Source organism: Brachyhypopomus gauderio, chromosome 16 (assembly GCF_052324685.1).
Source record: "Brachyhypopomus gauderio isolate BG-103 chromosome 16, BGAUD_0.2, whole genome shotgun sequence".
NCBI lineage: Eukaryota > Metazoa > Chordata > Actinopteri > Gymnotiformes > Hypopomidae > Brachyhypopomus > Brachyhypopomus gauderio.
Window position 1 is genome coordinate 5,831,957 of NC_135226.1, and position 142,946 is coordinate 5,974,902.

At 43.9% G+C, this 142,946-nt stretch overlaps 8 protein-coding genes across 21 annotated transcripts; 4 read left to right on the forward strand and 4 right to left on the reverse strand.

Annotated features, from left to right (window-relative positions):
* Positions 1 to 21,832: 21,832 nt before the first annotated feature.
* On the reverse strand, positions 21,833 to 24,915 carry arl4aa (ADP-ribosylation factor-like 4aa). Of its 6 annotated transcripts, none has more exons than XM_076976183.1 (2): positions 24,797 to 24,915; positions 21,833 to 23,325 (listed from the first exon to the last, which is right to left on the reverse strand). In XM_076976183.1, the coding sequence occupies exon 2, from the start codon at positions 23,246 to 23,248 to the stop codon at positions 22,652 to 22,654; it is 597 nt and encodes a 198-aa protein (XP_076832298.1). In that variant the 5' UTR covers positions 23,249 to 23,325; positions 24,797 to 24,915; the 3' UTR covers positions 21,833 to 22,651. The 6 variants fall into 6 exon arrangements, with proteins under 6 accessions (XP_076832298.1, XP_076832296.1, XP_076832301.1 ...); XM_076976181.1 differs by lacking the exon at positions 24,797 to 24,915 and adding an exon at positions 23,865 to 23,960; XM_076976186.1 differs by lacking the exon at positions 24,797 to 24,915 and adding an exon at positions 23,503 to 23,842.
* c16h7orf78 (chromosome 16 C7orf78 homolog) lies at positions 24,040 to 33,296 on the reverse strand. Its single transcript, XM_076976179.1, has 7 exons — positions 33,195 to 33,296; positions 26,962 to 27,047; positions 26,516 to 26,655; positions 25,368 to 25,823; positions 25,196 to 25,280; positions 24,797 to 24,939; positions 24,040 to 24,581 (listed from the first exon to the last, which is right to left on the reverse strand). The coding sequence occupies exons 3-7, from the start codon at positions 26,540 to 26,542 to the stop codon at positions 24,498 to 24,500; spliced, it is 795 nt and encodes a 264-aa protein (XP_076832294.1). The 5' UTR covers positions 26,543 to 26,655; positions 26,962 to 27,047; positions 33,195 to 33,296; the 3' UTR covers positions 24,040 to 24,497.
* Positions 30,121 to 48,562, forward strand: vwde (von Willebrand factor D and EGF domains). The gene is made up of 32 exons (XM_076976178.1): positions 30,121 to 30,704; positions 33,709 to 33,902; positions 34,395 to 34,626; positions 34,735 to 34,830; positions 35,358 to 35,599; positions 35,872 to 35,961; positions 36,305 to 36,434; positions 36,866 to 37,086; positions 37,208 to 37,281; positions 37,374 to 37,650; positions 37,957 to 38,153; positions 38,253 to 39,061; positions 39,288 to 39,424; positions 39,716 to 39,862; positions 39,940 to 40,044; positions 40,803 to 40,917; positions 41,183 to 41,433; positions 42,074 to 42,293; positions 42,437 to 42,568; positions 42,917 to 43,006; positions 43,589 to 43,732; positions 43,894 to 44,271; positions 44,458 to 44,553; positions 44,672 to 44,767; positions 45,832 to 45,927; positions 46,116 to 46,211; positions 46,321 to 46,416; positions 46,696 to 46,791; positions 46,965 to 47,060; positions 47,307 to 47,402; positions 47,615 to 47,712; positions 47,799 to 48,562. The coding sequence occupies exons 1-32, from the start codon at positions 30,632 to 30,634 to the stop codon at positions 47,808 to 47,810; spliced, it is 5,232 nt and encodes a 1,743-aa protein (XP_076832293.1). The 5' UTR covers positions 30,121 to 30,631; the 3' UTR covers positions 47,811 to 48,562.
* Positions 48,563 to 48,709: 147 nt separating this feature from the next.
* seraf (Schwann cell-specific EGF-like repeat autocrine factor) lies at positions 48,710 to 53,998 on the reverse strand. The gene is made up of 6 exons (XM_076976180.1): positions 53,947 to 53,998; positions 52,804 to 53,133; positions 52,396 to 52,491; positions 50,857 to 50,961; positions 50,607 to 50,702; positions 48,710 to 48,962 (listed from the first exon to the last, which is right to left on the reverse strand). The coding sequence occupies exons 1-6, from the start codon at positions 53,981 to 53,983 to the stop codon at positions 48,850 to 48,852; spliced, it is 777 nt and encodes a 258-aa protein (XP_076832295.1). The 5' UTR covers positions 53,984 to 53,998; the 3' UTR covers positions 48,710 to 48,849.
* Positions 53,999 to 55,626: 1,628 nt separating this feature from the next.
* On the reverse strand, positions 55,627 to 61,967 carry tmem106ba (transmembrane protein 106Ba). 2 transcript variants are annotated; one of them, XM_076976355.1, is made up of 8 exons: positions 61,852 to 61,967; positions 60,723 to 60,914; positions 60,102 to 60,165; positions 59,468 to 59,627; positions 59,180 to 59,320; positions 57,709 to 57,758; positions 57,180 to 57,233; positions 55,627 to 56,965 (listed from the first exon to the last, which is right to left on the reverse strand). In XM_076976355.1, the coding sequence occupies exons 2-8, from the start codon at positions 60,910 to 60,912 to the stop codon at positions 56,845 to 56,847; spliced, it is 780 nt and encodes a 259-aa protein (XP_076832470.1). In that variant the 5' UTR covers positions 60,913 to 60,914; positions 61,852 to 61,967; the 3' UTR covers positions 55,627 to 56,844. The 2 variants fall into 2 exon arrangements, with proteins under 2 accessions (XP_076832470.1, XP_076832471.1); XM_076976356.1 differs by lacking the exon at positions 61,852 to 61,967 and adding an exon at positions 61,125 to 61,833.
* A 3,474-nt stretch (positions 61,968 to 65,441) lies between these two features.
* lsr (lipolysis stimulated lipoprotein receptor) lies at positions 65,442 to 74,607 on the forward strand. Of its 4 annotated transcripts, none has more exons than XM_076975812.1 (11): positions 65,442 to 65,703; positions 68,587 to 68,913; positions 69,394 to 69,513; positions 69,911 to 69,967; positions 70,751 to 70,897; positions 71,534 to 71,737; positions 71,942 to 71,998; positions 72,153 to 72,281; positions 72,619 to 72,898; positions 73,015 to 73,501; positions 73,821 to 74,607. In XM_076975812.1, exons 1-11 carry the CDS (start codon positions 65,664 to 65,666, stop codon positions 73,854 to 73,856), a joined length of 1,884 nt encoding a protein of 627 aa, XP_076831927.1. In that variant the 5' UTR covers positions 65,442 to 65,663; the 3' UTR covers positions 73,857 to 74,607. The 4 variants fall into 4 exon arrangements, with proteins under 4 accessions (XP_076831927.1, XP_076831928.1, XP_076831929.1 ...); XM_076975813.1 differs by having other exon boundaries at positions 72,153 to 72,266; XM_076975814.1 differs by lacking the exon at positions 69,911 to 69,967 and having other exon boundaries at positions 65,443 to 65,703.
* Positions 74,608 to 76,284: 1,677 nt separating this feature from the next.
* mag (myelin associated glycoprotein) lies at positions 76,285 to 90,814 on the forward strand. 5 transcript variants are annotated; one of them, XM_076975808.1, is made up of 13 exons: positions 76,285 to 76,382; positions 82,197 to 82,298; positions 83,313 to 83,441; positions 83,963 to 84,036; positions 84,183 to 84,551; positions 84,652 to 84,948; positions 85,486 to 85,743; positions 85,879 to 86,139; positions 86,433 to 86,741; positions 87,095 to 87,194; positions 87,789 to 87,891; positions 88,487 to 88,540; positions 88,872 to 90,814. In XM_076975808.1, the coding sequence occupies exons 4-13, from the start codon at positions 83,991 to 83,993 to the stop codon at positions 89,028 to 89,030; spliced, it is 1,956 nt and encodes a 651-aa protein (XP_076831923.1). In that variant the 5' UTR covers positions 76,285 to 76,382; positions 82,197 to 82,298; positions 83,313 to 83,441; positions 83,963 to 83,990; the 3' UTR covers positions 89,031 to 90,814. The 5 variants fall into 5 exon arrangements, with proteins under 5 accessions (XP_076831923.1, XP_076831922.1, XP_076831924.1 ...); XM_076975807.1 differs by lacking the exon at positions 76,285 to 76,382 and adding an exon at positions 79,131 to 79,284; XM_076975809.1 differs by lacking the exons at positions 76,285 to 76,382; positions 88,487 to 88,540 and adding an exon at positions 79,131 to 79,284.
* Positions 90,815 to 95,853: 5,039 nt separating this feature from the next.
* On the forward strand, positions 95,854 to 105,087 carry LOC143477568 (uncharacterized). The gene is made up of 9 exons (XM_076976236.1): positions 95,854 to 95,976; positions 96,230 to 96,302; positions 96,485 to 96,535; positions 97,664 to 97,957; positions 98,100 to 98,357; positions 98,429 to 98,503; positions 102,603 to 102,720; positions 104,079 to 104,151; positions 104,406 to 105,087. Exons 2-9 carry the CDS (start codon positions 96,245 to 96,247, stop codon positions 104,811 to 104,813), a joined length of 1,335 nt encoding a protein of 444 aa, XP_076832351.1. The 5' UTR covers positions 95,854 to 95,976; positions 96,230 to 96,244; the 3' UTR covers positions 104,814 to 105,087.
* Positions 105,088 to 142,946: the final 37,859 nt, after the last annotated feature.

The window sequence follows — 142,946 nt, forward strand, 5'->3', positions numbered from 1 at the left end:
CTATGAACTGCCCTGCCTGCTCCTGGCTCCAAGTTCAGCCCGCCTGGCACAGCCTGGGTCTGTCGGAAGACCGACCCAGACCCCCTCCACCACCATCAGCTCCTCAGCAAACACGGTGCTGACCAAGTCCTGCTGGCCTTCAGGAGCTAATAAAGGGGTTTTGATGTCTCTCTCTCTCTCTCTCTCTCTCTCTCTCTTTAATCATTGTTCTGAAATCATCTTGACCCAGAGCTGTAGCTATGCTTTGAATATATGTCACTAACAGAAAGTCACGCAGAGAAACAGAGGTAGGAGGAGAGAAACAGAGACTTTTCTCGCCTCTTGAAAGGTACAGATTCTCTTCTTTTTTTTTTCCAAAACACGTTTAGTCCCAAAGGAACAGTCTTGAAGCCCCAAACTGGGTGAGTTTAAAGTGTTAAAAACGTGTTTGTTTTCAGTGTGTGTTCCAGCAGGACAGGAACAGTCCTGTCAGTGTGTGTAATAACACAAACACTTTAGGCTCTGCCATATACCTTAGGACCAAACCACACTTATTTTGCATGTTTACAACTCAAATCACTGATAGATTTACCCACTGGATAGTTCTTTAAAGTTCAGTCTTTATAAATATGTAAAGTATGATGATGTTTAGAGGGAGGTGAAAATGGCCTTAAGTTAACTGGCCTGTTTATTACCAATCTGCATAAATTAGCATGGAACACAACCCGCTACTCAAACAGGGTTGACTGTTTAGTAGTAAACATTCTTGTTTTCAATTTAATAGTAAAAATGCATGTTTTTGGAGAACAAGTCAGCAAAGCTGAAGAATGTCTGTGAGCCAGGACCCGGATCGGCCCGGCCCGGACTCTGCTGTCATGATGTGTACGCTGTTAACTCGATTATTTTCCCCTTCGAAAAACAGACCCTAACTTGAAAACAATGCCATCTTCAATTCTCATTGAAGCACTAAATTGACAGACCTCCTTTAAGATCTTGACAGTTAATGAAGATTTAATGTTGAAATTATGATCATTATAACAAAATGACTGATTCAGAAGGCAGATGATGAGCTATTAATTCACCCTTGCCTTCCTGTAATAATGCTGGACAGTCTGCCAGTTATTAGATCATAATTAGCTTGCGCTATCTGTATGGAGTCAGGAACACAGGACACGAGGTTGTGCATCTCAGTCTTTCTGCGCTGCGCTGTGGCACACACACACTTCAGAACCTATTAGTCATTTACTGAACAGAAGTCATTTAAATACCCATAAGGAGATTTAGCAACAGAAATTATACACAGGAAAAATGTAAATAAACCACGTTAAAGTAAAATTTTACTGAAGGCACTTTCCCCTGTGTATTTTGGTGTAAATAAATAAGTGTTTTACTGAGAGAGTAGAAGAAATTTATCGAATGATAATAAAGCGCCCACACACACACACACACACACACACACACACACACACACACACACACACACACACACACACACACACACACACACACACACACACTCGCAGCTAGAAACCACACACACATAGCCACACACAGCAAGAAACAACACACACAGTCGCACACAGTACGGAGCCACACACACAGTCACACACAGTACGGAGCCACACACACAGTCGCACACAGTACGGAGCCACACACACAGTCGCACACAGTACGGAGCCACACACGCAGTCACACACAGTACGGAGCCACACACAGAGATGGTGAGGAATAAGCATGTGTGGGAAGGACATGGAGAGAGAGAGATGAGGTGAGAGAGAGGGAGAGAGAGAGAGAGGGAGTGAGGGAAAGGGAGGGAGAGAGAGAGAGAGGGAGGCAAAGAGGGGGAGGGAGAGGGAGAGGGGAGAGAGAGGGGGGTGTGTGTATGTGTGTGTGTGTGTGTGTGTGTGAGAGAGAGAGAGAGGGAGAGAGAGAGAGAGAGAGAGAGAGAGAGAGAGAGCTCCAAGTGGCAGTCAGCCATATGGAAGAGAACTTTCTAGAACTGGCCAGCAGTTTGTTGTTGTGATACTGTGACCATATAAACATGAAACATTTAACAAATGTTTTGATTGAATGTTTCTGTAACATTTTCCATTAATTATGCAATTATGTCAGTGTAAGGGTCACCATTTTCATCCAGCCCAAAGAGCACTGTGTCTATTGGCTACCTGATGTCCGTGTCCTCATGAATGTGTGTGTATATGAACAATATGCAGTGACTCACATTGTCTTTATGTGTGTGTGAGATTGCCTTTGATCATCATCAGTGTGTGTGTGTTTGTGTGTGTCTGTGTGTGTGTGTGTGTCACATTATCATGTCGGGGTAATCTGCCTCCTCAGCAATTTTCCCTCCTCCTTTACACACACACACACACACACACACACACACACACACACACACACACACACACACACACACACACACACACACACACACACACACACACACACGTGCACGTATATGCATGCATACTCACACACACATACTCACACACACACACACACACACACACACAAACACACACACACACACAAACACACACACACACACACACACGTAGATCCATGTACACGCACACACACACACACACACACACACACACACACACACACACACACACACACACACACACACACACACACACACACACACATACACACACATAGTTTCATACACATGCACACACCCATACACACACACACACACACACACACACACACACACACACACACACACACACACACACACACACTCACACACACACACACCGGAGAGAGTTACACTTCTGGCGTTCACCCACAGTCCTCCCGGCTCTGCTCCAGGTACTACTCACCAACCAACCTATTAATAGGCAACATATTTGCTCTGCAGTGTGCACTTACTTCTGCGTGTTCCAACAACTCCTCGCCTTTCTGCTGGAGCCGTGGGGGTGCGGGGGGGGGGGGGGGGGGGGGGCTCTAATACGGAGGAAGTGGCTGTGGGGGCCGAGGTGTGGCTGCTCCAGGGCGCCTCAGCCTGTCTCCTTTGGGTGAGAAACACACAGCTGAGTTCTCATAGCCGCTAGCGAGCAGCACTTCCAACGGCGCCGTTCTCGCACTGAAAGGCTCTTTTCGAAGGCTCTCTCCACAAAACAACCGCATCTCTTTTTTCTACAGTGGTAATTGTAGCCCTACGACCCGAGAGGTGTTGTGGAGATGAACCTTTGCTCCTTTGTGTTTATTCGTGGTTTTCTTGTGTTGATACGAATCAACACCCCCCCCCCCCCCCCATCGCTGTTGGCCATTGCATAGAAGACATATTACCTGCTTTTATACTTAACAAATTTGTGTTACACATTTACATATCTGCAATGTGGCAACAGAGCTGAATCGGAAAGAACAATGAAATGTTTGAAAAGTGCAAATGTTAATTATATTTCGTAACTGACATATGAGCTATAAATATGGTGGCCACGTGACATTTTCAGAGACGTGATGATTACAGATAGACGGCCATGACTGGGGTCAGCATGTGGACATATATGGAAAGATCTTTTAGCAATGAACATCATTCCATGATGTCCAACCATTCCATGATGTTCAGCTGATGACACTGAGGCGTTTCGGTTTCTCACAACCATCGGCATGGTAAGAGAGAAATCAACACAGCATCACGGAGATCTTTGAGGAGGTTTCCCGAGCGCTTGGAACGCTGACGTTCAAGCGGACACCGGGGTTTTGTGGCGTGGAGGATACGTTCACCGCAAGCACCCTGATGACAAAACCTAGGTTGAGATGTTTGGTGAAGCCGAGCAGATCTGTGGCGGAGAGGCCGTCTCACAGCTCTGGTGGGGAGGTGAGCGGTGGCGTCTCCAACGGCGTGGGTGGAGGAACTGAGTGGAGCGGAGCGCAGCCCCGTGTCCTGTTGATTGGAGTAGTGACGGCCCACCGTTTGTCAACGCTCTCTAAAGCCTCATCGGCGAGCAGCAGGGCTCCCTGATTACTTAATTGCTTGTAAGAAGCTCATTAAGGCGTCCTATCCATCATAAGTTGTGTGTTGAGGTAGATGAGCCAGAGAGGAGTGAGACAGAAACTCGTGAGCAGAGCCTCCTCTCTCCTGCACTCTCTCCTCTACTGTCTCCTCCTCTCTGTCCTCTTCTCTCCTCCACTCTCCTCCTTCCTCTCCTCCACTTTCCTCTCTCTCCTCCTCCTCTCTCCTCCACTCTCTTGTCCTTTCTCTCCTCCTCTCTATCTTCCACTCTCCTCCAGTCTCTCCTCCTCTCTCTCCTCTGCTGTCTCCTCTTTACTCCACTGTCTCTTTTCTTCACTCTCTCCTCCTTCTCTCTCCTCTCTCTCATTCCTCTACTCACTACTCTCCCTCCTCCACTGTATGCAGCACTGTCTGCTCTTAGTTCTGGGTTGGAGCTCTTCCTGAATCACTGGAGCTGACACAATGCCCAGGGGCTAAAGCCACTGTCACTCTTCTGGTTTTCAATATTATTAGGGCTGGAAAGTCTTCATAACACCTTTTTGAAAAGCAGTAAAGCTTTAGCAAACTGTTCCCAGGCTTTAGTGGTTTGGGTGACACCGGAGTGCCATTCAGCGAAATGTTTAGTAGAATAACTCTTGAAATCTATTGAAATCGTCTAAAAAGAACGATGACACCGAACATATAATTCTGAACTGGAGTCATATGTAGTCATCATTTGCCTTGGGCAAATCTCTGATCATACTAAAAACTGGAATGTCATTTGAATATTCTCATACGCCTCCCATTTCACGTAGAAGTGTCATTTGCATTTACCACAGTTTTAACTTCCTAAAATGGGTGAAAGGAAAATGTAAATAATATTCATTCTGCTCTGAGGGTTTCTTTCAACTTTCTGGTGCTCAGCACAGCATCTGCCTTTAACCGTCCCATAGAGCATCAGAGGAACGCAATGAGCCACCGAGAGACACCGCGAGACACCTATCACTGTGTGAGGGCTTACAATACTCCAGACATGATATGCTTATAGTAAAGGCCATTCTTTAAAGTCCTCTGATGCACACAGACATACACATTAACACACATGCACAACCACACACACGATGATCAGTATTTCCAACTGCATCTTTTCAGTAGCTGCTGAAATCATGAACCTACAGATATGACGAATCCATAGCATTTGCAGCTACACACAGTACATTACCCAGAGTTCCAACTTACACATAAACAGGTGCAGAATAAGGCTGGGATGCTTGGCATATTAATTGCCGATCATTTGCAAAGCGGGGTGGAAAAAAAACCCTTTGCCAAAAGCAAGTCTTACAAGCCTCCAGCTGGGAGCGCCAGGGGCAGGGTTGTTGGCATCGTGGCAGCATATGTTTGGTGCCAAGAACATCAATGATTTGCATTTTCTTTATATCAATTTTACAAAGCCAAAATGCTCTCTCTTGTGTAGAAATGATCTGGGTTTGAGTCTTGCAATTAATCACAAGTGAAATATATTTGCCGATGAAAAGCCCTAATTCTAGTTGGGTGTTTTTTTTTTTGAGAGAGAGAGAGAGAGTGAGAGAGACAGAGAGAGAGATACAGACAGAGAGAGAGAAAGTGAGAGAGTGTGAGAGACAGAGAAAGTGGGAGCAATCAGTTACTTGCGTAACATCTGCACAGTTTCTCCATGCCGGGTGATGAATGAGCTTTAAGGGTTGTATAGTTTGGCTTCATTTAGACTGGCTTGAAGGATAGAAAGAAAAATAACACTGTGGTGTAAGTGAGGTACTGCAAACACAATCAGTCATTCGAGGGGTGAAACGAACCATTTTCTTTGTCTCAAAGACTAAAATGCACATTTTCTCCAAAGCTCTCACTGAATATGAAAAGGCGTGAGGCCACTTTTCCACTCGGTATGGGCTACATTGTATGAATCTCACAGACCATTTCCAAAATGTATTTATCCATCGCAGGTTTTCTCTTCCAAGTACCGCAGAGGAGTTCAGCATAGCGCTGTACGGGTGACGATGTGAGCACAAAAATTTCCATTGTGTGTGTATGTGTACAGATGAAAGATGATCTCATGCACATGTAAAGATATACATTGATAAAATACAATTACCTTAAAAATCATAGAAATTAATCATCTACAAACATAGAGATAATGTGAATAGGTTCATGGACAAAGTACAAAATGTATGACTATGGTCTCCATTTGTTAAATCTTTTTCGCTGGTGGTGTCTCCGACTTTTGGGTTTTAGTTACTGTCTCTTCATGAAACCCTTTTGTGTCTAACTTTTCAACCAATATCAAGGTTAATATAGTAATGAAGTACTTCACATGCAATGCAAGCCTGCGGAGTCTGTATTGTTATATGTCCCAAGAGTATCGCCAGTGCTTACACTCTAACCTTTCACCCGTGGCCTTGAAGGCCCAAACCCAGAATGCCTTCAGTGCTACATGTCACAGTTTTGGTGGTTTTCCTACATGAGGGCTGGAGCTGAAAGCACTAGATGCGGACAGACGCCTTATTTCGACCTATTCACTTGTTACTTTTGAATTTGTTATTTTGACTTGTTCGGTTCTTGTGTTCTCGATGTCTCACAGAGAGGCCTCAACTTCTTCTCTGCTCCATGATGAAATGTGTCTTCCCTTCAGTGCTTCTAATTTGAGGACCCAAGTTAGTTTAATTAAGCATGTTGCTCTGCGTTGCCTGGCACTGTACGAGCTCACTAACAGATTCCCATGTGACATAAAGTTTACAATAAACACAGAAATTACTGCCTTAAAAAAAGAACTTCAACCACTGAAGCTGTTTGGAGCCCAACTTTGTCACTCTTACACCTTACGTTTTCAACTTTCACCGGCAAAATCAGGGGTGGCTCTTTTTTTTTTCTTTTTTTTTTCTAAGGATAATGATTTACAAAATGCCTCTCATCAAAGAATTCATTAACAAAGAACATTAATTAAAAAATAAATGAGTAAACATCAATATCAGAATCTCAGCAGTGAGGAAGTGAATACATTATGCGCGGTAATGATGTTTGAAAGGGATTTTCGCACCTCTGTGGGGCTCTTTTAAACCCCTTAGCTCTTAGGCTGTTGCTTATTTTGCAACCCTTTGTTGTTAAACAACAAAGAGAATGGGTTCTCATAATGTTATATTAATCAGAGGATTAATATTTCAATTTGATTTTCTTTATAGTTAAGGTGCTGGTGGCATTTTCACTCACCCTCCATATGTGCAGCCATGTTAAGTGATATCATTACCATTTCTACCTGGGGGAGGTGGAGATAAGAGACTCCAGTGACGGCTCTATTCGCCGCTGCAAGAGCCACTCATGCATTTTTAAAAGGCGCCGTTTACTGTGGCTATGCTGCTATTCTTCAGTAATACAGCTTCCAAACAGCTGAGTCACACACTTTGTGTTCTGCTCAACAGTGCAACACACCACCACCCCCCACAACCCCACATCCAACATCCCCACTACCCCACTACCTGTAACCCAACACCCCCACCACCCCACAAACCAACATCCCACACCCAACACCCCCACCACCCCACAACCCAACACCCCCACCACCCCACAACCCCACACCCAACACCCCTCATCTAACAAGCCATCAACAAACAGACTAGAAGTGGAATATCTCCCTCAGTACTAACCTTAATAAACCCACCCAGACTGGTTCTTCAGAAATGGGCCGTAGGCGTATGAGGGGCAAGACAAAGGTGTGTTCGCTGTTACTCAGAAAGTCTTCTTCCCATTACTTACCGACAGACTTCCAGCGTGTGGGAAGACGAGGGATGAGTAGATCTGGCCTGTTGGAAAGTGGCGAGAGGTTGTCCAGAGAAGTTTTGTTTCATTTGTCTGTGTGTGTGTTTCCCCTGCTTCACAGTGTCATACACACCTCACATTTATGTTCCCAGACAGATTACTTAATGTCCTCAATCACACTGGTGGTTAATCAAAGAACGCGTCTCTTAGGTAACGCTCACCGCAATTACATAAGGCTCCATTTCTCATAAACATCAGCCAGTTTGGAATAAAAATAACATAATTGCAAAACACTTTTTTTTGACTGACAGGCTTTGATTGACATGCCATTAGGTAATTGTTAACAACAGCTGATTAGTCAATGACAAGTATTATTCAAATATGACAGCAACACCCTGGAAACCAGAGTAAAGCACACTCTCATCTGCATGCAAAGTGAGACCTCTGTGTGATATATACGATTAGATTCATTATATCAAGAACTGACACAAGAACTAAAATGATTTAACACCTTTCCCACAAATTATAAAATGTGTAAATATTTTCCCAATGGATTATGGGAGTTTGGGAACACATGTACGGGCAGATACTGTCAGCTCTTAAAAGATCCACATTCCTACATTTCTCATATTGCCAACGTTCTGGAGTAACTACTTCCCACAGGTGAATCAGAAACTGGTGTTGTGGGAGCAGAGAGTAAACTATAAGTTCAGTTGTATAGTCAAACACTTACTGGAGAATGATTCCCCTGACTTATTTGAGTTTTCAGATTTCATGACATAATCTGTCTGTCTGTCTGTCTGTCTTTTCTTTTTTTCTTTAGTTACTGCAACACGCAGCTAAAGCTATCAAAGCCCACTCATCTCAGGGAAGCATTTTCCGTAACCCATTCATTTCATTCAACTCGATTGTTAAGTTTCATGGTACAGATCTACGTGCTGAGGATTTTTACATGGTTTTTTTTTCCTTCAGTAAGTCTAAGAATGTCTAAATATCATTTAGAATAAATAATTATGTTCATATTTCTGTTTATGATTCACTACATAAATAATTTTTAATTCTATCATCAGGTTTAGCTTTAATAATAATAACAATAATAATAATATTATTCATAATAATAATAATAATAGTTGTTATTGTTGTTGTTGTTATAGCAATAATCATCTTCCTTGAGACATGTTCAATGTTAAAGAAATGCATTATCTTCCAAAATTATTGTTACTGTTCTATAAATTCTTAAACTCTTGATCGCAATCATCGAAGCTTCATCAGAAGAATTCTTGATGGACCTATTGCATATATGACAAATAAACCTTCAAATGTATATTATCTGATATCTAACAGTCTGACATGGCCTGTTAAGTGTTCTAAAGCATCAATGAATTCACCCTTTACAGCGTTAAACAATAAACGTTTGCTGTGACGTATTTAAAATCAACAGTTAGGTGTGAAAAAATCTCATTTACTAATGTCTAAATGTCTAATCTAAACCTCTAAATATAATCTGATCTCCTAATTCACTGACCCAAGGCCCTGGATGTATTATTAGCATTTAATAGGACAGTTAATTCTCCCTAATTCCCCCAGTGACCTGTGAGCTCAAACACACATGGTCACCCCCTTACGCACACACACACACACACACACACACACACACACACACACACACTGATAATGAGGCTGTGATAAAGGCCCTTCAGACTGAATTGCCCACAGCTGCAGTGCCCCTCATCGAGCTGGCGGCGGTGGCCCCGTCATTGAGTGCGTGTGCCTATCTGACCTGCTAATTTGGAGCGTATGTGAGTGCTCTTAAAGTAGCGGGGCCTTTTGACATGCCACAAACAGCAGCTGCTACAGCTGCCCTCCAGAAGCTTTATTTAATTCAATTACATCTCTGGGAGATATGTAAACGAGGCCAGGCTTGGAGAGGGTAGTGCGGGGCGGCACAGCTCTCCGGAGGGGAGAGGGGAGGGGGCATGACGAGCTCGGGGGGCTCGGAGAATGCTGAGACCCCTCTAAAGCCCGCCCCAAACCAGCCCAGCACAGCTATTCACGCATACATACACGCACACGTGTGGGCAAGCCCCCGGCCCCCCACTCATCTCCCTCTCCAGTGTCAAGGCCCAGGTGGCTCAATATGCAAATGACTGGGGAGATATTCCAAATTCCCCACCCCACACCCTCACCCCCTCCGCCATCCTCCTGGCCCCGCCCCCGGCACTCAGCTCTTAGCCCCGCCCTCTCCGGTACCCAGCTCCTACCCAGCCACCACCACCTCTGCGGCTGATCAGGGGTGGAGGGGAACGTTGCACTGGGGTGAAGTGGAGGGGAGGGGGTTAATCAGGGTCAGGGGCGTCTATCACTCTGATCAGGGAAGCTTAGCCCACGGGCAGCCCTGCAATTAATGCAACTTCTGAGTGGAGAAAGGGGAGATAAATATTCACCATCTGGCAATTAGGGTGCTTGGGCCCGTCTGGCTGAGCTGTGACTGAGATGATTCTCTGTGATTATCACAGGACAGGGCTTCTCCACACTTCTTCTTGTGCCCACTAGACACTGCACACCGAAACCCTGCAAAAGACGCAATTTTGATCCCAATTTTTTTTTTTTTGGCTTGTCTTTTGGGGGGGGGGGGGGGGGGGGGTGCTTGTGGGATGCATTGGGGGTTTAGTGTCCCCAGCTGCTGGTGGAGGTGGCACGTGTCTAAAAGGAGCCCCAGATCACGGTGATCAAATTAACTCCCCCCCCCCACACACTCTCACACACACACACACAGCGCTGCCCCCCACCCCCCCTCCAGAGGGGCGCCAAGGTTGTCAATGTGCTCGGCATCGCGTTTCAGTGGCACATTGATGTTATGATTACTCATTTAACTGAACAATGAGCAGCAAGCATCTCCTCTCAATGCCCTCCTGCGTAAAAGGGGAGCACTGCTTGTTGAAAGATCGTGATTTAATAGCAGCTCTGATTCTTTTCATCCTCTTTTTTTCCATCTGTGTATTGTGAAACACAAATGGATGCAAGACAAATACAGTGATTAGCCGGGTGATTAATCTCAATTATTTGAGCTGCAAATGTGGGACCTTTTACCCCACCAAAGTGTGAAGACGAAGAACCCTGCAGCAGGACAAATGGTGAAGGAAGCAGGCGAAGAAGGAAGCAGGTGAGGAAGGAAGCAGGGTGCTGAAGGAAGCAGGGTGGTGAAGGAAGCAGGGTGGAGAAGGAAGTAGAGTGGTGAAGGAAGCAGGGTGGTGAAGGAAGCAGGTGAGGAAGGAAGCAGGTGAAGAAGGAAGCAGGGCAGTGAAGGAAGCAGGTGAGGAAGGAAGCAGGGTGGTGAAGGAAGCAGGTGAGGAAGGAAGCAGGGTGGTGTAGGAAGCAGGGTGGTGAAGGAAGCAGGTGAGGAAGGAAGCAGGTGAAGAAGGAAGCAGGGTGGTGTAGGAAGCAGGGTGGTGAAGGAAGCAGGGCAGTGAAGGAAGCAGGTGAGGAAGGTAGCAGGGTGGTGAAGGAAGCAGGGTGGTGAAGGAAGCAGGGTGGAGAAGGAAGCAGGGTGGTGAAGGAAGCAGGTGAGGAAGGAAGCAGGTGAGGAAGGAAGCAGGGTGGTGTAGGAAGCAGGGTGGTGAAGGAAGCAGGTGAAGAAGGAAGTAGGGTGGTGAAGGAAGCAGGGCGGAGAAGGAAGCAGGGTGGTGAAGGAAGCAGGTGAGGAAGGAAGCAGGGTGGTGAAGGAAGCAGGTGAGGAAGGAAGCAGGGTGGTGAAGGAAGCAGGGTGGTGTAGGAAGCAGGGTGGTGAAGGAAGCAGGTGAAGAAGGAAGTAGGGTGGTGAAGGAAGCAGGGCGGAGAAGGAAGCAGGGTGGTGAAGGAAGCAGGTGAGGAAGGAAGCAGGGTGGTGAAGGAAGCAGGTGAGGAAGGAAGCAGGGTGGTGAAGGAAGCAGGGTGGTGTAGGAAGCAGGGTGGTGAAGGAAGCAGGTGAGGAAGGAAACAGGTGAAGAAGGAAGCAGGGTGGTGTAGGAAGCAGGGTGGTGAAGGAAGCAGGGCAGTGAAGGAAGCAGGTGAGGAAGGTAGCAGGGTGGTGAAGGAAGCAGGGTGGTGAAGGAAGCAGGTGAGGAAGGAAGCAGGTGAAGAAGGAAGCAGGGTGGTGTAGGAAGCAGGGTGGTAAAGGAAGCAGGGCAGTGAAGGAAGCAGGTGAGGAAGGTAGCAGGGTGGTGAAGGAAGCAGGGTGGTGAAGGAAGCAGGTGAGGAAGGTAGCAGGGTGGTGAAGGAAGCAGGGCGGTGAAGGAAGCAGGTGAGGAAGGAAGCAGGGTGAGGAAGAAAGCAGATGAAGAAGGAAGCAGGGCGGAGAAAGAAGCAGGTGAGGAAGGAAGCAGGGCGATGAAAGAAGCAAGTGAAGAAGGAAGAAGGGCGGTGAAGGAAGGTCACAGGCCATCCTGTCAGCAGCACAATCATGGCAGAAATGCCTCTGCTACCACAGGCATATTTGAGGCTCAAGACTACTGCAGGTCAGAGCAGACGTTGTTCACTTCACTTGTTGGATCCAGTGGCTCCCACCACGGTCAAATTTACACATTTGACTCTGTTGTAAACCCCCAAACAATTCTTCAGACTGCATTTGCAATGTGGAAATAACAAGGTGGCCTGTGTTGAGCTGCTAACACACCGTTACGTCCTCCTTATCACACGGCTGGCTCGGCTTGGATGACCCCGATCTTCCTGTAATTACCAAAACGCCTCCAGCATCCCGCCGCAGTTGTAAAGGGATAATTACACACTTTGAATTATTAAGTGTCATTATCAAAGCTTGTGCTTAACTTGTTTTGCTGTACGGTGCGGTTCCTCTGATCTTTGGCGATCATTACTTATTAAAGGGTCTGACTGCTTTTTCCCACTTGGAGTATGTCGACGTGTGACTTAATAACACAACCAGCCTGCCCTCGAATCTCAGCACCAACTAAACGATGGCAAAATATTAGGGTTAGTCACCACTGCGGTCCCCAATGATAACATGAGGAAACCATCTCATTATTGGCCCAACTAGAGCTATTACCGTACTGGCAAATTAACTAAACTAGTATTTTGAGATGAATGTGTACTTAGCTGAGAAGCCCATCATTTATGAAGTCTGTTTCTTCAGGGCTCCAATAACAAAATTGGCAAATGACTCTGACTACTGACTAAAGAACACACCCTCTCATCTCTGACTGCTGGGATCAATTTACAGTCTTAACCATAAAAAGCATATCATATTATAATAATATATAATCAATACAGTTTTACTGACTGAGTACATCAACAAGAAAATAAACCAGCACAGAGGGTCAAGGTGGAGGGCAGGTTGGTTTTTTGTGTAGTTACAAATACCTAGATCAAAAAATAGTGCACTCCTTTCTATCCTAAGGGTCAAAGGTTAAAGGAAGAATATAAAATGTCTTTCATTTTAAGATATCAATCAATGGTGAAATTTCTAAGCATATGAAGGTATCGAAAAACACACTCATACATACTCAGCTCTAAAATGACAAAACTTGGTTTTTATGTAGCAGAACATTACAAACCTGCTGATTTCTATATTCGTGACACATGTCCACATACAGCACTCCCATAATTGATTTTTTAGTCTAAAATAAAATCGTGTGGTATGTGTTTGTTTTGAAAAACAGCGGCATGTTGACAACACTTTTTTTCTGTTCCTCAAGCCCACAGGTGTTTGCATGTGGAGGGCTTTAGTGGATATTTCTAGAATGTGTACTATATCAGTGAGAACTATATCAGTCTGAGTTTGGACAGTGTTGAGAACACGATTAGCTGTGTAAATAGTACAGAAAACAGCCAGGATTAGAATCCCGTGTGTGTCTGCATGCATGTACGCGTGTGCATCTGCATGTGTGTCTGCATGCGTGTGTGTGTGTGTGTGTGTGTCTCCCAGAGTGTGTGTGCTCTCCCAGAGTGTTACTACATTAGTTGGCCCTGTTCGCCACAAAGGATCCGGTAACTTTGAGTGAATGCATGAGTTTGTTTGTCCTGAGAGTTTGCAAGGGGAACTGCAAACACTTCTTTCACAGAGAGCACAGCATGTGTCGAGAGTTCGACCTGTGATACAATATCACATAGATCTACATCATATATGCACAGATGTAGGCTTGTGTGTGTGAAACAGAGAGAGACTCCTCCTTACACACACATGTTCTGACTCAGCCCAGACTCTCTCTCCCTGCACCAGTGCAGTATCACCCAGACAACATGTGGTTGTCCCCTCTCCTGTAGACCCAGCCTTGCTTCCGGTGTACACACACACACACACACATACACACACAAAAAAAAACGGTCGCTTTGTCCCTCTCTGTCCCTTCACTTTAAGGAGCGATGCGTGAGTCAGATTAAATAATCGTCGGGTGCAGGGTGCGTTTCACCTTGGGGACATATTGTCCCCTGTCAGTGGAACCTTCGGGGACAGAAGGCGGCGCGGCAGGGGGACGCGGCGGGGGGGGCCGCTGTGCTGATGAAACCGAGCTGGCTTAATGAAGGCATGGCCCGTGGCTTCCGCGGCTACACCATATGTTTCGCCAAATGCAAATGGGCCCCCAATTCAAACAACTTTTTCATCTTGATCTATGCAAATGTGTTTATAAATACAGGCTTATAAATATGGCATTGTGCGTTTAAAGGAGGGAGCACACAGTACACCCCCCCCCACCCCCCCCCACCGCCCCTGACACCCCACCCAACCCACGAGACCACACGAACATGAACAAAAATGGCCGTCAGACATGGGAAGGATTAATGGCATCCCATGGGATACTCATGCACCCGTTCACATGAACAGACGCATGTAGGGCCCACACACACACACACACACACACAAATGCAGGAACTTTGAATGCAGTGGTTTGGCATTAAGATGTTTCATGGAGGAGAAGTTTCAGCTGTTAATATTCAGTTGTACAGATCCAGTAGAGCAGGAGGATTTCTGGAGATGCACGGAACTTCGTTTGTGCTTCAGTTCGGCGAATCATTCAGTTTGTGGCCACAGTTTCAAGCCTGAAGCCATTGACATTAATGCTGTATTGATGCATTTAGACATTTATGTCATCATTGCCCATAGAGCCAGATCCTTCGTCTTCCAATCTAATCTGCTTAGGCTGTGTAGCCTGATTGAAAAGTGATTCATGAACACAGGACACACTGCGTGTGTGCACCTATGCATCAATAACACTTGATACCACATAAAAATACCCTGTAGAAAACGACACTCATGGCTGGCTAACATTTGGATTTGTGTTATTTTTGTGCACTGCGAGCACAGAGGGTTTGAATGTAAAACAAGTCCATACACTGTACTCTCTCTCTCTCTCTCTCTCTCTCTCTCTCTCTCTCTCTCTCTCTCTCTCTCTCTCTCTCTCTGTCATCACTTAGCAGAGAGGTGATCAGATTGTCAGGGGCGCTGCGGTAACCCTAGCGACTGCACCTGAGATACTGTCCCCGTGCCAACGTCTTTATCATGGCCCTGTGGCCTGCTGAACGCCAGACCCGTGACAGACCTGCGCCCAGCAAGAGAAGCTGCTCGGCAGTCCGCTCTGTGGTCTGAACCGCTCTGTGGTCTGAACGCTCTGTGATCTGAACCGCTCTGTGGTCTGAACCGCTCTGTGATCTGAACACTCTGTGATCTGAAACGCTCTGGTCTGAACCGCTCTGCACTCTGAACCGCTCTGCACTCTGAACCGCTCTGTGATCTGAACCGCTCTGTGGTCTGAACCGCTCTATGGTCTGAACCGCTCTGCGGTCTGAACTGCTCTGTGATCTGAGCTGCTCTGCGCTCTGAACTGAATTATTGCTAAATTATAGTTTATTCTTCTCGCTTACTGAGGTAAAAACATTATTCTTCACAGGAGATACAATCTCCACAAATGTATTAACTGATTAACTTAAGTGCAGAGTTTGAAGAGTCTTTATTCATTTCAGCTGAATGAAAAATATGTCTAATTGCTCAATAAGAATCAGAAACATTTCTAGAGTAACCATCATCATTATCCTTTTGGACTGCTGTTTTTTGGGCACGAATGTATTTACTACACAAGTATTTCCCACAGGTTTAAACACATGCATAGGATACATACAGGACTCCTCTTAGTTAAAGTTTTAATTAAAAAGGAAAAACTTAATGTGCATTAAATGTGTGTTGAAGTACTTTAGTAGTTCAAGTTCAGGAACAAAGATATGAAAAAAGTCTTTTTTTTTCAAGTGAACTCAAATCCATATATACATAAATAAGCGTTGAGTTAACCGTATTACTCCTGTATGTGTGAATGGGCTTCGTGTGAATGTCATCTCAGTCAACGCCTCGCCTTTTCACTGAACCCTACTGTGCACTTTTGTGCGACTTGCAAATGACTTGTTGTGAACATTTAAAGTTGCCTTCATATGGAATAGGCTGGTTTAAAGGGCACTGGGATATCAAGACTGTGCCATTAAACGGCAACCGATCCTTTTACTAAAAACTTTACAGTGATCAGCAGCCTGCCATTTGGACAGGACAAAACCTGTTCGCTTAGCCTCTGCCTCTCTCCTCAAGTACACACTCCTTCACACTCTCTCTCTCTCTCTCTCTCTCTCACACACACACACACACACACACACACACACACGCACACACACTTTCTCTTCTAGGCCTACACACTCGTTGTCTACGTCCCGACGCACATGGCCACGTCTCCTTCAAACTGAGTTGGGACCCATACATGGTGGAGTCATTGTAACCTCCAGGATCACAGTCAGCTCATTAGCCTGTATGCTATGGCGCTAATTTGGGAGGTTACGAACTGGATATTAATTAATCACGCGGCTGGCAGATAGCGACATCCTAGCGCGCGCCTGTGAGCGTGCATATCAAGCAGGCTGCGCGTGCGTCTCCACGTTTGCTTTCAAGCGCTGTTTGTGCATAACGGAAAGAGCAAGGTGTCACCGTGCACCGCACCATGTTGGAAGAAAGTAAACTACAGAACTACAGGGAGAAAAACTCTGTCGCTGTCAACACGGGGAGGGAGGGGGTACATTGTAAACTGGAAACTTGTCTATACTAGTGTATATACACAAGCATACGTACAAATACACACACACACTCACACACACACACACACACACACACACACACACACACACACACACACACACACACACACACACACACACACGCACACCACGCATAGGCTCCTCTATTCAACTTTGTGTGTGTGCGTGTGCTTGTATATGTGTATGTATATAATTATAATTATATTATTATATGATTATATATTTTATATTATATATAAGTATATTATATTTTTATATTTTTATAAATCATATATTTATAAAGCCTATATAAATATACTCATAAAGCCTATATTGGTGTAAAAATAACCAATAATAATTAGTGTATGACTATTGAACTATGGTCATGGCAGCATTTTGATGGCCATAACTATTACAATTTTTTTAAATACAATACAATGCCTCAAATTCTAATGATATTTTAAATGTCCGATTTATGTGGGAGTAGGCTACATTTGTTTTGTAGTCTATAAGTAAGTGCAATACAGCTCCTAATGTCATGCAGCCCCAAAACTAAATCAAGTAAACGTTGCTCCAGCGAAACACGGATCAATTGGTAAAAAGCTTCGTCTCATGTAAAAGGTTCATAAAGCCTCATAGAGCCGTGCCGGAGAGTCGCTTACTTTTCTTATTTTCTAGAAAACGCAATGGCGCCATCTAGTGGAAATAATTAAAATCGTGTGTGTGTGTCTACGCACGTTTGATGAAGGATTTCTGGCCAAAACGTTACAATAAATACGTTGAATAATATCATAAAATAATTATTGAGAAAAATAATGAATCGTGTTGGGTTTGAGGGTTTCCCCAAGGGGCACTTTTCCTCACATTCCAGAGGTCTATGCATGCTTCATCCTGACTAATGTGGTTTTGCTCTGAATGGCTATACACACACAAATGTGACACATAACAGTACATAATAGTAGGTCTTACAAGGCAGTGGCCAGTTTAACATCATTAGTTCAGTCAGCACACCATGACACTGTTCTTAAAAAAAAAAACAAAAGACACAAAAGTGGCCAATAGAGAGTGATACACTTTAAAACTATGCTCATCTAACAGGCCCTGCACTGCAAAACCCATGCGGCTCATATAACTGCGCTACTGTAGTTCAGTGTCATTTCTGTGTCATTTCATCTCTAATCCGAGTGCGTACAAGGATACACTGTGTCGGATAACCAAACAGGCGCCCTTTACTTTTTAGATGTCCCACAAAAACTGTTGGTCTGTAAAAATTTTAAATGTATTATGATATCACTTGCAAGGGCCCCCCAGATACTGACTGCCTAGGGGCCTCCACAGGGTTTAATCCGGCACTAGAATCACCGCATACAACCGCATAGAACTTCTTACTAAGAGCTCTAATACCAGAAAATGATGGACAACACCTGCTGAGGATTCAAGCACCCACAATTCTACAGTGAAATGATTTTCTATCTTCCTAAATCACAAATTGTAATGATAAAAGTCAATGCAGATAAATGGCTAATACGTCTACGTAACCCAACGTGCCTGAGTCGTTCGCTAAACACAGCTGGAACAAAATAAAGTCTCATCTGAGATACCGTAAAACTACTCTAAAATGTGCTTCTTACATTTATCAGTGTGAATGTAAGCTCAAACACTCCATTAGAGGAGGCAAGCACAGTCTAGCTGCAAGCACAGACTAGCTGCTTATTTTCACACTTACAATATGATACCATGACAATTTTACTGTGATGTATGCAAGTACTAGTGCACGTAGTGACTCAAAAAGGTTTTGCACTAGATCATTCAGTAATCAGCTGGACAGTGTGAGAGTGGAGAGCTTCAGTCAGTACAGGGAAGTAAACACTGACCACATGACCACACTGATCACATGACCGAACTGACCACATGACCACACTGACCACATGACCAGCACAGCTCAAAGCAGACAATGGACAGATGATCAGGCCTGGCCCCAGTGCAGTGGACACAACATCTGTGTACAGGGACAAACACATCAAAAGACTGGGGTGTTTGTAGCTGTGGCCAACAAACATCTTGACTTTTTAACTCAATAATCGAACAGAGACACACAGCTGTGAAAAGCGAGTTATACTTAAACTGAGATATACAACTTACTTAAACTGAGTTATATGACTTAAACTGGGTTATACAACTTGTGTGAATTGAGTTACATGACTTCATGCACTCAACCCTGTTGCACGTATGTGTAATGCAACAGTCCTATACAGGTGCTTTTAGGCTAAAGAAGCACTGACGCATGTGAGTTAAAGTAGGGGAAACTTTTTAATGCGTGATCAGCAAATGCAGAAGCAGCCCCTGTCGCTGCGGTGAGTACAGAGATGCTTCTTAGCTTCCTGCTAGCTGCTGAAACACAGCCCCAGGTAGAATCCACACACGCAATTCAAGACCAACAAGAGTCTTCACGAATCCCCACAGAGAGTGGAGAGTAATTAAGGCTCGGCTTAATCTGTGTCTTGAAATCTGGCTGTTGGTGTCATATTTCCCAAGGGGACTTTTGGTCAGGAAACAGCTGAGGGAGAATGATCAGAGATCTGTACATTGCCAGTACTACAGAGAGGCATCAGGGATCTTCCCTGTTCTTTTGATCTGAAACACACCAAAGTGTTACTATATGATCATTATTAACAGTAATAATCTACCTGTAACAAATTAGAAGATTTTTAAATGAAGTTAAGAAAAACAGCATATCAGAATTACTTGTATCCAGCCAGGCAGGTTTCCTGCTCACCGGTGGCACAAGAATGGCTGATGACACACGGACGAATGAGACACCTCCAACATCCTCAGGGAGGAACAAGGAAACACCTGCCTCACCATTAAAGTGTTTGTGTGTGTGTGGGGGGATAGATAGATAGATAGATAGATAGATAGATAGATAGATAGATAGATAGATAGATAGATAGATAGATAGATAGATAGATAGATAGATAGATAGATAGATAGATAGATAGATAGATAGATAGATAGATAGATAGATAGATTTTTCATGATTTTTCTGGAGCTACTATATATATATTTATACGGTTAACTATTAAAATTAAACCCCAGGCACCAATGAATGGAGACAATGGAGTATTATAGTTTTCCAGCTTTTCAGGTTTCTCTTTGTGTTCCTCGTTGATGGGATGTGAAATGACGAGCAAGAACGAGCCATTACAAACGTGAGCAGAAGTCTACCTGAAGCCAAAGAGACCAGACGAACTGGTCTGGATTATTCACTTAGAGCATGATTGCTGTTCACGTTCCCAAACACTATTACATCCAGACACATTCCCCTGAACAACCACCACTGAACAATGCCACACTATAAATAATTATTTTTATTCATTGAAAAAAAATGTAACTCAGAACAAAAAATTTTATTCAGTGTGGGGGATAAAAGTAAAACCTGTGCACATATTATTGCAACATTTTATGCTCACAATAGAACTTTCCTTCTACCTATATGTCTATTTTGAAGTTTGTCCTGTTTAGCTTGTGTAATATTTTCGGAGGATTTATCTACCCAACCATCACTGAACAGAAAGTTGTTCTATAAATGTTTTTGCTTTTTCTTGCTACAGAGCTTCTCAGGTGGACATATTCAGATCTGATGATAGTACTGTCTTGAAATCCAGGTTACCATCTCGTTCAAGTGTCTTCATTTGCTGAGACTGAAATATGAAAAGGAGGAATTCATACCTAAAATGACACCATGGGTGAAGGTACGTACAGGGTTGAAAACTATGTCACTCCATTTAAAGAAGGAACAAAAGCTGTATTGGTTCCCAGCTCTGTGCATGAGGCCTGCTCTTTGTGACTCTTTTGATGAGTGAACTTAATAAAGAACTGTGAGAAAATTAAAACTTTATAGCACCCATATGGTAATGCTTAAGATGATATCAAGGTCTTTCATTTAAACTAATGCAAATTAACTTTCAACCTACACCGGACACCTGTGGGACAGAATACAGCCTGACTACAGCACAGAAACATGGCTTGGTCCTAGTGCTGCAGGAACACGGCTCTCGCAGCTCAGGTTTCAAAGGCTGTCGGGGCAGGGATTCACATGGAAATGGACTACTACAAAAGAACACAAATGTCCCCCTCAAAATGGAGAGAAGAGCACAGTACGGTCTATTCAGGTCGAAAACCTGCATGACGATGGGGGAAATACCCTCAGCCTCTGCAAGACAGCTAGAACAGTGGGGGGAAATACCCTCAGCTCCAGCAGGACAGCAGTTCTCAGGTTCCCTGTGAGTGCTTCTAAAGAACAGGTCTAAATGTATTCAGTGATATAGCAGATATGATAAAACATATTTAAGACACAAATTGTGTATTATATCATATCCCATACTGTCGTATACATACACATCACCTGTGAATGGAATTAAACACAGGATGAGATGTACACTGTCCTGAACCAAACAACTGGTTTCTCAGAGGACCCCGCCCACGCAGTCCCTTCATAACCAGTACCTCACAACCTCTTCACAGGTGTCATCATGTAGACCCTTTGTGTTTCGCTGAATTAGGCCCACACCACCTCCAGAAGGCCGAACAGTGTGGGCTGCTGTAAACACAGGCCTCTAGTTTAGCCAACTCATAACCAGAAATAAATGTGACTCGGAGCTATCTCACATACAGGAAAATTAATAACAAACCAAAACAGCCGTGGCACGGGCTTGCAGTTATCTGAAAAGCAAGCGCAGGAAAGGACAGAGCAGGCTATTTTCCTGAGTGTGTTGCCATCCTAATACTCGCTAATGTCAGGTCATTGGATCAGAGGGAAGTGACGACGTCCTGAATTTACGAGTTACAGCTGCAACAAAGGAAGCCATGTGATGCAGTGTGTGTACCCACATCTCTACACACCCCCTCCCTCTACACCAAGCGTCCCCCACTCCACATAACAACTCTGGCTCAGCACTGGCTTCAAGCCCCATTCCCACCATGTCATCATGTTGACATTGATATATACACCAACTTATCAAAAGAGGAAGTCAACATGGTGCAATTCAGTAATACACCCTACAGAGCATTAGTCAATAAGAACAATACTGTAAAACACTGGTTTATTGTATTGTTGACATGGAGACAAAAAGCTGAAAACAGGTTTTACTAAAGTAATTAGACATGTGCCTTTACAACAAACAAGTGTGCAAGTATTAGGACATATATTAAGATTTAAATTGATAGAACTTTTACTTCAAAAATATTGCAAACTTAAGATCAAATGAAAAACAAAATTTTAGACTTTAAAATTAAAAATCCCCCCCCCCAACACCATATCTAAAGTGCGTGTGAAAAACTGATCTATAAAAATAGGAAAGAACATGTATAATAAAAAAGGTACAAAGAAAAGCATGAAGGAAAAATGGAAAAAACAATGTGGGGATAGCATTCTGCCACAGTGAAGTCCAAAACCTTTTAAACTATGTGAGGAATTAAATAAACAGCACTGTGTGGTAAACATGTTACAAGATAAAAAATAAACTGGAAAAGGAGATTGGAGCTCCCACCATTGAGCTCAAAGCAAAGATCTGTGCTAAACTGATCCCAGAAAGCACTGTTTACAATCATGAATTGATTATTCTCATGACTATTACACACCCTTCACATTAACTACATTTCATCCAGCAGATTTCAGACAGATCTCTTTTTAAACAAGATAAACCTGCATGTTCCCATGCACATTTCACTGCCATTTTTAGTTTTTACAGTATTCCTTCATAATGTTATGGTCTAGACACCTTAGTGAAAAAGCTGATTGGCAAAAAAATTATCATGCAAAATACTTGTCAGACTGATAAAACTCAGTCAAATGACAAAAAGTGGAGTGGGCTACTTCATAACACCAGTTTATCATGATCATGATTACTTCTTTTTCTGTTTTAACATCTTCCTCCGTTTGAGGATCATATCATAGAGTATCTCAAGCCCTTCTCTTAGACCATCTCCAATGATGGCACAGGTTCCTTGTAGATGCCATTGAGCTGTAGGTCCAAGCTCGCCGAGTGCCAACGAATTCTTTATTTCTGACAGGCTCAGGGAGTTCCTCAAGTCCTGTTTGTTAGCAGCTATGAGCACAGGCACACCCTGGCTCTCCGAAGAGCGCATGATTTTGTGAAGTTCCGTTTTCGCCTCCTCCATCCTCTCGGCATCCACCGAGTCCACAACAAACACTATTCCGTCCGTGCAACGCGTGTACGATTTCCAGAGGGGACGCAATTTCTCCTGACCGCCAACATCCCAAAAGTGAAACGTCACCTTCGTAGAGCTCCCAAGTAAGAGTTTTACTCTCTCTGCATTAAATCCTTTAGTGGGGACAGTGTTAACAAATTCGTCGAGCTGCAGTCTATACAGTACTGTGGTTTTCCCTGCAGAGTCCAGACCCAAAATCGTGATGTGGAGACACTTGCAGAACGGGAGGCTCTGAAATAAATGGGACCGGTCTGATACTCCGTTCCCCATGGTGGTCTAACGTGGTAAACTATCAGAAAAACAAGCGGTGAAAATAAAGACCCATAGTTGAGGACTCCCAACGGCTCCTACGGAGGAGAAAGAAATGTAAAATACACGTTAAAGCAAACAACGTTAGAAGGTCTTAACCTAGATAACTAGATTAACTGGCCAAGGCTAACTGCGGATTTCTAGCCTAACTTTACCTCAGGTTATCTAACTTTACCTCAGGTTACCTCACGTTATCCAACTTTACCTCACTTTACCTTTATGGAACAACAGGTGTAAAACCAAGATGTAGTTAATCTAGCTACACATTGGACCGTTACAATACATCGACTTGTATATTCTATCTAGGAGTAAGTGAATTAAAACGGTTGAAACGTTAAACGGTGAAACGGTAAAGTTGCTAACGTTGCGGTGACGTGCACGCGCGCAGGTTTAATTAACGCTAACCGAGTTAACAGGTAGTTAGCGCTAGGTCAGCTAGCCCAGCTAACTAAAGTCTAATGAACCTGGGACAGCCAACAAACGTAAACATCTAAACTTTCTCTTACAGTCCTTTTAAATCGAATATTTTGTTAAATGAAACGTGACAGCGGAAAAAAATACCCGATATTTTACACACCAAACGTTTGCTAATTAGCTGTCGCTCAAAACCTCCCAGGCAGCGCCACCCGACTGACTCGCAAGAGCGCTGTCACGTAACCAAGCGTGTTTTCCTTTAAAATGATTGGTCGCCGAGAGCCACGCCTTCGGATCCTTGACTCAGCGAGGCGGGGCTAGTCCTAATCTAAAGAGTCGGACTAAAGTTCATTCATTGTTTTTTTTGCGGTTATAAAATCTACATTACCAACATGTTAAACATTTAAAAAAACGTAGGTTGTGCTTACTTAGCTATATTTATTTGTTTTTCTCTAAGTCATGCAAAGGACTTCTTCAGGCAGTGCATTGTTTTTGTACCTTGGTATGGTATCTTGGAGATAATAAGATAAAAATAATCATAGTCAAGATCAAGAATATGACTTAGCGCATTCACCACTTGTAAGCAATTTATGTATTTAAAACATACACTACCATAATGTCCATATGTCTTTTTTTATTTATTTCACACCACTTGGTCTCCACTTTACTTCTGTACAGCAGGGCAATTCCCACAATAGTCAAATCGGATCCACATTGGAAGTGTTTCCTTTTTTTAAACTCAATTCTAAAACTTGATTGGTCTGATTAAAGCAGATGTTCTCCTTATGATCCGAGACTATTGTTTTATGCACGTGCTGGAGAACTTCTCCTCCACACGGTCCATTAAAGCACTGTACACTCCTCTTCTGCGTCGATGCCTCTGGAAAAGGTTTATTCAAATATTTTAGCCTAAACCTAATAGTAATTCTTTTGATTGGCGTAGGCTTACTTAGCGATATTATGCTTAAACAATAATAACTAAAGTAACTTCAGAATTTAAAGTAAGATCAGATATTTAAAAAGACTAATAAATTATGTAAAAGACATGCAATCACTAATAATTTTATTTTGGCTACAGTTCTCAACCATACTCACTGTATAAGAAGCTGACTTGGGTGGCCATGGAGACTTTGGTAGAAGAAGGCTAGCATCCCATTTGGGTTCTGCTCTTTTAAAGGTTCTCAGTCCCCTCAACGTCTCTCTGTGGAAAGGGCTCGGCTCCGGTCGTATTCCTGTGACTGTTTAAATATCTCCATAAAATAGGGTGAAGCATAATAACCTTTGGGCTACTTCTACTTCTATATGTACTACAATGGTACAAACCCCTGTCTTATCCTTTAGTCTAGTCTAGCTTTAAAGTGTCTATTTAAGAATAAATAAAGCACAGTGGTATTATTCTAGTCAAAACACTGGTGGCCTTAAAGACTATATTTGTTTAACTTATCTTCATATTCCTAACAAAGGCTGTAAGGATATATGAACATAAACATTTACTTGTGCCTAAGAACTGAGTCTTGAAGTTCATATTTCCAGGATCTTTTTCAATGGTGGTCACCATATCTGGTAGTTTTTCAGTACCCTGTAGTTCAGTCAAGTAAAGGTTGAGTTCTCATAAATACTGCCATTTAGTGTTTAAAAAAGGAAACCAAGTTCATTGTAAACTTACAGGTCTGAAGTTGTGAGGCTTTGGGTCTTTATAAGGAATGCTGGGAAGTTTTCCTGATTTCACAAACCGTAGCTTTAATTCAAATGACCCAGGGGATCTGTATGATGCCGTAAATGGTGGCTCATTCCTTTTCTCTTCCGGTTTCAATGACATGACCTGAGATATTCTACAGATGCTTTGAGATACATCTGCCCAGCCATCTTTGAGTTTAGTTGGGTTCAGGTTTTTTTTCTTAATCTGTGACAAATTTAGAGACCGGTATAGTTTTGGGCTGAAGTCGGGTGATTTGATTTTCCAGAAGTCAGTGTCACTGCAAGCTTTACTTGGTAGTATGAGTTTATCCCCACGGGTTGAGATCAGATTTTGATGAGCAGAGAAAAGAAGTTTGCTGTTGAAGTAAACCGATGTTGCTGAGTCCAGTATGTCTGCAGCACTCATTGCTGCATGTTTGCTCTTCTGAAATTAAACAAATGTGAGTACACAATATCACACTTCTTTGACCAAATATAAATATTAGTCATTTAATAAACAGCATATTGTACAAAAGTTATAAGGACATTTAGAAAACAAATAGTCCTATATATGAAATCATCATGTCACAGCCTATAATACATACTTTATTACAGCATAAATGAATGAAAATATGAAATCTAGATGATTTACACTTGTTATTATTGCTGTAAATATGGTAAACATGATGTTCTTAGGATTCATTTTCCAATTAATTAATGCTCAGTGAATGCTCACTAATACATTCATAGCATTAAAGCTAACCCAATAATACTCTACAATATAATTCTGAGGTTTATGACTAAGTATGAATGATTTAAAGACTATAATCACTTTACAGTATTAAAAATATCATGTGATATAAATTCCATTTGGCAATAATGAAAGTATTCAATAGGCTATACAACTTCTTAGTCAAGTAAATTAAAAAAATATAAAAACTGACAGGTGCAACAAAATTGGACCTTCTCAGTGTAAGTTGTAGATCAATAGAATCAGTTTTGATTTTTGAACACAGCCTTCATGCCCACATGTGTGCCGTATCCAACACTAGTGAGATATAGTCACATAAAGTATATTTATAATACTAGTGGCATATCTAGTCACACAAGATATGTTTAAAAGCGAAGACAACCTACCCTTCTGAGTTCAGTGTTGTCGGTCATGTTTGAGACAGGCGGTAGGGAGTTTGGGGTGTTTAAAAAAAAGAATTAGGGTGGTACAGCTTGCAGGTGGAGCACAATAAAAAGAAGTTGCTAGGAAACGTGAGTTTGGAGACCTTACAGAGAGAAAAGTGCAGTGGGAAGAGTGTTAGGCACGTGAAGAAAAGCCCTAGCAACCCCAAGAAAAGCCCTAGCAACCCCCCAGCACGCACAAAGACAAGTTTAACTTAACACTACGGACATTTCTAATACATTGCATTCAAAAACACAATTGAATGCACTACACATTTAACCAGCAGAGGGCAGGAGACGACAGAATAAGGACATTTATGAGCTGGCTCTCTTCAGCCTTTTCAGCTTGAAATTATTTTTTACATATTTTGTCGTACATTTACAAACATATATTTGAATATAGTACATACATGTGTTGCAGTAGGTCAGGTGCATGTATTCTAACATATATTCTCTCTTGTTTCTTTTCCTCTTGCATGCAGCTTGCAGTGAGCAACTGGAAAATAAGATCTGAAATAAGTGGGGAACAGTGGGGAACACAGAGTGTGGGACACAGTGTGTAGGACACAGAGTGTGGAACACAAAGTGTGGGACACAAAGTGTGGGACACAGAGTGTGGGACACAGAGTGGGGAACACAGAGTGTGAAACACAGAGTGGGGAACACAGAGTGTGGGACACAGAGTGTGGGACACAGAGTGTGGGACACAGAGTGGGGAACACAGAGTGCGGGACACAGAGTGGGTAACACAGAGTGCGGGACACTTTGTATTATCAGGTTATCAGATTTCCAGATGTAGTGGTTGGGTGGAAGATGTAACTGCATGATGGAAATTTAATGATCTCTTCCGCTGTTTGTGTTGTGATCGATGGATCAGACACTGTCACTCAACTTCACCATGAAACAGGATCAAATTATATGGCTAAGCTTATGACCCTGAGATTCATATAGATCCCTGTTCCCATGCACACAAATTGATTACAGTATATTCTAAATAGCATATTTTGACAATATTATTAACACTGAGTACACTAAACTGGTTGTAATACAGGTCCATGGATAAAACGGAAAAATACATTGGGGAAACCCGGCCAGAAGACAACCCATCCAGGTCAACAGGCCAAGGATCACCCCTGGGTTTTACTGGGGTTGAGCTCTATGTGTGGGAAGACAAACCTACTCTGCTGGACACATTAGACACAAAAGACCATTAGCTGGCTTAGATCTTCCAGGAATTGCCGACTGAAGGTGAACTGAAGCCTTAACCGGAGCACCATGTGTCCACAAAGATCCACTCCACCCCCATCACCCCATCAACTTCCTAACACTGTAGTTAGAGTAGGAGGAGCTGCTTTGAGTAGCTGAGCTAAACACTTTCATGTGTTCGTGTCTGAACTTTAAACAATGGCTCACGTCCTCCCTGCCCTCTTTGTAAAGGGAAAGAGGAAGAAAAGAGAATATTCTGTATATAATCAGGATAGACACTTTTCATTAAGTCAGTATATTGTATCTGCTTGTCTTATACAGCACCATGATTTTAATCGAAATAATAGAATTCAGGGGAATGTAGTTTTGCTTGGGCAAGCCAGATAATCCAACAGACATTTCGTCATTTCTGCACAGGCTACTACTGCCTGTGCTCCCTCCTTAACTGCTGGCTACTCTTCTCAGCTCTTCTCAGTGTAATTGGCATGACTGTGCGGCACTGTGTTCGATGCATGTGTATTCTCTGTGCTTCAAGACCAACAAGCGCTGTGTGGTTTGCAACCAGTTGTGCCTTGAAGCCACGAAGGACGGGATGGGGAATCGCAACCTTTTGGGAACCCCAGTCTATAAAAGGGTTTCTTGGCAAGACGAACAGATCAGAACAGGCAGGGCATTGTCTGACCTTGCTTGTGCACACACACACACACACACACACACACACACACACACACACACACACACACACATGAGAAGCTTGGTAATCACCTAGGTAATAGTGACTATACATTCCATGCTGTAAATAATCCCTACACCCTCTTTATGTGGCTGAGTGGTTATGACAGAGGACTTTGCCTGTGGAGTATCAAAATATCTGTAATTAAGAGATCAGAGATCAGTTAGTGGACACAGATCATTTAGTGGATTACTGTCCAGAGCTCTGTTTATCATCTGTACTCTTCCTTTAGGTAAGGTTGCCCTTCTGAAGCTAAGAATGTGTATATCTACTCCTATTTTTATGTGATCCAGTTTAGTCAAAAAAGTATTAAGTATTAAGGCTACAACATTTTAGAGAAGGTTTACTGGTCCCTATAAAAATCAATGCAGCTTTTAACTAAAATCCTAACAGATCCTATGTATTTGTGTCCCATGTGTATATATATATATGTGTGTGTGTGTGTGTGTGTGTGTTGTGTGTGTGTGTGTGTGTGTGTGTGTGTGTGTGTGTGTGTGTGTGTGTGTGTGTGTGTGTGTGTGTGTGTGTGTGTGTGTGTGGCGCCACCCACTCAGTTGTTACATGTGGATGGACTACTGAGTACCTGTTCAGATACTCACCCATCATGTAGCCTAATCTGTGCGAAGTATTGCGTTTGTGTCTTTGATCCTCGTATGCATTTCTGAGCATTCTTTCATTCTTTTAGTATTCTAGAACACTAAAACACACACTTAGTCTGTGCATCGATGACTATAGATGTCCTTGTGTGTTTCTCTGAGTGCGGGGCCTGTTTTTACACTGGTTCATGGGTTTCCCCCAGTTAAGACAGAGCCTGCTCCCTCCTGCCCATGACACAGGTTTTGTGCAGTTTGTGTTGTGTGTATGAGGTATCAGAGCTGGACCTCTGAACATCTAATTATAACAGACGAGTGGAGTTTGACTTTAAATATACAGTTACTTTAATCTTCAGCACTTAGGCACATTTTTTTTATAATGTATATGTGGCAGCCATTTAATTACTTTCATACAACTTGACAGTGTGCATAACTCTCCTCGGTCCCAGAGTAAAAGCCTTAAAGTGCTCTCACGTTTCATTCCCTGAATGTTATTCACATCTTTGAGAGGGAGTGAAGCAGTATTGATGAAACTGTTTAGCAGATGCATTCTGGAGACTTGACTCCTTCATATGGTCTCAAAGGCATAAAAGACTGTTTAACTTTTGCAGAGAAGAGATTTGCCTGCAAGTTGTTTATACATACAGTCAAACAATGAGTGATCAATTGTGAATGTCTGTTTTGTGCAAGAGGTCATTTTTCATTTAATTTTTTTCTGAGGTTTTTGTGGTCTGCCCAAACGAAACTTTACTATTCATAAGCAGACTAATGTGACAATATGATTTACTGTTTGTTATATCTATCACCTGTGCTTCAGCAAACAAAATTTCGCAGTGCAATCTACGTAATCTCATAAAGACAGAAATAGATGAGATAGAAGGAAGTTGTCTTTGTTATGCCGAAGATCTTATGTTTAGCAGGAACATGTTCTACAAAAATATATGAAACACCTGGTTTTCTTTTCAGAGTGTAACTATAGCCTAAATGTCCCTAGATCACCTCAAGAAAATGTGGATTAGGCTACATGGCAGTAGTGACACTAGATTATTAGTGGTTACTAGAATACTAGACATAGATTATGAATTAACTGTAATAACGTTTGCTAGTTAAATTTATTTCATTTTTGTCATATATATGTAGGTTATGTTTAAACCAGTTTTAATTTTTTCAGTTGCGTGTGTGAAATGCCTATAGAGGATCATTATATTCCACATAGTCAAATTTGCACGCTATTGAATATATTAGGAAGAGTCGTGTTGTATTAGTTGAATGTGATGCGGTTATTAACTATGCAGCATCGGTGATTTGAGGCGCGCGGATGCACGAGGAACCGGGACCGACCACGCGCGGACGTCTCACTTTTTTAGACTGTACAGAACTGTGCTAGTCTTCTTTAAAGATTTTGCATTATACTCTCATATTTACGACACTTTCCCTTTTCGTTTTGCTTTTTCGTTTCCCTCTAGTTGTTTACTAGTCTTTGAGATCTTTGAAAAGACATTTCTGGCCACGCGTTAGGCGTTTTGCTACACTTAGATACCAAGCGCAATGAGTCTGAAATTCCGTCTGGAATATATTTACCTGGCTGCAATTCTTTACAGCGCCGACACGTCTGAAGCAGGTAAGTGGGATGCTTACAAATAAAGAACAGAAAGCAGGGACCTTTCACGTTTTGACAGCTTTCAGTGTAGGTTAGGACCCTATCATATCAAAACAGCACAAGCAAAAGTGAGCAAAAGTGTAACGTGCTCGTTCATTACGAATTTTCTTAGCCTTAAGATCTGGACCTGTCTCACTCACTTGTTTTGAATTCTACTTTATAATTTATCCGCCAGTTCAAAAAATATATTGACGTTGACGTGCACGCTCGCTGACGTGTTCTGCATAGTACCACTAAATAAGATCATTCCAGGTTGTCTTCATCTTTCATGTATGGTTTCATGGTTCTGCAAGCACTAAAATACATGGTTTGCATCCCTCTCTATGAGAACAAAGCTATTAAAGATCTTTGGGACCGTAATCTGCCGATTCCCTCGGGTCTTCTTCACTGTAACGAGTAAATGTGTTAGATATGTTGTTCTGGTGTTTGATGGGTGCCCCCCGGTCCCCTCATATCTAATCGAGCATCAGCGTTTGAACCCAGAACACAACAGAAGGATATAGTGCTTGTTTTTATTTTGGTAAAACACGCTGTATAGTTACCTTTCCTCACACAGCTTTTCTCTCATTCTGCAGTGAGGAAAGGTATCTATCCAGCGTGTAAATTTCTCTCTCTGCAAAGATGTTTCTATCCAGCCCGAGTCTAGTGACTCGGGCTGCCTGCTGCCGCATGCGCTGGGCGTTCCTCCTCATCTCATCTCTCTCTTCCCTCTGCCAAAATGCGATCGGCCGTGAGATCTCGACAGGACTCAGGAAAATTGGAACTGGCTTCCTCCAGCCTAGGGAAGAATGCTGCTTGATTGCTCAAATTCGTACAGCTCTCTTTTGGGCCTCTCTTTATTAGACCGTCAGTTGCTTATATCAGGGACATATCCCAAGAACTAACTGACTGAGGGATTTCTGTTTCATCACTCCATAGTTTGTCAGAAGTGTCTCTAGTTTAATAATTTCTGTAACCATCACAACATTAGGCATCTCCACATATATAGATTGCATACATGCAGCTGGCCAGCCAACAGATTGATGGGCCATTGACAAGGCGTACCCCGGGATTACGAATGGGCAGACTGCTGTTGGTGATGATGGTGACAGTGATGAAGACCAGCCCTGTCGACAGGGGGGGACAACCGGGTCTGTTGTCCCGGGCCCCAGGGCCAGGGGGGCCCATCAAAGAGCCCAGCAATTTATTTTTTTTATTTAAAGTCTATAATTTTAAATATAATCTTGAAATCTTTCATTAATATAAAATTCTGTACTTAAAATAAGCTCAATGGCTAAAATATATGTTTTTTACCCAGTGGTGGACTTAGCAATTTGGGGGCTCAAGGCGAATTTAACTAGGGGGCCCATCAACATTAATATGCGAGAAAGAAGTCAGCTAATCAGGGGGCCCCTACAGTGGGCTACAGTGGGAGGGGCCCAAGGCAGTTGCCTAGCCACGCCTCTATGCAAAGACCGCCTCTGTTTTTACCTATCTGCATATTTTCCATTAAGTGCACACACCCCCGCCTCCCACTGAAAAATGGTTTGATCCAGCACTGACCGTAGCCGGCTGGTACCATTTAAAGTAAACATAAATCTGGAGCGCAGAAAAGAAAGGAAAAACATTTACCTGACGAATTTTAATGTTGCATTGTGTTCCAGGTTTGAAAGAATTGAGCCTAAAGTACTTGAAAATGCTTGAAATTGTGACTACTTCGTTTCACAACAAATAGCCATCTGACTGAACAGTTCTCTTGTATTACATTAACAAATACGAGCCTCTTGTAATTCCAGTATGAAACATGAGAGAACGTGAAGAAGTTAATATTGGGCGTTTTGAAAATTAACAACCATTAAATAATGTGATAAAAAGCGAATTATTTCGAATCATTTCGAGTATGTATAAATATGTAACTTAATTAAGTTTAACGTGCTGGGAAATAATTGAAATGGACATTTAAAGTGACGTACAAGTGCTTGAATTCCACCTTATAAAGGTGTATGAACCCTACAAACATGCGCTGAGGCGCGGTGCGTGCAAAGTTACAAAATTCGAGAGGTGCACGACCTCGCGAATCGACAGCGCACATGAAACTTTCTTGTCCCGGGCCCCAGCAAGACTGTCAACGGGCCTGATGAAGACTAAGGGTAAATTACGTCATGCTGGTGATAGTTTACTGTGAAAGCCATGCCAGAGTTGACATTTTTCAGAAATCTACACAGCACAATAGATGCTTCAGTCCACAGCTAAATAATCTTAAGAAATAATACACAGCATAGTGTACACTAGAAACACATTGAAAGCAGGTGATTTAGCTTCTCTTTCTCACATATACAAGTATGTTATGTCTTACCAGATGTAAGTCCGACTTGACTTTACCTGTGAGTCTGACAGTTTTAAAATCCCACCTAGCTGACTATCGTTACCTATTACAACACTGTGCAGTATTAGTTTTTACACATTACTTGCCTTGTACTGAATGTGAAGGGCCACTGCTGAACTGCGAGGGTGTTCGAGTGCTCATCTTGAAGAGGCTTGGAGAGTTTAAAAGTGTTTAAGGCTCCTTTGTTGTCTTAAATATTTTATTAATGCAGAATGTGTGATGTCACAATGTCAGAGTCTTTCATGTAATAGTTCCGTAGTCCAGTGCCATCCCAGCAGTTCTATATAGTCACTGTTTATTGTCATATACATCAATGTTGACCTCTGTCTAAGTATATATACTGCTCAAAAAAATAAAGGGAACACTAAAATAACACATCCTAGATCTCAATTAATAAAAATCTTTGAAATCAGTTGAAAATATCTCTCATTTCTACCTGTTGTCTGTATATATATATATATATATATATATATATATATATATATATATATATATATATATATATATATATATATATATATATATACACAACACTTTGATTTTGTACTGTGCGTGTGTGTGTGTGTGTGTGTGTGTGTGTGTATACTTGTGTACTCTCAGTGGAACCTCCTGAATGCAGTCCAGGGGGGCACACTCTTCTTCAGAACCCGTACCGGAGCACGAGGTTCTCCTCCCAGCAGCTCCGCCAGTCTTCTCTGCAGGATCAGCTCATCTGTGACCACTCGCTGGTACCTGGCTGGTACCAGTTCCAGATCTTTGATAAACCAGCTCGCATGCCTACAGAATGTGTGGAGGTACAGCAAACATGCCCAGTTTACCCCTGTAGAGATCAGATGCTGGTGTCTAGACCTCTAGAAATACCTCCCCATCTGGTCCAGGCATGCATGGTGAATTGAAGACTTGATATATGCTTTTTAGAGCTTATCTAGACAAATTTGTTAAATGTCAAACAGTTTTATGTCTATTTCAGTGATGTTTCACTTTTTCTGTTGAAAAAATATAAGAATCAAAAACAGTTTGTTCATTGTTCATTCTTCTGACTTGAATTCAGAAGCATGATGTCTGGGAGGTGTGCTCCTCTTAGGTCAAGAGGGCAAATACATCTAACCCTAGGTGTTATCCAGAACAGAGGGTGTTAGCAGTCTGAGTACTGACCATCTGTCCTACTGCACTACCTCTCCTTTTGTTAGTGTGGTTCTTTTATGATCTCTTATGCACCTTTGGTGTAACATTCAAACAACCAATATCAACACATGGTTTGCCTTGAATGTTTTTGGTCTTACTAGATGAATCACTGCGGGACTCAAGCCCCCGTTTGGCTGTCTCTGGCTGACGGCGAGACTCTCCCACGCCCCCTGGAGGTTAAGCAGCTAACTGCATGTGCCACCTGGCAGTTCTTTGAGGGGCCCGGCAAGGACTGCTGCCTCTTTCGGCTGCCCGTGTCCGTGCGCAACTGCGGAGCGTTCTACGTTTACCTGCTGCAGCCAACGCAGGGCTGCATGGCATACTGTGCTCAAGGCAAGTTCATGCACGCTCCCCACGGCCATGAGCAGGAACCCTGTGTTCTTCATATTCTAGACAACACAACCGAGGTTCTGAACGCATTTATTTCTTTTTATTCAACAGAAATGTCAGACACCACTGGCATACGTTCAAATATGTCAGACACCACGCCGCAAAGCTGTGATCCAGCAAGCAGGAACCAAGACGGAACCTGCAACGGTAAACAAACCCAACAGCATGACGGCTGTGGCATGATCCACCAGTGACGAGCCGTCTCCCTGTGTCACTTCCTACAGTACATTATCATTATGCCACTGTATTCACTTCACACGTTCATTGCTCTTTTGAAAAAGTTTTTTGAAGCATGCCTGGATTGCGCTTGACTTTTTATTTGTCCATGGACGGCCTGGTCACACCGGCACCAAAATAATTAGGGGCAGAGATGCCAAGTCTGAGGAATGTTGCTCCCCTTAATGAACTCAGCATGTGTGGTTGTGTTGGGGAGGGCAGGCCCTTCCATCTCCTCAACACACACAACCCCCCCCCCCCCCCCCCCCACAAACACCACTGGTCAAGTATATATAGTATATACATACTGGTCAATATTCATATATCTGTATATATGGAAGGACTGCCCTCACCAGCACCCCCAAACTAGCCTCAATTTCATATAAATCTTTTAATTAATTTATTTATCTAAATAAATGTATACTTATAGAAATATATAACTGCATAATCTGTCTAAGATCCTGCGCATAAGCAGGCCCCTCCCCCCTCCGTGCCTGAGATTGTGGTGGAGCTGCCCGGCGAGAGTGTGTACCTTAAGTGCCTATTTGACGGCCGCGGTGGGAACAGCTCTCTGGGCTTTGTTGTGACCTGGTGCCGATTGGCCCTGGACGGCAGCAGGGAGGAGCTCAGACGTGAGACCACCTTACAGAGCTCCGCCCTCATCGAACTGGATGGGATCAACCTGCGACTTGGAGACCGGGTAGCCACCTCAAACAGTCTTCAAAAGACCATTACAAGTTACTTAGGCACTAATGGCCTACATATGATTGTTTATGATTATGAGTGGGTATGTATGTACCAAATAAAGTGAAAACAGTAATAACACTCATTTATATATGTGAACATGTGCAGGTTTACAGCATTCAGCTGCCACGTTCCACAAACAAAAAGATGTTTAGCACTGAAGTGTCATTGAAGCAGTTGTCTCCAGCGCTTCACTGCTAATCTGCCTCTCACTCTCTTTCTCTTAAGATCTACTGCAGTTGCTCCAGTTTCTTTCTGGATGCTCCAGACATTCACAGCGTCACAGTGGAGAGCAGCGAGTTCTTTGCAGGCATTCGTGTACGGGCATCCTGCTTTCTTTATGATCCCTGTGCGGTTGGACTACGAATCCCAGCATGTAACATGGTTGCTTTGTTGTGTGGTTGGTCTACGAATCCCAGGATGTAACACGGTCGCTTTGGTGTGTGGTTGGACTACGAATCCCAGCATGTAAAACGGTCTCTTTGGTGTGTGGTTAGACTACGAATCCCAGCATGTAACGTGGTCCCTTTGGTGTGTGGTTGATCTACGAATCCCAGCCTGTAACACGGTCACTTTGTTGTGTGGTTGGACTACGAATCACAGCCTGTAACACGGTCCCTTTGTTCCTTTGTTGTCGCTTTGTGGTGTGGTTGTGCCACAGCTGCGGCCTGAGCTTTCCTCTGTGTCAGAGGATGGGAGGGAGTACGAGCTGGTGGTGGAGAGCACTGTGCCTGTGCCCTGCCACACACACACATGCTCACTGCTACTACAGCTCAGCACCAGGAGCCAAGGTACAGATACAGACACAAATACAGATACAGATACAGACACAAATACAGACACAGGTACAGGTACAAATACAGACAGATACAGACACAGATACAGATACACACACGGCCCTGCACTCACTTAATGCAACTCAGATACATACCAGTGTACACTCGCTCACTGTAACCCACAGATACTCACTGGTCTACACTCACTTACTGTGACTGTTGTGATTTTATTCTTTCTGTTGTGTTATTTACTCTTAATGATCTGTCATCTGATATTCACTCATAATGAAGTCAAATATTATGTTATCTACTATGTCATCATCATGTCATTCTGAGAGTATTAAAACAGGTGTGTTTTGATAAGTAAATGATTAATATGGCAGGTCTGCACTAGGATATGGTGCATAGGACAGTCTCCATTCATGTGTAGGTTTCTCTGTGCTCAGATGAGGAGATCTTGGGCCCTGACCTGCTCCTGTCCACTTGTGAGGTGGCACTGTCCCAGACGCCGTCTCCCTGCCGTAACGGAGTGTGTGGCCGAGCGGTGCTTCATTACAGCCCAGTGACTGACATCATCAACGACGGGGACCGAAACACTGAGATTTACGTCAGACCTATAGTCAGCAGCGACTTCCTGTGGAATGGATACACCCCTCAGAGTGTGCAGGTAGACTACAAGTGATGCCTACTGTTTTTTTGGGTGTCCATACGCAAGGATTTATAAATGCGTTCTTTCGTTTTTTCTTTTGTTCGTTAATTTGTTCGTGGTTGTGTTTCTTTGTGACCAGATCAACGTAACGGACACTCCGGCTGCTTTCTGCTACTCTTTCACCGACCCACACGTCATCACCTTTGACGGCAGGTGCGGTAAAACTCCGTGCATCATCACCGTAGCATAAAAGCAGGTGGCGGGAGAACAGACTGGAAGCTCCTTCCTGGTCTCCTTGTTTGCAGGAGGTATGATCATTTCCAGATAGGCACCTTCGTTCTGTACCGGAGCCGCGCCCGGCCGTTGGAGGTGCACGTGCGTCAGTGGGAGTGCGCCAGCGTGACCCCTCACCCCACGTCCTGCGCCTGCGGCTTCGCAGCCAGAGATGCCGGCCACGTCGTCACCTTTGACATGTGCGATGGGCTGGCCGGAGAGACGAGGCCCCGCCTCTCGGTGAGGAGCAGAGGTGTTGAGAAGACCGACATCCGCATCTCCGAGTCCCACCAGGGCCGCAAAGTCACGGTGAGCCACAGCAGACGTGGACTGTGTTCTATGGTAAACACTCAGGGATGTTAGGATGAACTCTGCCGTCTCCCAGTCTTCCAGTTTAAGCAGAGATACAAGGGAGAAACCGGTGCTCTTCTAACTGTGACATTGCTTGAAGTAATATAACACGTGCTTCGTGACTGAGGGGAAAAGCAGACACTTGTTCCCTTGACTGCTTTGTGTAAAGAGGCAGACTTGAACAGACAGTTGTTCGTTATGTTTGTGGAGCTTGACTCCCCTCACTCACATCCCTTCCCTCCCTGTCCGGTCTGCGTGCGCCAGGTGAACTTCCCCTCAGGTGCGTTTGTCCGGGCAGATGTGGCAGAGTGGGGCATGAGTCTGACGGTGAGGGCCCCCGGATCAGAGCGGGGCCACACCGAGGGCCTGTGTGGAACCTTTGACGGACAACCAGTCAATGACTTCCACAGGGAGGGTGGCGCGTCTGTGGAGGACAGTGCTTCTTTCATTAACGCATGGAGGTAGGACACTAGTTTAAAATTATACTGCATTATTGCATCATGATTTTTTTATATCCCATTCAGTGACCATCAGTTTAAATTTGTTTTATCCTTTGCCAGACTAGCACCAAGCAGCAGCCTTTTTGACAAAGTCCCAGCCTATGAAAGAGCTGCAATCGTCCACCCCTTCTGCCACTGTGGTCAAGAGCCACGTCTGTCAAGACCTAAAGCCCGCCCTCCCTCCAGCTCCTCCTCCTGCTCTCACATGCCCCTCCTTCGCTCTCCTTCAATCATCCCCTCTCTGGACGTCACAGCAGATTACATCAGCTCCCCTGTGCTTTCCAGAGACGCTTCCCCCCGTCCGGGCAGGTCCAGCCAGCCTGATCAGGCCCAGGGAGGAGACACCGACACGTGGATTCTCCACCCCCACCCCGTAGGCAGGCGCCAGGGTCACGAACAGTCCCCCACCATCCAGAGCCTAAGCCAGTCAGACCCGGAGAGCATCACCTATTACTTCCCAGAGGACCACGCCGTGCCCACCCAACTGGAGGCATCGGCGCCGACCTGGCCCACCGAGTCGGGCCTGACGGAGACGTCCGCCCGACACCTGTGCGAGGGTACGATCAGGAACTCCACGGTGGTGCTGGCCTGCGGGCATCTTCTGGGCGCGGCGCTGGAGCAGGCGTTGGACATGTGCGTGGCCGACCAGCAGCTGAAGGACGAGGCGGCCTGGCTGGGCGCCACGCTGCCCCTCCTGGAGAACGAGTGCGAGAGGAAGGCGGTGGAGGAGGTCCGGTCCACGCGGGACGTCCGGGACGCGCTGGCGTTCCTCAGGTGTCCGAGCCTCTGCAGCGGCAACGGGCAGTGCACGGAACACGGCTGCATGTGCTTCCCCGGGTTCGGGTCGCACGACTGCAGCCGCACGTCTGGTGAGCGTCTGGGCCCCTAAAACGCGGCCACAACGCGACGCGGTTTAAGGGAACGTCGGGCCAGTGATTTCAAATGATATCAGTTTCTGCGGAAAATCTAATATTGTGCTTTGGTGGGATTCGAAATGCTCGTCCGTCTAGCATGTTATGTACTTTCGGCCTCGTAGCGATTAACTGAGACAGCGTCCCACCTGTAGAACGTGTCTCCTGCGTTTTGACTGCTCAGATCAGACGCCGGAGATCAGCGCCCTGGGTGATGGAGGCCTGTGTGATGTCCGAACCAGCCCCTGCACCAGTGTTCGTGTCCTCGGGAAGGCCTTCACAGACTCCAGGGAGCTGAGATGCGAACTCATGAAGGAGAAGGTGAAGATCTGTACCAAATCTGTATTTGTGTGTCTGTATGTGACATGTGTCTGTTTACTCTGTCAGATATGCTTTTAAAATGTGTCCTAGTAAGCTTTAAAATCCCTGTGGAATTTAACATAAGGTACAGCAGAAACTGCCAGTTCTTTTAAACCAGTGTTATTCCCCCCGCTTTTGAGCAACACCTCATTTTCACATTGAACTGTGTGTGTGTCCATGTGCTTGTGCCATGTGCCATGTGCTTGTGCGTAACCCTAACCCAATACTTTTGTGGGCCGTTTCCTCTAACAGGAAGCAGACGGCGAGTGGTCGCTGGGCGGGGTTGTGATGAGTCCCGCCCTGTTCCACAGCTCCTCTGTGTTAGAATGTCAGCTGCCAACCGACGACAGGCAGTCTGCTCAAGCCTCACCCCCGCCAATCACTCGGTGGCAAATCAAGGTGAGGCAGTGTGTTTCAGCCCTGTGCTTCTGTTCACGTTGACATCAGCCAATCAGCTTCCGGTCTGCTCTGTGTAGGTGTCCAATGATGGCTACAGCTTCAGCAATGCCAAGATCCTCACGCTGTTTGACGGAGCGTGCCAGGAGTGTGTGTCCCACACGGCCGTTCGCTGCACTCTGAAGGTGTGTGTGTGTGTGTGTGTGTGTGTGTGTGTGTGTGTGTGTGTGTGTGTGTGTGTGTGTGTGTGCCAGGCACAGATTCCTGCCTCACATTTGCTGCTCTTTTGCAATCCTGTTCTTCATCTGTATGTAATTACAAGAGCTGAAATGAGTCCCTGAATGAGGGCACTTACAAAGGCATCATTACGTTACTACGTCTTCACACACAGCATTTTTGCACTTACTCATGATGGAGTAGAACATTTATTCTAATCATTTTCAGACAGATCACACGCAGTAATACGGACAGAAATTCCTGTTACGAGTAAGCAGGGACTTTTACAACCGACCGCACATTTTGCAAGCAGACATGGACAGAATTAAGGGGCTGTGTTCACACGCGCAAACACCAATAAACATGGACACCCAGAGCAGAGATCAAGCTTTCAAACACATTCCAATAAACACCAAAACAAACTCCTGCACTCCAGTTTATTCTGAGCTAGGGTCCCAGTGAAGCGTTCGGGAAGTACGGCTCCTCCATCAGTGCCGCACGTAGGCCGCGTGTTCGCATTTTTGAGGAACCTACCGGAAACAGTTTAGCCTGTTGTGTCACTTTTGCCGTGCAGATCCCCCTGACCTGCTGGGACACGTCCAGTACCTCCCCCCCCCCACAACTGCGTGGGCCTGTATAGTGGGTTTCAGGAAGTGAACACGAATGATTCCTGTGCACTGATTTGTTTTTCTTCGGCACGCTCCTGTCCGGGTCCCGGGAACGTCAGCGCGGCACCTGTGAGATCGACGGCCAGTGCTACGTGGAGGACGAGCGAAGCCTGAGCAGTCCCTGTCTCACCTGTCGTCCCGCTCTGTCCACGCACACCTGGTCCGTCGCCCAGAGTAAGCCTTTCACACACTCCGTCTCAACAGACGTGCACGTCCGCTTCTTAAGAAGAGGAGGAACCACCCATGAGTGTAGTCTAGTCCTGCTAGTGCTGATACCCGTGGATACCTGTGCAAATTTTAGTTACTCAATGAAACAATTCATGTACATTATTACACCAATTTAAAAATAGACATTTGTGCAGAAGTCTCTTTGGCTCGGTCTATGTTCGGTAGTGTAAGCAGTAATGTTTTGCTTTGCGATCATCTCCTGATGTCCTAGAAAACAAGCCTCCTGTGTTCCATTCGGCGCAAACCATCCTACGGACGTTTTATGGGGAAAACTTTGTGTACCAGTTTGTCGCTACTGACCCGGAGGGCTCTACGGTTGTGTTCTCACTGGTGTCTGGGCCCAGAGAGGCTCTTCTCTCGCCTGCTGGCCTGCTCACCTGGAGGGCCCTGTCAACCACTCCAGTGACCTTTGAACTGGCTGTGACGGATGAGTGTAATGCAGAGAGCCAGGCAGCGGTGGAGGTGAGGGAGGGCCAGCCGTGTGGGGGGAGCTTGGTCTGGTTTACCAAAGCCATTTGGGTTTTCAGGGTGTGAAAGGTTCACAGTGACCATTTGTTCTCAAAGACAAATCCTGTGTCGTGCATAAGAAACTCCAAGAAACTCTTTGACACCATGAGGCAATATATAAGATTTTATTTAAAGCCACATTGTACAGTGAGAATCTATGCAAAGCATTTAAACCTATTTTTCCCTTAAAATAATTTTTAGACCATATAAACTGAAATATATCGATAAATTAGACTTTTTGTTCTAAATGTATAATAAATATGGTGTATTGTGTGTGTTTTTATTATAGTGTTTATCTCAAGACGTTCTCGTGTTTTATTTGCCTGTCATGACCACAAGAGGGTGCCAATTTGCTTCCTAAAATGTGAACAAACTGCGCTTATTTGAATTGCGCTTATGATTCTACAATATTTCTTTGATGTCTGACTTTAAAGTAATATCGTTATATTTGTGACCAAGTGCTCAGGTTGATTTATCATAGATGAAATAGTTTCAAATAGTCCTTTCTCGTGCAAAATATCTTTTAACAATGAAACCCCACTCCTGTTTAACTACACTTTGCCGGGTGTAAATAATTCCAGCCCATATCCTGCAGGTCTCAGTTCGTCGGTGTGACTGCCACCACGGGGCCGCCTGCGTCACCAACATTAACTTCCCCCCTGGCAGCGGCGAGTACTTGTGTTCCTGCCCGGACGGCCTCGAGGGGGAGAAGTGCGAGGTTGACGTGGACGACTGCAGTTCCAAACCTTGCCAGAAGGGGCAGTGCGTGGATGGGCTAAACTCCTTCACCTGTCAGTGCTTAGCAGGCTGGACTGGTAAATACTCAGGCTTTATGTCAGCCTTGCTTTGTCTACATGAGTATTAACAATTGTCGTAATGGGGGCATTGACTTTAGAAAACTACTTATTTTCTGTTATCATGAGCAAAAGTGTCTGTGGTTTGGTTGTGTCTTTGGCAGGTGTGACGTGTGATGAGGACGCTGATGAGTGCTGGTCGTCTCCATGTTTTCCTGGAGTGGCCTGTGAAAACACACTGGGGTCATTCAAGTGTGCGCCGTGCCCCGCCCACCTTAGTGGAGATGGGAGGAGCTGTGAGTCCACGCCTCCTTTCCTCTCAGTCTCCTAATGCCTGGTCTGTAACTTAAGCACTCTGCAGCCTACTGACACAGATAACATTCATACGGCAAAATGCTGCCTAGTGTCACAAAACTACTGATGTTATTTTTATTGGACTCGATCACATGGACTCAGAGTTTGCAGCTGAACCATAACATAGCCAATAAGTTAAATGATTCTAGCGTTTTGATTTTTACATTACAGTTGTGAGGCTAACATTGCTAACATGTAACAGATGCTTATGACCAGCGACTCACGTTGTGCAAACTCCAGACTTGCACGTTTCTCCCCTGAATCATTCTCACACTTGCCGTGTTTTAAAGGTGAAGTGCGGCTGGATGTGGGTGAGGACGTATCAGTGGAGTGGCGTGGGAGAGCCAACCTCACCCCCTCTCTACCCAGGCGTCCTCCAGGTGGGGTAGTTACTCTAAACCCAGACATCCTCCAGGTGGGGTAGTGGCTCTAAACCCAGGTGTTCTCCAGGTGGGGTAGTTACTCTAAACCCAGACATCCTCTAGGTGGAGTAGTTACTCTAAACCCAGACATCCTCCAGATGGGGTAGTTACTCTAAACCCAGATGTCCTCCAGGTGGGGTAGTTACTCTAAACCCAGATGTCCTCCGGGTGGGGTAGTTACTCTAAACCCAGATGTCTTCCAGGTGGGGTAGTTACTTTAAACCCAGGCATCCTCCAGGTGGGGTAGTTACTCTAAACCCAGGCATCCTCCAGGTGGGGTAGTTACTCTAAACCCAGGTGTCCTCCAGGTGGGGTAGTTACTCTAATCCCAGGTGTCTTCCAGTCGATTGCACCATATTAGACAAGAATATTGTAATTTCTTACAGAAAATATCATCTTATGTGTGTAAAAAATATATTGTTACAATTGTCTCAATTTATGTAAAATGATTGGTCTTGAATACCAGAAATGAATAACTTCACTAGATTAAGGCTGTCCTGAGTGCATCGTTAGCCTCTCCTCCGTCTGGTTCCTCGGTAGCGGAGAGTCCGTGCTCCAGACGACCGTGTCACCCAGGCGTCCAGTGCTTTGAGAGCGCCTACACATCTGCTGGATACATCTGCGGCCCGTGTCCCGCGGGTCTCCATGGCAATGGGCAAACCTGCGCTTCAAGATCAGCAAACAGTGAGTGGAGATAAACATTAGCTGATGACGTGATGAAGGTCTGGCAGAACCGCTGGGAAACGGTGTCGTCACCTCTTAACGTTCAGAAAACAGGACGATGACGTCAGCAGATGTTGTTTCAGCTCCTCAAGCTTGGCCCTCTGACCTTCAGTGTTTTACAGGGCAGACACCAGACACCAGGGAAAGGGACCGGCCTGATGTCACTTCCTCTTCATCTTCTTCCGCTTCCTCTACCTCCCACAAACCTTCCGAGCCCTCTGCCCCAGCTGAGGGACTTCCACCGGGCAAGACGGGATCGTCACTCCTGGACAGAGAGATCTCTGTGGGCAGCGTTGACCAGAGTGTCCACCACACCGCACGTCTGAGTGCCGACCTGCAACCGTATCGGGGTGACCTGGAGCCCGTGGTTGCCAAGGACAACAGCAGCTGTGCAGGCTCGGTCTGCTTCCCTGGTGTGAGTTGCCAGGTCACTCCCGCTGGACACCTCAAGTGTGGCCGCTGTCCCCGTGGTTACCAGGGGGACGGAGTCACGTGTAAAGGTCAGTTCCTCTGCGTGAGGCTAATGCTTCTCAGTCGTATTTTAATGCTGCTTTAACGTCACCAGCTACTGACCAGCTAGTTAATCACAAGTGCTCTGATGCTCTTGGTGCGGTGTTAACGTCAGCGCTGTTAAATGACGTTGGTTGCGGTGCTGGCTGTGTTGTGTGTGTGTGTTGCATGTTCAGCACTCTGCCGCTACCCCTGTGGTCAGAACATGGAGTGTACTCTACCTAACACCTGCACCTGCAAAGAAGGATACACTGGATATAATTGCCACATAGGTGAGGCACATTCCACCCATTAGCCTCCCTACAGGAGCCTTCATGCTAAAAGACTACACTACCCACACACCCCCACCACCAGCCCAGAACCATGATCTTAGTCTTCCTGTTCACTCAGCCGTCTGTCGTCCTGACTGCAAGAACAGAGGGAAGTGTATGAAGCCCAATGTGTGTGAGTGCCCTGTGGGATACAGTGGGCTAACCTGTGAGGAAGGTGAGCTCCACACTTCATATCACTGGGTGTATCTCAATTCAGGGGCTGCAGCCCACGAAGTGCGCATTTGTAGGCCGGTTACGTCACTGCGCCGCGACGAGGCTGTTCCAATTCGTGGACTCCTTCTTATGCGGCCGACGAATGTAGCCTTCAAAACCCCGAAAACGAAGGATGCGTCTGAGTATCCTTCACGTCCCACGATATCCCAGGATTCATTGCTCTATGAACAATAAACAGGCGGAGTCTAGTGTACGGGCCAAAGAATTCATTTTTAAATGTCGGTATTTTTTAAATATGGACATTTATACTGCAATGAGATGCTAAATAACTTGCCAGTTATTAATGATATTGCAGGTAAACCTGTGCTTTGAGTATTTACTAAAGAGTAACGTTTATAAGAATACATTGAATTTTGTTATGAAGTTTTACTTCCCGCCAAACATGTGAATACATGTTCAAAGCATTTTCTTTTAGGCATTTGTGGGTGATGTGATATTTGTCGGACAGCGCGCTAACACGTATGTAACGGGGCAGAGCGTGGTCACGCAAACATACGTCTTGCGAAGACTAGACTGTCTCATTTAACAGCCGTGAGATGCAGCCTACCCGGCCTTCGAAGTGTGTGGCCACCGTGGGCTGCGGTCTACGTAGGCTGCAGCCCCTGAATTGAGATGCAGCCACAGCATCTTCATCTTCCTCATCTTTGTCTTTTAGTCTGTATGGCTCCAGCCAATCGGGAGCTTCAGCCAATCATGTGTTCATACACAGACTGCCAATGCCAAGCCTCTTCTGTTTTTTAATTATTATATGAACACATAATTTCTGTCTGTAACAAAAATGGGTGTAGAATGTACATCCATTGTAGCTTAACACATGTGAGGATGTAACTAATCCTGGGTTAGAATGTGTCTTCTGTCTTGTGTTAACCTGAGTTAGAATGTGTCTTCTGCCTTGTCTTAACCTGGGCTAGAATGTGTCTTCTGCCTTGTCTTAACCTGGGCTAGAATGTGTCTTCTGCCTTGTCTTAACCTGGGTTAGAATGTGTCTTCTGCCTTGTCTTTCAGCAAACTGCGATCCTCCGTGTCAAAATGGTGGCAGCTGTTTGGCCAGAAACCTGTGCACATGCCCCTATGGTTACGTGGGCCCACGGTGTGAAATTAGTGAGCATGCTCTCAAAACACCCAAGCCCCAGCTCAGCGCTTTACACAGACATACTGTGACCCCCTTCTGTTTGACATGGATGGTGTTGTTATGAATGAGTCCTATAAAACTTCTGAGCATGGCACATTACCTTTTAATCTTCTCTTCACATTCCCATGTGCTGACTGCATATTGCCTGTTTCTGCAGTGGTGTGTAACAGGCACTGTGAGAACGGCGGGGTGTGTGTGTCCCCGGACGTGTGCAGATGCAAGCCTGGTTGGTTTGGACCTACGTGTAACTCAGGTATTCCATGTCTGGGCTGACGTATTGTCCAGACTGCTCAGACTCGGTCTGTTGAAGGTCTCCTGGTTCCCTACTCACTGATTTTTGTGATAATGGATTTCTCTTGCAGCGGATTGCAGACCCGTCTGTCTCAACGGCGGGACCTGTGTCAAACCCAGCGTCTGCGCCTGTCCCACTGGCTTCTACGGGTCACAGTGTCAGATAGGTACAGCGCCGACACTTTTTTTTTTTGCAAACCTTGATTTTATCAACAGCAAGTGTGAATGAGATCAGGGCTAAACCTCTTATCTCTTATAAAGCGTTTACATCGTTAAAATTGTTTTTAAACTTTTTTTTATTTTAGTAGGCTTGTAAGACAATCGATTTTAAGAGGCCTCCATTTTTGCTCTGGTTCATGATTGGGTTCTAGAGTATTATTAGACTAAACTGTACCGTGTGCTCTGATTGGTCTTTAGGGCAGTGCCCTGTTTTCTGTGTGTTGTAGCTGTCTGCAACCCTCCTTGCAAAAACCGTGGCCAGTGCAAGAGGAATAACGTGTGTTCCTGCCCAGAAGGCTACACGGGCAAGAGATGCCAAAAGAGTGAGTTTGGTATTTATTTAGTAGAGGTAACATTAAATGTCAAGTTCGGACTTTTTCCTGGAGCGTGGTTATGTGCAAATTAAATCAGTCACATACTTTCCTATAGACCTTTTCATGTTTTTGCATGCATCATATTATTGCTATTTTTAAATGCCATGTATGTGTATGTTTAGGTGTGTGTGATCCCATGTGCATGAACACAGGAAAGTGTGTGGGTCCCAACACTTGTTCCTGTGCCTCTGGTTGGCGTGGGAACATTTGCAACATCCGTAAGTGAACCTCCGCACACAAGACTCTCCTGACTGTGACCAGGATATGACACCGAGGTTACTTAAATGAACGGCCTCCTGGTTTGTCATGCCTATGATTTTATAAAATCATTATATGGTTGACATGTTTGAATACTCACCATTCAGGCTACAATTACTATGCAGCAATATTTTAAAGTCATATTAGACATGCGTTTGATGGTGTTCAGTTTTCATGAAGCGTTGTAATGTGTGTTCCGTATTTAGCGGTGTGTTTGCAAAAGTGTAAGAATGGAGGTGAGTGTGTGGGTCCCAACACGTGCCACTGTCCGACCGGCTGGGAAGGCCTGCAGTGCCAGACTCGTAGGTCCACACAACATCTGCACTGCATGACATTCCCACGTTTGTACAATCTGAACATGGCACTGAGAGATGGTTATTATTTTTAACAAATGGTTGTGATTATTGAATTTTCAGGATGATTCTGTCTTTTTTTGTTGTTGTTGTTAATCCTGGACCAAGAATCAGTGGTATTATTACTTTAGTGATGCTAACATGTGTCATAACCGGCACAGCCGTCTGCAAGAACAGGTGTCTGCATGGCGGAAGGTGTGTGCTGCCAAACTTCTGCCACTGTAGTCCAGGGTACAGTGGACCAACCTGCGCTTCTCGAGTAAGTCCACCTCATTCTGTGGCCATGAGAACCCTGGCATCTTACTCAGTGGTCACTGGATATGACCGTAAAATCTGCATTTACAGACCAGAAGATAAAAGAATCTGCAGGAACCCAGAGAGGCCAAGGAGGCTGGTTCTGTTAGACTCACCAAACAGAGTACAGACGTGTGTGTCGTGTGCACACTTGCATGTGTGCATGAGTGAGTCTCTACAGCAGCTGTAACAGGACGATTAGCATCTGGAGCTTTGGCGTTTGGAGGGGCTGATACCCTGGACCTCAACCAGACCAGCTGTGCGGTGGCCGGCAGAGTGAAGGCTCTTTTACACTCTCCACACACTCCCCAAACACCCTTACACACTTTCCACATTCTCTCGCACACTCCTACACACTTTCCATACTTACACACTCTCCACTCTACTACTCTCTCTACTATACTCTATTCTCCATACACTCCCGCACACTCTAATATACACTCCACACACTATAACACTCCACACACTCCTCAATCTTGTGCTTACTTCTCAGCTGGTTAAGTCCTCACGTTTCCTGTTTGTGAGCTGCACATTTATCAAAGAAAATGTTGAATAGTCCATGTTCTATATTTTGCTTTTATTTTGTAAAATGAGTTTTAGAGAAATATGTTCTTTGTTGCATTTTAGAGTGTGAAATGTATATTTACTTTCTATTTTTAACTATAATTATAATGTCTCACAGCTTATTAAGTAAATGTTTAACTTTTATTTTCAAATATACTGATGGCACTGGGTGTATCTAAACTACTGCATCAGTGTATGTATGAACTCTTATATCGGGAATGAAACTGAAACCTGGTCAATTTAAATAAAGCCTAGAATGATGAGTAACAAACTGAATGGAATTTCATATATATACTGTACTTGTACTGGTGTACATTCACCAGAGTATCTTTATTCTTCCTCACCCAGACACATGAAATTGTTCTTCTTTTTTATTTATGATGTAAATAATCCATTATACAGCATATTTTGTCATTCCATATAATAAATGAGGTAAATGTAAACATGTATAAAGTAAAACATCAAATGAACACTAACAAATAGCACCGTTGTGAAGAGGTCCCAGTCCTGCAGGGGGCGACGATGGCCAGAACTGCACTTAGAACAGCTTTCTCCTCTCCTCACACTGGGGGCCTGAGAAAGGGGAGCGGCAACGACAGGTGTCTGGAGACACACACTTCCCTCCGTTCATACAGGGTTTCTCACACACAGCTGCAGGGGCAAAGAGATAAACCCATCAGCTGTTGAATTATGTTGCTGTACGTGCAGACAGCTTTTCATTTAGTAAGTACTCGAGGAACACCGAGATGAGGAGAGACGAGCCTTTCCAGAGATCCATCCTGGGCCAGCCACCTCCTGCCTAACCAGATATGATGGAGGATCAACCCACTGCTCTGATTAACCAGTGTGGATGAAGAATAAACCCACTACCCTGGAGTCTCTCACCAACCTGAATTCTCTGCTATGACTAACATTACCAACCATCAAGACATTTGGGACTGAACAGGAATTACATAAAGAACTCATGTATATGAGTATATATCATGTATATCATGTATATATATCCACACCAAGATGGACTGTATTTATCCCTCACACATTTTCTTTGTTTCTCTCCTTTAAAATTGTCGTGGTGACCGGAGAATGGGTTCCCCCCCTGAGTCTTGGTTCCTCTCAAGGTTTCTTCCTCATGCCCTTAGGGAGTTTTTCCTTGCCACTGTCACCCTTGGCTTGCTCACTTGGGGCTCGGACTCGGACACTTGTAAAGCTGCTTTGTGACAACAACTGTTGTAAAAAGGGCTATATAAATAAAATTTGATTTGATTTGATTAGTTCAGTTAGTAATGGCAGCACAGATACCCAGGTTAAATTTTTAACATAGCACGAACAATTACTGTAGCCACCATTATATTTAATGCATTTACACCCGTGTTTAACTTTTGATTCTGCTTCAGTCATGTCACTGCATTAACGTAAAATAATACTCTTAACAAAACATATAATTCATAGTATTTATGTAATGTGAAGCACTAGTGTGAGGCTGTGTGCTGGAGTGGTGTGTGGACTAGCTCACCTGTGTTACATGTGCAGCTGTGTGCAGGAGTGGGGTGTGTGGTATACTGTATATCTCACCTGTGACGTGTGCAGGTGTGGTGTACACCTCACCTGTGTGCAGGTGTGGTGTGTCGTGTATGTCTCACCTGTGTCAGGTGTGGTGTGTGTGTGTGTGTGTGTAGTGTATACCTCACCTGTGTCAGGCGTGGTGTATGTGGTGTATACCTCACCTGTGTCAGGTGTGTGTGTGTGGTGTATACCTCACCTGTGTCAGGTGTGGTGTATGTGGTGTATACCTCACCTGTGTCAGGTGTGGTGTGTGTGGTGCATGTCTCACCTGTGTCAGGTGTGGTGTGTGTGTGTGTGTGGTGTATACCTCACCTGTGTCAGGTGTGGTGTATGTGGTGTATACCTCACCTGTGTCAGGTGTGTGTGTGTGGTGTATACCTCACCTGTGTCAGGTGTGGTGTATGTGGTGTATGTCTCACCTGTGTCAGGTGTGGTGTATGTGGTGTATGTCTCACCTGTGTCAGGTGTGGTGTGTGTGGTGTATGTCTCACCTGTGTCAGGTGTGTGTGTGTGGTGTATACCTCACCTGTGTCAGGTGTGGTGTATGTGGTGTATACCTCACCTGTGTCAGGTGTGGTGTGTGTGGTGTATACCTCACCTGTGTCAGGTGTGGTGTGTGTGGTGTATGTCTCACCTGTGTCAGGTGTGGTGTATGTGGTGTATACCTCACCTGTGTCAGGTGTGGTGTGTGTGGTTTATGTCTCACCTGTATGCAGGTGTGGTGTGTCTCACCTGTGTGGCAGGCACCCCCTACCCAGCCCTCCAGACAGCTGCAGATTCCTGGAGCCACGCAGCTGCCCCCGTTCCTGCAGCCCTGCGGACAGGTCGCTGTGGAAACAACAGGGGAACACATGCTCACAAGGTCTCCCGCTGAATGTGTCATTAACAACTGAGGGGCTCTGAGAAAAAAACCAAAACAAATGAACAAATCTGTGTGTGTGTGTGTGTGGGTGTGTGTGTGTGGTAGATGAAGTCAACTAACCCTCCTGGCATTTGGTGCCCGTCCAGCTGGAGGGACAGATGCACTTGGCCTCTCCGTTCACTGCTGTACACTCTCCCCCATTCCAGCAGCCGCCGTCACACACCACTGTGAAAGGCAAACACTGCATTAGTGAACACAAAACATCACATTAGTGAACACAAACACTGCATTAGTGAACCCAAAACATCACATTAGTGAACACAAACACCACATTAGTGAACACAAAACATCACATTAGTGAACACAAACACTGCATTAGTGAGCCCAAAACATCGCATTAGTGAACACAAACACCGTGTTAGTGAACACAAACACCACATTAGTGAGCACAAACATCAAATTTGTGAGCACAAACACCACATCACTAAGCACAAACACCACATTAGTAAGCACAAACACCACATTGGTGAGCACAAGTGCAGTATGACTAAGCACAAACACCGTGTTAGTGAACACAAACACCACATTAGTGAGCACAAACACCACATTAGTGAGCACAAATATCAAATTAGTGAGCACAAACACCACATCACTAAGCACAAACACCACATCAGTGAACACAAACACCACATTAGCGAACACAAAACACCACTTTAGTGAGCACAAACACTGCATTAGTGAGCACAAACACCACATTTGTGAGCAAAAACACCACAGTAGCAAGCACAAACCACATCTGAGCACAAACACCGCATTAGTGAGTACAAATACCACATTAGTGAACACAAACACCACATTAGTGAGCACAAATACCACATTTGTGAGCACAAACACCACATTGGTGAGCAAAAGTGCAGTATTAATAAGCATAAATACCACATCAGTGAACAACAAACACCACAGTAGTGAATGCAAACACTGCACTAGTGAGCACAAACACCACATTACTGAACACAAACACTGCATTAGTGAACACAAACACCACATTAGTGAACACAAACACCACAGTAGTAAGCATTAATAAGCACAAACTGCAATAGAGAACAAAATGCCACACTAGTGAACACAAACACTGCATTAGTGAACACAAACACCGCATTAGCGAGCACAAATACCACATTAGTGAACACAAACACCACATTAATAAGCACAAACACTGCAAGAGAGAACAAAAGTGCCACACTAGTGAGCACAAACACCACATCAGTGAACACAAACACCACATCAGCGAACACAAAACACCACTTTAGTGAGCACAAACACTGCATTAGCGAGCATAAACACCACATTTGTGAGCAAAAACACCACATTAGTGAGCACAAACACCGCATTAATGAGCACAAATACCACATTAGTGAACACAAACACCGCATTAGTGAGCACAAATACCACATTAGTGAACACAAACACCGCATTGGTGAGCTCATCAGCCTCCTCTGACTCTCCCACTGCTGCTGCCTCATCACTCAATGTTTTCTTTGTCTCTGTTTTGTGAACTTCTGTGCCTCAAGCATCTTATTACAAAGGGTTAAAATGGCAAAAGTGAGATGGTAAAGTTGCAGAAGGACTATGGTGTACATGCAGAGTTCGCTCAAGCACCTCGTTGGCAATATCGTCCCCCGAATCCCGAAGGACATCTACATTTTCCAGGTCGAAGACATTCTCCCCCATTTTTACATTTCGGATAGCAGTGTGCTGAAATCGACAATCATTGTGTTAAATGTACAGCATTCTTAGACATTTTCCAGTTTGACTGTATTGTAGAAGATTTTTAAGGCATTTGACATGCAGCATCGTGTTCTCATTAGAAAGCACCACAACCCAAATGTTATACAGACATTCAGTAGTTACAATACAGACATTCACTAGAGTTACACTGTTATATACTCTCTCTCTCTCTCTCTCTCTCTCTCTCTCTTTCTCATTCTCTCTTTCACACACACACACAAACACACACACGTACAGTACCCCAGTCCCTGAATAGGCAGAAATAGAAGCAATCATCACCATACTGGCAGGTCTCTCCCTCATATCCCCGTGTGCAGTAACAGGTGTTGTTGCGGATGCAGATACCAGCGTGTTTACAGGGCGGGTCACATGTAGCTTTGACGTCGAAGACGAAGGGCAGGGAAACCCCGCGAGGCGCGTCCGATCCGGCCAGACACGTGCCGGTCAGCAGGGCCAGCGAGGCCAGCGCAAGCTGCGTCCGGAGCAGCGTGGAGCCACGGTCGAGCACTCCCATTCTCACATCCACACTCTCACGAGGAGCCGAGCAGAGTGAAGCCCTGGTGCTGCTGGCTGCCCTGGGTGTTATTTCACTGCTGCTCCACAGCACCCCTGCTGGACATACGAGGAATGGCAGTGGGCTGCAGATCAACTACCACAGTCTTTGAAAAGGAAATGAGAGTCACTGTAGTGAATATCGTCAATAAAAGACGCTTGGTGTTTAGAGGTCTGTAGAGCACTGCATTTGTACAGTTTTTGTTTAAATACATTTCCATCACAGCCTGGATAATGAAAAGTGCTAATACAGATTGGCGGTTTTAGTGAGCGTTAATGAAAAGCACAGTAGATCTAACCATTACTGCACAGTCAGTAACAACGCATGCTGCGTCTCCGTGAGTTTTAGTCCACAAATTTGAGCACGACTTCCCATGAAAATTTCACGGTCTATTTGAAAAGGATCACATTTCCACATGTGGAGAAATGGCTTCTCCAGATGTGTAGCACAACATCCCCCCATGGAGAGTGTGCACAGCTCAGGGCTTTCCTCTCCTTGGCCTGCAGGCCTGTTGCACTGATGTTTTAATTCCAAGGTAATTACTAAAGTATGACACTCATGCTATAATCATAACTCATGTTATAATGTTATGTCATAATTGTGCTATGGTCATTTTAAGAAAATCTTTCAAAATCATTAGAACATATTATAAAGAGTTGTTGCGATGTTAGAAGTATTTAACAATACATACGTAAACATACATTGGTATGTAAGACGACTTATTGATACTCTGAATAAATGACTTTTAATAGCAGAAAACTAAACCCGTATTGGCTGTCAATTCTGTCATTGTAAACAAATAGTTGTCTGTCTGTACATGAGCAATTATCCATCATGAAAGAGGTTATAGCCTGTAGCCATGGACTTACGGATCAGGGGTTCATTAAAGTGGAACAGACCAGGCATCTCTCCTGAAACTGGGGCAGGAAGCAAGAATCATCTCTAATAGCATCAGCAGCTGTGCTGTCGTTTCCTTGAGAGACACCCACTGCCCCACTTTGGGGTATGGAAATACTTTCAAAACTGCACCAGTCCATCGAAGCTGACACGGTCAGGTCTGTGAGAAGTTTAGGGCAGCAGCTGATTCACACAGAGGCACAGCTCATTCCCACTTCCACCACAACCTTGTCCGAATCAAAGAATCTATTTAATATCTTTAACACCCCTACTGGGACTTTAAATGAGGACTTCAAAATCTGCATTTCAGAATTACTTATTTTGAGTGCCAAAAAGTTTCTGTTTGAAAATTTGGTTCTAATCCAGACAAAATTTGTATTATTAAATTTCAAAATGTCATGCACATATGTGTAGTGTATAAATTCTGGGATCGTAGTGTTAACATCATCTTAAATGAGAGAGAGAGTCCAGAGTGAAAATCGCTCCACAATTTAACAACGATCCTTGAGTTGTTTTTCTCAAAGTAAACTTTTTTTCTCAAAAATTGGTAAAATGGTGCCCTCTTGTGATCACATTATACTTGAATCATATAACTAGCTAGCACAACATTTTTCAAGGATTTAAAAAATGTACTTTATTACAATAAATGAGAACTGAAATGCTTCTGCAGCATAATAGAGCTAGAGATGTGATTCAACTTGCCAGCAAGGACCATGGTGCAGTTCTGTACTGCCATCACCGAGTCCGTCGTCACCTCCTCCATCACTGTGTAGTACGCTGGAGCCACCACTAGGGGCAGAATGTCTACGACTCATCTCAGCCAATTTAAATACTGTATATTTTGTAATATTGGGTTATAGTGTCTAATTGAACTATTATTCCCTTTTATTTAGTTTTTATTTTATTCTGAATTTATTGCATGTTTTAACTATCTTTTTATGTTAGCACCAAGTACCACACCAATTTCCTAATGTTGTGAACATGTTCACTCAAATGGCAATAAAAACCTGATTTTGATTTATATACTGTGGTCAGACTATCATCTAATCACACGGACGTAATTTTGGGGGGGGACATGTCCCCCCCACTTTTTCAAAAGCCGGTTTTGGTCCCCCCCAGTTTTTACGGTTAAAACCAAATATTTTAATAGCGTCGAATCCATGTCCCCCCCACTTTTGAAATCAAAATTACGTCCATGTCTAATCATAATACTGAGGTGTCTACATTAAACAAATTACTCCACAAATTGGTAAAACAAAAATATTTAAAGTGCTTTTAAGTTAAGGTTAGAAATTATCCAAATACGTTATGTAATGCCCCCTGTGACGGGCAGGTGTGAGCAACTGAAAAGGAAGCGATCACGCCAAGTCTCAGGGAAATAGGATGGTTTAATAGAAAGTGTGCAAACCAAAAACCCGTGCATGGTTCCAGATTAAGGAAATAATAACCAGCAGTCAACTGGTACAAAGACAAGACGTATATAGATGAACAAACGACCGTCAGGTGAGACGGATCACGGGTCCCGCCCACCTGAGGGACTAACATCACGTGACCAAAAACAGGACCGCTGCCGCTGTAACTGGGGGCGACCGGTAGGGGGCCCCCCCACAACGTGACACCCCCTCCCAAAAAAGACAGTATTTGTAACTAGGTCAAAGTGATTCATTGGTATTTTTTTATTACAATCAGAAACAAAAAAAACAGAGCATAAAAACCAATACAAGTGATGTATATGACAGCACTATAAATTATTACTATTAGCACTATTTATGGAAAGTGCTGCAAGTGGATATGTGGACTTAAAATAGCCAAAACAACTCATAATCCGTAATCCCTAATCCCACAATACACACCCACAATGAAGGCCTTTAGTGTGTAGCAGTGGAGTTACAGCTTCACACAAAGATGAGAGAGAACAAAACTAACACACAACAACAACACAACAACATTAACCGGAGTCACATCAAAATCAGAGTCACATCAACGTCTCTTTTTGAAATGTTTTCATCTTTTGAAATCGATTTCTTAAAAAAAAATGATTTCTCTCTGGCCAAAAATAAACATGTAAGTTACCGCTAATTGGTTTGAGTAATTCATCATGTCCTCACTGTGTGTTCATCAGTGCAAATGCATCACTGTTGTATTTGAACTGCCAGTCACGGTATCAAGGTGCACAAGTAGAGTTGAAGTCACCCTTACCTGAAACTAAAGATTTATACAATAGAAATCTAAAATAGGCCTATATGGTGTATTAAAATAGATTGCAATAGCAATATTTAAAATGTATTTTAACTTTAATCATTTGGTGATGTGTTTTAATAAAGCCAGTGTTCATTTCATAATAAAATAGAAATGTCCCTGGGCTCTGGCAGTTCCTAACACAGTAATACTCATTCACACTAGCGCATCTCACAACCCCATCACATCCTCAGTCCTCTTCACATGGAAATGCTAACAGAATATTGTGGTACATGTGAAAAGCCTTATTCCTCGTGACTGCAGTGCATATTCAGCAATATTATTAACTTTATTGTGTAATTTTGTGCTTATACACAAAAAGCCCCTTCCATTAAATCTCCAGCGATTCTTATTTTGTGTACGGAACTGAAAGTGCATGTTCAATGATGCATTTGAAAGCCAATGCGATCGCTCTATTGCACCCACTCAATTTCTGAGTGAAATCCTGGATCCAACCCTCAACTAACTCAAACCTGAACTAACTTAATCCTGAGCTGACTACAACAACAACTTTACAGCCTTGCTGACATGACCACACATAGGCACCATGGGACATTCAGGGCACAGATCTGTGACAAGCATATGAATACAAGCTCAGTATCCCTGGGTTCAAGGTCAGGGGTCAAAGAGGGTCACTCCATCACCATCATGTGTCCACCAGGGCTGGTGGAGTTGGTGCCACAGTCTACGTACAGGTATTTCTCCTGGGAGACCTGCTCCGCATGCCCAAAGGTCATGGTTGTCACGGTCATTCTGAGGAGGAACAGTCAGACCACATGAGATGGTCAGCTTAACCTACACATCTGCACGAGATCCACACTCTCAAACATCAAATCCACACAGAATGTACTGCATGCAACAATATAGACAAACGGTACAAAAAAAAAAAAAAAAAAAGCAACTGACCCCCATACAAACAAGTCAAGTTACCAGTTACCACTGGTTTAACAATATGCTCTGTACTTACTGCATCATAACCACAATATTGTGCACTTTTATGGACTGCATGGTACAGAAATCACTGAAAAACAAAGAGAAAATGTTAAATTTGATATCAAGGATTTAACACTAAAGTACTAATACATGTAAACACTAATACATGTAAAGGGGAGGGGGTGGTTTCTCTGTGACTGTTTAATGAGCAAGGAAAACACTGGGTTGTATTAACCAATGAGATAACGTATCAGCTAGGAGAGGATCCGCCCACCCTATCTGTTTTTTGTGGGTAGAAAAAGGACTGAGCATGCCATGTTCTTAGGGCAGTGGTTCTCAAACTTTCTCTATCATTCCCCACCTCGGAAGAAGGGGAAATTCCACACCCCAAATACAAATGCTAGTTTTAAATTCAACTAAACTTGAACTAAATTCAATAGTAGGGGGGACGAACGTAATTTGTTGATGGCCAACTCTGCCTTTCAGCACACAATGAAGGTACATACACTCTCATGAACAGGGAATGTGACTTTCAGATAAGAAAGAACTATAGGAGTACTTACTAAATGTAGCTGATTTCATTGGCTATGACTGTGAGAACAGAAAAGTCCACCTGTTCAGGAGCAGATAGAGTTTCAGAGCTGATAGCACATGTTGGCATTACACACAGTAATCAGCACCAAGGTGCCTGATTAGAAATTCACTGGAAATGGGGAAGATCAAAGCAGACTTGCTTACTGTGGCAACAAACACATTTTCTCAGCATTTCAATGAAATTAAATATTTTTTTTAAAAAGCATCTCAACATTTGACAGCATTTTCAACATCTGAATCTCATTGTAAATGGAAAAGTTTTCTAAAGTATGCTTTTACAAAGAAAAATTAAGTCCGTAATAATCTTAAATCTGGATATCCATAATTCTCGTCTAACGAGGTCTGGATCCATGTCTGGATTATCCATAACCTCCAGTGTTGTACACAATAGCAGAAACATTGCAACATTTCCCAGTGTACACCCTACTGCTGTTATCTCCACACTGATTAGGAGATCATGACTCATTTTGACCGGGAGCTCTGAACAACACAGCGAGGAACTCCCTGAACAAACCTCACGGAGATGCATGGCAGATGCCTTGAGGCTGCGGTCATGACTGAATCCGTCTAACACGCGACTCCACTAAAGCCTCTCAGTTACGGCTCAGCGGTTCACAAGGGTATTCATCAGGTACTCCAGGCCTGTTAATATCCCAAACGTTAAGACTAGCTGCAGCATTCCAATAATGGGAATGAGGTCAGGTCAGTAAGATCTAAGGTGTGGTATACAGTATTACCAGATGCCTTTGCTTTGTTACGGCTTGTTTTCAACAGTTATCTTAATGCAAGAACATACAGCTGCTGAATGAATAATGAAACAGCTGGAGGTGTGGCCACGCCTGAAGCTCCTCCCCCTCTACTCCCTGTTTATACCCACAAAGTCTTTACTCCCTTCAGTGACAAAGCATTGGGCTCCTCCCTCTCCTCCCGCTGCAAACTCTGGTAGGTTCTCTGAGCCTTGCTGCGCTCACACAGTCTGCAGAGAACTGAGGGCCAAGTCCTGCCTCTCCTCCTATGGTTTCACAATCGCACCCCACTTAACCACGGCTGAAGGTGTGGCCTGCTCTTGCAGAAGAGATAAGCAAACAGCTGACGGACACTGCGTCAGGGACTCGTGCCCCTTCCTCCAGTTCTCTGCTGTAACTTTTGCACATTGCTCTTGCAACTTTTTGCACTGTAACTCAGAGGTATGTAAGTGTGTTGGGAAAAAAAAGGTTAAAAGCTGCTTTTCACTTCAGATTCAATTTCGCCGAAATCCTGATAAGCCATGTTCTGTACACACATCCAGTCGGGTGGGTTGACTGTATATACAACCACAGCACTATAAATATCAGTGGCCATGTGTTCAGATCAGATATATACAGATGTGTGAAACAGGATCCGCTGTGAACTCAATAAAAACTGAAACGTGACATCAGCACAGCATCGATCAGAACATACCTGTCGCATATCCAGGGGCATAACTGTTGACACATTGCTCATTAGCGACTTCCCAATCACCGTCTTGTAGAACTGCACCTGGGCTGTGATGTTCGCCACTTGTACAGGGTAGTAGTTGTTGTTGGTGATGTTGAGGGTGTTCTAAAGAACGAGAAGAACACGCTTAATTGATTCTAATTCACCCACCAACACGGAGGATCGGGGAGCTTAAAGTATATCTGCCAATCAGATTTAAAACACAGCATCAACTACACAAGCTGTCAAATGGCAGGAACATTAACATCTTACTGTGATGTTGATGTACACGATTCGTCGTTGTGCATCAAAAGTGACGTAGGACGACTTCACGCCGATGTAGGAGACATCGATGGCTCGCGGAAACAGGAAGAAGCCAGCTAGCCCGCACAGCAGCATACACAGGAGCACCGACACAAACACGTATAGCTTTCTGAAAAAGCACAGGCAGCAACACGGTCACACACACAGCTTTCTCTCTGGCAGAAAAAATCAGACTCACAAGGGAGTTTAAACACATATGGTCTTTTCTGAATGGAGTTCTCTTTTACCAAGCTAGAGAGAGATAGCAATATGGAACAGGGGAACACCTGCTGCTAGGATAAACCAGCAGTACATATGCCTGCATACACCACTCTAAGTTAAAGTTAAAGTCATGTAAGCAAGTCTGCACGCCTACCTCTTCATATTTAACAGAATGATAAATGACAACTTATTTCTTATGTAACATTTCAGCTGCCTGGTATTGCCCTCGGTCATGGGTGAATGAAACTGTTATGCAATCAGCTCATAAATACCACCAGTAACCTTGAGGGATAAAATGACCGAAGCAAAGCATCCAGACCAACTTGAAGGTGTCATGCTTGCGGTGTGATCCATACATGACAGAATGGCACGTGAGACTTACGTCCTCCTGGGCCTCAGCCTTTGGTCGCTGTACGGGATTAAAGCCACAAGCTGATTTTCTTGATCTGGAAGGAGGGAAAGCACACCAAGATGATCACTCCCACAATAGCACACAACACCAAGACGATCACTCCCACAATAGCACACAACACCAAGACGATCACTCCCACAATAGCACACAACACCAAGATGATCACTCCCACAATAGCACACAACACCAAGATGATCACTCCCACAATAGCACTCAACACCAATATGATCACTCCCACAATAGCACTCAACACCAAGATGATTACTCCCACAATAGCACTCAACACCAAGATGATCACACCCACAATAGCACTCAACACCAAGATGATCACTCCCACAATAGCACTCAACACCAAGATGATCACTCCCACAATAGCACTCAACACCAAGATGATCACTCCCATAATAGCACTCAACACCCTGGCACTGAATATCACTAAATATGACTGTACCAAATAACATTAACTTCACAGCACTCCTGCAGTTTTCCATGCGTGTTGAAGGATTTATATGATTACATAAATGGGTGCAGCCAGTGAACCTGTAGTTATCAGTAAATAGTAAATAGTAATACTGACAGACATGACTTTACCTCTTGGTATCCGTCCTGTGCCTTGACAAGTGGGACAAGTGACACTGTCGCGGCCTGTGAACTCAATGTAGGGGAACTGCAACGTGTCACTCTTCTCATCCAGTTCTGAATCAGAGTCAGGTTGCTTATCAGTTAGGGGCTCATGGGCCTCGCTGTTGGGCTTTGGCCCGCAGAACGCAGACTTCCCCATGGCTTGAATTATCAGAGAAAAGAAAAGAGAAACCCAATTAATGTTCCCGTGTCTCAGTTACTCTGAAGGGAAAAGACTAATTTCACATACAAATGTGTTGTATTCTGATTCCACACATAAAATCAAATAACTTACAAACTACAGGTGAAACTAAGCATGTGAAATTTGCACAATGTTTGTTTTTATTTTTGTTTACATGTTTTTGAATTTACCGATATCTTCTCGACGTGTCCTTTTAAAAATAAAAAATCCACTTTAGCAGGCGCTGCCTGTTCACAAAGACACTACTCACTGTTGCGTTTTATAATTAACACTTTTATTTTACTGATTAACATTGCAATGTGCTTGACTTGAACTATTTCTTGTCTCTTTGCGATGATAAATACTTTCCAATTCGTTAAAACAGACAACCTCCGTGCACATAAGCGTTATATCCAATAATTAGCAGAAGGTGATTCTGAAATCTGACCCTCTCGAAATTAGAGGCACTATTTCAGCGTCGTGCAGAGGGGAAACGACATGGCCTTCTACAAACAGGATGCTCCACATTATTAAGAACGGATTACTCTTCTAATAAAACATAACGCTCTCAATAACGTACATTGGAACAATTAACAACAAATCTGCCGAAGGCCGTATGGCAGACTGTCAATAAGGACGACATGTACTTTTTCCCTGGATTGCCAGCCCGTCGTTATCCCCTTAGGACATCCGTGCATTTCAATAGAAAAGACGCGTCTCGCATGGCGCTCGTGCCCAGTTGCGCTGCAGCTCGCGCACACCGCAGGTCTGCTGCTTCCTTAACGGTGCCGTCATGCCCACTAATAATCGTGCTTATAAACGCTACTGAGAAATCACGACGACATAACGGCCACGCAGCAGAACTTCAAACAATGTATTGTAATGATGAAGGCTAAACAACCGAGACGCAAGCCTTACCTCTGTTTTAACAGGGGATCAATGTTTTCTCGGAACTGCAAAAGCACGAATTCCTCACTATATGACCCGCCCCTCGCGTTTTTTTATTGGTTGCTGGTGATCTGGGGCTATGAGCGTCATAGTGGGTGAATTCTAAATGGCGTACTTCCCTCCTATTCAGTACGCCAAAGCAGTACGCGGTAACAGTTAGTATTCCCGAGGTTAAAACTGCGTAGAACGTACTGCAGTGAAATCTAGTGCATACTGCTTAAGTACGGCATTTCGGATTGAGCCACTGTTTCCGTACTGTACTGTCTCATACGATTTCTCACTCGCTTGTTGTTTTTCGTGAGAGATTGATGTCGTAGTTCTGTTAAAAATTCTGTTTAAAATCTTTATCTTTATTTTAGGATTGTGAATTGCTGAAGCGCGGCATATTCTTCGTGGGTTAATATATAAAAATGTAAAGCTTTGGCTTGTAGACAAAAGACTGCTATATTACAAAACTATTTTTTGGTGGAGCAGATAACAGCATTTTAAAGATGATTGAAAGATGACAAATTATTATTCGGTTTTAGCTTTTCAGTTATAAGTCCACAAGTGAAACACGTGGGACTACTTATGCTTAATGTGTCAAAAAAAGGATTATACTTAGAAAAACACACTGGGAACCTTAATATTTTGAGGGATACCACCCAGCATTTTCTACACAACGCAACCACAGCAAATGCTGCACTAGATTTGAAGTTGGAAACATGAATGTAACCCTATGTACATAATAATAATAATAATAATAATAATAATAATAATAATAATCTTTATTTGTATAGCACCTTTCATACATACATGTAACTCAAAGTGCTTTACAGTATAAATAAAAAGAAACATTAAAAGGAGATAAGACAAAAAGAAAATGTTAAAAGAAATTAAAGATAAAAACATTAAAATAACATAAAAAGTAAAAAAGTAAAGTAAATAAGATACATGAATACATGAATATTATCTTATTTGAATGTAACCCTATGTATTGGATGACTAGTCTGGAATGTATAGGATAATGAACAATAAATAGATGAATGTTCCAGTCATGTTTCTCCATCATTTCGTAGCCTGTCCCATGCTAGATTCAAGTTTGATTTGATCTGATTTCTTTTGTAAATGACTGAAAGCATAATGTATGTCACATCACACAAACATTTGAGTCAATGCCTTCTCACACCAGATTTGCCAGGAATGAGGTGTAAGTCTAAATGGTTTAAATTGGTGTAATCTTTAAATTGGTGTAAAATATTGAATAATAGTATATGGTTGGGTTTTCTCTGGGTACTCTGGTTTCCTCCCACAGTCCAAAGACATGCGTGTTAGGTTGAATGGTCACTTGTAGGTGTGTGTGTGTGGTGGACTGGCGAACTGTCCACGGTGTACCCTGTTTTCGCCCAATGATGCTGGGATTGGCTCCGCCCACCCCCAATGACCCCGCCGTGACCCCGACTAGTGGGTTTAAGCGGTAAAGCGGAGTGAATCTTACACTAAACACTCATTGGAAATATTATGCACAACTGAGAGAGACATTGAAAGATATTTCTAAAGATATGGAGGAGAAATGAGTAACTTGAAGGGAAACCTCTGCACTCTGGAGAGACACATTGCAGATGGCCTTCATGGCATACGTCTGGGACACACTGAGGTTCCAGACACATGCCTGCAGCTGCAGAAGCAACTATGTGCCCAGGGGCCCAAACTGTCCTTAATCTATCCTTGCCTAGAATGCATTGTTGACATTTCTCACTTAAAGACCAAAATGTGACATTCAGTCATAAAAATCTAACATTAAAAAATTCATTCTGATAATTTTTTTTTTAAGTCACAAGGGATTTTTACAAAAATTCATGAAGGAAACTCAAATCAGATTAAAGTAACATAACGTACATAACATAATGTTAGTTTAAAATGTTTGTCAAGGTTTACAAAAATCCACCAGCATTGTTATTTTTGTAATTTTCTCTTTGGTTGATGTAGACAATTTGTTAACACAACAACAATTTTTATTTATTTATTTCTTTTTAATGTTTATTTTTAAATGTTATTAATTTTTAATGTCTAGACACTTTGAATATTTAGCTATATTTCTATATCTTACATAGGAATCCTCTGGGTATCCTTAAAAACATAAAGCATAGAAAGGCATGACCGCCATACGCACAGTCCCAGGTGGGGCCCTAAACGATGTGCTCCTCCCTGCCATTACACCTGCACTGCTGGAGCCAAACCATCCACTTTGATTGGTCCTCACCTTATCTCATGGAATTTTGGGTTGGCTTCAGTCAACATCATTGCAATCCTTGCTGAAGGTTGTTGAAGGCCACATAGAGGACACTTGTGAGTGCTCCTCTGGTCCCAAAAATGAGAAGTAAGACTCCCTGTGGGCTTTCAGTCCTCATGCACAAGCAGATTTGGGGACTTCAGGACCCCAGGAGCACCCCTGGGACTGTGCCATAGCCTTCCTCGCTAACATATATGACTTACTAAGGTGATTTCAGTGTGCAAGCATTAGCAGATAGCAACTTATTACTAACAAGCTTATTAAAAATAATCAACTCAGAGGATCCAGAGACATTTGGACAAGTTTGAGATATTATTATTTATCACAGGGTTTAACACAGGCAATTAAAAAAGCCATATGGACTCGTGGACGTTTTGTGTCATTTACAGAAGTTACCTATGACAGCACAAGGCCTCAGCTAACACTGCTACTCGATTGCACATTTGACTGCACAACTGATTAAAACAGCACCAATACAAAAAATTACATTTAAATAGCCTAATAATCTCTGTTTTAAAATAACCCCTTTTGTTTAAATCACCACATCTATGTTCAAGTAATCCCACCAGCAATGTCTACTGAAGCCTCCATCTCAAGCAGACTGTCTGAAGGTTCCTCTTACTACATAGATCACTTTAGCTAGGAGTCAGGAGTGTTCACAAAGTAGGCAAACAGTTAGCAGTTAGGACTCAGGTCCCTGCCTATATTACATAGGACGTCAGGCAGGGTGTTACACATACATGAATCATTTAATGAACCAAATACACATCCGGATTTGAGGTCCATAATTGAACATCACTGGCCTCGGTTAACGGAAAATTGAACATCCCTCCGGCCTTCTGGGCAAGTCAGCCTGCAAGTGAGGAGAGGCCTGGGGATATTGGGTGAAATCTCTCAGAGATCTGAATATAGGCATGAAGCCAAACACACAATGACGCACGACTTCAGTAGTAACGTTAGTATATCTCACGGTGCTTTGCGCCGGTTGTACTTTATAAGTAATAATTAACCTTTTTGTGTGTGTGCGTGCAGGACCAAACCATTTTTTCATCTCGCTTGAGGAACAGTGGGTGTAGCCCGTTTACTGTAGAAGGTAAAACTTATAAAGTAAAATTATACCTAAATTCATTCCTAAATAAGAGGCGGCAGACTAAATCAAACATTTTTATTAGTTTTTAAAAGACTCACTGACTCATATTATATAGTTAAATACAGAGTATTTTCAGACGGACCCCTACTCGACCAGGTAAGTCAGCCTTCGCAAAGTGCTTGTCGGCCTTCCCACTTCACCTGTTGAGTTTCACGTTACAGCCTCATACACCGCGGAACACATCGCCGACAAAATGGAGGGTTTACCTGTGTGAAGAAACGCAAGCAGTGCGAGAAAACTGCGGATACGAGTTTCCAAATGTGTCATCGAAGTTTCCGTTCGCGCATTAGTTTTTAACGCTGGATATATATTTTTTTTATTTTTTCTCCCCCCCATTAATTTAGGGGACCACATCTCAAAATGCGACTAACTTTAATCTTTTTCATCTGCTTGGTAACAGGTACGGACGTTTTCCGTGTTTTCAGATTGTTACATGTCTAGAATCAGGTTCAACATTTTGCTTTTTAATGTCTATTAACGTTATTTGTGTGTGTGTGTATATATATATATATATATATATATATATATATATATGTCGTTCAGTGGATTTGTAACCTAAGGTGTATAGTTGCATTTTACAAAAAAATAATATATATTATAATAAATAATATTATAAGTAATATTTGCCTAACTTTATCAGGTGCGCTTCTTCCTATCAAGCGTGTAAGTGATCAATATAAATATCAATGTAAATACGTGATGACCCTTTTAGAAAGTTATTACACGAGACAGGCACGTTTGCTGTGTTACATTTGTTCTAGTGTTGTTCAGTTCCTTATTCAGTAGGGTATATTTTAATATTTTAATATTCTGCAGTGTAGCAATTTAATGTTCGAGTATTGATGTGTTTAAATATGACGGCGGCGAGAGTGTGGATTGCGCGTTCTCGTGGAGGCGCGCGGGGAGGTGGTCACAGCATGTCTCGACTCGGGCGGTTTCGATCAGACTTGAGTCACCTGCTGTGGACAGTCCCATATCTCAGTTTTAATACAGTGTTATGTCACGTACTTTTTACTTACGTCAAATTCATTTTTAAAGACTTTAAATGACTTTTTAAAACACTTTCTTGTTGACCAAATCTCCCACGCATTATTCATTACTGGTTTCGGTTAAATATCTGTTGTTTTGAATGTTCAGAAGCAGGGTTACATCATTTGCCTTTACTCCCCGAACTCTGTTACATTTACCCCATGTATTTGTTCGGGCTTGCAGAAGTGCGTGTTTACATTGGTGAACATTTTCATTAATGTGTAGCTAATTTTTTTATTTTTTTTTATCTCATGTTGCCGTTTAAATTTCATATTGAGTGCCAAATCTCTAAATCGTTTTACACAGAAAAGAGATTTTACATGTAAAGTGAAGTTACAGGCCACTTTCAGCAAGAAGGTGAAACTCAGGAAAAGTGTTTGTAAATGAAAGATTTTCTTGGCCAGTAACTGTGGATATAGTGAGTACCAGCAGTATCCAGTTCGACCTTGTCTTTTAATAAACATGGCGAGACTAGAAGATGAAGAATTGCTGCACAGAATTATGATGGTATTGGGTGTGGAGGTCCTCACATTACCGCTGCAGTCACTGAAAACTGCCATTAAGGGTGATTATGCCAAACCACATGCTAAAGTGCACCAGTTGTTCAGGAATAATCTCTGGGCCTAAATGGGTTTTCGGTTGAAGCTGAATTGCATTCTTCTGGGATTGGCAGTGATGATCAGTGACTACATGATGAAGCTTACCTGAGCTTCTAACATAAGCTGAACCAGCAGCCAGGTGTTCTAGCTGCTGTATACGTGCTGAAGCTGAGTCAGGTTTACTTTAGCTTGCTTTAATACCGCATCAGTGTTCTGTTGATGGTTTGCATGAAAGTTCCTTATCGAACATTGTCAGGACTTCTGCATTACGAAGTTTGTGTCAAAGTTGCAAAAGGCGTGTATAACCATTCCGGTTCTTTCTTTTCACTACAGTGCGGAGCATTGTTAAATGTTTGACAGTAGATGCTTAAATTCAAATATTCAAATATTTATGCAAGCCAAATAAGAGCATTAGCACAAACATGGTATGGAAATGGTATGGTCATGGAAATAATCAGACACTGTACGTGAAAAGACTAAAACTTGCCATAAACACCAGTAATACATATCAGGAAATATGTCATCATTTCCTATCTAGGAATTACACATATGGCATTACACATGGATGGATACCTTGTTGAATTGTCGTTCATTACCTTTTGGTTAGAAAATATCAAAAATCTTTCTTGTGCTAGGCTATTGTATACATTATATTTAGTTTGCTAGTTTCTATTTTACTAAATGACAAATAGAAGTTGTAAAGTAAGTTTCTTTACTACTACTAACACTTATTATTGAAATGTCAGTGCTCTTGGCCTATTGACCTGTTCTTCACTTTTGCTGTTGATCAGAGCTCTACATTAGTACACTACAGCATGTAGGCCGTCCGTTGCTTTCTTCAGCACAGTGTCAAGCGTCTTGCAGTGTCTTCACCAAAAACACAAATCTGTAAAGCCTGTCTCACAGTGTTCAAGCCTGCTTGACAGTTTTTTGCTACAACAGTGTGGTAAAATCTGTACGCTTGCATGAAAACTGCAGGCACGTTCAGAGGCTGTTAAAGAGGCAAGATGGAACATGCCTGTTTTTGAGGCCAAAGCTGTGAAACATCTAGATTACGTAGAGGGGGAAATAACCCCCACCTCCCTCCTATATTCTTGTTGTCAACCAAGGGCATACGTAGCAACAAGACATTAAGCTACAACCGCCAGCTGTGAAAACTTGGAAAAAATAAATAGTACTTTTTAAAATCAGATCATGCATACAGTGACCATTTATGCTTAAATAATTACTTACATTTTCACATAGATCATCACAGATGGAATTCACAGTGTTTTGAAATAACCAGAATCCCCTTTGGATTGAGTGGCCTCCCATTGTAAAACCCACACGTTGTGTTTCGATTGGTGGTTCTCGTTTTAGTCCCTCCCTCTCATTTTAATCCCTCCCTCTGCTTACAATGCACACTGAACACCACGGGCTGCTTGTACTTTTTTTGAACATGTTGCGAAAGGCAAATGCAGAACTGAAATTTTTGTAGAGTTATATTTTACATTTAATCATATTAATCTTATCATGTTTAACCTTTCTGCATGCTGAAAATATCATTAATGTCCCTTTTTCAGTTGAAATCTTTGGTGGCAAATGTCTGTTTGTCTCTTGGTAGCCGTTGTTTGGGGATTATTCTCCACTAACTAAACTTGACATTTTTCTTACAGGCTTCACGACGGCGGTCAACGTGGTTTGTCCAGTGAAGCGCTATGTGGCCATCCTGTTTCAGCCTGTCACTCTGAGATGTGATTACACGACCACAGCCACAATAGCCCCTCTGATCACATGGAAGTACAAATCATTCTGCAGAGATCCGATCCAGGCTGCCTTGAATCCAAGCAGTATAGAAAACACTTTGGCCCAGGCCAACCCCAGCTATAACCCCAACATCGAGTGTGCCGACAATACACGGACCGTGCGCATTGTGGCCTCCAAGCAGACCTCGGTCACTCTAGGGAATGACTACCAAGGGCGCAAGATCAGCATAGTCAACAGTAAGAAACTCATGCAGCAATGCAGTGGTTGGGCTCCAAATGTTGATATGTGCCCTTTTTTGTAGAACTGCAATGAATGTTAATTTCTCCAACTGAAAAACTGTGGATTTGAGTACATGTATTGATGCACAGGTACAGGAAATGTTAGGTGACCTGTTGAAATCACAAGAGGGTCAGGTCTGTGCATGCAAAAAATGGGAGTGGCAGAGATTGGTAATTAAGATACTAGTAAAACTTGTAGCTATTGTCATACTAGATCAAAATACTGCAGGTGCCTTAATCACAGTGGCTTTTTATTTAGGTATCACAGATACCTTATTATTGTTGTAATAAACACTGAAATGTTTCTTGACCAGTAGTCATATATCCGTATAATGCTGAACCTAAGAAGGAGCAGGGACTGTAATGTAGGTGGGGTGTGTGGTGGAGATGATGGGGTTGATGTGCCACTCTGAAGCCTGCTGACCGCCCCTTTCCCAGATGCAGACCTCAACATTGCCCAGACCGCGTGGGGTGACAGTGGTGTGTACGTGTGCAGTGTTGCTTCATCACAGGACCTCACTGGCAATGGCGAGGACTACACTGAGCTCATTGTACTGGGTATTGTATTGTATCTTGCTTTTCCGTTCACCCCAACACACACACACGCATGCATACACTCTGTGTGAATGCACGCCAACCTTTTCTGAAACCACCTTTTAACGTCACCGCTATACACATTTGTGATTGTGTTTCTTTCCTTTGGTAAGTGAAGCATTGTGTTAGCGCACCGTAATGCAGCCCAAAGGGTTGACATGCTGGATGAAGCGTTTCTTTTGGTTTGTGTGGACTTACCCAGTGCCGTTGGCCCAACACGAGCAGCCACCCCCCCTCCCACACGCCACCCCGCCCCTCGTGACGCGTGAAGAGACTACAGCAGTTTAAGAGCAGAGAACGTGTGTGCTGGTGCAGCAGAGCCTTTTTCAATAATTGTGGCTTTGTCCTCCTTCTTTCACAGAGAGAAAGTCAAATACTACAGACCTGCTGCCCGGCATTGACTTACTGATCATGGAAGGTACACTATGTGCCCCTCTAGTGTTAGCGGGCCGCTCGAACTATGGACCTTTTATCTCCTCCCAAACTTCCAGAAGCTAGTGTGGAAAAGATCAAACTACACAGAAGGGTTTATTTTTAGGGGTGGGGGTGGGGATTAGTTACTCAAGCACATTTTGCTATAGATTATTGGACCCGCAAGCACAAATGCTAGCGAGTGGCACTTCTAAATCGGGTGCATAATTTCACCCAATTAGTCGAAGCTAGTGGATTATGAGGATAATTGGTCCGTATGAACGAGGTGTCTTGTCCTCCGAGGGGTAGCTCGGCCTGCGGGTTGCTGTGGATAGTTTGTGGGACAGGCACAAGTCCCCTCTTCATTTTTAGCTGTGTGGATAGTTATGATGGTTTTGGGCTGATTGGCTGAGTTTGGAAAGTATCCTTCTTAGCTGATTTATTTGTCTGTTTCTCTAGAACACTGTAGTCCATTGGGCTGTGTAGTGGTGTTTTAAATTGCTGTGCTGTGATTATCCTTTCGCAGTTTCCATAGTATGCACGCACACTTTCATGCATTCTATGGACAGTTTTTCAGAATTTCCTCAACCCAAATGCAAACATGCAAATTTGTACCAAGTTCTGAGAAATTGTTTTTGTTTGAAGCCCTTTGAGTGTGGTGTGTTGCCTGTGTTTGAGTGTGGTGTGTTGCCTGTGTTTGAGTGTGGTGTGTTGCCTGTGTGGAGCTGTGGTGTGTTGCCTGTGTGGAGCTGTGGCCCAGGCAGCTGTGACTCTTCTCTCTTCCCCTCAGACTGGCTGCTTGTGGTGCTGGTAGCCCTGGGCTTCCTGTTGCTGTTGCTCTTCATCGGGATCTGCTGGTGTCAGTGTTGTCCTCACACGTGCTGCTGCTACATCAGCTGCCCCTGCTGCCCAGAGCGCTGCTGCTGCCCACGAGCACGTGAGTTCACCCAGTCACCCTTTCATCCGTTCACACGTTCACCGGTTCACTGGTTCACCCAGTCACCCATTCACACGTTCATCGATTCACCCATTCACACGTTCATCGATTCACCCAGTCACACGTTCATCGGTTCACCCAGTCACACGTTCATCGGTTCACCCAGTCACACGTTCATCGGTTCACCCAGTCACACGTTCATCGGTTCACCCAGTCACACGTTCATCGGTTCACCCAGTCACACGTTCATCGGTTCACACGTTCACACGTTCACACGTTCACCGGTTCACCCGTTCACCGGTTCACCCGTTCATACGTTCACCGGTTCACCCAGTCACACATTCACATGTTCATCGGTTCACCCATTCACACGTTCACCCAGTCACCCGTTCACCCATCACCTAACCACACATTCACTCACCCACTCCCTCACTCACTCAGACATTGTTTCTGTCCCAAGTTACAGTGATGGTCCAGTTTCCTAAAATCACTGTACACAGCTACTGTTTTGTAGATTTTCTAACTCTGTGTTAATTACTTATTTATAGTTTATTTAAAGCACTCTATGTACAGTATGATAGGGTGAAATAATGACTATGAATGGCCTAGACCACCTCTCTTCCTCTCCATTCACAGTGTATGAAGCTGGCAAGGCAGTGAAAGCAGGTCTCTCCAGTCACTACGCACCGACCCTCTACGCCTCCAGCACCTACGGGCAGCCAGTGTACGCGTTGGGGATGCAGACACCAACTCCATCCATCCCAATGTTGCCCCTCACCCAGGGCGGTGTAGGTCACGCCCCTAACGGCTTTGGCAGGGACATGGATGCCGCCAGCTCCAGTGGGTATAGGCCGAAAACAAAGAAATGCGTTCAGTAAATCTCCTCTGTCTACGTTAAGAACCACATGTCAATCGCCAAAGTGACGAGAGCGAGTCCGCAGGCCTACAATTGGTGCTTGGGGTTGGGGCTGCAGCGCAAACAGGAAGTGCTTGCAGACGGCCAATCAGCTGTAGGTGGTTGACTCCTCTTTTCCTCCATTGCAGTTGGTCCCGGATCTCAGGTCCCTCTGCTGCTTGACCATGATGGAGCACAAAGCCAGAGTGAGTGAAGAAGGATGAACCTGTGTGGCTGGACCCTTGTCTTCTGTGTGCTGTTCGATTAAGCCCTGCCGCGCACTTCCGCTTCAATGACCTGTGATCATGTTGTATTTAAATGTGTTCACTGGTGTTTCTGGTTCATCTGATTTGATTTCAGCCCGGAGTGGATATCGTATCCAGGCGAACCAGGATGGAAATCCCACGCGTGTACTGTACTACATGGAGAGAGAGCTGGCCAACCTGGATCCCAATCACCCGGGCGACTCAGCAGGCAAATACAGCCGTCGTGAGTGTCCTGGAGCTTGGGTCTGTCCCTGCAATCATGAGGGATCTCGGTGAATCCAAAAGGCCAATCTAGGAGAGACTGTGTTCAGTGTCCCCTGGATTCTTCTTTTGGCACATTTTGATTTTGGTGATTGTGTTGTGGTGTACCTAATTCAAATCAATCTTTTTCTTTCTATTTGAAATTGTTAACCTCTTTCAATTCGCTCACTCACGCTCACTCACGCTCACTCACGCTCACACACACTAACTCCTATCCTGCCTTCCCCATCCTATCATCCTGCGACCTCTTTTCTCTCCTTTTCTTCCTCCCTTTTTCTTGTGCTCTTTCTCTCTGACAGTGGAAAGTGTGAGTGAGATCAGCTCCCTGCACGATCCGGCGGACCCTCGTAACCGTGGCCGCGCCCGACCTCCGCAGCTCAACACCGTGTATGACGACGAGAACATGAGCACCATCAGCAGTGTGTCCCAGCATGGTCACAGAGATGACCCCAGGAGAGGGGGCGGTCCTGGGGGCGGGGGCTACCGCACCCGCACTCGTTCCATGGAAGATCTCGATGAGGTCGGCAGGCATTACAGAGACGATGACTACACTGGTAGAGACCGACGACCTAGAAGAGGGTGAGCTGAGCGTTAAGCTGTAGAGGGGTCAGAGGTCACGGTGATGCGTTCACGCATCGTTTAGTTCTGATTTGAAGTTTAGCCGAACGTCCGTGGTGATTATCGTGTCATTCCAGCTCCGAGAGTGAATGGAGCAGCGGCCCACGAGGATACGGCCGGGACTTTGACGACCGACGGCGGCGCGACTATTCCCAGGACGACCGCCGCGGACCGCCCAGCGACCGCGGACCTCCCAGCGATCGCGGCGGGCCCTCCGACCCCCGCGGGCCGGGCCTGCAAGGCCGGCGCACCCGTAGCCGCGAGGACCTCATAGAGCTGAATCGAGAGCGGGACCGCGCAGGCAGCCGCGGGACGTACGACGACGCCCTGCTCCTGGAGGCCATGGAGAGGAAGAGGCTGGGGGAGCAGCAGCGAGCGCGTAGCCAAGAGCGTCTGGACAGTGCAGGAGAGGAGCGCGAGCGGCCGCGCGGGGCCTACGGAGGCGTGCCCACACTGCCCCTCTCCCGGCCCGTGGGAAACCCCGATCGAATGGCGGCCCCTCCCCCACCCTACGCAGACGATGCAAGCAGCTTACCATCATCCAAGAAGACCAACCTGCGCAAGGTGAGGGTTCGACACGGCCTTGATGGACCTGTACACATCACACGACCTTACCTTTCTTCATATTGGGAATTTAAAAGAGGTTTTCTCCTGTTGGGGATTTCAGATTGCTAGCTTTTTCTGACTTCCCTAAACATTATGTAAAAAGAATGATTAGGCCAACAAATGCATGATAAGTCATATTTAAAGTATAGAAGTATACATAAAGCATATATAGAATATAATAATAATATATAGAAGTATAAATAAAGTATAGATTAAAGGTGCTGGAACTGAATGTTACAACCAGACACTGGAGGGCTGAACGGTCTCTCTTCCACAGAACGGAGCTGTGAGTCGTGAGAGTCTGGTGGTGTGACACATCGTTGAGCACTTCCAGCAAGGCACGTGAGACTTTAGAGCTTTTGTAAGTTTGGACATTTTTTTTCGTCAGTTACGTGCTAAATTTATGTCATCGGGCATGTGGGGATGTCGGCGTGCAGTTATGTCTCCGAAATGCAAAGTTCAGACTGTAATGTTACCGTTGCAATAATTTCTTAATTTTTTATGTATTGGTTTAAAGACTAAGGCTTTTTTCAAATATTCAAGCCTCAGTCGTGCATACCTGGACAGACTGCTCCAAAGTTTTGAAAAGGTTATTTTTTCATTGCTTTTATTCCTTCACCATCATTTAAGATCAATATTTACATCTCATAATAAAAAACATGATGTACATACAAACAATTGTCAATATTTCCAATTTTTCCAGACTGCTGGAAAATTTTCATCCTGTTTTAATGGAAATGCTTTACATTATTATTTTATTATTATTTTTTATCTTGGGATGGCTGCAGTGATGCCAGTGTATTAGTATATTTAAAGATGGTCTTCCTTACAAAAATGTGCTGTCTCTAAAATGTATGTTAATTTGAGAAATGTACTAATATTTTCTGTGCAATCTGTGCATTTTGAAATAGGCAGAAATTATGTAAATTACTTTAATACATTTTCATCCGTCTGTTTTAAACAATTTGTCATGCTTTTATATTTGTATATTTTTATAACAATCATGTGATAACTACTTTAATGGATTACAAATCATCACATTACAATAAATATTTTATATGTCAGAGCTTTTGATTTTTTCCCCCCTTCCCTGGCCATGTCCCAGTTTTGGACATTTTTCATGGTTTTTCACTTATAGCCACTGGGTGGCATAGGTTTTTCCTTTAGACCTGTTTCACATGAATTGATGACAAGAAAGCCATGTTTCATTAATTAATTCTATTGTAATTTCACTTTACAGTAGATAATTGGGTAAGGTAAGGTTAGATGGAAAATTCACAGAACATCAGAAAATCGCTATTTGCAGTGATTTTCAGTTTATCGATCTGCTTTTTGTGTGTGTGTGTGTTTAAAAGGGAAGTGTGTTCCCTTTTGTGAAGTGAGAAAAGTCTTATTTGTGGTGAACCTCATTGCTGAAGAGAATTTCAGTTGATTGTGTCTGTGTTTATTTCCTACATTTCAGAAAAATAGTAAAATATCAAAACAATGATAGTCCTCATGACCAGTATTGTGGTGCAAATGTCCACCCTTTCCTTTGATGATGATGATGATGATGATGCTGTACTCTCATAGTGTTTCCTTATCCAGCATTCTTTAATATGCTGCGCTCTAACTGGAAGATCTAATGTGCTGAATGGAATCTGTGCTTAAGGGCATTTCAAATTGGTAAAAAATAATAATAATAATAATTTTATTGTTGCACCTTGTGGTTGTTATGGTCCTCGTGGTCTACTGTAGCTGCCTGACATTGCAGTGCATGATGACACGACCCCTGGCACCTGTTGTGCCCCAAATCACACTTGGCTTTTTCTCTTTTTATTATTACTACTTTATATAGTTATTTTTTTTAGATGTTTACAGAAAACACTACCCACCTTGAAAATCAGTTAAAAGAAGATTCTGGCTTCGTCTCGGGACACCTCTAGGTTCAGAAAAGCTGAAAGCGGTTTCTGGCCAAGAAGCGTATAGTCCTTTTCTCCATCTGGTGCTTTAGAGAAGGCGTAAATCCAGCTCGGCTGTCTCTTCTCTCCGAGGGCTGTGAGCCTTAGTCACACAGAACCACAGGGATGCCCACTGGCCCAGGACACCTGACGTCAACTCCCCCTCATGCAACCTCAGCAAGATGGACGCCAGCCTACGTCTTTGATGCCCAAGCTTGGTGTGGAGAAGCGTTGCACCTGGACCCTGGCTCCTGGTCTGTGTTTGATCGTTTGAGATGGATGATGCATACAATAACAATAATCAGCTTTATGTGAAGTCATGTAGAAGCACAGAAGAACGTGGGTTGTTGGAGAAGAGATCAGTGGGCAACATGACCAGTAGAGGAACCAGTAGGTTCAGTAGGGGAAGAGTGCTGGCTGGACTGGGACCAGCTATTCCTACAGACTGGATGCTATGTGGTAGTGTAGGAGCTCATGTCAGGAGACATGATGAAATTTTATTATTTTGTCATTTTTTTTATTGCCTAAGTGCTATGGAAGCATGTATAACAGCATGTATACTTTCCTATGGTTCAATGGTGTGAAAGGTCTTGCGTGCTAAATAGTAAACAACTTTAAGTAAATATATGCTGAACTTGCCTTCTCAATTATTGCTTCTGGATTTATAGTGATTAAAGAACTGCCATTAATTGGTAAAAAAAAAAAAGAATATTTGATGAATTCAAAAGTCCTAACAACCACAGAGAGTGTGTGAGTGTGTGATGGTGGGGGGTTGGATATCGGAGGGATGAGGAGGGAGGGACTGAGAACGCAGATGCCAGAGGGAAAGAGATTGGCATCACGCTGACATTTCTGGCATTTTGGTCCGGCTGTCTACAGAGTGAAGATCATCCGCTAAGGTGAGCCATCTCTCTCCGACACATCACCTATGCCACATTACAGGCTTGACGTGGCTACGGTTTTGTCCGCCAAACAAATCCTCAGTGCTGATTGATTGTACAGTTTTATTTTTGGTTGCTAGCAAATGCATGGGATGTGTAGGCATGTGTGGAACGGTACACCGGGGGCATTTCCTGTGAAGTTTAGCTGCATTTTAATTAGAGGGCACTGCTGAGAGTTCAGGATGATGGTTTGTACTTGGCTAGTATGTAAATTTATTTGAAAGCTTTCTAACGAGGAATCGGTGTGAACGGACACAAAAATGAAGATTTTTGTACTTGCACCCTTATGGGGTGTTTTAGGTTTAATTTTAACATTGGTCTGCAGCTCACCAGCTAGAGACATTGGGAGCTAAGCTGTAATAGACCCAACTGTCACTCAAACCTGCGTTTGCTTCTTATTATGACCATGAGGTCACTTCCCAATTTGTGAGATGTGTATATAGATAAATAGTTTAATCACAGAGATGCGTGACCACAAAGCCATTGTCTGTTCAATTACCTGCTTATGCAAGATTTGATATGCATCCTATTGACTTTAATCTCACGATTGCTTGTTTCTGATGTTTGCACCTAGTTAAAGTTAGATATTATTTTGAGATTTCAACAACATGATGTAACTTTTAATCCAAGGATGTTGCCAAGGACTGTGGATTACAGAATAGATCATGTGTGCGTAGTATATAAATTATTTGGTTCATGTATGTATTATGAAAATATTCATGTATGGAGGACCAAACCTCGGTCTGAGCCTGTGGTTCTTCTCTGAGATGCAGACTGAACGCTGTCGGGTTATGCAGTAAAACAGGGAGTTCAACAACAGTTTAAAGCATAGAAATCCTTAAAGAAGTCTTGGTCTTGCTATTTCCAGTCACGCATGACTCAGACTCCAGATCATCACGGCCTGTTGGAGCACACCTACACAGAGGAACACTTTTCTCATTTGTGGACGAGTGATGTGGGGAACTGGAACTTTTGGCAGTTGTCAGACAAAAACATCCTGTGGGTATTGTGATTTCTGCAGAAACAAACTGAACAGATTCTGACTGTGCAATACTGTGCTCATGGGTCCTGTGTTTTGAGTGATTATGTGATACTTTGCCAAACTAGTTACCTGCATTCGTTTATACACGGTTCTGCTTCTTGGGTGCCTCGGGCCGCTGAAGGTGGTCTTATTTCAGATCTCGGGCCGCTGAAGGTGGTCTTATTTCAGATCTTCAGATCTCGGGCCGCTGAAGGTGGTCTTATTTCAGATCTTCTGAGTCAGTTTCTTTTTTTTCCTGCTGTCTCTGCAGCAAGCTATGACTTCCCATTCCTCCACAAATTGTCTGTTACTCCAGGGACAGACCACATCTAGCCTGTCTCCCCCGGACAAAGCAGAGAGACAAAGACCCCTTTCTGCACCAGCGAGTGTCCTGAAGCATGCTCTGTGTGGCCGAGCTTCAGGCTGACACTCGGTGATATCACTGAACTGAAGTGTGTATGTGCTGGGGAGAGCGGGTGGAGGTGGGTGTGGGTGGGGGGGTGTGGAGAGGGGGGGGGGGGGGGGGTGGTGGACAACATGATGTTATCGCAACCGATTAGTGAAGGCGAAAAAACCTGATTCATCTCTGCTGTACCAACACAGCCAATTGACATAAAGAGAATAAGACCGAGAAGAGAGAAAGAAGGGAATTGTTGTCATTTAAAGAGCAGTAAGTGGAGCACGTTGACTTCCCTGTTTCACTTGGTGTCAGACTCCAGCTGTCCGGCTCTGTTCTGTTCTCAGGACGTCCAAGACAATAACCTCTGTGTGCTGAGGCCTGGGGTGTGTGTGTGTGTGGGGGGGGAAAGGGGAGGGGGTGGGGTGTTTGTGTATGTGTTTGCTGGCTGGACAGTGGGAGTTTGAGGGTGTAGCAATTGGATTGTCATTTCAGTATGGAGAAGTGTGCAACTATTGTCAGATAACAGAGCGTATGAATCCCATGAATAAATACTGTATTTTCATATGGCATGCTCACATCACTATGACGTCACATCTGTATCACAGTGCCATGGTAAATATACATCAACTTCCCACCCTCAGCCCCCGAGAAAACTGCCTTAAAATGTTTTCATTTAATTTACAGTTGAACAAGATGTAGTTCTGGGCTTCAGTGTTGAGGTTTTAAAGATGGAGAATAAGAAATGTCAGGCATTTCTATATACATTATGAAAGTTTTGCTTTTAAAACTTCAATCTCAAATCAAAATTGTGTAAAATGAAAGAAGGAAGAATGGAAGGTCTTTTGAAATGGTTAGTATAGCTGTCAACAACATTGTATTCAGGTTGAGTCACTATACAAGAGACGGGCCATCTAAAACTGCCACATCTTTTCCTTTTTCAATTTATTTGATTTCTCTCTCTATCACACACACACACACACACACACCATCATTCTATCTCTCCAACAACTAGTCTACATTCTCCCCATTCTTCCCAGTTCAAAAGATGAAAATCATTTGCTTTTCATCTCCGTCCAGTTTTTTTTGTCCTGTCTCTGCTCGAGTAGGCTCAGCCCCTCTCTGCCTGACCCGTAGTTTGTAGTGCCAGCAGGGGCAACAGTGCTGCTCTTTGTGCCAAGGGGGCAGCGTGGGGGGCAGTTTATGAATGGCCTGCAGGCCAGAACAATGCTCTGTACACCAGGGTCCCGACATTTCCATATAGAATAGGGGAGTGGTGCGAGTGTTGGGTCATGCCACAGAGACCCGCTCAGCTCCTCACCCCTGGGCGGGCAGTGCAGGGGGTGTGTGGGAGGGCGAGTGTGTATCAGGGGACAGTAGCTCGCCTTACTGATTAATACTTACCGTTCGGTGAGAAGAGGAGGCCTCGGGCGATCGGCTGGGTGAGTCTTCATGACCGTAGGGACGCTCCCTTCTGGCTCTGACAGATATGTATGGTTCATATGCTTGATATAATCCTATATATTATGTCCTTAACAGATTAGGTATATTTAATTTAGGAATGTATTCCTTTGGCGCTTGCTGGGTCAGGAAATGCGATAAAGGCTAACCTTGAGGTGTCATGTCCTGGCTGTGCTGTGCTGTTTTGGAGATTAGTGTAGGTTTCTTGGAAAAAGGTTATGTTTGCTGGCAAACACACACAGGATGTTACTGAGACAAAGCCAAAATGCAGAGAGAGAGAGAGAGAGAGAGAGAGATGTGTAAAAGAAGCTCACTTCAGTCATGCAGCAATAAGTAAACAGATTTACCCGTGTCATGCAGTGAAGAGGCTGTGGGTTATAACACCAGCAAGAGCACATTAAAGAGCAAGTGGATCAGAAATGTGTGCACGAGGCGTTTGACTAGCCCTGGTCAGACGTTCTCAGTGATGGTGTGTCATTTTGAAATGCGTCATGTTGAACTTCACGTCATAGGCTGTGCTCTGTCCATCAGTATTCATGGCATAATCGGTTTTAAACTGCACTTATCATGAGATCCCTCCTCCCGTGGGGTCTGGCTACAACAACGCTTGTGGTTATTTGGGGATTACTAACCAAGCTCATTTTGGTAGCCATTAGTGATGTCACTTGTATACTTTGATTTCTGCATCTCTGAGATCTTTTTTGATTGTATTTTGAGAGTAATTGTAATGTTTTTTTAGTATTGGTCTATTTTATTTCTATGTCTGCAACGTATCAGGAAACCTTACCCCCAAGGTAATTGATAATCTTAATATAAACAGAAATGCCTGATTGCTTGACTTTCATTAAGGATAACCCCCCTACACACGGTAGCGTGGATTCTCCCGGGCATAAGAGAGAGAGAGTGCTGGTAGGTTCTGCTGAATTGGACCCGGGCCTCCGTTTCTCCACCCTGAGGTGTGGGCAGGAAGTTACTGCATAGCACAGAGAGACTACTGAGTCCACCATCTGCCCATATCTGACTGCACGTCAGTATACAGCAGAAAAACAAGACTGCTAGCACACATGGCCAAACAAAATGTATGCATTGCTGAGAAAACGTTTGCCAACAGGCATGGTTATTTTAGTGGATGACCAATTGCTCATAACTGCTAAAAGACCACATATGAATGTGTAAGACTATGGATGAGCAAATGCTCAATTGTTTAAAAGAATTTAATATGTAGAGGAAGGATGCTTAGATGGGCTTCTCCCTGAGGCGCTCCTGTCTCTGGACATGCAGGCCGTGGAGCTTGTTACACCATAGGACATTAACTTCAGACAAAACTACCTGATTGTTCTGACACAGGGTTAGTCAAGACTTTCTCTGGTTGAACTCGGAGCTTGAATTGTAGTAGAGTGTAAGCACCTGGGGTTATTCTGAAGAATGCTCTAAAGACCCTGCCTGCAGAGCATGCATGCATACGTACACACCCACACAAGGGAGCAGTCACAGCCATCTGCTCTTCTGGTAATTTTAGTGAGCACCTGTGTTGACGTGCTGGGTGTGTGCCTCAGGCTCATAGCACAAGAAAGCAGTATGTAGGCCTTAAAAACCCTCACAACTCCTTTAATTGCAACCTTTAATTTAAACCTTAAATATTAAATCTGGCCCTTTTAAAATATGTTGCAAACTGAAATACACTTTTAGTAAAGAAGACTGAATTGACATGAGGTCTGAACACTGCTATGCGGAGCAGCCCTTCCATGCGTGATCTGAACCAGTAACCCACAGAGAACTGATGGTAATCTACGTAGAGGCCATCCCCAATTCTGATTGGTTCATCACTTGTTACACATCACATATGGTCAGGGTTATGGGTTCCTAAATCCCAAATCCCAAACTATCTCTCTCTCTTCCTCTCTTTTTCTTTCTCTCTCAGTCACGTCACATTTGGTCAGGGTTATGGGTTCCTAAATCCCAAGTCAATCTCTCTCTCTCTTGCCCTCTCTCTCTCTGTTGTTCACTCAGCCCTGCTCTCACAACCAGACAGATAAGAGGTTTCTGAAGAAGGTCACAGCCGTTGTGTTGCACTGACAGCCTCCTAGCAGAATGTGCAGCACGGTGTGTGGGAACTTCTCCATATGCGTGGATCGCTGGGGCATATTGGTGCCCACGAATCTACCACAGGCCTCCCACCGGCCTCCCACTAGGCACTCCACTACTATCCTTTCATCTTTACCGCGTGGGTCCTTGTGGCAGTCGTCCATTGATTCGTCTTTGCTCGACACACCCAGGGCCTCAAGGCGCTCAAACTCTACTGTAAAATCAGATTCATAATGAGCAGCAGCATGATTTATGCTGTTATTTATGAATATTGTGTATTGAATATTAATGAGCATGGATGTTATAGCATGAATATTAAAGACATAATACAAAAATACACATCAGGGATTCAGGCAAGATCCAGTGGGGTGAAAAACAAAGGTTAAGTTCAGGAAAAAAATGTCGAGTTTTCTGAGTTTCTCCAAACAACAAAATCAGTTAAGTTCTTCTACCTCATCAAATGTTACAGAGATGAATTAATTTGTGTTCATTCCATCTGAAGATGTAATGCCATTTAGACTGCGTTTTAAGTGGTGGCACCAGTGTTGAGTACAGAAAAGTGAAGGTCTGTAGACCAGAGCCTATCTCATTCCTGCTGCTTTCAGAAGGGACAGATGGAACAGTTGATTGATGAATCTCCTCATGAGGAATGTTTGGTGTGGGCTTGGAGCACAGGGAGAAATGTCTGCATATTCACGACTGCCCACGGCCGGCATTCACACGGGCCTTCTGCTAACGCTCCCTATATCCCTTCCTTTTCTCCATGTCTGTCCTCGTCCCACTCCTCGTCCGTCCCTCTCCGTCTCAGACGTCTGAGGTGAGCAGGGCAGACGGCTGCTTGGAGAAGTCGACGAGCGCGAGCTGCGTTCCAGCCGTCGGGAGGCCGGGACAGAAGCGGGAGCTGAAGCAGGTATGACACAAGCGCTTCGCAGATGTGGTGAGAGGCTTGTTTGTCTCCCGTGAATGGCCTGTTTGTGAGGCTTCTGCATTGCCTCACTGTTTGCCCTGCATCAGTGAGATCTCCTCGCAGTGGTCGTGCTACTGCCTTGGTCTTCGTGGGTAGGACACACGGATTTTTGCATAGCGTAGATTAACTGACGTGTATCAACTATGAAAAACTGCAATTTCAGTATAATAACTCCTTGGCTGGTTTTGTGATAATAATTAGCTTTTGTTTGTAAATTCTTTGAAAGGCAGGGGACTTTTAACTGAGGAGTAATTGCCAGGGAAGCATATCTAGATATCTGGAATATGAACTCCTGCCACTTCTTCTGCAATAAAGTCCTGTTCCTTCCTTTCAGTGTAGAAGCAAGATGTGTGAGTGAGCAGTTGAGATTCAGGCTCTTCTCTCCTTCACAAAATTGAACAAAGGTTTTCCATTTTCCCTCCGTGTAGGAGGTCTACGGTCCTGAAGAGGTTTTTAGACATGGTAATCATGGAGGTTTCTTCAACAATCCTTTGCAAGGCTCCATCTGTGCTTCCCGTCTGCTCTTAAGGGTGCTTTAAATGTGTGTGTGTGTGTGTGTGTGTGTGTGAGAGAGAGAGAGAGAGAGAGAGAAGGAAATAAGGAAAATGCAAAGAAAAATGTCAAAAGAGAACAAAATGAGAAAGTCCTGAGTGGGTGCATTATTTAACACGTTCAAATAAATAACCCATAAACAGATGCCCATGGAGTAAAGTAAACAGTCCACTCAAGCAAGTGACCACCGAATGATGTGTCATCTTACCAAACAGACCTTTCAGTATCTGTCTAACAAGCTCCAGAAGTTGATGTCACGCAGTCAGAATGAGTAATTCTGTTCTCTCACACACTGAAGCACTGTGGCAAGCAGGTGCTGACTATCTGTTGTGTGTGTGTGTGTGTGTGTGGTGAGTAAGGCTAATGTCACTGGTCAATCCTTAACTCTGTCTCTGGTTGTTTCAGGGCATTGCACAGGACGAGCTGAGCTGACCGTGAGAGAGCGCTTCAGGGAGAGGGAGAGTGGGCCGGACCAGGGAACTAGTGCCTGTTTTTCTCTGTTAACCAGCAGTTCAGAACCAGTACCAGAATCAGGTGGTTCTTGTCATTATGATATACAAGCATATATATACAGGAAGCACCTGCAACTTTGAACAGGACACTTGAAAGGTTTTTTTTAAGTTGTTTAAAAAAACAGACTAATGTGACAATGTTACATAATTACAACAGTGAATAGTGAAGTCAGCAGAAAAGGTTCCTCACCAGGTCTTATCAGCATCTATGAGTTCTCAGAACTTATACCCATGTTGCACCTTATTATACACATTCTATCTTTGTTAAATATTGTTTTGCATTTATATTCCCTTAATTCCTAAGGTTTAATTCATCTGTCTGTATGAACTGTGTAAATATCTGTTAAGAAAACATTTGTGAAACTTGCATAAAAATCTATATATTGTGCTACAAAAATATTCATGACAAAATGCTGTCATTTAGGGTTTCTTTTTAAACCAAGAATGCAGTCAAAAATACATGTTAATTTTAAGTTCAGTCGTTATTACAATAACCATTGTGGTGAATTCATTTAATGACCATTTGTGGTGAATTGGTTTAAGGTTGATGGTTCCAAGCTGAACCGAGATCATGAAGTGTCTAGAACTGCTGTTCGTCTTGCTGCTGTCAGTAAGAGGTTTGTTTAGCTTTCAAGATTTTCTTTCTCTTCTGAATTTTCTGTCATCCTTCAGCACGTTGCTTCCCTTTGCTTTTGTCTTTCCACACCACTCTCTTCTCTTTCTTTACACGCTCTCTCCTGTTGTTCTCTATTTTTTAACACAGATATATGTGCTCAGTGGAATGTATGGATGCCCAGGGACATCTCTGCTATGACTAACTCGTGCGTGGTAATCCCGTGCACATTCATGTACCCCGCGAGCGTCAGGCCGTACCGCGGGACCCACGGGATCTGGTATTTTGGCCAGCCCTACCCTCAGCTCTTCCCCCCAGTAGTGTTCAAGTCCCGCACAGAAATCGTGCATGAGAGCTACAAAGGCCGGACCCGGCTCCTGGGTGACCTGATGCAGAAGAACTGTACCCTGCAGATCAGTAATGTGGGAGTTGAGCATTCAGGGAGGTACTACTTCAGAGCAGACCTAGGCGGAGCTAACATATACACCTACCCAGACTTCAGTGAGCTCAAGGTCTTAGGTAAGTGCCCCAAAGTAGAACCTGACATACTGCTGTCTGGATGAGCTACAGCTGTTAATATAGATTGTAACCCTTGGCAATGGGTCTGCTTCTTTCTCAGATCGGCCCAACATTGACGTCCCAGAGGAGATAATCAGTGATGAGAGTTTGGACCTGACATGCTATGCACCGGACAACTGTCCAGACATGAGCCCAGAAATCCACTGGATGTACACCGACTACCTGCCTGACCCACTCTTTACTACGGACTTTGTGGAAGAGAGTAACACAGCGGTGATCTCCAGCACCCTCACCTTCACTCCCAGACCCATGCACAACGGGCAGCTCTTGGGCTGTAGGGTCCATTACCCCAACACTACGTTCATCTATGAGCGTCTCATCTCCCTCGACATCAAGTGTAAGCCACATGCTAGATTAATTTGAGTTCTCAAACTATAGCAAATTCCGTATGAATCAGAACAATTACTGATGTGAATATCTCAGAATCTCTGAATATGCACAAGCGGATCACACACCAATCTGCAAAAGTTTTGGCTATGCACACACTAAAAAAACTTTTCTGCTAATTCAGTAGGCCTTGTGGGTGGATTGAATCCCAAGCTGTGTTCTGTCTAGGGCTAGCAATCCAGGGTGATCCAACTGGCTTAAGTCCCAGACACTGGATGGAATTTATACTTTTGTTGCTGCTGACTCAGTCAGTGCAGAGGGCACTTCCTAGTCTCTTCCTCTAAGCATGTTTAAGGCTATTTGCAGTTGTGGAGATGAAAACCATGTGGTGGAAGGCTTCATCTGTCTCCTCATCTCAGGGAATCTCATCCCCACCTAAGGCTGGGAAACAATGTGTAGGATATAGGCAGAGATTTACAAGACTCACGAGAACAGGAGAGCAGTGTTGTTTGTGAAATGTCCACACTGTTTACCCCTCTCTCTGCAGATGCCCCTCGCAAGGTGTGGGTGAACGCATCTCAAGAAGTAATGGAGGGCAGTTCGGTGGTCTTACACTGCGATGTGGACAGCAATCCTCCACCACGGATATCCTGGCATTTCAAAGATGAGGAATTGATGTCAGACACAGCATCAAATTCTTCCCTTAGTTTGGAGTCTCTTAGTCCAGAGCAGGAGGGTGTTTACACTTGTGTAGGTGACAATGGCTACGGAGAGATGAACACCTCCTTGTACCTGGCTGTCAGGTGTAAGTGCTCCAGTCTGTCTTCTTCTCTTTCATTTCATCTATCTCTTTTCATTTACATGCATAAACTGCTAAAACAAATCTGAACTTTTTATGTTTAATGCTGCTGACTTTATTCCCTTTGTCTGGAACCGGCAGACCCTCCGAGGGAGCCGTTGGTGAACAGCTCTATGACAGTGCAGGAGGGAACCTCATTGGTCCTCCACTGTAGCAGTGAAGGTAACCCCGCCCCCACGCTCACCTGGCTGAAGGACGGGAAGCTGGTGGGGACCATAACAGCTGACGAAGTGTCCGTGTTGCATCTGCCGGACATCACCCCTGACTTAGACGGCACTTACCGCTGCCTGGCCGAGAATGAATACGGACGGGCCAGCAGCTCCCTCAACATCACTGTGGAGTGTGAGTTAGGAAGTCTTACTTACTGAGCTGAGGCATTTAAGTAATCTTTCCAGTCCTCGAAAGGAGGTCAGTGGATAAAACGCATTGTTTTAGGTTCACTCGGAGCATGTCATGCTAGCCTCTCCCAAGAATGACTGCAGAAATCACAGACATCAACACCAACTGTTAAAAAAAAAAACTTCCATTAAGTCTGATGGGTAGTGAGTGGAGGAGACGGAGTGTTAAGATCAGGGTGAATGTAGAGTAAATACAAGCAAATCACTCATTTTGTCTCTGTCCTTGTGTCTCTATAGTTGCCCCTGTTCTCCTTGATGATTCCAAGTGCACCATAGTGAGAGAGGGCGTACAGTGTGTCTGCATAGCCTCAGGGAACCCTGAGCCCTCCATCGAGTTCTACCTGCCTGACCTCAACATCACTATTAATGAGACAAACAGCCGTTTTAACTACTACACGCATTCGGATGGGTACACGTCGACTGGCATGATCAAACTGCGTGACAAGGGAGAAGGGGCCAACAATGGGGGCACGGACGTTCACGTTCATTGCAGCATCGCCAACATGCACGGCACAGAGACCGTTCGGCTGGAGCTACAGCAAGAAAGTGAGTCTTCGCCCAGCCGGACATGTTGTTGTCCAAAATAGGACCGAGATCGGTTTGGTGATCTACTTAACTCCATGTATAAAGTCGATTCAGGGGGCCTTCTTAACTATATCATCTTGACTGAAGTTCAACTAATTTCCTCTACATTTCTTTGAAATTATTGATAGCATAAATTACTAATTTGTAGTGATGTTGACAGACCTCAATCCAGGAATAATCTATATTCTGCAAACTTTAGCTGTCAAAAGATGGGAGCTTTGCTGATGACCAAATGATGATGTTTCTGCAAAAAAAACTAAAAAGATTCTGTTTTAATGCTCCTGTAATTCACAGTAGTTCATGTCATGTTTCAGAAAAGTACATGATGGCGGTGATAGTGGGAACCATTGGAGGAGTGGCCGTGATAGCTTTTATCATTGCAGCTGTAAGATATGTGGGACAGAACAACAAAAAGTAAGTAACCTGCCATAGTGGGGAACTTGTGGAAGAACAAGGAAACACCCAAGCCTAGTCATCCATTCTCCAGTGTTTCTTTTGGCATTTGCTAAATAAGCCATAACCCATCCACAAATGAAACAATTTGATCAAACGGTAAGATGGTACACATGCAAAGGAAAGGCAAACTCAACACTGTTGGCCATTCTAGATCACAAGACTAACAAGACAGGCCCTATTGTCCCTCCATTGCTTCCTACCCTCAAACCGCTAAGCTGAGCTAAGCAAAGGCACTTAACCCCAAGTGCTATCCTCAAACCGCTAAGCTAAGCTGAGCTAAGCTAAGGCACGTAACCCCAAGTGCTTCAGCAAACATCCATTCACCGTTTTGTTCTGGGAGGAAAAAAAAACAGTCACTCAAAGAATAGTTGTACAAAACAAACAGAAAAAAAAATCGATTGTTTCGCAAAAAAGCCACTTGGTTAGGGAGACAAAAGCAAAGCAATCCCCTTTTATTAAAATGGATGCCCAGGCTTACAGTGTTGCCAATAAGCCAGCCAATAGCGTCGTTGCGTGTGAGACAGAGTCTGATCCTCTGACTCCACTCTCCAGAGAGAATAGCAACCCTGGGCAGGACGTGGGATCTAAAGTGGAGAATCCCTCCATGTTCTACAGCGCAGTCAAGAAGGACAAACAAAGTCTCAGGAAAAAAGTGGTGAGATATTACCATGATGAATTATGACTGTTATACTATTTTTCCATGTGCAGCTGTTTAGAGTGGTTTTTGCTGATCTCTTGAGGTTGGTACAAGTTAATTTTACCATAAGACTAGACAAATGACCACTTTTTTATATTATTTGCACACACACATAGATATAGTCCATACTGTAGTGGTTCAATTCCCCTTGTAAAAGGTTGTTTGCACTTAAACATGATTATGAGTACAGTAAATGATCAATACAGTGGCAGGGATCTACAAAAATGTCCAAGTACAGTTTCTTAAGTGAATAAGTTCAGTATTTTATGGGGAGATGCGAAGGAGAGGCCCTCAAACACTTTGAATAGACTAGGGTCTACCCTTTATTACTGTAAAGCAAAATCGTATGAATAGGTTGTTTCCCAGTTTTACATGCGATGACACACCCCAGGAAAGATCAGCACAGACTGAGTGCTCTAGGCCCGATTTAACACCTGCAATGCAATGCCAAGGTGTAGGTGATGGTTTTTACGATGGAGAGTCGTGACTGTTCTCTCCTCCTTCATCGCTTCTCTGCGTTCTCTGTCTCTCTTTCTTCCCCCTAACGTAACAGCTTAAGACTGAGCTGCTGGGCTCTAAGTTTAATTCCATCCTAGAGGAGAACACGGTAAGACTTGAGATGGTTTACAAATCAGTGGTTGGAGAACGAGCAGTGAACTTAAACATTACCAAAAGCAAACTGTAGTGCAATCCGAATCCACTTCCATAAAACAGCAGCATCTTTGGTTATTCTTTTTTTAAAATTGCGTAACGTATCGTGTTGTCATGAGATTGTCCATTTGCTAACAGATTGCCATGCTTGCATTCCTTGGTTTTGCTACAGCTAGCTAACAACCTGCTTGCTCACCAACCATTTTACCTCATCATTTTCAGGGTGTGCGGTAGATGGGCCGTCTGTTTGAGCCTGAAGCCGGTGTCCTCTTGCTCTGTTTGCGCAGGGAGACGACGGTGATTACCAGTCTGTTGGCTCAATGGCAGGCATGGAGAGGCAAGAGCTGAACTACGCTGCCCTGGAGTTCATGCGAGGGCGACCTCGAGAGGGAGGTTTAGGGAGGGGGGATGATGGGAGTGACTACACAGAAATCAAAGCCAAATGAATCGCGATACTTCCCTGAAGCCTCGACCGAAAGGGACACAGTGACCACTAAGTCCTTCCCTATGAAAGTTAGTCTCTCCCAGTCACCCATGCCTACTTCTCCTTCATCTACCATAAGCATCACCACCTAGGCTGGACCTGCTTTTACATCTAGCGGTGTCAAATTCACGTGACGTTTTCCTGTATAATGTTTTGACATTTTGGTTACAACCAAATCCAAGTTTTCTGCTGTACCTCTACTGCCTCTATGTTTGTATTTTGAAGGGATGCATTATTAGTTTTTTAATACATATTGAGATTAGCATGTGGATGGATTGCAGCCCAGCCTGGGATTCTAGTGGTCTTTCACACTGTGTCCACAGCAAGCCGAAGCGTCAGGGAATGAGACATGCGGCATGTCTCGACGTTCCAGCTCTGGCATCTCCAGTCATGGGTTTGCAGACGGAACGTGTTCTCAAATCCAGAGATCTTCTCAGCCACTCTCTTAGCATGCCAGAGTGCGTGCTCAGTACAGTGTGTATTCAGTGATTCTCTTGCGATGTGCCCTGAAGTGGTTGTTTAAATGTCTTTGGGTTTGTGTGACCGTAGACATTAACTGATAATGATATTCCCCAATTTATTGCATCTGAGCAGACACTGATTTATTGGAAGTTGGTTCATGGCATAACTGTCCACTTTCTATAAATGATGATATTTAGATCAAACAGTTCATTCTTTAGTTGATAATGACACACATTCTGCGAAAGTCCCAGTGGTAGGAAGAATCGTTTTCCTCTGAAGAGAGAAACATGAGGCTCTTTTCTTTTTAGTTTTTGGAAAAAATGTTTCATGTCTTCACTGACCTACTTTTCTGAGATTGTACGTGTAAGACAAATGGCTGTGTGTAACCGTGGGATACCTGGGGAGATACCCCTTCTTTCGCTGACAGATCATAGCGTGTTATGTTCTTCATAGGTCTAACTCAAATGTACTGTCCATTATTTTGTGAAACAAACAAACAAAAAACATTCACAAATGGGTTAATTTTTTTTCTTAAGATCAGAGGAAAACATAAGGTAAACCATCAAAGACAGCAGAATGCAATCCAACAAATCTGATAGAAACAAAAGTCACATGAGATCTATTAAATACATGTGGTTTGACAAAGAAGCAAAAGTATTATATAAAAAAAGTATCACTTTACCAAAGGGTGATTCAAATACATGAATTATTTATTATTCTTAAACATCCTCTGTTGAGGTTGTATAAATTAAAACGTCACGTAGATGTGTACAGTGTGTACGTATCTCAAATCTGATCTCATACAGCTTGATTTTACTAACAATGTAACACATAAAAATGACTTACGTTAAGAAAGGCACCTCGGGCTGGTAAAGGGATACTGTAAATATGTGTCGGTTTTCTGTTGTGAATCCTTGAAAACACAATAGGACTGTCCATTCTCTATACAGCATTTTTCAGGGTTTCCAACACAAAATTTACATTAAAGATGGAATTAGTAACATATTTTTTGTAAACATAAACAAATTTATGTTAGTCTAATTTTTCACTTCATGTATTGTAAAGAATATTTGTAAGCATCTGACTGTGTGGTGATGATAACGATGAAAATATTTTTCCTTATTTACGTAATAATTCAGAGGGAATCTCTGCAATCTTTATACAAAAGCATTGTTCAGAGCTAATCATGTGTTTGATGTTTTCATGTCATTTTTGTTTGTTTAAAAGCATTTCAGCCTCAATGCTGCCCCAATTAAAGCAAGAAATAAAGTAAAAGAGAAGGAACTTTTGTTTTTTGATGCTTTTGTTGAAATACAACTCGTGAATTATAACAGAGTGTGCAGAACATTCAAATGAAAAAGAGGGTAAATAATCAAAAGTAAATATGAAATAACCATAAAGACATAAAAACCTGATAATTTGGTAAACCTTATTATGGGGGAGAGGTTCAGAGTTTCAGTACTCTAAAGTGACTTCGCTGATAACAGGATCTTCAGCAATCAGTCTCCAACATAGTCAGTGTAAGCCTGATGTGGATTTCATCCTGAAACCTTCTGTTAAATGATCGACTCAAACAAGCTTCCTGATGTCTCATGCTCATATAGACTCTTACGTATTAACACACATACACACAAAAGGCAAAATTGAAAAGAAAAGTTTAAAATGAAATGTACATTGCTGAGAAGTCCAATATTCTTCAGTTAAATATTGATGTGATCAACATTCCAGTATGATCTATAGTGCTCTTATCACATGTAAGCCAGACCTGCCTTGTTGCTGTCTGAGGTGACACTGATTGACAGGCCAGACACCGCTCAAGGCATGCGCTTAGAAATCCTGTATGAAAAATGTCTAGAATAGTTGCAATTTTGTGATGCTGTAATTATGTCAGTGGAAAACATGAGAGGGCTTTATGTCTTATGACATAATGACTGACAAATAAGACCTCAAATAAACACGACTGATGTGCTTTGGTCCCACCCCCTACTACACGCCCCAGAGCACTCCACCAATCAGCGTCACAGGTCTACTAATAACTGGCGACACCCTGCCATCACATATCTGTTGAGCCTGAGCCTGAACTCAGTACAAGCAATATTCCCAGCACCCCCGGTGTGAAGTCTCTTGTGTTCATGCCAAGTTTCCAAGCTGGGCTCATGGTCCTCTTTCCCTGTCGGACTGGTTTTGGATTTTGCCTGTGGCCCACTCTGTACTCATGGTACTGTTCAGACCAGTTACTGGTGGACCATTTGCTTTCCCCTGCCCTGTGTTACTGTGTTTGCTCCAGTTCCTTTGACCACATCTCTACCCAATGTTAATGAAGTTAAGTTGAGATGATTAGAAAAGAGACTGATAATATACTCTTCAGCCCCAGTGACTGCATCCACTTGACCTCCAGCATGCTAGGTCTAGGACTAGGGTTACAGCTAGAATTAGTGCTAGGTTTCGGGATAGTTTTTGGGCTAGGGTTAGCCAGCCTTAGGGCTTGGGTGAGGGCTAGATTTGGGTCAGGGTTAGGTGTTAAGGTTAGGGCATGGTTTAGGTTTTAGGATTAGGGTCAGGGTTAGGGCAACAGCTATCCAGCATTAGGGTTAGGTTGGGTAAGCAGGACCTGAGAGCAAAACCTGAGAGGTATTCAGAATCTTTACAAGAAATAAGACCCTTGCCATCTCTAAACATGATCACATTTTTGAGCATTTAAAAGCTATTTTACCAGTACATCAACAGTTAATCTTGCTTGTTTTATAAACTCCTAACTTAACATTTATATATTAAATCAGTCTGTTTATTGTGTAGAAGTCCATTTTATTGTTCTGGCTCTCTATAGGCATTGTTACGACTACTCTAGGCTATAGCCCTAACAGAGAATGAGTATATTATGAAAGAGAGACTGTGATAGATATGATGAAAATGATTGATATTTATTCAAATTATGGCCAAGGGATGTAACAAACGTCTCTAACCAAAATAATATCGACTACCTAACCTGATGCATATTTAAAGAAATGAAAGTAATGACAATAACCTACCCTAACTACCTATGACAAAACAAAGCGAACGGTATAACCAAAAGAGCGTTGTGTCCTTTCTTCCCGTCTGGGCCGAATTAACAAGCAGGATTATTTATACACAGATATTTACACTTACACACTATATATATACATATACACATAAATTATATACATCAGCTACCAAGACCAAAAGGGGCAAATCCAGACTCAAGTTCAGGGACGAAATAATACAAAGTCAATGAAACCAGAAAACCAACTACACAATCGAACGCTACCAAATCACACCAAACACCAATATGGAGAAAGATCTCCTCGTCTTGCTGCTTTGTGGGTCTTTTAAAGGCGGGACTGAGGGTCTTGGGTGGAGAACAGCCAATCCGCAACAACCAGGAAGCGAATCACATACACGGTGGGAGGAGACACACATCTGGACCTGTAACGTCAGACACCACAACGACCACCAGTGGTCGTAACAGCATATTCACTTTCAAATAAACATCCTTTGAAAAACTCTTTATCAGGTATAATAAAAAAAAAGTGGTTGATATCAAAGTGGGTATCAGCCATCAAATCATAGAAGAAATTCTGTGTGCAGTAAGACAGTGATTGTCATGATGGATCCAACTATAAGCAACAGCCTGTTGTCATGCTTTAAAGCACTCCATGCGGACGAGCTCAAAGCTATGGTGTGAAGGCCAGGCTTCCAAAACCATTGTGTAACAGATGGACGCACGGCTGGCTCCTGCTTCACCAGTTTCATGGAATGAAACATTTAGAAGAGTATTGTCTATTCCTCTCCACAAACAGGTTGGCACAGGCTACACACACAGTCTCCAGCAGGCATGAGCTACACACACAGTCTCCAGGGATCGCAGGCTACACACACAGTCTCCAGGGATCGCAGGCTACACACACAGTTTCCAGGGATCGCAGGCTACACACACAGTCTCCAGGGAGCACAGGCTACATACACAGTCTCCAGGAACTGGCCTTCTCTCCAACTCACTACTTAAGAAGTTCCACTGAGGGACTTTAGGCAGGTATTCAATATGCCTACCACAGCCTTACAGTGTCTAAAGCCATGTAACAGGATGTATATTATAAACGAACCATCAAAGTTCAGATACAATTGACGATGATGTCTTAGGTACCCAAGAACTATTGCATTTACACTGACTTGATCAGGCAATAAGTATTTGATTAAAGTAAAGGGATTCAATGGGGTGGATCACCATTAACCCAGTGGGCAACATGGTGGCTTGGTGGTTAGCACGTTTGCCTCTCAGCACTGGGGTCTTGGGTTCAAGTCTCTATCTGAGTGGAGTTTCCATGTTCTCCCCGTGTCTGCGTGGGTTTCCTCCGGTGTCTCCGGTTTCCTCCCAAAGACATGGAGATTAGGTAAATTGGCAGTCCCTGATTCCCTGACAAATTCTCCCTGAGTGTGTGTCTTTGTCCCTTCATGTCCGATAAAAAAAGCAGTTGTCTGAGTGTGTGCTTGTATGTCCAGTGGTGGATGGTGCTCTGCCACTAGGGTCTGTCCTCTCTCCCCTTCCTGCACCCCATTCAGTCCCCCAGGGGGCTGTGGATCCCGGTAGAGAGTATGCTGTGCGCAATTGGCTGCCGCTTCTCGCCGGTGTGTGATTGGTTGTACCTGTGTTAAAATTGTAAAGCGACCTTGGGTATATAGAAAGGCGCTATATAAGTTGAAGATTCATTCATTCACTTTGTTTATAGGGTGAGTGACTGCACAGCTCTCAGATGCATAAATCATCTTCTCCAGGGAATGGTCTGGCCATAATTAAGATTGAACATAATTAATCTGAAATTATACATTTTAAAAACTACAATAGAGTGTAAACACAAGTTAATTGTTCTTTCAGTTTATTCTATTGTCATTCATAGACAACTCCCATTGTTTGTAAGGAGGGAAAGGGCAAACACCTCTCCTAAAACACACAAAGCCAACTGCCAATGTTCAACATGTCCTAAGGACAGATTAACCAGCCATCTATGTCCACATGAAATAGCAGGAAATATCTTTGCTGGTTGGGCTTGTCAACTAGTCATGCTGCATCTTTTCTTGAGGTTCAGACTCTCACCACACAACTGCTGTTAGCTATTTTTGGGTGACATGGAAATCTCAACCCAGCAGAGACATTGTCACACATAAAAAATAACAAAAAAACTCCATCAACAGTGCTGTACCAGACACAATGATAACAGCACAACACCCACTAAAATGTAAATTGAGTGTCTGCATCAGTACTAGGTTAGGAATGGCCATTCAAGTTCTATACAGTCAGGAGTGTGAGAGAAAATGACCACTGAGAAATGGGGCAGAGGGCCACGAATACATTTTGTATGGCAATTTGGACGTGGCTATGTGGGAACGTCTGTCTTATACACCTGTCAGATGGTTATAGTTGTGTAGGATGGTCTCTGAGACTGATGGAGAGGCAGTCATAAATAAAGTAGTAAAGTGTCTCGTAAGTCAACATGTGCATATAGGAAAGAGAGACAAGGAGGCCAGAAAGTTTGTGTACTTAAAAAAATATCTTTTTACATGGAATATGTCCAGAAATATATATTTTTGTAACATCACACTTCATATACACAAAAATCTCTTTTAAGAACATATGCATACTTCCTTGTAATTACAAACTACTGAATATATGTGTTATCTTTACATGTTTTCAGAAACATTTCTCATTTTTAATACTGCTAAGACTACACAGGTGTCTTTCATCAATAAAATCCTTAAACTCGAAGCAGTTCACTGCGAGTAGTTTTACTGATTTTAAAGATATTCAATTGTGAATTTAAGGATCACTACATAAGGACAGACTCTTACTTTCAGTGAATGAAGCAGAACACATGAAGTCAACTGTGCAAACTCAACAATGGCTGCATTTTAAAGTTGCTGTGGTGAACACAAATGCAACATGCAGGATAATGTCTTGACTGCATTATATAAATTGTTATTGGGCTGGATGCACGTGTTACATCTGCAGATAGGGGGAGCAGTGTATCTGTTCTTCTTTTTGTATCTACGGATATTAATGGGTAAAAATCATCACACTCAAACTTACACTCTAAGCAATGTGTATGGGCAATAAAAGTTAACGTTATAGTACACCATACAACAGTATTTGCAGATGGAAATACAGTTTTGCAAAATAATATAATTACAAAATAACGAATGATATGTCAGATAAGTAGTAAAATGACTGGTTGAAACACGTGCTGGAAGCGGGAGGCACCCATGCAGTTAGCGGGTCACACCCCAGTGGTTGCACTGTTCTCTGGGTGAAGAAATGTTTACGTATATGAAAACTGGAAGTAACTTTGGTAAGGAAGAGGAAGATTGTGAAACAGGATGACTACACGCTAAAAACTGAAGAGTCTCTGCTGGAGGAAGGCATGAAAAAGACAGAGGTACGTTTGTGTCGACGTTTTAATACTGCTTTAAAACTGTTTTACAAAAATCAGGTGTAACTGTTAATTTGCTAGTTACAGTCACTTTCATCTAAAACATAGTGCATGCAAGTCAAGCAGAGAACATTAAGGTTGTCTGTCTTAGTGGTGTGTGGCCTTAACAAAAGTAACTGTGAATTAGTGCAAGTGAAGTTTCATGAGTCACAGAATCTGTTGGCACTTATTTATGAGCACTATTTATGATTATGTGCAGGTCTCAAAGTAGAAAATGGATTTGCATGTCATGGTTTGTTTGATTCTCCTCACACTGAAGGGTACATGCTTGGGTAGGTGCCCTACACTGCACTGCAGCATTTTGCATTACATTTTATTTATGAAAAATAATACACAGAATTGTTTCCAGAAAATACAATAAATAAAAAAATGTGTGCACTTGCTAAACTTTGCTCATACTTATGGTATAAGCAACAAAGTTTATTATATACCTCAATTTTTTTGTTGATTTAAGTGGGGTGTGACAATGTCAGCCGCAGTTCAGAAGAGCCAAGGGTTGTTCCTGGTATGTGAGCTTTCATTTCATAAGTTTCGCTTGAGCACTGTGTCACAAATGTACTGATAAATGTCCACACATTTATGAATGGATTATTTATGACTCCAATTGTAACTTGATAGGTTTGGATTAGAACGAGTGGATTATATGAGTCTGAGCCATCAACAACTTCAGATTCAGTTACAATTCAGTGTACTACCTTCTTATTTATAAAGGTAGATATTCTAGGTTCAGAAAGTAAAACTTTTTCCCAGGATTTTACTCAAGCTTGCTGGATTTTCTTATTAGTGCATGCCAGGTAAAATTAGTGGAATCAACATAATCCAGGAAGCCTGAGCAAAATCTTGGTGAGGACTTTTACTTTCTGAACCTGGAATGCCCACCTCTGCTTATTTAACTCCAAACTGGTACTCCATGACTTCTGAACACATATTTTCTATTCCCAAGTTCTTCATAGTGTGCACAGCTTACGAAGGACCTCTGTCTAAACCAGATCCTTTAAAAACCATGACTTCACATTTTTTACAGTGTTCATTAGATTCATGAAATATACAGTAACCATGTAGCTCATAACCATCTCACCTATATGCAGTTCCCCATTTGGGAACCATGCCTAGTAACATGGAGCTGGCTTCCTTTGCCCTTCTGTAGTCTCTGCTCTTCCTGGAAGGCTTACCACAAAAGTCTGGAGTGTGTCTGTGGGAATTTTCTATTCAGTCAAAAGAGTCTCAGGGTCTGATGTTGGAAGAGAAGGCCTTGAACCCATTCCCGTTCATTCCATAGGTGTCCAGTGGGGTTGTGGTCAGGACTGTGTTGGCCACTGGAGTTTCTCCACACTAGACTCATCAAACCATGGTTGTGTTTGAAACAACCTAGTACATACTACTCGCATACGGAGACAACAATGCTAGAACAGCAAAGGGTTTTTCACTGAAGTCACTAAAGTTGTCAGACTAAAAATAGGGGTGTCAAACAGTATAGATTAAGTATGATTCACCACTCCAGAGGTGTGTCTATCATTTATATACATGAATTTATAAAGAACCTTAATTATTTCCAAACTAATACAAACATTGAACCTACCAAAAGAAGATTGAATTGGAAAACATTTGTTAGACTGGTACTTTTTGTCTGCAGAGAAGCCTGCGATATTTGTTCCTCAACTACATGATGGAGATCAGGCCACTCTGACGTGTTCTGCTCCTGACCCATGCAATGGATCTGCACATATTATATGGTGGCTACAGCAGAGTGGGAAGATCATCTCTCAGCAAAGCATACAGAATCATAGCGAGAGCTTCAAGAACAATACTATAACCTCAGACCTGGTCTTCACGCCCACATCTCAACTGCATGGTGCTGCCATCTTGTGTGATGTGACCTGTGGCAATATTACTAATGTCACCACCAATGAGACCTTAAGAGTAACTCGTGAGTTTTACATTTACAACTAATATTAAACAGAAAAAAGGATGGTAATTATTATGTCTTGCCTTTTTTGCCCAAATGTGATTTGTCAAGGATTTCTGAAACGAAGCGTTGACCTTATTTTCACTTGTGCTTGGTTTAAAAGACTTCACAAGTCTCCAGATCACAGGGAACGTTCAAGTGAAAGAAGGATCCACACTGACTCTGAAGTGCAGTGCTGAGAGGTACCCAGAACCCATAAATATCACCTGGTCTTCAAGACGCATGGCTATACCTCTGAACTGCACTACCCAGGATTCTCTCAACATAACAAATGTTAGCAGATTGCACACGGGGGAATATGTGTGCACAGCAGAGCACTTTAATAAGACTCTAACAACCTCTGTTAACATCACTGTGATCAGTGAGTATATGCTTGATACTTTTGACATCTCAATATCATCTCACAAAAACCTAAAAATGGAACCTTTTCAGATGCAGAGGAATCTCAATCTGAAAATTATACAAGCGGAAACCAAAGCAATCGGGACATCAGTTCAGAAAACACAGGTAAACACACAACCTTTTAATAAGTTCTTCAAAACTAATGCATGACCAAAATACACAACTAATTACTGGGAAAGAAATATGCTTTATTTATATAAGTTTAATTAGTAGTCATTAAATCTGCAGGTGATGCAAACAGACTTTAAAATGCTATAATCACTACAGCCACAATAAAAAAAATGTTAGTTCCCTTCAGATGCATTGTGTTTGTAATAAAATTTTAACTGCATTCAAATTTGTTTAATTAAATATTCAAATGTCCAGTGACAATGTCACTCACATTTGAGAAAGCGACATCATGTTCTAGTGTTTTTAGGCACTCGCAGATGCTGAAAACACCCGATGTAAATGTGAGTTGATGTAATGGACATCTGGCTGCTGTTTACAAAAAATACTTACATATACAAGCCTTCTGAAACATCAGTCCATGCCACATTCAGGAAATGTGCCTGTTTGTTTTGTTACAGCAAAATGTGTCATCACTGAGATTTTAAAAAATGCCAGGAAAATTATTGCTGAGATCTTGTGAAATTTCTGACTGTGGTTGTAACAGCTGTTAAATGAAGACATGGATTAACTGTTAACTGAAGTAGTGGAATAATTGTTAACTGGTGTAATGAATTACCTTTTAACTGAAATAGTGGATTGGCTGTTAAATTAAGTAGTGGATTGTCTGTTAACTGAAGTAATGGATTCCCTAGCTTGTCTCTCTCCTCTTTGGTGCCTGACCAGTCTCTCTCCATAGCCATGCCATTCTTAGTTCTGTTTTGGTTCCTTGCTCCGCACCTTTGCTCTGCACCTTGCCTGTTTCATTCATGACTCCGCCTCTGATAAATTCTGTTCAGCTCAAAACTGTATGTTGCGTTCTCTCTGCATCTTAGTAGTAGTAGTTCACTCTGCACGTTAGTTTTCCTGTGGTTCAGTGTTGTTCATTTTGTCCATATACTCTGCACCATTTGTATTCCTTAGTTTTGTTTTAGTCTTAGTTTTTCACAGGTTCATGTGTCAGTTCCTAGCTCTACTTCTCCATACAATAGCTGTGAATGTCAATAAAGAAGAACTTCAATAAACAAGAACTTCAGTAAAGAAGAACTTCAACAAAGTTCACATCTTGTGTGCTGTTAGCAGGCCAGCAACCTATTTACATATAGTTATAGATCTAGCAGTTCAACCTTAACAAGGCCGTGTTAGTGTGTGAGTCTATGTATGCATATGAAATTAGAGTTAACCTGTGACGGGCAGGGTGAGCAAAAATAAATGGAAGCGATCACGCCAAGTCTCAGGGAAATAGGATGGTTTAATATGTAAAGTGCGCAAACCAAAACCCGTGAACTGATCCGAATTAAGGATATAATAACCAGCAGTCAACTGGTACAAAGACAAGACATATATAGACGAACAAACGACCCTCAGGTGAGACGGATCGCGGGCTCCGCCCACCTGAGGGACGAACACAACGCCACACCCACAGGACAAGCTGCTGCTGTAGACGGGGGCGACCAGTAGGGGGCCGCCGTACCATGACAGATCCCCCCTCCAAGCCGCACTCCCCTCCACCGGCTGTGCGGCCTACAGCAGCAGCACACAAAACAAAGGGGCAGGCAGGCAGGGACAAGGGACACACCCCCTGTAGTCCCGGAGCTGAAACACAAAACAAACACAGATTAGCTCACCTACCTGGGCGGGACCCTGGACCGACTGGGCCGTCCACAAGACAAAACCACGCCCCGGTCGGTCACAGGGCCCTCACGCCCTAACCGGCCTTAAGCCGCATAGCCCCACAGGTGCGAGGACGGCGGGCCACGGCTCCGTGTCCGTCCGGGGTGTATGTGTGCAGGTTACCTCCCTGGGGTGTGGCTAAGTCACCTCCTGGACCTACCTCCTCCCGGAGCTGGCCCCTGCCTTCTGCTAGGGGCCACCCCAGCCTCCTGGGGAGTCAGCCCCAGCCGGAGCCTGACTTTACGAGGTGGACTCCTCCACCAAACCCAGGAGCGCCAGAGACCGAGGCCCAGAGCACCCTTATCGCGGGCTGGGGAACAGCCCCCAAGGGCCTCCTGGTCACCCCGAGCAGGAGGGAGGATCTCCATCTTCAGCAGGAGCTCTTCGGACCAGAGCCCTATCGTCCCCAAACATCCGGGGGCCCCAGCCCTCTAGGGAGGGGCTCTTTCCGACCGGGCTCCGGTCACCCTACAACATAAGGGGGCTCCTGCCAGCTGGAGACCCCCACAAGGTCCAGGACTGCCACGATCCACCACCAGGGAGAAGCACCTACACATAAAACACAAAATGCACACACACCCACACACACCAACACAAAACACAAACGCGCACTGCCCTGATCCCCCTTACAATGGGGGAGGGGTCTCCATCTTAGCAGGGGAGTTCCACCTGCTCAGGAGAACCCCCCACGTTCCTGGTCAGGGCCTCCCTTAGGAGCGACGCCCTCCGTGCCACTCCCCGTGGCACGGGACCATCACTGGTCCACCCCCAACACACACTCAAGGGGGAGGAGCATGTGTGGAATTACACACAACAGTTCACAAGCACGCTAGGACAAAAACACACAAAGACTAGACAAAAGCACGGTGGAAAACGGCAAACGGACAGGACACACACGTGCGCGCTCTACACAAACAGCGGTGACGCGCCGCTCAAGTTCGCAGTCGCTCCCCACATAAAACACTAGACACACGGGGGAGCGAGGCGACCGTGACGAGCGGCGACAGCGTCACACACAACACATTCAACAATTAACACAAGCGAGCGACGCACAACGTTCCATACATCCGTTCACTGACACACACACACATGCACACACAAGTGACCACACAACACGAAGAGCCCGACCGGGGTCGATTGCCCTGGTCACCGCCGTGCTGCACACACACACAACGTTTCAGCACGGCGGGGCTCTTCAACAACAAACAAAACACCACGCAGACAAACACTTACCACGAGACATGACCACGAACGAAGGAAAAAGCAAAGGAGACTGGCGGCTTCCGAAGGTGGCTGGTTATTCTGTGACGGGCAGGGTGAGCGAAAATAAATGGAAGCGATCACGCCAAGTCTCAGGGAAATAGGATGGTTTAATATGTAAAGTGCGCAAACCAAAACCCGTGAACTGATCCGAATTAAGGATATAATAACCAGCAGTCAACTGGTACAAAGACAAGACATATATAGACGAACAAACGACCCTCAGGTGAGACGGATCGCGTGCTCCGCCCACCTGAGGGACGAACACAACGCCACACCCACAGGACAAGCTGCTGCTGTAGACGGGGGCGACCAGTAGGGGGCCGCCGTACCATGACATAACCCATAAATACAGATTCACTAGGAACTTGGAAATGTCCACAATTTTACAATTAACCCCTGAAAACATTTGCAAATGGAAATTAATTTCAGTTTACCACTTCAGTTTACCATTAATTGAAAAAAATGTTATATTTTAAAATGAAAATAAGTAAACACTTGTTTACAGTGTCATTTGCATTTATTGGACAACACTGAGTAATTTTTCCATGATGAAATAAGTGATGTTGAACTTACTGCAACTAAGTGCATGCTGTATCCTTGGTAACGGTAATATCTGGTACAGATAGGCCATGATGGTTAAGAAGACAAAGAAGAACCAGCAAATTAGAGAAAACGCCAGAGACTGTAGAAATCACTGCTTCCATTCAACTGCCTTCGTAAACGCTAGAGACTGTAGTGGAAGAGAAATCACTTCTTCCATTGAATTGCCTTCGTTTAAAAGAGAAGTGACAAGGGGCTTTTGCTCCCACTCCTCCAGAGACCTGTGAGAAGCAGATCGTTTCTGTTTTTTTCAAAACAAACTGACGAACAGGAGTTTCACAGTTTCACTGTTAGTTTTCTAGATTTTACAAGAACAAGTCGAAGCTTATAGTGTTTGTTCTTTAAATTCTCTGAATCACTGTTGTGTATGAAAGGTGCTGCTTTTGAACGTGGCCTTGCTGTCACAGTGTGGCCATGCTGTTTTCATTGCATATCTGTTCACATTTGCCAAGAATCTCTGACACAAGTGAAATGTTTAAAATGCCATTTAGAATAAAATTTTTTCTTCTTCATTTAAAAGGTACACAAAGTGGCTTCACAAAGTGGAATATAAGCACATTGTTCAAATTTTCGGTGGCAGTGACAAGTTCAAGCATCATTATATGTGCTGTAGTCTGTGTTGTGGCCCTGTGGACAAGGTACTGTATAATTCACTTTATTGGATTTTATGATGAATCATTTTTATAAGCTATATACAGCTTTATTACAATGCCAGACAAACCTTTAGACACATCTGACTGAATGAATATATTTCATAGTCTTAAAGGCATTTCAAAATAATGATTCTTTCATTTGTTTATAAGACAAATATTAATAATAAATGTTGACAGCATGTATATGAATTTATTTCCAAAACAGAACTCCATCCTATAGTCATAGGATGATACTATTACTACAACAAATACTACTACTAATATATATTTAAAATGAACTAATTTTAATGTCCCTTAGGTAAAGGTTATTTCAGGTTTAGTCTAACCCTCTAAATACTGAGCAAGATGACACTTTACATCATAGGCAGATGCTTCATTAATGACTGCCAGCTAAGAGGAGGAAGGTCACTCCTATGGCAACACTGTCACATGTCACTTCCTGAAGAAAACAGGAAAAACTAAGTCCAGACTTTTGACCAGTAGTGTAGGTTATTTGATGCTTTCATAGTGTTTTTACAGAAGACTTTTTCAAACCTACATCCTAATCCAAATCTGCCTGAAGATATTTTATTCACTGGAAGGAATAGCCTACTTGGTGATCACATGAATGCATGAATGAATGAATGTTCAATTTATGTAGCACCTTTCAAGATACCCAAGGTTGCTTTACAATTTTAACACAGTCTTACGAGACTACACACCGGCGAGAAGTGGCAGCCAATTGCTCACAGCGTACTCTACCGGGATCCACATCCCCCTGGGGGACTGAATGGGGTGCAGGAAGGGGAGAGACCACCACTCTCCACCACTGGGCATACAAGCACACACACATTCATGCAGAGACAGACACACACAGAGACACACAGTTACACACTCAGGGAGAATTTGTCAGGGAATGCCAATTTACCTAACCTCCATGTTTTTGGACTGTGGGAGGAAACCGGAGACCCTGGAGAAAACCCACGCAGACACGGGGAGAAAATGGAAACTCCACTCAGATAGGGACTTGAACCCAAAACCCCAGTGTTAAGATAAGAGGCAAACGTGCTAACCTCTAAAACACCATATCCATAAATCTGTGCACCATGTCCACTACCTCTTTCTGTGTTGTCCTCTAATACTATGAATTAAAAATAATTGAAATAATAATCAATCACACACGTAAACCCATGTGACATACTGTGCATTTTGCAATTCTGGTCTGTAAGATGTATATTAATAATATTAATATTGAAATGAAATAATCAGAAAGCATGGCATTGAACTAAAACGGAAACTAAAATGGAACAAATCTCAGTTTAATGCTCTTTTGCTCTTTTAATTTTTTCTACGTGTCCCTGCAGATACAGAACACACAAATACATACATGAACACACAAGCAAAGAAGACAGCCACCCAGGGCCTGTTAAAAGTCAAGTAAGATCACCCCATGTATTATTTAGCTACACCCTTAACATTATTACAATATTTACAAGAAGGAAAATGATCCTGAAAATGGCACTTTTAATTTAGTCCTGTATTGTATATGCAATAGACATTATAAGGCACCATATAAAAGAACATGTAGTCTATACTGTAAAACCACCTCACCCTCCAAATACACTCCATGATGAGTCCTACAGTCACCCAGCAAGCATTTGAAAAACAACCTTTGTCCTAAAATAATGCAGGAAGATGCAGACCCCAAAGGCACATATCAACAGGTCCTTCTTCAAGGACAGCCTACTGCAGAGGACATGGACACAGCTGTAACCCCTGGTAACACAGAAGACAGCAACCCACCGGGACAAGATGAGATCCCAGAAGGGGACAAGATGACAGAAGACGGAGGAGCCAGAGACGTGGATTATGCTTGTATCAACTACTCACTTCTACAGGACACGGGACGGACTTCTACAGAAGCCCCGCAGACCCAGAGTGACGAGACGGATTACGCAGAGATCCGGCTGAAGAGCCAGGATGGAGCGGAGGAGGACGGAGGCTTGCAGCCTGAGGTGGAGCAGGGTGTGGTTCTCCCACTGGAGGGTGGGGTAGAAAACCAGGTGCAGGTGGAGCTAGAGGAGAGAGATTTAGTCTAGGGCTCTTGCTTTTAAAAATTAGGTGGTTGTGGATTTGCATTTTGTTTTGAGATTAAAGGTGAAAACAGCAACTTTGTTTTAAAATTCAAACTGCAACATTTTAAATTCAGCAGCCAAACAAATATGACCCTCCCCATACACACACAAGCGAGAAATATTTTCATTTTTATTTCATTTACTGATTAGTTCCTCACTCAGTTCCTGATTCATTTATTGTGTATCCATTTATCATATTGTTTCACCACCTTTTTCTATATAAAAAAACTTGCCCTCATTGAGTGTGTATTTTATTTCTTGAAATATTGTGTTCTTTTGAATTCAGTTCAGTTAGTAAGGTGGTTTTGCAATATGTTATAGGGGAGAGTGGGGTGATTTGTGCCAGGGGGGAAGTTGTGCCACCCTCTGTTTCTATGGAATCAGAGAAGAAATTGGTTATGTGACTACCAGTGTTGGGAACGTTACTTTAAAAAAGTAATTAGTTATAGTTACTCACTACTTGTTCAAAAAAGTAACTGAGTTAGTAACTGAATTACTCTATAATAAAAGTAACTCGTTACCAGGGAAAGTAACTATTTGCGTTACAGTTAAAAAAGGTTATATGCCAATTAATTAAGTTTTTTTAAAAAGCAGTTTTCACAGTCAGTTGAAATGAGTAGATCAGAAAATTGTTTAACTTTTGATATTTATTGCACATCCACAGACCAGTGCAGGATAAAATCCTTTAAAATCCCAAATCTTTGAAAAAAAGCAAAAGTAAACAGTTACACTATATAAAGTGCATTTACATCTATGAAATTAAATTAAATTCTCTCAACCTGAGACAACTGGTTTGTGTGACGCTGGGACAGAGGCAGCAGGAGGCAGAGGTGAAGTAAGCTCGGGTTTATTATCCATGATAAATATCAACAAAAAGACTCAGGCTCAAGGGCAAAAAGTAGCAACAGAAATAAGAACACCGAAGTAAGTCTCTCTTGAGTAGCAAGGGCAGAACTCTCCCTGGTAGCGAGGCGCTGAGGCAGGAGAATGAGCAGCGCTGGAAGGATCGACCTGTGGGAATATAAAGGGACAACCTAACACGGAACAGGTGCTAGAACACAGGTGATTGTGAGCGTGGGAGTGTCCTGCGTGGTGAGGGTGTGCGTTGTGTGACGGGGGGCGTGGCGGTGCTAGTGCGGGTCGCTTGGGGTGCCCTCTGGTGGCGTCCAGGCCGACTCACCGTGACAGAACCCCTCCCCAAGGATCCTGCCAGCCGATCTCTCCTCGGGCGCCCCGGGCCACGCGGAGCCGGAAGACCAGGGTGCTCCCGATGGAAGGAGGCGATCAAGGAAGGATCCAGCACCTGGGAGGCAGGGACCCACGACCTCTCCTCTGGTCCATAGCCCTCCCAATCGACCAGATACTGCAGTACACCGCCCCTGCGTCTGGAGTTCAGCAAGCGACTCACCCCATAGGCCTGCCCGTCTGGCAGCTGCAGCGGAGAAGGGGGACGCGGTGCTTCCTCAGCGCTCAACGGGCCCTCCCGGAACGGCTTTAATGCAGACACGTGGAATGTCCTTGAGATCCGGCGGTCCGCTGGCAGGTGCACCTGGTAAGTAACCGGATTTATCTGTCTGGAGATGGTGTACGGACCTGTGTAACGGTCAGTCAGTTTTCCTCTTGGTCCCAGGCGGCCGTCGCTGGTAGCCACCCACACCTTGTCCCCGACTCGGTATGCGGGCGCCTCGCTCCTTCGGCGGTCAGCTTTGGCCTTGAACCTCCGTACCGCTGCCTCCAGCTTGCGGTGAGTATCCGCCCAAACCCTCTCGCTTCGCTGGCACCACTCCTCGACTATAGGTTGGTCAGAGGAGGCGGCGTTCCACGGGTAGAGAGGTGGTTGTCGGCCTAGTACGCACTCGAACGGGGTTTTACCTGTGCTCGATTGGACCAGGGAGTTCTGTGCATATTCCGCCCAGGTGAGTAAGGAGCTCCATGTGTCCGGATACTCACTGCAGTAGGCTCTCAGGAATCGTCCCAGATCCTGGTTTATACGTTCCACCTGCCCGTTGGCTTGTGGGTGGTATCCTGAGGTGAGGCTGACCGTTATGTTGAGTTTGGATAAAAACTCTCTCCATACCTGAGATGTGAACTGAGGCCCTCGGTCGGAGACGATGTCCTCCGGTAACCCGAACTGCCTGAACACCTCCTTAAACAGGATCTCTGCTGTCTCCCAAGCCGTAGGCAGTCCTGGTAGAGGTATGAAACGCACCATCTTGGAGAAGCGGTCTACTACGGAAAGGATGGTGGTGTTTCCGTCCGAGTCAGGCAGATCTGTGACGAAATCAACCGCTATGTGAGTCCAGGGCTGAACCGGTATGGGTAAGGGAAGCAGCTTACCCGCGGGAGGCACACGGGGCACCTTGCTCCTGGCACAGTCCGGGCATGAGGCCACGTGCCGCAGGACGTCTCTGTGTAGTCCCGGCCACCAGTAACGAGCTCCCAGCACTTGTGACGTCTTGGTTGTGCCGGGGTGACCTGTGCCGAGCAAAGAATGCGCCCAACTGATGAGAGGAGTTCGCTGCGCAGGCGGGACAAACCTGCGGTGAGGAGGACACCGGGGGTGTGGGTTGGCCGCCGCGATCGCTCGGTCGATCTCCCAGTCCAGCGCGCCTAGAAAACACTCCGTTGGAAGGACGGGCTCTTTTTCCGTTGACTCTCTGCTCTCCGGGAAAGAGCGAGAGAGAGCGTCAGCGCGTGTGTTCTTCTCACCGGGGCGGTACGTCACCTGAAAACGGAATCGGGAAAAGAACAGGGACCATCGCGCCTGACGCGCATTCATACGTCTCGTGGATTTTATATACTCGAGATTTTTGTGGTCAGTGATCACTGTGAACGGATGTTTCGCCCCCTCCAGCCAATGTCGCCATTCCTCGAAAGCCAGTTTCATGGCTAGTAATTCTCTGTCGCCGACTCCGTAATTTCGCTCTGCAGAGCTGAGTTTCCTGGAAAAGAAGGCGATAGGTTTGAGCGAGCAGTGTTTTCTGAAACGCTGGGATAGCACGGCCCCGACCCCTACATCGGACGCGTCTACCTCCACCACGAACGGGCGTTTCGGGTCGGGCTGGTGCAACATAGGTGCAGAAGTGAACGCCTGCTTGATCTCGTTAAACGCGTTCTCCGCCTCTGCAGTCCAGGTTATCCTCTTCGCCCCTCCACGCAGTAGGTCTGTGAGAGGCTTGGCTAACTGGCTATACGAGCGGATGAAACGCCTATAAAAGTTCGCGAAGCCCAAAAATCTTTGGAGCTCGCGCCGTGTGTGAGGACGGTTCCACCCCTTCACCGCCTCCACCTTTCCCGGTTGCATATGCACGGAGCCTGACCTTATGATGTAACCAAGGAAGTTCACCTCTGACAGATGGAACTCGCACTTCTCCAGCTTGCAGTATAGCCTACTGCGCAGGAGAGTGCTCAGGACTGCCCGCACATCCCGGACGTGTTGGTCCCGGGAAGGAGAATAGATGAGGATGTCATCAATGTAAGCGACGACACATCTATTCAGATATTCCCTCAAGACCTCGTTGATGTACGCCTGGAAAAACGACGGTGCCGACGCCAAACCGTAAGGTAAGACCCGGTACTGGTAATGACCAGTAGATGTACTGAACGCCGTTTTCCACTCATCCTCCTCACGGACCCGGATGAGGTTGTAGGCGCTGCGCAGATCCAGTTTGGTGAACACACTCGCCTCCCGCAGCTGCTCCAGGGCCGAAGGCACCAGAGGCAGTGGGTACGAGTAGTTCACCAAGAGGGAATTGAGCCCCCGATAATCCACGCATGGCCTCAGACCACCGTCCTTCTTCTTCACGAAGAAGACACTGGCTGAGGCGGGCGAGGTGGAGGGAGTGATATAGCCCTGCGCCAAAGCCTCTTTAATGTACTGCTCCATCACCTGCTCCTCCTCTTGTGACAGGGGGTAGATCCTGCATTTGGGGGGAGTCGTGCCCTCTCTCAGGGTGATGGTGACATCCCAGGGGCGGTGTGGTGGTAACTGTGCAGCCTTGGATGCGCTGAATACCTCCGCGAGGTCCCTGTACTGGCTTGGGATCGCTTGGGGATGAGCGACATTAGGGCTCTCTATACTAGTGGTCAGCATGTTATAGGGCTTTCGGCGACCCGCACGTGAACGTTTGGACAGAGTGGACCAACGGAGAATGCGACCTGAGGACCATTTAATGAGGGGATTGTGCAAACGAAGCCAGGGAAGACCTAATGTGACTGGGTGACGTAAATGTGGTAGAATGTAAAACGATATGTATTCGGTATGACCCTGTATGGTGAGACGGAGGTAAGCAGTGCGGTACTGGATCACGCCCCCGCCCACAGGTCGTCCGTCCAGCGCCTGCACATGCCTCGGTTTCTCCAACTTCTTCAAGGGGACCCTTAGCCGCTCCGCCAGACTCTGCTCCATCACGTTCCCCGACGCTCCCGAGTCCACTAGGGCAAGAACCCCCACAGAACAGCCCCTGTAAGACAACCAGGCTTGGATGGTAAGTAAATTACCGGTCAAGGAGTTACTCACCCGAGCTCTGCCACCGCTCGGGCGAGCGGTCTCCTTGGTCGTGGTTGTCTCCCCGATCTGCATGGGTTCGGGTCTCTGGTTCTCTTTGGGGCTCGCCGGGACCGGAGTGGTGTCGCCAACAGGACCGTGAGGAAGTCGGCTTGTCCTCTCCTGCAGCAGACGGTCATAAGTGACCGCTAAACGCACCACCTGTGAAAAACTCGCCCCTTCCTGGCGACACGCGAGCTCTGCCCTTAGCTCGGGGCGTAAGCTCGCGACGAACGCGTCAACGAGGGCCGCATCATTCCACCCGGTGTTGGCGGCCAAGGTCCGAAAGTCCAGGGCGTATTCCGCAGCGTGCCGTGTGCCCTGACGCATCCTAAGCAGGCTCTGTCCGCACGCGCTGCCCTGTCTCGGGTGGTGGAATACGTCTCTCAACTCGGAGACGAACGCGTCATAGTCCCTCAGCAGAGCTGATTCGGTTCGCATGAGCGCTGTTCCCCATTCCAGCGCTTTACCCGTGAGGCGGGATAAAACGTAAGCGATCTTTCTCTCAGGACTGAGAGAAGACCGATACGTAAAGTACAACCCGCATTGCATAAGGAATCCCTCGCACCTGTCTGGTTCCCCTCCGTAGGGCTCGGGAGGTGCGATGAGACCTCTATCCTCTCGTACAGGAGGAGATGCGCTGCTCGCCTGGGCAGAGAGAGACTGCAAGCAACTCGACATCATTTGCATCATGTTCTTAATCTCAGTGATCTCTTGTTGCTGTCTTCCGATGACCCTACCTTGCGTGGCCAATATCTCCAACGGAGACGGCGCTTCTGCTCCTGCTGTCGACGGCTGCTCATTCTGTGACGCTGGGACAGAGGCAGCAGGAGGCAGAGGTGAAGTAAGCTCGGGTTTATTATCCATGATAAATATCAACAAAAAGACTCAGGCTCAAGGGCAAAAAGTAGCAACAGAAATAAGAACACCGAAGTAAGTCTCTCTTGAGTAGCAAGGGCAGAACTCTCCCTGGTAGCGAGGCGCTGAGGCAGGAGAATGAGCAGCGCTGGAAGGATCGACCTGTGGGAATATAAAGGGACAACCTAACACGGAACAGGTGCTAGAACACAGGTGATTGTGAGCGTGGGAGTGTCCTGCGTGGTGAGGGTGTGCGTTGTGTGACGGGGGGCGTGGCGGTGCTAGTGCGGGTCGCTTGGGGTGCCCTCTGGTGGCGTCCAGGCCGACTCACCGTGACAGTTTGTTTACAACAGAAGTAAACTTAACAATAAAACCTCTATTCTTAATTAAATAAATCAAATACCCAGTCTGGTAGACATTCAGGAACTTCAAGTATTTTCTTAAATAATGTTTATATCTCCTTGAAAGTTCTAGTTTTCTTCGGCTTGCACCTGACGCCATTTTGGCCTCTTCTCCATTTGTCGTGTCACTAGCGTGCTTCGGCGCGCGTGTAAAAACACTGGCTCTGATTGGCTACCATAACGCTGCCTTAGCCAATCGCTTACTGACTTGTTAAGTTAAACAGGTGTTACACCGAGAACTGTGACCTATCGAGATCTGTTACTCCTCACTAGCCTGGGCAGCGGTCCGCTCGCATTACTGTTAGTATATCAATATATAGTAACGCACCGCTTTTAATGACCAGTAACGTAAACGGCGTTGTAACGACAGGAAAAGTAACTAATTATATTATCCCGTTACTGACAAAATGACTACGTTACCTAACGCCGTTATTTTTAACGGCGTTATTCGCAACACTGGTGACCACACATTTTTTAAGTCATTCATTTTAATCATGCTGTAAAGAATAGAGCCTCATTGCATGAGAGGAAAGCACATTTAAGTTCAAAAAAGGTTTTTTGCCTTTCAAAGTAAAATTTCAGTGATCAAGGATTTTTTATTGTTGTGTCTATACAGCTAGCCTGATGTTGGCCCAAAACTACTGGATGATGCATTTTTTCCCAAATGGTGGGGTTGGGGTGATTTGTGCCAAAGGGCCTGGGGTAAGTTGTGCCAGTGGCACAACTCACCCCCACTTATGAATATTTTAAACACAGTGTAATTGTACACTGTATTCTTATATTTAATCACTAAAACTATGTGACATTCTTAATTTTAGACCCAAAATAGAAATAGACCATCATGCCATGAAGTTATAAGAGGAAGACATGCAGGTTTTCCACTCCTCTAGAGGACAGAGCAGTGAAAGAGGTGGAGAAGGGAAGGTCCATTCGTCAGGTGGCGAGGGAGATGAGCATATGCAGGATGTCATTAAAACGATACATGGAGAAGAAAAAGATAGATGGAAAAGAAATAAGGACAGGATATAGAAGAACTGGACTTGCCAATCAAGTCTTATATGAACAAGAACTTATATGAACAGCTGGCAGAACATATAAAGGCACTAGCAGCAATGTTTCATGGTCCAAGTCCCAAGAAATGCCGTGAACTGGCTTTTGAGTACGCACGAAGAAATGACATGCATATCCCTGCCAGCTGGATCAGAGAGGAAAAAGCAGGTTAGAGGTTAGGTTAAGTGTGCATTTATTAAGAACAAGTAATAGGGAACATTAATAATTATTTCCCCAGGAACCGCTCCTTATCAGTTATCACAATGCAGATAATTCAGAGAGAAGCAAAATTGGGTACTTATTTAAAGCGTATAGCTTCAACTTATGCAAATGTAAATGTAAACTGCAATGGCTCAATAAGGGACAAATTAAGAGATATGCTAATTATGCTAATAAACTTTTAATATTTGCTACTGTTTTTGTTTAATTTTGAACTGAACTTTGTTCTGAAGTGCTAGGTCTTGTTTAAGAAAATTGACCTTTGGTGTGCTCATGTGGCACAATAGGCTTGTAGAAAATTGGCCTTTGATGTTGTAAAGTAACTTTAAATAAACCTTAAATTAGTAATTTTTTATTGAATTTTTCTCGCTTTTATATAGCATTACAGTTCTTGAGATCAAAATATATTGTTTTACTTCAGTAATTAATGGCACAATTTACCCCAATGTATTCTCTCCAAAGGCACAACTTACCCCACACTGGGGGCAAGTTGTGCCACGAGACCACTTTTTTTCAAAAAGCTGTATTTCTTTAATACTATATTTCACATCCAAAGTGACTGATTCCAGGAACGCACCACATCCTGAAATATATGTACATATTTTAGTTGGAAGCATTACTATCATGGTCTTACTTTAAAGTCACTTTAAGTAAAAACTGGCACAACTCACCCCACTCTCCCCTACTGCCCCTACTGGGGGGAACTGTATCAACAGCGTTATTGGACGAAACTAAACAAGGACAAGAAGCCAGAAGTGAACAAGTTCTGCAAGATACTCTACATCACTTCCAGGGTCACCTCTTTGGCGTTTGATAAGGAGAGCGGACAGGGAGAACTTCTGTTTGCTTCTGGCTGTAATGGCAGCTCTTTTTCTCACAGGCCACAGTTCTATTGACTGGGTGGCTTCACTGTGGCCTCTACACTTCTAATCTCACTCTACAACTATTCCATCTTTTACAACTATTCTGCCACCTTAAGAGTCTACATGGATGGAATAAACTAGGTCTTTAGTTCAATAGTTCTGCTACATGTCACTCATTCTAGAAATAAAGATAAAAATTGACCTTGTCTTCTATCTCACTGACCCCCTACAACTACATCCCTCTCAACTGACTGGTCACTGACAACGTCCCCCCACCTACAAGTTCTCTGAATCATGCTTGAACCACCCAGATCACTCTGCACTTCCTGCTCCTGTTACACTCGCCCATCCGTTCATTCATACAAGCTTCTCTTATGCGAACTCCAGTTCAAATAATCCTCATCCATCCAACCAAACCTGCCGCTAAATTTCTCAGCATCTTATTTGCATATTCAGAATTACAGAGGGACAAATTTAGTCATCATTTTGCATGGGATAATGCATTTTACATGCACAAAAACAATCAAAGCTCATTTATCACAGGTGCACATTGAGATGGGGTTGACACTGTGCTTCAGGCTTTAGCACCTACGACTCATGAATATGCATTTTGAGGAGTGGCAGGAGAAAATTATGGGAGGAGGTTATGCAAATTAACCACCTGCAGAGATTTACTAATATGAAGTGAAAAATGTTTCCATGAGTGAAACGCCAAAAGAGGAGGTGCCGTTACTTAGAATATGTCATCTCCACTAAAAAATAAAATGCTTTTGATGAATCATATCACATTATATTATCACTATATAATAAAACAAAAGGTGACAGAATCGAGAGCATGGAGGAGCTACTCCTCTCCTGGCCTTATCCGACTTACTACAGTCTTCCGTTTCTTCACCTCTAACTCAGTCCAACATACAGTGGCAGAAACTGCAGGCATATCCGGTTCCCTCTGTCAACTCACTCACCAGCATCAACTCACGTACCAGCATCAACTCACTCACCAGCGTCAACTCACGCACCGGCGTCAACTCACTCACCGGCGTCAACTCACTCACCGGCGTCAACTCATTCACCAGCGTCAACTCACTCACCAGCGTCAACTCACGCACCGGCGTCAACTCACTCACCAGCGTCAGCTCACTCACTAGCGTCAACTCACTCACCAGCGTCAACTCACTCACCAGCGTCAACTCATTCATCAGCGTCAACTCACGCAACGGCGTCAGCTCACTCACCAGTGTCAACTGACTCACTCACCAGTGTCATGAGAATGAGGGAGGACAGAAGACAACGTGGTGTGACCCTCCAAGAAAGTGCTGGTCCTCCAGGCTCAGTGATGCGGTTTGAGGAGGAGCCTCAGAAGGACTGGTTAGGCTGGAGAACCTGATAGGGCTAAGTGCCTGCAGAGAGCAATCAGAACACACAGCATTACATAATTTAGTGTGTATTTTGACCTCTGCCACCCCCCTTACTGGAAATATTTATAAAGTCATAACATCTTTTCCACTTTTAATTGTGCTACCATGACAAGAGGGCTATGCTGGTTAAAGCAAACCCACAGCATAATGCACCCTTGGTCAGTTTACTCAAACTGTGAAAACTGCAAAAATACAATACAAAAGCAGGTGTGTAACAATAATTTTAAGTCCATTAAACATAAGTATCTACACTGACAGGCACAAATTATTTCTTTCACCAGCTTTTTCTGTGGCTTGGGAATCTTCTTTGCTCTAGATGGGTTCTGGCCAAGTGAGATTCTGGAGGAAAAGGATTCTGTCTCATGAAAACAGTGTTACTAAAAGAAAATATTTGGATATTAATTACTATCTAGTAGATAGATAGTAATTAATTAAAAGTAATTACTACTTAAAAGTAATTACTATTAATTACTATCTATCTACTATCTACTCTACTATCATATGTTTGATATTATCTGTCAGCTTTTATGTTACCTGGAGTTCATGACACATCCGATTGTCAAGTATGAACTTAGCTGTCTATCCTATATCCATTGAACATACTTGTATACAGATGTAGATTAGCTAGGCTAACTAACAGCATAACTACACTAACCTAGTGGTAGCAATTCTAACAATGGTTTAGCTAATGTTCTTGTTCCTCTCACACACAGGCACCTCTGCATCATCAAACCTCTCCCTTAACATCTTCATATCTAATCAGTGTGGTCAGATCAGCAGTGTAATATGGTTGAGAAGATGCTAATGAATTCACATAGTCTTGACCAAAATTACCGAACAACTTTTGACCACACTCTTAGGCCCGTGATGTGTGTGTGCCCCTGAAATATAATGTTGCACTTTTCATCATGAAAATAAGGCCGACCATGGGTTGACTGCCATCTCTCTTCGATCTGACTTAGGGACCTTTTGATATTTGTAGTTTGCTACTGCTAATATCATCATTGCAAAGTTCACCAAGATTATTCTGAGAGTGTCAAAAACTACAAAATGTAAAAGTGCAGTGACTGGCAAAAAATGCCACATCAGACCTGCTACCTTTCCAATATGCCCTTATCTGTTCGATAGCTGAAAAATCTTGTCTGCTCACAGCAAAGGATGTGTAACGGCGCCCTCTAGCGTCATTTTAATACATTACAGCTTATCTGCCGTTTCTCGGTGGTTCAAATCCAGGCAGTGTGAAACCTTGCCAGTCGTCTGCTACACTGATATTATATGGTGGCAGTCTGAGACATTGCCTTATTGTAGGGGTTAAGGTGGGCGTAAATGCCTCTTGAACAATGAGAATTTTCAACCATGGCTCTATTGTTTGGGCAGCCTACTATAGATGAGTGCAGACTGGAGCACTGTGGACTTTGGAGTACTTACATTCTTGCGCACACAGGCGCTCACCAAATAATATTTTGTTAATTTAGTAAAAATCAGTCAGTAAGAGTTTCTGGCCTCAGCCCACTGTCCCACCTCTGCGATAGGGCTAAACATTTTAACGCTGTTGTTTTTCTCAGTGGCTCTGTTTTTCAGAAACTTGTTTTTATGACCACACCCATTTGACAGAGGCGTCCCTTCGTCGCGACATGCCCACAGTGACCTGCTGTCGTCGCTACGCATTCTACCCAGAGACTGAGGCTGTGTTCGATATAGCCTACTACATACTACTGGCGTACTGATCGAGCCCCAAATCAGTATGTCGTATGCAGTATGTGACCAAAATGAAAATTTCCAGTACGCGAAACATACCCGGATGACCTACTACTTCCGCAAAATATTCCAGTACGCGAACAGAGCTATCTTCGTGGTGTACTGCATCCCATCATGCAACGCTACGTTCACGTGACCCCGTAGTATGCTTTGCTTTTGTCGCATACTGGAAACTGTACTGCATACTACGAGGACCAGTATGCAGTATCCAGTATATACTGAGTCCAGTATGCAGTATCCAGTATGTAGCAGTCTATTTCGAACAGAGCCATAATACACATAGACGCCTCATTATGGGCTGGAGAGTAATCCAGCGTCCAGGATGCATTCCTGACCCAAATTTCAACCTGAACCTGAATTTCAACCTGAACCTGAATTTTAACATGAATTTTTGCATACCTGAATTAATTTTACAGACTGTTTTTTCAAGTAATAATGATTTCATGTTCAGGTTCTGGTGACACTAAAAAAAGCTCCATAGCAGGGTTTTGTTCCTACCAGTCATCCAAGCTCTGTAGCGAGCACTTCAAGCCAGATGACTTTGACAGAACGGGTCATATATAATATATATATATATATATATATATATATATATATATATATATATATATATATATATATATATATATATGTTCAATTCTGTCAGGACATCAGGTACAAATTTCACATTTATAATTAGTCTTTTTTCAGTCCGTGAGCCAGAGCGGATATTGGTACCATCTGGGTGGGCACATTCTAGTAGAGAATATACATCACTTGTTTACAATATATTATAGATCTCTTCAGGCACCTATGCATGTTTTTATAGCCAACCTGTGGAAGAAACATGGTTATAAAGTTATTACCATACTTACAATTCATAGCTTGTGAGGAAAAATGGTTATACAGTTTCCATACTTGCCCTCAGAAGATATGTCTTTGATCACTATGACTGTCCTCATAAAATATCTCTGTCATCTAAGTGTGCAAATGTTTTTGATTTTTTTAGGAGACTGGAATAACAATCCCACTGCAGGGCAGTTCCAGGGCATTTTCCATCGTCTGATGGTGCGCTGTGGTGTCTCACCAAGTGTGTCGAGCAACGTGGCAGCACAAGATGAGACTGTATCACTATCAGCTGCAGACATGCACTCTGCTTTAATGGTAGAAGAAGAGCTCCCGTCCCCATTTGCAAACATGTCTGCAGTCATATGTGACCACAGTTACTTGCCCACCCGATATATTTGTATTGGTCCGCACCCATCAAAGTGACAGGTTGACTTCTAATTGACCCCCCCCTCACCCCACCCCACCGTGTGACGTCATCACATCAATCAATGTCAAGACGATCAAAGTGTATTAAGCAATGCTTTGATATTTTGTTTTGATAAGTTTAATTAAAACTTTATTTTGATCTTCTTTGATGTTGACTCTCCGGAGCTGTATAACCCTAGCCTCCTGTGACACACACACACAAACATACACACACACACATACATATACACACACACATACATATATACACACACACACACACACACACACACACACCCCTGTTTACACAGAACAGCGCTAAAGACAGGGCGGGTCTCAGACACACACACACACACACACACAAGTTGGGCGCTGAGGAGGTGAATCTTTAATGCCGGGAATCGCAGCACAGGGACGGCAAGCTCGGCTGGTAGAATCATAGACATAATATGATTATGTCACCCCCCCCCCCCCCCCCGTGTGACGTCATCACATCAATCAATGTCAAGACGATCAAAGTGTATTAAGCAATGCTTTGATATTTTGTTTTGATAAGTTTAATTAAAACTTTATTTTGATCTTCTTTGATGTTGACTCTCCGGAGCTGTATAACCCTAGCCACCTGTGACACACACACACACACACACACACACACACACACACACACACACACACACACACACACACACACACCTGTTCACACAGAACAGCGCTAAAGACAGGGAGGGTCATAAGTTGGGCGCTGAGGTGAATCTTTAACGCCGGGAATCGCAGCACAGGGACCGCAAGCTCGGCTGGTAGAATCATAGACATAATATACATAGATGCCTCACGGACTGACACCGCCTATTGTTGCCGATGTAACAGGTGGCCGCCATATTGGATGGGTCTCCCCTGCGCTCCAAGTACATTTATTTATACTGAGAAAGGAGTATAATAACTATAACACAACTCACAACTCTGTGAATCTTTAAGGTTCGGACACCAGTAAGTTGACGACACCACAGAAGAGCAATAAGACAAATCAGACGTACTTGAGGGTTTATTAAAGCAAATAACATCAGACACATGGGGTGATTGGAGGGGAAGCTGCTCACCTACAGGGGTAACACTACAAACAGGGAGCACAGCATAGAGTCCTGCACGGGTCCGATTTTTGAGACCCGTACCCACCCATATCCGCAGAGTACAGCACCCACCCGCCCGCGAACCCGTGGCTATTTCAAAGTTAAATCCGTACCCGCCCGGACCCATTAATATTCTACCCGTTACCCACCCGTGCCCGTGAAAAATCACACAAATCGAAAGTATTCCTATAGAGCACTTTATTTTTCAATGCGCCTCTGAAAAAACGTCAGTACAAGACAAAATAAAATATAAGGTTGCTGTGCAGGAACAGTAGGCTATTGCTATCTAAAATTAGCAACTGCAAAACGAGAGGGAACAAATGCCAGTATAACAACTAAATAAAATCGTATAGGTTCACAAATCTATCCTAGGTTACTGTGCAGGAACAGTATATCGTCCACAGTCCCAGGTTTGAGCTGCATTCTGCGCTCTTGGATCACAAATCCTAAACGCTAAGTTCTCACTCCTCATTTTCCTTGTTCTAGCACGGCCACCCATTTGCTTTGTAACCACCAAGCAAGCTACAATAAATGCCCGGTACTGCGTTATAACCAGCCTCTGCTCATGTTTCTGCTGGAAAAGAACCGAAGTTTGGCTATTACCCCAGAACGGGTGAAGATTAAAGTTCAGCCCGCTCTGGCCAACAAAGCTACGATATAAGTAAGCTCCTGTCACGTTGAGGACCCCGGCCCCTCCCTTTTGGGCGTGTGTATACGTGGTCGACGTGCTTTGTCTGCGTCTGTGAAACTCCGTGGTGAGGGCTATGTCGCGTGATAATCTGTCTCACCTGTGAATCGTCTCGTAATCACATGGGGCTAATGTGGTCTGTTTATTTAATGTGCGCTCGCGCAGTGTCCTGTGCTCGTCGTTGTCTACAGTCTACACGTTGTGTGCGTTGTGTTGCTGTTTCTCGTGCGCTATTGCGCAATATCTGTCTAAAATAAAAGTGATGTCTGTCGCCACAAGAGGGATCCGTGTCTCATCCTTCACCACGACCCCATCATCACAGAACGACGAGCCGACCAGAGACACCAGGACCATGCCGGGCTACGCAACCCGGCCGAAGAAGGCAACTCGCCAGAGTAAGCGGCGTCACCGCACTTCGTCCTCCCCCCTGCGCCGTGACTCTACGCCAACTCTGGCGCAGCTGAAGTGGGACCCCGAGTGCGCCTACCTACTGTGCGCGGCTCAGGAGACCTCCATACCAGAGTTGGCGGAGGAGTACCGCAAGACAGCGGCGCGGGTGTGGCAAGAGAGACACTCCGCGCCTCCACGGGAGCTCTCGCCCATACGGGTTAACGTCCCCGAGCTATACGGGACAGGGACGACACCAAAGGGCGAGCCCAATGGGGACTTCTCCCCGCGCCACGAGATCGGACCCACGCAGTAGCAGCTGGAGACAGACCCGGTCTGTGCGTCCCTGCTGCGACAGGCGCGGGTGCACCATGACCCCGAGGCAGCGGAGAAGCTCTGCCAGGAGGCGGTGCGGTTTTGGAGGGAGTACAACCCCTCTACGTCCAGGGAGCCCTCACCCCTGCGGGTAGGCTCCTTCGCGCTCTGCGGGGTGGAAAGGACCCCCGAGAGCGAGTTTGGGGAGGGGGATTCCTCAGGCGAGGAGGAGGAGCAAGAGGACGAGGAGGAAGCTTACCCTCCGTCGTTATACGACGCCTCCACGGTGGACTACGGGGAAGAGGAGGAGGAGGAGTCCGAGGAAGAGGACTACCTCCCTCCGCCGTAGGTCCCTCTACCACCGTGGAGGAAGGCGAGGAGCAAGAGTACGGCGAGGAGGAGTACCCCCCGTCGGAGTGCTCTGCTTACCCTGAGGAAGACGGGGGGGAAGAAGAGGAAAACGGGGATTACCCTCCGTCCTAGGGCTCCTTTACCGAGGAGGAGAGCCCTCCCCCCTCGGAACTGTCAGTCTAGACGGTGAAGAGAAGGAGGAGTCCAGAGGCGGGCTCATCCCCCGAGTGCTCCCCAGCCAGCGACATGGACTGTTTCCGGGGTGGCAGCCCATGAGCTGGAGCCGTGGCAGTGACGAGGAGATGGAAGCGGAGGAAGCCACTCCCACTGCCAGGTCCGGAGGGAGATCCTCGGGCGAGGAGGGTTTCCCGTACGGCTCACCGAGGGGAGGGGCTAACTGCGCTGCACCTGGCGCGTCGGCCAACCACGCTGCACCTGGCGCGTCGGCCAACCGCGCTGCACCTGGCGCGTCGGCCAACCACACTGCACCTGGCGCGTCCGCTAGCCGCGCTGTGCCCGGTGGACGGTTTGCAGCAAGGGCAGGAGGAGCACCGCCCATCGCAGCGCCTGCAGCACCAGTGGCTCCCGATCTCTCTCCCCTCATCGCTCTCCTCCTGGCGCGCAGCCTGGCGCCTGTTTCGTGTGTGTGTGTGTGTGCCTGTGTTCGTAAGTCTTCCTGTATGTGTACCTAACCCCCTCTTCCCGTTTGTGTCTATGTGTGTAAGCGTGCCTGTTTGTGTGTTTGTGACCGTGCCGTTGTCTAACGTCTTTTCCCCTGTGTTCCCAGGGAGGGTGTTCTAGGCGGTCCGTGGCGGACGCTTCACCGAGGGCAGTCACCTCCCAGACGCAGGACTGAGCGCATCGGATTCGCCCATCGTCGTGGGTTCGGGGCACTCGGTCCTGTTGGCACCCCGGGACGGGTAGTGCCCTTGGAGGGGGCGTCTGTCACGTTGAGGACCCCGGCCCCTCCCTTTTGGGCGTGTGTATACGTGGTCCACGTGCTTTGTCTGTGTCTGTGAAACTCCGTGGTGAGGGCTATGTCGCGTGATAATCTGTCTCACCTGTGAATCGTCTCGTAATCACATGGGGCTAATGTGGTCTATTTAATGTGCGCTCGCGCAGTGTCTTGTGCTCGTCGTTGTCTACAGTCTACATGTTGTGTGCGTTGTGTTGCTGTTTCTCGTGCGCTATTGCGCAATATCTGTCTAAAATAAAAGTGACGTCTGTCGCCACAAGAGGGACCGTGTCTCATCCTTCACCACGACCCCATCGTCACAGCTCCCCTGAGCTTCGCCACCACCATCGGGAGGCGCTAATCAGGCAAAAGGTAACACTATGTTCATTACGTAGCAAATAAAAGCCTACTAAAAATGACCACTTATTTAACTTACCCGCCCGCATACCCACCCGTAAAATTTCGGTATGTGTAAAACCCGTTTCAGCATCTATTTGCCCATACCCGTGGGTAGCCGCGGGTACCCAACCCGGTGCAGGACTCTAGCACAGCAATCATACAACCCAGCTACAAAGCCCACTACAAAACCATCCAACCATTTCGTGTGAAAAGGGGTTAAACAGTCCTTTATTGTTAAATGCAGAGCACGTAAGGCTAATGACGCGCAATAAGAACGCTCCTTTACTCTTTCATGGAAACAAAGTCCAGCTTATAGCCTACAATTGATCTACGCTGTACAAAGAAGGCAAAAAAAAACTTGAGCACATGAGATCAGAAAACGAAACCCTTCCTTTAGTAATAAAGTCTAGGTTTAGTCCGGCGTTATCATGTCCTTGTTACATACTAGGAAAACCAACATGTTCACCTTATGTGGTTTCAGAGAGGATCTAAGTGGGGTAACAATGTTTCCGGCAGCACTAAAAACTCTCTCTGATGGTGTGCTTGAAGTGGCATACGTGTAAAACAAGAAGAACGTTGTGAAAAAAAGAAAACACGAAAATCGTGGTGTGACGGTTGCTTGCAATTCCCTGCGGTTGGCAGGTCAGTATCACGGTATTACAATATTGCGGTTATTGCGACAGCCCTAGGAAGAGTACATAATACAGGAGATGAGTTCAGGGGGCTATTCCACGAAGCTAGCTCATGAAAGCGGCGCTTATTAGAGTGAGCCTCGCTTGAGTTAGCCAAACAGTTAACTTCCGTCTAGTTCTGTTCCATTAACGGAATCCAGACGAAACCTGTTCCCGCTAATTCAAGCCAGGCTTTTGTAATCGCCGATCATGCGCGTGCACACAGTATTTAAACTGCCTCATTAATCGATATTCGAAAAGGCAAGAAAATGTCGAAAGAGCTGAAGGAACGAGTAGCTTTTTTTTTCTTCTGCTGAACAGGAGCTACTTATACGTCTGTATGAGGAATATAAAGACATTATTACAAAGAAAGGCAACAAGTCCTGTATTCATAAAGTCAGAGAAGCTGCCTGGCAGAATATTGCAGACAGATTAAATGCAGACTAAATTCATTGGCATTTTAAAAGTGTTATAGTAAATTAATATTGTTAATGAATAATTTCCTGATTTAGAAGTAACATGAGTGGGGTTAAGAGAACGTGGCAGCAGGTCAAGGTGAAATATAAAAATGTACTCCAGAATGGTAAGTACAGTTGATTAGTCTAATGTGCAGGAAAAGGTAAAACACCATATTAAATAACTGTATAAAATATTTTAGCAACCAGAAAGAAAACTGCTACTGCTGCAACTGGTGGAGGGCCTCCTGTAGCAGCCCTCACTCCTCCAGAAGACCTTGCTTTTGAGCAAACAGTGTCTGCCTGTTCAGAAAGGCCAGCTGTAAGGCGTGTGTGTCTATGTATCTGTCTATTAATGTGCTGTGTAATCTCATGATTTGTGTTGTGTTTAAAGGAAATGGAAGAACAGAGAGAAGCCTCCACGTCCAGAGCTCACACCTCTACAAGAGAACAAGTGAGTTATGCAGTTCAACATGAATAAATACTTCTCAATCTTGACTATACTTCTGTCTTGAAGGAATCTGGAGATTAGTGAGATCTACAAAAGGTACTTGCTCCAAGATATAGAATGTAAAAAAGCAGACCTGCAATACAAAAACGAAAAATACGGAAGTTGGAGCTTGAAATAAAGAAAATGGAGAAAGATGTGAGTATTTGCAGAAAGGTCTCATTTTAATATGCTTGTTTTTGCAAGCTAAGTAAATCAAAGTTTCTTCTGTCCACAGGCTCAGCAAGACAATAAATTGTTCTTTCCAAAAAAAAAGGTGTCTTGTGTGTTAATAGTGTTAATGAACCAATGCAAACAAAATATTCCATTAACCAAAGTGTTGCATACATGTCCCTCACAGCTCTACCATCCATGTAGTCTGCAGTTAAAATGTCTTCCTGTTGCTCCAACTGCACTCTTGGCATTGCTTCTTTCTGAAATATTGCCACATTGTGCAAAACTGCACAGGCTGCTATAATGTCACAGGCTCTCTCAGGGGCGACCGAGATAGCACAAGCAGTTAAATATGCTCTACCTGTCCAAATGACATCTCAATACATGCCCTTGTCTTAGAATGTGCATGATTTAACCTCTTCTTTGCATCTGTTGTAGGGTCTGCATAGGAGTTAAGGAGATCCTCTTAGATCTCAAGGCTGCATTTGACACCATCTCTCACCCAATTTTCCTAGTAGGAATTAAGAGCATTCTCGAAAAAAGTCAGTCTTTCACTTTGAATTTTGATCATTGCGCCGTCTCTCCGTTCTCCCAGGTTACAAGTCTGGGAGTTGTTTTTGATAGCCATCTTTCCTTCAAAACACACATATCCAATATTACACGTTCAGCCTACTTTCATCTTAGGAACATTAACAGACTGCGTCCATTTCTTAGTCAATCCTGTACAGTTATTCTGGTCCATGCATTAGTAACATCGAGACTAGTCTATTGTAATTCTATTCTTTATGGCCTACCTCAGAAATATCTACATAAACTCCAGTTCAAAATTCAGCAGCTAGGATTATCTCCAGGTCTCCTATCTCTGAACATATCACCCCTGTCCTTAAAGAACTCCACTGGCTCCCTGTTAACTACCGGATCCAGTATAAAATCCTACTAACTTCATTCAAAGCTCTACATGGACTTGCTCCCTCTTATATCGCTGATCTCCTTAAAGCATACCGTCCTGCTCGTACCCTTCGATCCTCGTCAGCCGGCCAGCTCACTCTCCCTCCAGTTGTCTACTGTGGGAGCTAGAGCCTTTAGCTACTCTGCCCCGTTACTTTGGAATACCCTTCCTACTCAAATCCGCAATATCGACTGTCTATCTACCTTCAAATCTCGGCTTAAAACCCATCTATTCACATTAGCATACCTCTGACTCCTCATTTTCACTTCTCCCTGAATGTCTTATATTTTATCTGGCTGAAAGTAATTGAATATATGTAGATCTGTTTGTCTGATTTTTTAACTGTTGTAAGGTGTCCTTGTGTGCCATGAAAGGCGCCATCAGTAAATAAAATGTATTATTATTATTATTATTATTATTATTATTATTATTAAAAGGTTGGCAGGGGTAACCCCTATCCCCAAGCAGTAAGCCAGGAAAAGCACCTATGATTATAAGGAGTAGAGATAAACACTGAGGTCAACTCTACACTATTTTGTGTGGTTGGACTATTCTTACCTTGGGCAAACCTCTGTGCCAGTTAGCAGGCATCCTGGAATTGTGCACAGAGCCAGGCCATTTTGCCTCAGTGTTGGAAAATAGAAATTGGCTGGTGCAAACCATCTAGAAAAATGGCAAAAGTGACAAAGGGTGAAAGTTGTTCAAACCCATGGACTGACATGCTTTACAATATCTGTTGGGTAGGCAAAACTTGCATGTACCTGTACACTGATGCTGTGAAATGATTTTCGATTCACATAGTCTGCCTCCATGGGTCCAGATGGAGCCTTTATCCGGATGTGAGTGCAATCTACAGCACCAATGACATTTGGAAATCCTGGAGAATTAATTCAATGTGTTTTGAAATGAATTAATTTTAGCATGAAATAGTTGATCAAGATGAAGTAGTTGATCAAGGGTAAGTGCTCTGGATATGTTTGTTGACCATAACTGCGATTAGACACTGTATTCCATTTTACACTGACCTGAATTTGTTAAGATTAAACCAATACATCGAAATGTGCAGAAACCTCACTCATTCACAATGAAAATGTACTCTGAAGATCAAAATATATATTGCATTTGGAAATATAATTATAAAATTTTGATAATAATAACCTGCAATCATTCCAAAGTAATAATCACAGTACTCAATTAAATGTATAAAGATATGATATGCTACATCCACTGCAATTTAATGGATAGAACTGCAGCAGAACCTTGTTCTTCAATTTTGTTTCCCGGATGGCGAGACTATGACATCACACTGCTCAGCCAATAGAAGCAGTCCAGCTAAGTTAAGCCTCAACTCTAGCCTGGTACGGAGCAGGTTTGTACAAACGTATATGTTGCTGTAGTAACTGAGCGAGGCTTAAGTCTAGCCTCTTTCGTGGAACCGAATTTGAGCAAAATGAGCCAGGCTTGTCTTTAAAAGCTCGGCTTACTGAGTTAGCTCGCTTCGTGCAATAGCCCCCAGGAGTGAATAAACAGGTATGGGTTAACAGGTATGGATAAACAGGTGTAGGTAAACCGGTGTACACAGGCAGTGACCAGGCTTTTAACCTTTGACCTTATTCCCCATTCAGCCATAACGGTGGCTTTTGCTTCAACAATGTGAGCTGGTGTGGGTTTTGGGAAATTCTGTTACCTCTAAAGGACCAGTCGAAAGCTTTGCCTCATCTGCAATGATGTGACATGTCACAGCAGGGTAAACATCTGTGTTTATTCAAGTCCACATATCAGCTGTTAGAACGACGGCTGATATTGTTCCTATCTCAGTTGTCACTTTCTCTTTGGTAGCATTGTATTTTTGGTTACAGTTTTCTTTCAAAAATTTCCTGTCTAGAATTGTGTATGTGGGGCTCAAAAGTTTAATAAACACTTTCATGGAATCATTATTTTGGAATCATTATTTTCCACTATTGATAGATACTGTGAATCCACAATGTTCATGTCCAGTAAGGCTGTTGTTGTCATCCAGCTGCTGTTGTCTAGACATTGTAAATGAATACTGAAAAAACAACAACAGCAACAAATGGACTAACAAATATTTGCATTTACATAAATTGCATAAAAACTGAAAGTCCTACTCACATTTAGTTTAAGCAATATTTCAAGATATAAAGGTGACAAAGTGTAACGCTGGGAGTAGGCAGGCACGACGATCGGGTACTTGGACATATAACATTTATTGGTGCACAACAACGAATAAAATGCGGCACGTTTAGCGCAGGCACTCAACAGGTAACATGCACAGACATGATCTTTAGACAATGATGAGCACAAGACATTGCACGAACGCACATTAAATAGGTGCTTAACAGATACCCTCGTGATCACGAGACAAGGCACAGGTAACTACGAACACGCTCACAAGACAACCCACACCCACGGAACAACAAACATGGACATAACTGCACGCAGATAACGTAGCGACACACCCACAAAGAGGGGTCCGGAGCTGTCACCGTGGCACAAAGGTGACAGAAAATATTTGATTAAAGTTTTCAAGTCATTAAAAGTAACAATTATGCTGAGTTACAACAGTTGTGAGCCGTGGTAATAATTGTTGGGACTGTTTTCCAGTGGATGAATGTTATTTCATTGTACAATCTTTCAGTTAAAATGATACCAAATGGTGAACTCTCAATATTGCCTCATTAGGGGGTGCTGGTGTGCTCTCATGTTTAATAGGAAGGTGTCTTGAGAGCGTGCTGTTAAAGCACATCTCCTGGGATCACTGCAGGAGTTGTAATTTAATTTAATTACAATAACTCTGTATGGTTTATGTAAAATAACACAATAAGATACAGTTTGTTTAGTACTTATTTCTAGTTCTTATTTCTAGATATTTGATCAAACTTTTCCTGTGCTTTGGAACGCTACTTTGATATAGCAGGGTTGCCAACTTTTGACGTTCGCTTGGAGTGAGATTTTAACCGAGAGTATTTTGTTGAGGGGGGGGGGGGGGGGGGTAAATAAACTGAGGTAAATAAACTGGATATTTTTTTCGGCGTGAGATATCGGAAGTGTGGCGTGAGAGCGTGTGAAAACGGTCAAATGCGTGTGTCTCACGCTCAATGCGTGAGAGTTGGCAACCCTGTATAGAATTTTCCATTATTAAATTACTCTCTTCACCAGTGTTGTGAATAACGTTAGGTAACGTTAGGTAACGGGGTCATTTTGTCAGTAACGGGATAATATAATTAATTACTTTTCATGTCGTTACAACGCTGTTGATGTTACTGGTCATTAAATGCGGTGCGTTACTATATATTGATATACTAACAGTAATGCGAGCGGACCACTGCCCAGGCTAGTGAGGAGTAACAGATCTCGATAGGTCACAGTTCTCTGCGTAACACCTGTTTAACTTAACAAGTCAGTAAGCGATTGGCTAAGGCAGCGTTATGGTAGCCAATCAGAGCCCGTGTTTTTACACGCGTGCCGAAGCACACCAGTGACGAGAGACCGTAATACGGTCTCTGCCAGTGACACACAACACAAACGAAGAGGCAGAAATGGCGAGTCAGGAGCAAGCCCAAGATTAGCATTTTCAAGGTGGCAATATAAACATTATTTAGTTCCTGAATGTCTACCAGACTGGGTATTTAATTTATTTAATTAAGAATAGAGGTTTTATTGTTAAGTTTACTTCTGTTGTGAACAAACCATTTGTCAGGTTGAGAGAATTTAATTTAATTTGATAGATGTAAATGCACTTTATATAGTGTAAAAGGATTTTTATCCTGCACTGGTCTGTGGATGTGCAATAAATATCAAAAGTTAAACACCTTTCTGATCGACTCATTTCAACTGACGGTGAAAACTGCTTTTTCAAAAAATCCTTATTCACTGGCATATAATTTTTTTTTACTGTAATGCAAATAGTTACTTTTCCTGGTAACAAGTTACTTTTATTATAGAGTAATTCAGTTACTAACTCAGTTACTTTTTTGAACAAGTAGTGAGTAACTATAATTACTTTTTAAAAGTAACGTTCCCAACACTGCTCTTCACTGAGGATTTGAAATCGTCACTGAGATATAGGGCTCTTGCCCATTTCTGGTGGTTAAAGTGGTTAAAGTTATAAGTGATTCAATAAAAGCTTCAAATGCCATAATGACATAATGGTAAACATAATGTGGTAATGTTTTGAGAAACACATGCTCTGTCTGAAAAAGACTTGCCTCAAATTAGTGTTAAGATATGCAGTGAGTAAACAGGTTTTGGATACAATCCAAATATTTGTCACATGAGTGTCACGGTACGGCGGCCCCCTACTGGTCGCCCCCGTCTACAGCAGCAGCTTGTCCTGTGGGTGTGGTGTTGTGTTCGTCCCTCAAGTGGGCGGAGCCCGCGATCCGTCTCACCTGAGGGTCGTTTGTTCATCTATATGTCTTGTCTTTGTACCAGTTGACCGCTGGTTATTATATCCTTAATTCGGATCAGTTCACAGGTTTTGGTTTGCGCACTTTACATATTAAACCATCCTATTTCCCTGAGACTTAGCGTGATCGCTTCCATTTATTTTCGCTCACCCTACCCGTCACAATGAGGACTAAGTGTAAATGATCAGATTTACACTTTTTAGTAAATCTGATCAGATTTACAATTTTTATATTAGTCCTATATATAAAAATTTATACACATCGATATATAAATACACATCTACTATAAAACACATTTGATCAAAGGCTGTTAAAAGCAAGAGTGTAACGTAGCTTGCGCCATGGAGCGAGGAGACGGACACAAACGCTGAGAGGAGCGAGATTTATTGCAGGGCATTCCATAATCGTCATCACTAAGCCAGTCCGGGTCGATAGCGGGAGGGCAGTCAGAATAACACGCAAAGACAGGCATAATAGACACAAGGAAACACAACCAGGCAGGGAGACACAGAGAACCAAAATCCAATGGACGAAACACAAAACCACGGGAATCAGGTACACAAACCAAACGCATGAAACATACAATGAATCAAAATACTCGACAAGGGACAAGGGAGACTTAGGGGCTTTTATACACAGAACTAAACTAGGGACAGGTGATGACAATGACACAGGGGCGTGGTAACAAACGAGGAATCATCAAAACCAACGAGCAGGGCGGGACAAACAGGCAGGGAACACGGACATGAGGGAACCCAGAGTGACAGCTACGAGAGGGGGCGTTGCCCTACGTGACAGAACCCCCCCTCAAAGCGTGCCACTCCAGGGCACGCAAGGGCAGACAGGACAGGGACACCGACTAGGACAGGACAGGGAACTACGGCACACGGCGAGGGACAGGAACAGCAGACACAGGACAGACCAGAGGGACAGGACCGGGCAGAACAGGACATGGGACCTGGGGCATGGCAGGGACAAAGACAGGGGACATGGAGACTGGCCAAGAGCTGGACAGGGACATGGTACGACACGGGACACAGGGAGGCTGGACAGGGCCAGGGCGAGGCACAGGAGCAGGGCCAGACAGGACAGGACCGGGGACAGACACGGGAGTGGGGCCAGGGGACAGGGCAGAGGCACACACGGAGGCAAACACGGCTTGGACAACTGAGACTGGGACAGGAACAAAGTGGGTGATTACTTGGGGAACAGACATGGGGACGGGGACAGAGACGACACCACAGGAAACAGACACGGGAACAGGAACACAGACCTTGACAGACACAACCACAGGGACAGGGACCAAAACAAAACCAGGGATAGGACCAGGGAGCAGGGGGAACACAGGCAACGGAACATAAGAGGCACAGGGTGGAGCAGGGGGCACACGAAGTCCATGCCCAACAGAGGGCAGCACAGTCTCAGAGGGAACAGGCGGGGTCCGCTGGTGGGCAGCAGGAACAGGCGGGGTCCGCTGGCGGGCAGCGGGAACAGGCGGGGTCCGCTCCAAGAACACAAAACCACGGGAATCAGGTACACAAACCAAACGCATGAAACATACAATGAATCAAAATACTCGACAAGGGACAAGGGAGACTCAGGGGCTTTTATACACAGAACTAAACTAGGGACAGGTGATGACAATGACACAGGGGCGTGGTAACAAACGAGGAATCATCAAAACCAACGAGCAGGGCGGGACAAACAGGCAGGGAACACGGACATGAGGGAACCCAGAGTGACAGCTACGAGAGGGGGCGTTGCCCTACGTGACAAAGAGAGTAAAAATGTGTCTTTAAATGTTTTTTAAAGACCTGAATTGACTCGGAGAGTCTGATCTCATTAGGGAGATCAGATGTGCTGATGTCCAAAAGAATTAAGAGTGATACCTCACCTAAGTCAGCGTGCATTAAAAGGTCATTTAAGACTCTCAAGAGAGCAGTCTCAGTACTATGTTTTGGGCAAAACCCAGATTGAAACTTTTCCAGAATGGCATTATCCTTAAAAAACTGGATAAGTTGAATTGATGCTGTCTTTTCCAAAATCTTGGAAATAAAAGGTAATTTAGAGATTGGTCTAAAATTATTACAATTTGACGAATTTGACACACATGCATCGCTCTTTCCCAGTACATAATTTATGCTACTGCATGTGACAGGGTCAGTGTGTGTGTGTGTATTTCTATGTGTGTGCTTCACAAGACTGGAACATTTAGACACTTTGGCAAAAGGTCAAGAAGGTTTGAAGAGTAGCTGCCCAGTCGGTGACATCACAGATGGGTTGATAATGTCCTTGGACGTCTGTCAACAGGTAACTTTTGTTTTCTTCCAAAGCAGGAGTTCTGCAGTGGTCCAATGGACCAATGAGAAAAGAATACCCCTGTGACGACACATTACCAGTCTTCCCATTCACCTTCAGGGCGTTGATCAAGGTGACAAAACGCTGATTCTGTTTCACTGCTGTGCTCACCACTGTTCCCAGCAGCACTTAAAACACACACACACACACACACACACACACACACACACACACACACACACACACACACACACACACACACACACACACACACACACACACACACAGTAAAATAAGTAAAATATGCATGAATACTGTATATGAACAGATAGATGCAAAAGTAAAGGAAGACAGGAACAGAACGTAAGGGGGGTAAAAAGATTGTGACTTGTGACATTGTCCATTGCTTAATCTGAATAATCATTGCAATCACTTTCATTCTGAATCACTATTTGTTCCTACGTCATGCCTCCTTATTCATAACTATAATTAGAATGCTTATTTTGTTTGTGTTGTGTTGCCTAATACACAGAGGGGAATGGGATTCCCTTTTGAATCTTGATTCCTGTCCAGGATTCTTCACACTCTTCAGGACTTTTCCTTCTCACACTCTCTGCATTTATCTGTCTGTATTGTGTTGTACTGTCTGTCCGCACTTGTGCTGCACTTATGTTCTGTCTGCACTGTGTTTTATGTTGCACCATGGTCCTGGAGGAACTTTGTTTCGTTTCACTGTGTACTCCGTATGTAGTTGAAAGGACAATAACACCTCTTGACTTGAAAATCGGGGAGGAGCAGTGGGTTGAGTGGAAAACTAAATCTGTGAGTCATCAACTTTGAAGTGTGAGCACATGTGTTGCTGATGAATGAATATACATGAATACAGAGGGAACATAACGACCTCGATGAGACTGACAATATGGGACATGAACATGCCTATAGAAACGAAATACTGCTGGTCATTAATGTGAGATCAGAAATGAATGATTCAAAATCAGCACTGAGATATCAAAGGAAGTGTTAAGAACTGTAAAGAACTGTTAAAAATTGTTTAGAAGTGTTAAGAACCTTCCGATAAAAATAAAGGCAGTACCTGATTGACTGCACAGGGCAGACACATTGTGATCCATTAGAGGTCGGAGACTGAACTCTGCACAAATATTGGAAGGAGAAGATTTCACTGTTATAGTACTTTAATAATTACCAATAATTATTCTGTACTATTAATAAGCACAGGAATGTAGCTATAGTCTTACAATATATCTATAAGATGCAAATTATGTATTCCTTTAGTGCAGGGATCACCAACCTTTTTGAAACTGGGAGCTACTACTTGGATACCAATTATTGCGGAGGGCTACCAGGAGGGCTACATCAGGGCGGCGATTGTTGAACGGGGGGGGGGGGGGCTATTATTTACATAGCCCGCTAGCTATGACAACCACGGACAATCTCTAATAGTAGCAAAAAAAACGATGCAGCTCATTGGTGCGTGGCACTATAGTGAGCTATTTTTAGAACAGGCCCGCCGGCGACTCATGACGTCCTTGCGGGCGACCTGGTAGTTTAGTGTGACCCCTGCTTTAGTGTAAATGATTTCTTTCTAATTTGTTCTGACAATTTCATCCTTATATTTATTGATTTTGCTCTCATACAGTGCCCTTGGGCTAGGACTGTGTTTGTGTATATTTTATGTACAGTATATTTAATCAGGAAAAAAAAATGTTAAAGTTTCTTTGTACCTCCTCCCAGTTCCTGTGAGTTAACTGTCAGTGCAGTGAGTTGCCCAGCACAGCATCTCCACAGAGACACGTTGTAGTACCAGTGTCCACAGCAGGAGTGGCGCTCGTGGGCCTCGTACACCAGTGTTTGCTCTGCGGAGTGGCAACACTGCTGGTTCTTTTTCAGCAGGAGAGAACCACAGCACTCAGCCTCTGATTGGTCCTCCAACCCTGTGAGTACGTGGAGGTGACCGGAGCAGCACTTGTAGCCATGTGTGTTTGGACTGTAGGCATCAGGGCCACAGCAGACCACGCCCCCTGCCATCCTGCTGTGTCTGTGGATGAAAGCCATTCAGCCATTCAAAGACCTCCAAGAAGCACTGAACATTCATCACACACCACAGGCTTAGTGAGATTCCAAGGATCAGCAGGCGAGCCCAGAGCACCACAACCTGCAGGATCTTGTCCTGCCAAAACTGCAGAAGGTGCAGTCTGCTCTTCAGTTCTGTGCTCAACACTGACACTGACATTCTAACAACACTGAGATACTGACAGATAACACAACCTGTCCTACGTGTACATATATAACGGTTTGTGCCGCACCTGTGTCCACTGCAGCAGATCTCCTTATGAGGATCGAAGGGCTCCTGTCCACAGCAGTGCTCACCCGCGGGCAGGTGTATGTGTCGCTGACACACGGTGTAATTTTGTGGCGAGTACGTAGATATCCCATCACACACTGAGCCTGCAGGCTGGTGATAATGCAGCACGGAATCACAGCAGAGTACTCCATCTTCCCATAGCTGGTACACGCTCGCACCGCAACACTGCCGGAAACATGGAGCTCAGTGAACCCAAGAGAGTGGAGAACAGAGAGAAGTTCCCTCTTTGATCTCCACTGTTGCACTGTATGGTGCCAATTTCCACACCACACAAAAACTCAGTTAAGCGTACTTGTGTTAGTCCGGATTTCTTCATATACAGCTTCCCTGAACAGCAGATGTGTGTGTGCTTATCGTGCGTCTCACAGTGTGGCCTCTCGTTGGGAGCTGAGCCTGCGGCGAAGGTGGAAGACAGATGGATTAATGGGCCAGGAACATGGGGCAGTGCAATCTCCAGCTCCATCACCAGGTGGTGCAGTCTCGGGTTCCACTGCTCCACTGGTACACACTTTTCCATATACACTGATCCCTCAAACAGGGTCATACCACTTTGCTATTGCTATTACTATTGACTAATGTAAATTAATTGCTTGGCTAATCTAAAGACTGCAAAGACTTTATTTTAAATATTTTTATTGTTTTATTTATCTTTTACTTATTCTTATTTTCTGTAATTCTTTTATCTTTGAGTCATTTAATCTTTTATTTTTATAATGTAATAATTTTCATTTCTATTTGATTTCCTTTAAAATCTTTTATTTATTTATTTTTATTTTATGTATTATGGGCAACGCCTTCCCAAGGTGATAGCCCTCGGGTCGTAATAATCTTCTTTCTTTTCTTGTGTAAATGACTTTGAATTGCCAATGAGTATGAAACGTGCTGTATAAATAAACTTGCCTTGCCAGCCTTAAAAATCTAAATGAAATACACCCCATACCAGTCACTTTCTTCTATCATTCTCACATGACTCATACACTGCTCTGACGTATTGTGTCTACCCTGTTAATCTGTCAGCATGTTCCTGTCTTCTTGTGTCTCTCCCTGTCTCTGTCCCCATCACTGCCAGTTTCTCAGTCATGGTCCCTGTCTCTGTCCTTGTCCCGGTCCCAGTACACAAACCACTTTCGGTCCTGTCTTTCTTCTCGATCGTTGACCTGACCTTACATGACTCCTGTTTGCATTCTCACGTCTGGCCACTCCACCCCCTCTCATTCCCAGACACGGAACATTTTGTGTGTTTGGTATTGTGAGTTTGGTTTTTTCCGTGTTAGTATTTCCAGTTAGTATTGTCTCTAATGCTTTATAGTTAAGATTGTGTTGTTATTTCTTTCATGTTTGTTTCTCTGTGTTAACCTGCATTGTCCTGTCTATCCATCATGCCACGACACGATAGATATGTTCATACATCAGACTCATTATCGGATGTGACCCAATCCTGTATTTTTGACCCTCATTTCGGTATACCCTTCAATAAATCTTGTTCTTTGGGCTAGATTTAGTACTTGAAATTTTCTTATGTATTTATTAAAACAGCAATATAGCGATGGATCGCGCTGTCCCATTTCTTACCACAGTCCAAACACATGCCGTCAGGTGACGTACACCAACACTTTCTGATATCAATCACAACAAGCCGATTTCCCTCTCCATTAATTACAATGGAATATGACTTCCATACATCAGACTTTCCTGTAGTTGGCTTAATTGTGGTGTATTCGCCTGTTTTAATAGAATTTTTCCACAGCTGAAACTGGTTGACCGGGCTACTTTTGAGTTGGGCTACTACGGGAGTTACAAGTCAACATTAAGAATGGATGGCGATATAATACTTAATTTGACTTCCCCGGTCAACAATTTACACTTGCCCCCCCAACCCCCCCCCCCCCCCCCCCCCCCCCCCCCCCTGCTCAACGACTTACACTTGCCACCAATCCCCCCCCCCTGCCCCCCGCTCAACGACTTACACTCGCCACCCCCACCCCCCCCTCTACAACTTTGGCCTTTGGGCTAGTTTAGGCTTCTGAGGGGATTTTACACTGACTTTGGGCGGGATATTTTTGCAGGACCTGGCAACACTGTTCACCAGTGACCCCTCTGGGCTCCGTAACTGTCTCGTTTTGCTAGCGCGAGGAAGCTCTCTTCGCGCACTGCGCGCAAGAGAGGATTTTTGCTCGCGCGAATAAGCACTTTTCCTCACTCGAAAAGATTTTCCGCGCTCGCAATTTTTGAATGGGGATTTGACGGCATAGCTGAGCGTCTACAGCAGGGGTACTCAAATAGAAATCATGACGGGCCACATTTTATTTTTTCAATCACTGAAGGGGCCAGTTACGGGGGGTTGGTGGCAAACACAGCTTTTCAAAACAGCTCGCGGGCCAGAAATAGGCAAGTGGCCTGCGGGCCGCTATTTGAGTATGGGGTGTCTACAGAGTTCAATAGCCAAGCAAAGAGTGCAGCGAAACGAGAAGAGCCATTGGATAAATGCTGGGCTTTGTCCCGCCTATCGGACGCTCAACTTCTGCATGATGATTGGATGATCTGTCTGAGGCTGAATCCCTTTTTGATTGACAGCGAAATGAGCGAATCAGCGATCTTTTGGTGTAAACCTCCATGAGAGCATTTAATTTTAATTTTTTAAAATTTTCATTCTGTTCTGAGTTGAACCGGAGATTTTCCTAATCCTCTTAGCGGCATTTTCTTCGTTAAAAATGACTAGCGACAAATCGAGCTTCTATTTCTGGTGGTTTTTGTTGTAGCTGCTTGTGTTTGGATACTGACTTCTATTACTCAAGCTGAAATTGAGCTTCCCCTCCTTGAAAGACCAGCATCCGCCACTGATCCTGACACATTCACCCTTTATTATTTGTCACGGTTGGCTCCACTTTCCATGTCAATCATGTTTATGGTTTATTTCTTCATTGTGGTTTGTTTTGTTAATACCCCTTATCATTCTTGTCAGCTGTGTCTTGTTTAGTCCTCATTTGTAATGGTATTTATATCCTTTGTTTTCTGTCTGTCTTTGTGGTTCATTACATTGTTTTGTCTTGATTCTTATCTTTGGTAAGTTTGACTGTGAATTCTTCTGGTTTGTTTGTTTGTTTAGTATAATCTCATGGTCTTTGTTTGTGTATGTGTATTTATGAAATAGTGAGTTATGTTTAGTCAAACATTTAGTTCGTCTTGTTTAGCTCTAATTCTGTCATCATGCCTAGCTGTCCTCGCGCTGTCTAGATGTAATCTGTTTCAAGATGTGAAATTGTTCACGTGCGTTGTTCAAGTCTTTTTATAAAGTTCGCTCTACTCTGCAATTGTGTCCACCTCTGTTCCTGCATCGTGTGCATCCTAATATTGTAGGCTATAATGTCATTTAAGGAATTACAATAAAGCTTGATAAGGTGTAAGATTCTGACAAACCTGGAGTTTTATGACTTCTGTTCTGGATAGGTTCTGAGTGGTCCCTAGAAATAGATCCAGATGGCTTTCTAAAAATACAGACACGGTATAAGAATAACTCTGCCTCAAAATGACAAACCATATGGCTCTTGTTGTTTTTTGAAAATGGTTCCATGTTTAGTCATGCCATAGACCACTGTTCTGCTCAACAGACCTGCCAACGAGAGCAAGTAAGACAGCCTTAGGACAGCATTCCTGCCCCTATACACCACTAGTCTGGCCATCACTGCTTGGCAATGACTCAGTGCTACTGATAATGGTTTCAAACAACCTTCTTAGGCATGACGTGTCAAGCAGGTTGAGAACGTATGGAATACATTTTTTTCTGTATATACATGTTTTGACAGGGAACAACCAAAGCAGTTGGAATAACTCAGTAAGACTAACACTAGAATATCTGTACCATTCCCACCACCCTGAACTGGACTTTGGGAACATAACTCACTGATTGGGATTGTTGACTGGTGTCTTGTTCCAAGGCTGAGTATTACTCGAAGCTACAAGTGGAAAGAGAGACAGAGTAAAGGACCAGACCATACAATTAAACGTATTTCTCTCTATGTGAGAAGTCAAGTGTTTAAGATGACCCATGCTAGGACAGCAGATGTTAAGATGATCCATGCGAACTTTCTGGTGAGAATCTGGGCAGCAACATTCACTGAGTGTGTCATACAGTTCAGAACCACAGCACCGGTCATGGGGGCTGGTTTTCATCAACAGCACTTGCTTAGACACAGGACCACAGCATGAATGAGTGGCCTCCTCAAATGCCTCTGGCAATTAAATGAAAGGTATGTTAGAGAGACTAAGAGGAACTTTCAAAAAATGTTGAGTAAGCTATTGTTCAGCTGAACACCCTGATGTAAGTGTTCAACCAATTAAAGACGACAGCTGGCATCACTATCAAAGTCATTTTGAAACTCAAACTGACTATAATGACCTAATTTCCTTCTACAAGTGTGTTCAACTGATTATAAATGAATAACTCACAAATCACATGCAAGTTATTCCTTTGTGTATTTCTTACATTTTCTACTCCCTATGGATCAAAGACTGTGGTAAAGGACAGTCATAGCAGACCAACCTGAGCCACAGCAGCGTGTGTGGGGGCTCTTTCTCAGCAGGATTTTCCCCCCACAGCAAACCTCGTTTAGAGGGTTGTAAGCCTTGGATTCACAGCAGTCTGACACAGCCTGACTTATCCTGAATGTTAAGTCATCTACAAGATATTGTTAAAAGAAATGCAAGCATTACAATATCCAGCAATGTGACAGGTGTTAAATGTAGCCTAATGTTAATTTACTATAGTCAAAAATGAAACCGATTAATATTCTAAAACCATTAATAAGCAAGTAACAAATGACATAAGCCACCTGCCTCAACCTAAACCTACATCACACAGAACATCCTGCTATTTTTTGTGTTTTTTATTGAGGCTTATGAAGTTGTTGTCACTCTTTTTTGATAATCTAATCTATCTACAGTTTGTTAGGTTACATCAAAGGTTAGAATATACAACTGAGTGGACCGAGTCCGAATCCTGAGTGGACTATACAGTCCGAGTGCACTAATAGTGGTGAGTTTTGATTGCTGTTTTGCTGATTGCTGTTTACAATAATAAATCCAAAAGCTTACTCTGTGACTGAATAACACAACTGAGCAACACATCATTCAACATCATTCACACAGCCTTCTTGCCCATGTACAGTATTGCTCATCAGGATCTCTGATCCTCATCAGTCCAGTCAGAGATCATATCCCTACATCCTATAACCCACAATGAATTTCAATACATCCAAACTGTCCAAAATTCAACAGCTTGGCTCCAGTCTTCAGCGTACCTATGCGAGGTAACCCTGGGGAGCTGGCTGACCAAGACACACACACACCCTCAACCATGCACACGTCCTTAACCTCTCCTTCACTCTCAGTCTCCCAAAGACCAAGACACCCTGTTAATCCTTCAGCCAGTGTTTGCAGCTATCCCACTGTTAATGAGAGGCACGGACACACACACACACACACACACACACACACACACACACACACACACACACACACACACACACACACACACACACACACCTTCAACCATGCACACCACTCCTTCACTTTCAATCTCCCACATCGTGACACACTCCTCACACCTGTAGCCTGTTTGCTGTTCTGTGTTTCTCCCTCTACTTAAACCCACAGATCTTGTCAACCAGCGCTGCACAGACATCAGTTCAAGTGTTGCTGGACTTCCACACTGCTTCTAAACACTGCTTCTATTGCTAATTGGTTTGAGTTCTTTGTTTGACACTTCTTGACAAGAAGAGAAGTATTAGCTTGATTAGATTTACTTGAACAGCATGAACTCTCCATGATGTTGTAGGCAAACTTTCCACAACAGGCCATACGAGGTCCTTTATGCACCGTTCCATCACAGCACGTGTATTTGTTTTCATCAAAATATAGCTCACCACACTTCTGTCTGTAAAAAAGATAAAATTAGAGATCTGTATCTTCACAGGAGCATACTCATCAATCAAAGTGAAGTAATTTACACGTCATTACTGGTTACAGTCTTTACTACTCCACAAGACAAATATTTATTCATAACATACCTTCACTCTATTGTGCTGGTAATTTTCACAATAATTACAGTTACAACAGGTGTTGCATTTGAATATTTAAGAATATTGAATCAGTTTACCTGCATTCTTTTTAACCGTAGTGCACGATCCAAGAACAAAAGTGAAGGTTCGTATGCAGTTGTGGAGAACAAGCATTAGAAAAGCAGTCAACAGTCTGAAGGAAGCCTGGGGCATAATGTTCCTTGAAATTCTAGGAAATTAAATCTGAAATGCAATAAATGCCCAAACTGCCAGAAATATAACAAATATAAAATAAATTGGGAGAGACAGTTTATGTCTCTTAATAATGTTATATAAGACTACAGTATGTGAGTGTGATTCACGTTCACAAAAATGAATCATTTGTGAATCATACACAGACACATTCCATATGTACAGACACACACACGAACACTGAGTCTGCACTAAAGTCTCTGTAAATGACTCACTGACCATATGAACAGGAACTGGAATATATGAACAGCATAATCCCGACAACTGTTTTATAAGGAAAAGAAAAAGACGCAACAAGTGAGCAGTCATGTAAAAGCTGGAGATCCACCAGCATGACCATGTTACTTATGTGATGTTTTTAAAAGCTCAACTGGAGTAATAAAAGTAAAAACACAACATATGTAACCGAGTTTATCGGGTTTGCCTAATTAACTCTTTAATTCACCCCCTTTTTCTTTTATCTCAATTCTCCCTACAGCTTCCCCCAAAAGCACATTCAGTGTACATACACATTCCATCACTCAGTATACCTTAAAGTCTGTTAAAAAACTTAAGTATAAACTTAAGTTAGTTTAAAGCAACAAAATGAAAGATTTTATATCAATATATTTTATATTATCTTTAAGAGTGCTTCATCTCTCCTTATATCTCTGAACTGTAGTCACCTCTAGGAACTGGAAGTTCTTAAATTACTTAGTGGCAACTTAAATCGCTCATCTGTCTCTATGAGCTATTCATCTTCTGTCATGTACATGTGAAGCGCCTGGAGGTACCTTCTCTTCCATACATGACTCCTTAATCCAAAACGTTCTGCTCCGTGGTGAAAGGAGTGGTTTAGTTCTGTCCAGTTTATAGAGTTGCTCACTCTATAAAATAAGTTTTTGAAGAAATCCCAGATAATGCCGCTGTTATCTAATATCTCCTTACCAAACTAGATAATTTCTACTGGTCAAACATTACCAAGAGGAGATTACATAGTACACTCATACACAGCAATAAAGTATGTGTAGCCGGGAAGAATCCGACTCCCCTTGTTTGCACACATCCCTCATTGCATCAGTTACACCCCCCCCCCCCACATGAATAATTTTAACTTGTTAGGTTATGAAACCCACACTTCACTATCCAAGTGAAGAAAAATCACTTAAAATATATCACATTTACTTTTTTACTTTGTTACTTTGATATTTACAAAACTTGAAATATCAAATAGACTTTGAAGCACGGGTGATCAGCCACAACATAGCTAGTTTTTATTGCTGCATTGTTTGCGGTTGTGGCTTTCGCAAACCCATTCTGATGCGATCACACTTTGCCTTCTAATTCTTTGGGAATTCGTTGTTTTTCTTGATGCCTAATTTTTGCAAACTTAACTCCGTGTTTGTTCTCAAAATGCCGACAAAGATTTTACTCTTTGACAACCGCCACCACTTCATAACAAAAAAGATGTGTATGAATGAATGAATTTTCAATTTGTATAGTGCCTTTCAAGATACCCAAGGTCGCTTTACAATTTTAACACAGGTACAAGTCTTACACAACCAATCACACCCTGGCAAGAAGCGGCAGCCAATTGCACACAGTGTACTCTCTACCGGGATCCACAGCCCCCGTACTGAAAATTGTCTCCAGCAGGTCAAGTGAGCAGCTGCTACCTATTGTGAGGCGCTACGTGGGAAGAGGAACCAGTATTATTACTAATGAGTGGTGAGTTTATAGAGGTCTGTCAGATTTTGGCTATGATCAACATACATTTGCCACAAGAGACATTTTGTGCATCCACTTACCAGGGCCCACGCCCAGCACCTAGAGCAAGCTTGGCAAAAATTCAAGGTTGATGTGTGGCGACACGGAGCAAACCGAAATACAAAACTTCTGAAAGAATACCTAAAGACACGGACGTAATTTGGGGGGCGGGACACGCCCCCCCCCCCCACTTTTTCAAAAGTCGGTTTTGGTCCCCTGCAGTTTTTACGGTTAAAAAACAAATATTTAAATAGCGACAAATCAAGCACTAGGACCACGCAGAAAACAAGTTTATTAGCAGTTCGCTCTGGCGCCACCCCCCCCAACGATTGACACACACACCCCGCACCCCAGTTCTCAAGGCATTTGTGCCCCCCCATCTATGACATCAAAATTATGTCCATGCCTAAAGATTATAGAGTGGGAACACTGGTTGGCCAAAAAGCACAAATGGGGCATACTCGGAAGACTGCTCCATGACATTAGAAAACAGTATAAAAGTCATTGTTAATGAAATAGCTTTGATCAGCATTCTGAATTTTGTAGCACTGAACACCTGATGTCTGTCTAGCTTTTTTACTGATAAAATAAAATGCAGAGAAACTGTATATTCATATGTATTGATATTGGCATGTAGTATGTTTATTAGGTTGCTTTATCAAAGTTGCATGTGTCACGGTACAGCCCCTGACCCCTCCCTCTGGGTGTGTGTTTATGTCGTCTACGTCCAGTCGTCTGCGTCTGTTTATCATTGTGGTTGTGGTTGTGTCCGAGTGTGATTATCAGTTTTACCTGTGGCTCGTCATCACTCGGGGATTATGTGGTTTGTCTATTTAATGTGCGTTCACGCAGTGTCCCGTGCTCGTCTTTGTTAGAGTCATACACGTGCCTGTTTGTGTTTATGTTCTACGTGTGCTGACTGCGCTTCTACGTGTCATTAAACGTATCGTTTGTTCTGAGAACTGGACTCGTGTCTCGTCCTTCACCCAGCGCCACAGCGTCACAGCATGTTTATACATACATGCTGTTTTTTTAATTAACTATGCACATTTGACAATAAATAAACCCATGTTCAATGTCCAAACTTGTGATTCATGTACTCCTCTGTTTAGGCATTCTTATACATATGGCAATCCTACTTTACTTAAAGTCTGTGAAGAGCACTTATAGTGATGCATAAGTACTTAGAAGTTAATATTTAGCTGATCAATAACATCATTTTACCTACAGTCTGTAAGGAGTGCTTATAAATGTTCATTAAATGTTATGTGCACTTACAAAGTCCTTTTTATTTTAAATATATTGATGAACATTATAGAGTATGCCAGTGAGAATGGGGTTATCACTGTGAATCTTTATAAAGAATTATGAAAATAAACAAAGTAGGGCTGGGTATTGATTCAAATTCCAAGAATCGATCCGATTTCGATTCTGAAGATTAAGAATCGATTTATTTTAATCCGATTTTTATTTAATCCGATTTAATCGATTCGATCCAATTTGGGGTTTAGTGTTATTAAAAATGTATTTATTTGAGCTGTTTCCTGACTATGTACAGAAGCAACATGTTAAAACCAGTATTATATCAATATTAATCAGCAAATAGTTACTGGTAGTTGGTAGTTACT

Bases quoted from the DNA above. Each gene is read 5' to 3' on its own strand.
- arl4aa (XM_076976183.1), bottom strand. From the start codon at position 23,248: ATGGGGAACGGAGTATCAGACCGGTCCCATTTATTTCAGAGCCTCCCG.
- c16h7orf78 (XM_076976179.1), bottom strand. From the start codon at position 26,542: ATGACCGACAACACTGAACTCAGAAGG. The intron at 25,824-26,515 runs GTAGGTTGTCTT...GTTTAATTTCAG, and splicing joins ACAACACTGAACTCAGAAGG to AAGAGCAAACATGCAGCAAT. The intron at 25,281-25,367 runs GTAAGTTTACAA...ACTGAACTACAG, and splicing joins AGCCTCACAACTTCAGACCT to GGTACTGAAAAACTACCAGA.
- vwde (XM_076976178.1), top strand. From the start codon at position 30,632: ATGAGTCTGAAATTCCGTCTGGAATATATTTACCTGGCTGCAATTCTT. The intron at 34,627-34,734 runs GCAAGTTCATGC...TTTATTCAACAG, and splicing joins CATGGCATACTGTGCTCAAG to AAATGTCAGACACCACTGGC. The intron at 39,062-39,287 runs GTGAGCGTCTGG...TTGACTGCTCAG, and splicing joins CGACTGCAGCCGCACGTCTG to ATCAGACGCCGGAGATCAGC.
- seraf (XM_076976180.1), bottom strand. From the start codon at position 53,983: ATGCCTGGTCTGTTCCACTTTAATGAACCCCTGATCC. The intron at 53,134-53,946 runs GTAAGTCCATGG...TATGTCCAGCAG, and splicing joins CTTTAATGAACCCCTGATCC to GGGTGCTGTGGAGCAGCAGT. The intron at 50,703-50,856 runs GTTAGTTGACTT...TTGTTTCCACAG, and splicing joins GGGCACCAAATGCCAGGAGG to CGACCTGTCCGCAGGGCTGC.
- tmem106ba (XM_076976355.1), bottom strand. From the start codon at position 60,912: ATGGGGAAGTCTGCGTTCTGCGGGCCAAAGCCCAACAGCGAGGCCCAT. The intron at 60,166-60,722 runs GTAAAGTCATGT...CCCTCCTTCCAG, and splicing joins CACAGGACGGATACCAAGAG to ATCAAGAAAATCAGCTTGTG. The intron at 56,966-57,179 runs GTAAGTACAGAG...GTTCCTCCTCAG, and splicing joins AATATTGTGGTTATGATGCA to AATGACCGTGACAACCATGA.
- lsr (XM_076975812.1), top strand. From the start codon at position 65,664: ATGCGACTAACTTTAATCTTTTTCATCTGCTTGGTAACAG. The intron at 68,914-69,393 runs GTAAGAAACTCA...CCCCTTTCCCAG, and splicing joins CAAGATCAGCATAGTCAACA to ATGCAGACCTCAACATTGCC. The intron at 70,898-71,533 runs GTGAGTTCACCC...CTCCATTCACAG, and splicing joins CTGCTGCTGCCCACGAGCAC to TGTATGAAGCTGGCAAGGCA.
- mag (XM_076975808.1), top strand. From the start codon at position 83,991: ATGAAGTGTCTAGAACTGCTGTTCGTCTTGCTGCTGTCAGTAAGAG. The intron at 84,949-85,485 runs GTAAGCCACATG...CTCTCTCTGCAG, and splicing joins CATCTCCCTCGACATCAAGT to ATGCCCCTCGCAAGGTGTGG. The intron at 86,742-87,094 runs GTGAGTCTTCGC...GTCATGTTTCAG, and splicing joins GCTGGAGCTACAGCAAGAAA to AAAAGTACATGATGGCGGTG.
- LOC143477568 (XM_076976236.1), top strand. From the start codon at position 96,245: ATGGATTTGCATGTCATGGTTTGTTTGATTCTCCTCACACTGAAGGGT. The intron at 98,358-98,428 runs GTGAGTATATGC...GAACCTTTTCAG, and splicing joins TGTTAACATCACTGTGATCA to ATGCAGAGGAATCTCAATCT. The intron at 102,721-104,078 runs GTACTGTATAAT...GTGTCCCTGCAG, and splicing joins GTTGTGGCCCTGTGGACAAG to ATACAGAACACACAAATACA.